General features: G+C 55.3%; 3 protein-coding genes and 1 long non-coding RNA gene across 16 annotated transcripts; 1 reads left to right on the top strand and 3 right to left on the bottom strand.

Moving 5' to 3' along the window:
• Positions 1 to 380: 380 nt before the first annotated feature.
• On the bottom strand, positions 381 to 23,738 carry CUL9 (cullin 9). Its single transcript, XM_040058475.1, has 41 exons — positions 23,446 to 23,738; positions 20,748 to 21,329; positions 19,832 to 19,986; positions 18,935 to 19,468; positions 17,113 to 17,251; positions 15,912 to 16,102; positions 15,065 to 15,428; positions 14,710 to 14,908; positions 14,291 to 14,498; positions 14,006 to 14,199; positions 13,652 to 13,869; positions 13,299 to 13,530; positions 12,838 to 12,943; positions 12,539 to 12,766; positions 12,282 to 12,372; positions 12,043 to 12,214; positions 11,785 to 11,890; positions 11,558 to 11,653; positions 11,301 to 11,476; positions 10,664 to 10,797; positions 10,406 to 10,585; positions 10,053 to 10,168; positions 9,577 to 9,759; positions 9,084 to 9,241; positions 8,598 to 8,808; positions 8,332 to 8,497; positions 8,068 to 8,213; positions 7,809 to 7,926; positions 7,299 to 7,495; positions 6,961 to 7,220; positions 6,521 to 6,884; positions 6,113 to 6,253; positions 5,076 to 5,240; positions 4,813 to 4,976; positions 4,596 to 4,689; positions 4,341 to 4,415; positions 3,754 to 3,864; positions 2,357 to 2,474; positions 1,927 to 2,060; positions 1,660 to 1,751; positions 381 to 1,295 (listed from the first exon to the last, which is right to left on the bottom strand). The coding sequence occupies exons 2-41, from the start codon at positions 21,313 to 21,315 to the stop codon at positions 1,103 to 1,105; spliced, it is 7,497 nt and encodes a 2,498-aa protein (XP_039914409.1). The 5' UTR covers positions 21,316 to 21,329; positions 23,446 to 23,738; the 3' UTR covers positions 381 to 1,102.
• Positions 23,739 to 26,867: 3,129 nt separating this feature from the next.
• SRF (serum response factor) lies at positions 26,868 to 46,124 on the bottom strand. The gene is made up of 7 exons (XM_040058421.1): positions 45,687 to 46,124; positions 44,106 to 44,372; positions 38,934 to 39,192; positions 31,440 to 31,565; positions 30,567 to 30,758; positions 29,985 to 30,061; positions 26,868 to 29,718 (listed from the first exon to the last, which is right to left on the bottom strand). The coding sequence occupies exons 1-7, from the start codon at positions 46,122 to 46,124 to the stop codon at positions 29,623 to 29,625; spliced, it is 1,455 nt and encodes a 484-aa protein (XP_039914355.1). The 3' UTR covers positions 26,868 to 29,622.
• A 3,367-nt stretch (positions 46,125 to 49,491) lies between these two features.
• On the bottom strand, positions 49,492 to 83,157 carry PTK7 (protein tyrosine kinase 7 (inactive)). Of its 2 annotated transcripts, none has more exons than XM_040059606.2 (20): positions 83,067 to 83,157; positions 61,544 to 61,837; positions 60,897 to 60,999; positions 60,205 to 60,395; positions 59,443 to 59,590; positions 58,411 to 58,541; positions 57,890 to 58,156; positions 57,533 to 57,666; positions 57,035 to 57,170; positions 56,828 to 56,947; positions 56,535 to 56,684; positions 56,145 to 56,295; positions 55,688 to 55,815; positions 55,212 to 55,424; positions 52,011 to 52,166; positions 51,623 to 51,855; positions 50,996 to 51,076; positions 50,764 to 50,915; positions 50,511 to 50,689; positions 49,492 to 50,306 (listed from the first exon to the last, which is right to left on the bottom strand). In XM_040059606.2, the coding sequence occupies exons 1-20, from the start codon at positions 83,113 to 83,115 to the stop codon at positions 50,146 to 50,148; spliced, it is 3,177 nt and encodes a 1,058-aa protein (XP_039915540.1). In that variant the 5' UTR covers positions 83,116 to 83,157; the 3' UTR covers positions 49,492 to 50,145. The 2 variants fall into 2 exon arrangements, with proteins under 2 accessions (XP_039915540.1, XP_039915541.1); XM_040059607.2 differs by having other exon boundaries at positions 55,221 to 55,424.
• Positions 83,158 to 89,138: 5,981 nt separating this feature from the next.
• On the top strand, positions 89,139 to 109,752 carry LOC120751311 (uncharacterized). Of its 12 annotated transcripts, none has more exons than XR_005700376.2 (12): positions 89,139 to 89,533; positions 89,948 to 90,062; positions 90,551 to 91,637; positions 92,042 to 92,185; positions 92,415 to 92,529; positions 92,994 to 93,100; positions 93,546 to 93,629; positions 93,731 to 93,826; positions 98,761 to 98,887; positions 103,435 to 103,567; positions 107,896 to 108,009; positions 109,635 to 109,752. It is a non-coding gene; the product is annotated as an uncharacterized LOC120751311 (long non-coding RNA). The 12 variants fall into 12 exon arrangements; XR_009207652.1 differs by having other exon boundaries at positions 89,868 to 90,062; XR_009207647.1 differs by having other exon boundaries at positions 89,139 to 90,062; positions 107,899 to 108,009.
• The last annotated feature ends 353 nt before the right edge of the window (positions 109,753 to 110,105 follow it).

Raw genomic sequence — 110,105 nt, 5'->3', positions numbered from 1 at the left:
CAAGCTAGAACAGAGCAGGCAGCAGCACAGCAATCAGCTGGATCATTCCCTAAGGATATGTGCCTGAACATAAAGAATCGCTGTGGTGAGGTGAGCAGAGAGCTGGAACATGCAAAATGAATCTCCTCCTCAGCCTTACTTCCAGGAGCAATCATTACAACTCTTCACACAAACACCCTGTGTGGTGCAGACTCACAGAATTGTTGGAAGGGACCACAGGGGGTCACCTGGAGGGTGGTCCCAGAGTGTCGTTGAGATGGCCACAACACTCAGAGTGCTTCAGTGAAACATCAGAAGGCTTTAAAAAACTGTTTATTTTTTTAAACAGAACTTTTTTCAACCCTTGTTCCTCAAAACAACAAAAAAAAAAGTTGTTTTTTTTTTTTTTTGCAAAGATACAGTATTATCTGAACAACCTCTGCATATATATATATATATATATATAAATATAAAATATATATATGTGTGTGCATATACTTATAAACTTAAACAATCCTGCAAGCTTGTGTCACTCATAGTAGCCCTTCCTGCTTCATAACAGAGAAGAAAACTCCAACAAAGAGCAAAAATGCAGCCCTCCCAACCAGAGGAACCGAACCACATCCATCTGGGGCTGCGAAGAATCCCACCAGCTCCAGCTGGGAGCTTTAACTTGAGTGTGAATTCATCTTTTTACAGCATTTCTAGACACTGGCCATTGCTAGACAGTGTCATGCTGGGACACGTGCCACCCTCCGCTGTGCCCAGCCCTTGGGGACAGCGCCCCCAAGGACAAGGAGCAGCCCTTTAACAGTTGGCCCTCACTCTGCAGGTGGGCTGTGACTTCCTAACTCAATTCAATACCTCTAGGCAGAACTGGAGAAAAGAGAAAAAGGCAAGGAGATTCTCTCTGAGAGGTGGCCACAGTAACACAGACCAGGTGCCCAGAGCACATTCCTGGATGTTCAAGAGTCACTGAGCAAGAAACCTCCCAGAGGAGATGGTTTTGTTTCATCTGAGAGCTCCTTCCTGCCTCTGAGGAAAAACATTAACACAATCTGCTTGAGATAAAGTAGAGGCAGAGGTCCAAGGTGTCAGGCTGGGTGAGAGAACGCTTCTGGTGTTAGCTATGATAGCTGTCATCGTCATCAAAGTAAGAATCACAATCTGACTCATTGTCAATCATAAAGTTGTCTTCATCAAGGTCATCATCATCATCGTAGTCTTCATCCCACTGTGGATAATACTCCTCATCTTCAACCTCCTTGCCATCTTCCTCTGTGTTGGGGGAGTCACACAGGATGATACGTTTTTGCCTGTTGAGAGCAGAAGAGCAGAGCCTCTGCTGTGAGCATCAGCTGCCACCCGGCCCCACAACACCCTTCTGTCTCAGCAACCCCATCCAAAGAAACTCCAGAGTCCAAGGAGAGCAGCTTCCATAGCTGAGTCTGCAGGGATGGAGCTCTCCTGATCACAGCTGCATACAAGCAGAGGTTTTGCTGGCTTCCCTACACCACTATGTCACTTAAATTGCTACCTCAAGCCACAAAACAGGATGTAAGTAATCAGTGTCTGTCAGTCACTCTTTTGTATGTCACTGAGGACAGGAGAAAACTCTGCTCCCCTCCTTTTTGCCTGCACTGCCTCACCTTGCCCTGTTACCCCGCTAAGAAAACTCACCCTGTACATGCAAGGGCTGAAGCAGGCACATTGGCGAGTTTCAGCTTTCTCTGAACAGCATCTCCTGAGGTCTGGAGCCCAACGTGGAAATCCTGTTGGCAGGGAAGGACAGCCAAAAGAGACAAACAGTATGTAAGCTGGGGTGTATTTTGCGCTGCAAACCCCTACCCTGCACACACACAACCCTGAGCTGTTCAAGCCCTTTGGTTTGCCCACAAACAAATCAGACCAGAGCCAGACAAGCCACGACAGCCACATGGCCTTCACCTGTGTGGAGTGCCAGAGAATTGCAAAGAGCCGCTCCCTGATCTGCCGCACCAACTCCAAACCCGCTCGGAAGTGCTCTGCCTTCAGCAGCTGAAGAGAAGTGGCCAAGTCCTGGTACTGCAGCAAGGTTTCCTCTGCAATTCAAGGCCAACAGAGTCATGTGCATCCCACACTCCTGAGCAGAGACCCAGCCATAGCTGCTTAGACCTCCTGTGCACATGCATCCCTCTTTCAGAACAAAACATGTTGCTCTTTACTGCAGCCAAACTGCTCTAGTGGACTTTCTCAGAAATGACACCAACAAGGCAAAAAAGGACTGGGAGAAGGGAGGCCAGCTGGGTATATATGCTATTGCCCCAGTAGAGAGCTGCTGCTCTTTGACTACAGCTGGAAATGGTAGTCACAACCTCAAATGGGCTGCAGGCCTTACCCAGCAGGATCTGCAGAGCATTAGTGAGCAGCTCCAGGTTCTCAGTCTGCTGTTCCACAATATCCACGCTCTCAGTGTCCTGGTTATAGTAGCTGTACACACAGGAGTAGGCCAGCACCTGGAAAAGCACAGACTATGCTGTTAAGCACCCTCCTTCAGCTTCAGAGTGGGCAAGAAGGGAGCAGCATCAAACCCTTCCAGACATCATTACAAGCGGCCTCTGGCCTGTGCCCATAGCCCAGTGAGCCATTCTGACAAGGGACAGCAGTGCCAGGCTACCCAGAGCTACTGGCAGGATTGGAAATGAATGTGCAATTATTTCATATTGAAGGCTAAAATAACTGGTTGTTCCCACCTGCAAACCGTCACAAGAACACAGACTGTAAATGCACAAGTGTGGCTGACCAGCAGGCACAGAGTCAAACCCATCAGGGCCAGGCAATGCTGGGCAGCCCAGGCTGAACTAGAGAGCCAAGAGAATGGAGCCCAAAGGGAAGCAGGCATGGTGCTATACAGCACCAAGAGCCCACAGCAAAGGCATTTCAACACGTGGCAAACTCCAGTTAGGAATGAATGACCCCTAAAGCCACATAGGCACCCAGCAGGGAATGAAATCACTGATTCCATTTTAAAAAATGGGCCAGAAAATTCAGCAGCAGCAGCAACAAGCAACAGTGTAGCCCAGAAAACTCGGGCTACCACACTGAGAAGACAAAATAGAGTCAGGCATCCTTGTGCCACATGCCTCTCTCAAAATCAAGCCTACCTGCAAAACCAAGGTGTATCTGCAAAGTCAGTATTGCCAAGACAATTCCCACCTCCTGCTGATGTTTCGGGACAGATCAGGCATTACAGGCCTGAGGTGTCACAGGTTTACTGCACACACACAGTGGCTGCACTACAAATCCTTTCTAATCTGTCTATGAGGACATGCAGCAGGTAACTCACTGCTTTCAAAACATCGATAGTTCAGGAAATGAAGTTAAGAAAATCGTAACATGAGCATCAAGAAGAACTTCCTGATTGTAACACAGCCTCAGGAGAGCTTTCAAAGTACCTTCACTGGGGCATTTCTAATAGGAATGGACCCAACCCAGTGGATGAAAACCCTAAATACAGACTTTGTGTTGATTCCATGGTGTCAGCTGGAGCTGAGCTCCAAATCCTATGACGTGACTGTAAGGAACACTGCAAACAGAGCTCAGCTTAGACTCTAAGCAGGGAAGGGCAGACATGAGCTCTTCCCCTGTCCTGATGCTACTCCTCCCCTCAAGCTTTCTCTGTCTCATCTTATTTGGAGAAGAACAAGGTTGGTGTCTCCTCACTTTAAGAAAGGCATAAAACACACCAACAGAACTAAGTCTAAATCTCAGTAAGACTTTATTGTCCAGCCTTACCTTCCGTGCCTGTTCTAGCACTTTGCAGGCATCAAGAGCAAAGGTCAAGTTCCTAATTTTTGGCATCTCTCTCATGGAAGAAATGCTGTTCCTCAGACTTAGGGCAAATTCCTGCAATAACCAAAGGAGGGGGGAAGAAAAGTCAATGTCACTGCCAAGCTTCACAAGATGGAAAAAACAGCACCTTCCACACAAATAATTGCTAAGCATTCTGAAGTGCCATCCCAGAAGATGCAGGCAGCAGCAGAGCATTTAATGCATCCAACTATGACATTTCTACTGTGCCATCACTTCAGCCTTTTACAGCACCTCAGCTCTGGGCAGACCTCAGCCTTCAGTCACCATTGCTTCCAACTCCTGCCCCTCTCTGAGCCCCTGAACACCACAGGTCAGGTGCTCAGTTTCCACAACAGACTGGATAGGAGAAAGCAGCCAAGGACCACTCCTCAGTGTCAGAGCCAGGGCAGAATGACCATCCAGTGATCCCCAGGTGGGTGTGAAGCCTGCTTCTAAGCAGAGAAGACACTGACCCAACAGCAGGAGCCCTGCTCACCAGGGCAGCAGCTCAAGGGAAGGAGGAGCCTTACCCTGGCGTGGTGATGAAAGGTGCATCTCTCGTTGTAGTCCTGGAAACGCTTCTCCTGCCAAGCTGCTTTACTCACCTGGAAGAAAAGGTGCAGGAGCTTGTAGCAATTTCCCTCAAGTACCAGGGCTGCCTGGTATGCCTGAATTATTGCCAAATGCACAAGGTGCAGAGTAAAGGGCCCACGTGGAGATCCTTACCGTCTCTGAGGGGCCTCTGAAGACAAGCATGACCCAAGGAGACACAGCAAAGCACTCACCATAGCAGAGCAGTTGTAATAATCCTTGTGATTGGGTCTCCAGGGCTTGAGGCAGCGCCAGCAGAAGCCATGATTACACTTCGCACATGTCATACTGCAGAAGGACAGGGGGAACCACTCAGTCCTGACAGCCACTTGCAGACAGTTCCTGACAGTGCTCCCCTGCACCACAGCCGGGGACTGTGCCACCCAGCCACAAACAAAACTCTGTACTCACTGCAGGCACCCCTCGTTTTTCTCTATCTGAGCCTGGCAGTTTGGGCAGTGCTTGGAAATGAGCTTAGCCAGATGTTTGCTCTGGGCTTCGCTTGTCATTCCCTCATAGTATCCATCATCATCCACCCACCGAGACATGTGGCTGCAGCTGGCAGGGTAATGGGCCTGAGAGAGAGAGAGAAAGACAATCAGCCCACCACACAAAAGCAGAAGGGTGTGTGCCAAACCTAAGACAGCACAGCCCTTGACCCAGCTCGGCCTCACCTCTGGGAAGTTGCAGTTGAAGCAGGATATCCAGGAGCACTTGGAACAGGCTGCTCCATAACCAAGTCCATCCTTGAGGAGGATCTGGTCACAGCCCTGAGGGTTGGTGCACCATGTCAGGTTGGTGCAGCACTCCACGTAGCGTCTGAGCAGCGCTTTTTCATACTGCAATGAGAAGCCAGGAAGGAGATTTAAGCCTGAGAAGCTGCATGGTTAGGCCTTAAAAGCAGGGCGTGGTGCTCTGGGCTATGCATCTCACCAAATACCTGCTCACAACAAAACAGCACTCAGTTCACCCTTTCACTCCCTTTGTGTTCATTCTTCTATCCCCCCTGTGCCATATCTGGAAGCTGTTTCATTTCACAGAATTGCTGAGGTTGGAAGGTATTTCTGGAAATAAAACCTGGTCCAACCTCTCCAGCTCAAAGCAGGATTGCTCGGGACTGTGTCCAGTCGGATTTTGAATATACCCAAGCACAGAGACTACAAACCCCTCTACCCAAACTGGTCCCGTGTCTCGCTACACTTACTATTGAAAAAAAACCCAACCCCAACAACCAGTTTTCTTATGTTTAAATATAATTCCAGCATTAGATCTTCATACAATTATCCAGTTATTTTGAGCTCAGGATTGGACTAGAGACCTCCGCAGATTATTGCAACCCAAAATATTCTATGACTGTATGTGTGACTCTGCATCAGACTCTAACACTCCAGCCACACCGCTTACTGATCAAAAGGAAAAGATAACATTTCAGTGAGAGCATCAGAGCAAGTTGTTAAAATTAGCTGCTGTTTATGTCCACCTGCAATAATTATTTCTTTTTATAAAGCAGTCACAGCAACAGGCTGTTAAATCCTGCTTTCAGACATGTGTGACTGTGGGATTTGCAAAGGCAGTGAAATCCGGCTGGCCACCATTATCACACTGCCAGTCTTGGTAACAGGAAGGGGAAAAGCAGCAACAAAATCATCTGATAGTGGTGACCAAAAGACAAGAGAGCTTGGACACGCAGCAAGCAGCCCTGGTGCCTCACCTTGGCGATGATCTCCTGGGAGGACAGGATGGAGTAGATGAAGGCAGTGGTGGGCTGAGCACGGCACTCGGATATGGGACAGGTGCAGTTGACAACCATGTTCTGCTCAATGCGGGTTGTCAGGTACTCCCTCCAACAGGGCTGCCAGGGCACAAGAGACATCACACCTGAGCCTGGAGGCCCTCCCCACCCAGCAGAGGGTGCACAAAACCCCACAGATCACGGCTAAGTACCCCAAAGCATAAAAATGGGAACAGACAAAACCAGGGAGTGAAGGATCGCAACAAAAAAAGTGAGCTGAGAAAAGAGAATACTCTGAAAAATCCCCTGATAAGGCAGACAAAGAACACCAGCTCCAGCAGCAATTCCCTGTCAAGCAGCAGGAAACAAAGGCCCCAGGACCCTCACCTTGCAACAGTAGTGCATGCAGCAAAGGGTTGGTGGCTTCTCAGTGGGACACAGCTGGTTCACACAGACTGGGCAGTGGGTTCCAGGGCTTGGGGGAGGCTGGACATCCTGTACTTGCAGCCCTGAGGAGATGAGCAGGGCCTCACGGTTCTCCACATAGCACTGGATCAGGAAATCCACATTCCACCTACAGTGCATGAGGAGGTGCTGAGCAACATCATCCGGTATGCTCAGGGTATCCTGGACCCGCTGTACTGTCTGGTTCATGAGCAGCTTCGCCTCCTCGGGACTGAGCGTGTGCCCCATGGGCACCTGCAGCATTGCCATGAGATATTCTTCCTCCCTGTCTGTGCCAGGACTCCACCTGACACAGAGAAATGTCTCATGTTCACACAGGGTGGAGAGGCACACCCCTCCACACCCGGTGACATGCACCCTACCAGTGCAGGCCGTCTCTGCTGTCCTCCTCCAGACATGCCTGGGCTGGCCTGCACTGGAAAGTCATCTGTGCTTGGCCACCAGGAGGTGTTGTGGATTCAGCAGAGACGTATTCCAGGACATGAGGCCTCCCCTCCTGGCGCCGGAGATAGCCCTGGTTCAGCAGGTGCAGGACGCAGGACAGCACGTCCACGCTGTGGCAGCAGAAGCTCAGGAAGCGCAGCCCCGGCCCCAGCTCGCCCTTCTGACAGGCGCGGATCACCTGCGGCAGCAAGGGAGCCCCGGTGCGGCGGCTGCAGCCCCCGCGCAGCCCCGCGCAGCCCCCGCGCCGCCCCCGTACCCTGAACGCCAGGCTGTCCACGTGCAGCCGCTTCTCCGCCTTGAGGATGCGGGCGATGAGGCAGCACAGCACGTTCCTCTTCCTCTCCAGGGCGCTCACCTCGGCGCTCTCCGCGCGCAGGTACCTCTGCTGGGGCAGCAGCCTCAGCCGGCGCCCGCGGCTCCGGGCCAGGGCCGCCTGGTTCAGCCGCAGCGCACCTGGAGCCAGCACCCAGCCGCGCTCAGCACGGGCTCCGGCTGGGCCCTGCGGGAGCCCCGGGACCCTCGTGCGCCCGGGGGAGCCGGGCCGGGCCTCCTGGGGCCGCCTGAGCTGCCGGCCTCCCCGGCCCACGCGCAGAGCCAGAGCCGGGCGCCCGCGCTGCCCTGAGCCCCGCCCCACACATCACCCCCGGCCCCACGCCGGCCTGGGGCCCGCCCTGGCGCACGCACCCGCGCCCCGAGCACCCACGCACGGACACCGGTGCACCCCCCTGGGGCTCGGGCTGCCCCCTCCCCTGGGTGCCCCACTCACCCCCAGGGCTGCAGCTCCCCACCAGGACGCCCTGGCCGTGGGTCAGCGGTGTCAGCGCGTGGCGCAGCAGCTCAGCCGGCAGCCCCGTGTCCCGCAGCAGGGCCTCCACAGCCACCTCCTGCAGCACGGGGTGGGAGGGCACGGCCCAGGCTCACCGGCCACAGGCCCGGCCTAACACCGGGGCCCTGCGCCCCGGCACTGCCGGAGACCCCACGGGCAGGGAAGGGAGGCCACGGCCCTGCCCTGCCCCAGCCCCTACCTGGGCGCTGTTGAAGCACAGCAGGATGTACATCTGCAGCGTGGACACGTGCAGAACGCAGTCTCCAAACTGCAGCTCAGCATGGCCCAGCCACGTCCACTGCAGCCGCCGGGGCTCGGTGCGCTCCCAGCCCGGCCGGCTCTGCCCTGCCGGGGACAGCAGCAGCGCCGGGGATGGGACCAGCCCTGCCCGGCGCTCCCTGCCCAGCACTTGGGGCCGAGCTGCCCTGGAGGGCCTGGGCACGGCCCCGGCCGCAGCACTCACTCTGCCGGCAGAAAGCAGCAAACTCCTCCAGGGGCGAGCTCAGCACCGCCGGGAAAAACCTGGCAGGGTTATCCATGTGACAGAGCGGGGACACGGGCCAGCAGCGCGGGGACAGGGCCAGCACCTTCACCTCCACCACGTCCGCCCCTGGGGCCGCTCCCAGCACCTGGGCACGGGGGCACCGGGGCAGCCCGGGTCAGGCTCCAGGATCCCCGCGGGGAAAGCCGCGGCTCCGGCCTCCCCGCGCCACCATCGCTCCCTCTCACCTCGTCCGGGCCCGCGTCCAGCTCCAGCAGCCGCCTGTCCTGCTCCTGCAGCTGGAAGAGGCAGAACTGCCGCTGCAGCTCCTCCGACTCGGCCAAGTTGCTCAGCATCTCCTGGGGAAAGCGGCTGGGGAAGCACGGCCCCAGCTGCTCCACGATGCCTTCTTCCAGCCACGACGGGCCTCGTGTCAGGAGCCGGTCCCCCAGGTAGAGCCTGCCAAGGCCACCGGCTCCGGTCAGGGCTGGGCCCCAGCCCCACGGCCGCCGGCCAGGAGAGCCGGAGCTCCGTGCCCGGCCTCACCCACAGCACACGGGCCCGGCAGCACGTGCCGTCCCCTCCTGTCCCCGGCAGGGAAGGGACCGCGCACGCGGGCAGCACCCGCGGGCCCTCCACGCTGCACGGCCCAGGAAAAGCAGAGCGGGAGCAGCAGCGCTGCACCGAGCCGGGCTGCACCAGGGCCCCGCTCCGGGGAGGCGCTGCAGCCTCACCTGTAGAAGTGTTCAAAGCTGTGGGCGAGCTCCAGGCCGCTGAAGACGCCGAAGGGCTCCAGGAACCGCTGCAGCCGCTCCAGAGGATCCGCGCTGCCCGCCGCCCCACGGAGCTCCTGGATCCGCACGTCCAGGTACCGGGCAAACTGCTCGCTCACCTGTAGGGGAAAGGGTTGGCTGCACACAGGACTCACCAGGTGCCCCCAGGGCTGGGCTGGGGCAACATCCCTGAGGGGAGCAGCCGGAAACTCCGGCACTCCCGGGCAGGGGCCGAGGGTGCCCGGGCACCAGCCTGAGGCAGGAGCGTGGCAGGGCCGGGCCCTCGCTGGCACAGGCACCCCACACCTGAGTGGGGCACCATCGGGGTGCCAGGGCAGGGCTCCGTGGCCCAGGGGGGAATGGGACGGCACCCACCCAGAGCCTGCCCTGATGCCCCGGGCCAGGGCAGCTCCCAGCCCGTGCCAGGGGCACCGGGGCCTCTGCCCGGACTCACGTGCAGGGCAGTGAGGAAGGGGAGCTGCAGCAGAGCCCCTGCAAAGCCCTGGCCCAGGGCCAGCACGAAGGCAGCCTGCTGCCCAAAAAGCTCCTCCGTGGCCCCGCGCAGGTGCTGGTACAGCCGGCAGTACCGCTCCGCAAGGTCTGGCGCCTGCCCCGCCGCCTGCAGGAACTGCTGCACCTGTGGGAGCAGCACCAGGCTGAGTCTGAGCAGGGTGAGCCTGAGCAGGGTGAGCCTGAGCAGAGTAAGCCCCCAGCAGGGTGAGCCTGAACAGGGTGAACCCCCAGCACGGTGAGTCTGAGGACAGTGAGCCTGAGCAGGGTGAGCCCACAGCAGGGCTGTCCCCACATCACTGCAGGCTCTGCGAAGGCCAGGTACAGCCCTGTGCCCTCCCCGTGCTCCCAGGGCACTGCCAGATCCCTTTCCCTGGTCCCAACCACCCAGGGCAGGTCCCACACCCCTCCCAGCTCTACCTGCTGCTGCACCACGCCACGCCAGCACTGCGAGATTCCCCACAGCCCTCTCGACTTCTCCCCCGCCACCTTGGCAGTTTTGGCTGGCACCTCCTTGTTCTTCTCCTCCTTCCCACCTGCCAAGGGTCAGCCTCAGGGTCAGCGTGGCTCCGTGGGCAGGCCCCATACTCCCCTGCCACGGCAGGGTCGAGGGCACGCCGGGGAGGCACGGCCACCGTCGGGCCGTGAGCACAAGCCTTCCCGGGCTCAGGAGCCTCCGTGCCACGGGACAGTCCCCAGAGGAGCCCCACGGGCACAGCCTGGCCCTGGAGCAGTGCCCAGCCAGCCCCGGGGCGGGGCGGCCCCCGGCTCACCCGCTGCTGCTCGGCTCTCCTCCGCCTCGGGGCCGCCGGGGTCCACGTGCACCAGGAGCTGGGTCAGGCGCCGCACGCAGGAGCCGAAGGCGGCCCCGCGGCCCGTGGCACGGCTGGGCAGCTCCACGCTCTGCAGGTACTCGCTCAGCAGCCAGGCCAGGGGACTGACTCCAGCGGGGTCTGCGAGGCCAAGCAGACTCAGACCGGGCGCCTCCGCCCGGGGCGCGGCGCGGGCGGCTCCCGGAGGCCGTCGGGTACCTGGGCTGGTGATGCTCTGCACCAGAGGGTTCACCAGGGCCTCCCAGAACGTCCTGCCCAACGCCTGGGCCGCCTCGTCGTCAGGAAGGAAGCGGCTGGCAAAGCTCTGCTCGTGCTGCAGCGCCCGGTTCAGTCTGTAACAGCCGCCGGGCAGCGCACGGTGCCGAGGGCTGCGGAGCTCCCAGGGGAGCAGAGCAGCGCTGCCTCCCTGCCCTGCCCCTGCCGAGGCACCGCAGCTCACCGGCCCTACCAGCCCCCAGCGGCCAGGGAGGGCCCCTCGCTGTCTCTGGCGCTGCCCCCAATGCCCCTGGGGCCCTGGCAGCCCCTGCCAAACGGGGCCGTGCAGTGCCCGAGGCCACGAGACCCTGCTGTGCCTGGCCGACCTCTGCCTCCTCGGGACGTGCTGGCCCTGGGGGGGACAGCATTCCTCTCTGGGGGTTAGCCCGGCCTAAAGCCAGGGGACCCCAAGGTGGCCCTGGCCACCCGGGAGCTGATGGCCAGCAAGAAGCGAGGGCCCCTCCCACGCAGGCGGCACAGCCAGCGCTCCTTTCCCGGCCCTGCATCCCCTCACAGCCGCGTCCCCCCGGGCCCCGGGACACCCTGGAGGACGCGATGGCACGGCCGGGACACAACTCACCTGTCAAAGAGCTGCAGCAGCCGGCCCCGGTCTCGGCAGATCTCCTGGCTCCAGGCGTGAGCCCGAGCAGCGCAGGACAGGAACGTCCGCCGGCACAGCTGCTCCCTGAAGATGGGCCACAAAGTGGGCTTGGGACCCAGCACCTCGATGCCACGCACGCGCGTGTCGATGCCACCCTAGGGGACAGCGGGACCTTCAGTTCCTCGGGCACGGTGCCCCACGCCGCCATTCCGGGCCCAGCCCTGCTCCCTCCCTACCTGCTGGCACCGCTTCACCCGGATCTGGATGACGGGCCAGAAGCGCGTCATGTTCTCCAGCAGGGTCACTCTGCTGTCCGAGGGCAGGACGGTCACCTGCAGGAAGGCACCGAGCCCTCAGCCCGACGGGCAGCCTGGAAAAGGCCGTTCCCACCTCCCGCGGGCGCCTCCCGGGGCCTCACACCAGGGCCACGGCGAGGAGCGGCCGCGCTCCCGGGGGCACTCACCGCGCCGAGCTCCGTCCTGACGGCGGCGGGGCTGTCCCCGCCCAGCACCACCACCCGCGACGGCATGTAGCTGGAGTCCTCGCCGGCCACCAGCATGCTCAGCTCCCTGCGGCGCGGCAAACACGCACGCGGCTGCCGGCCCGTCCCCGGGAGCACCGGGCCCTGCCGGCCGCGTCCCGCTGCCCCCGGGACGGGGCCGCTGCGGCGGGGCCGGCGCGGATCCCCCGGGCCCCGTGCCCCGCGCACGCCCGGCCCCACCTGATCACCACCCCGCGCTGCATGTGCACGGTGATGAAGTGCGAGCCCGTGCTGCCGTTCGACTCCCAGTAGGTCTTGGGGTTCCCGTCCGTGAGCCTGCCGGCCTGGTGCGAGTTGGAAGAGACCTGCACCTTGTCCCAGCACTTGTCCTCCTTCACCTCCGTGCCGGAGCCTGTGAGCAGAGCGCATGGAGCTTCCGGCCGCCGGGCCCGGGCCCGACTCCCCCTGCCCGCGCTCACCTCGGCACAGGTTGCGCAAGAAGACATCAAAGAAGGGGATGCTGACGGGCTGCTGGCTCCGGCGGTGCTCCTCAATCTGGCCCAGGACCAGCTGTGGGACGGGACAAGGCTCTCACCGGAAGCCCCGGCTCCTCCTGCCCTCAGCCGGGCCCTGCAGGGCTGCGCCGGGCAGCGAGCACGAGTCTGTCCCTCGGTCCCAGGACAGCCTGACGGCCCCAGAGCCGCATCCCGGCACGGCCGTGCCTCCCCAGGCCCACCTGGATGCAGCCGGCCAAGATGCCGCCGGTCAGCTTCTTGTAGAGGCCGGCGTACTTCTCACACTCCGCCAACAGGTCGAGCAGGGCCGGCGCCAGCGGCGGCACCGCGCTGTGCTTTTCCAGGGCTTTGGACAGAGCCTCGCGGGTGCCCCCGCGGCACATCACCACCGCACAGTCCCTGCTGGCGCTGCCCAGGCGGTGCAGGAAGCCGACGACCTCCTGCAGCACCTGCCGAGACGCGGCCGTGACCGGACGGGGCACGGCCAGCCCGGCCCCCCGCGCTCCTGCGGTCTCCTCACCTCCCAGCTGCCACCGTGGCTGCTCAGAAGGGATGCGCAGGGCTCCACACACTCGTGCCAAGGCAGCACGTCCTCCTGGTAAGCGTCCAAGAACTTGTTCAGGATCCTGGGTGACGGAGGGGCCTGCTCAGGCTGGGGCCCAGGGACGGCGGTGCTCCAGGCAGCCCCGCTTCCCCGTCCCGCCGGAAGGTGCCTCTCAGGGACTGGCAGCCGAGGCTCCCCTGGCACCTGGCGCACCCCACCAGTGCCCAGGCACGTCCTCTGCTGCCCCTGCGTGTCCCCACGCGGCCCTGTGCCCCAGGACGCTCCAGTCGGCACCTGCCGTGCGCCGGGCTGAGCCCGTCCCCAGTGAAGAGCATCCGCCAGCGCCCGCAGACACGAGCCGGGCGTGCCCAGCACGAGCACCAGCGCTCCCACACCCGCTGAGGGACTCCCAGACCCGCCGGTCCCCCTGCACCCACCTGAGGACGCTCAGGCTCGCGGCCTTCTCCATCCCCAGCAGCCCCAAGCTGCGCAGCACCAGGTGGAAGCAGCTGCGGTCCTGCAGCAGCCACGCCCCCTGGCCAGAGGGAACGGGGCCTTGGCCGCAGAGCTGCCGCTCCAGGGCCACCAGCACCTCCCTGGACAAGGCGCCATCGTCCGGGGCGCCCAGCAGCATCCGCACGCCCTGCGGGTCCAACGCGACCTCCGCGCCTGCGGTGACAGGGACACGTCAGCCCGGCCCGGGCCCTGCCCGAGCGGCAGCGGCCCCTCGTGGGGCTCAGCCCCGCCGGGCCGGGCGGCCCTGGCACGGGCAGGGTGGGCGGCGCAGTACCCGCAGCCCCCGGGCCCAGGGGCAGCCGGTGCTCCGCCAGGCGATTGACGGCGCTCAGGGCCAGCGCGGCCTGGGGGCGGCCGCTGCTCTGCCCGTCCCTCCAGCAGCTCTGCAGCACCGCCAGGAGACCGCAGCCAGCCAGCTGCTCCGCCAGGCCCCGGTGCCCGTCCATCAGCGTGTTCACCACCAGCAGGCCGTTCCGCACCCCCGAGGAGCCCCTGCAGGGACACGGCCGTGCCACTCTCCTCCGCCGGGCGCAGAGCCTCCCCCACGGCCGGAGCCACCTGCCCTCCCTGCCCGTCCTGCCCCGGCACATTCCCCCAGCCTCAGGCGCTGCCCACGCTCTGCCCCTACCCCGGGACCCTCTGCATGGTGCTCAGGGCAGCGGGGATGCTGCTCAGCAGGCTGGCGCGGCCCTCGCCGGAGGCAGAGCCGATGCTGGCGAAGATCTCCCGCATCATCTGCGCGTCGCCGTGGCTCCAGGACGAGCATTGTCCGGCGGCCTCTCCCGGCTCCCCGTCCGCGGCTCCCACCAGCACCTTCAGGGCCTGCGGGACGAGAGCGGCGGGGCAGCGGCCCCTCCAGCGCGGCCGGGGCAGCCCGAGCCCCCCCTCCCACGCCGACAGCCCCGGCGCTCACCGCCAGCCCGGCGTGCTGCACCAGCGCGGAGCGGCCGTGCTGCTGCATGCGGGCCAGCACGGCCCGCACGCCGCCCTCCGTGGCGAAGGGCACACGCCACGGGCAGCGGGCCAGCAGCACGGCCAGCAGCCGCAGCGTCACCGCCACCAGCGCCTTCTCCGCCGCCTCCGCGCTCAGCAGCTCCGCGGCCGCCCGCACCAGCTTCTCCCTGAGGGGCACGGGACGCCTCAGGCCGAGCCTCCCGCCGCTGCCCCGGGCCCCGCCGGCCTCCTCCTCCCTGCCCGGGACAAAGGGACGCGAACCCGCCTCTCCTCCCGCGCTCCCACCGCCACCCGCCGCTCCGGCAGCTCGGCACCGTCCCCACGCCGCCCGCGGGGCCCTGCGGCAGCACGAGGGGTGCGCGGCACCCCGGCACTCACCCGGCGCTCCCGGGGCCCGGCCCGCCCTCGGCCGTGCCGAGCTGCTGCTCCCGCTTGGGCTCCTCCAGGATCCTCAGGATGTGTCCCAGCCCAGCCAAGCGCAGCCCCAGCTCCGAGCCGCTGCTCTGGATCACGTCCAGCACGGCCGCGACCTTGTCCAGCGAGCCGCCCTCGCTCGGGCCCGCGGAGCTGCCCAGCGCTGGCCGCAGGGACGGAGGCGTCAGGGCAGCGGCGACTCCTCCAGCGGCTCCCGGGGCGCCCCACAGCCACGGAGCCAGCACCCACGGGCACCCCTAGCCCAGGCAAGCCCTGCCCAGAGCCGTGCCCCGCGCCCCAGCGTGCGGCAGGACATTACCCCGGCTCTGCTCCTCCGTCGCCTCCGGCAAGAACAGCCCTTCCCTCTCCAAGAGCTCGCTGAACAGCTGCTCGTCCGACTCCGGTGCCACGCTGCGGGCTCGGGGCGGCCCCGGCGCCGCACGAAGCTCTCCCTCCGCTGCCTCGGCCGTCGCGCCCTCGGGGCCGCCGTCGCCCTCTGCGGACGCTGCCGCGCTCCCTCCACCGTCCCGCTGCGCCCCCCGACCGGGGCCGTGTCTGGCGTAGACACGGGAGCCGCGCAGGGCACGCAGAGAGCCGCCCTGGCACCGCTGCTCCAGGAGCCGCAGCACCTTCCGGGCCAGCTCGGCAGGGACCGACAGCTGCACCAGGGCTTCTTCCTCCACCTCCGACGGCCGCGCCCACGGGGCCAAGTTAATTCGGGCTCGCCGCACACCCCACGGCCCCGGCGGCGGCCGCGGGCACCGGGGACGCAAAGGCTGCGCCGCCAGAGGTGCCCAGGGCCGCTCCCCACCGCCACCCTCCCCTGGCTGTCCCCGGCCCAACTCCACCAGCCCGCGCCTCCCAGCCACGCTCACCACCCAAGCGCGGCCGGCAGAGCGACCCCAGGGCCGTGCCTCGCCCGCCCAAAGCTGGCTGCGCTGCCACCCTGCCGCTCGGGGGACATGGCCCTTCCTCTCATCCGCGCTCACCGCTCTGCTGCGCCAAGCTCCACGCTTCCGCCATCCCCGCTCACCCTCCCATTTCTGCTGCCCCGTTCAGGCTGTCCCTGCACGGCTCACGCTTGCCATCTCCTCTGGCCCTGGTCCCTTCCCCAGTGCTCCCTTTGCTCCTCTCTCCCGTTTCCCTGCCGCAGGCACCGGCCCTACCTGCTCTCCCTGGTGCTGCTGGATGAGCCCGGTGATCTCTTCCCGCTCCTGTGCTCGCAGCTTCCTCACAAAGAAGAGCAGCTCCCACCACTCGGCACGGCTCAGCGCCTCTGCAGCCTCGGGCGGCCGCTGCCCCAGGTAAGGCAGGGAGTACAGCCCCCCCAGGGGCTTGCACAGGAACGGCTGTGGAGCTGCAGGGAGCAGAGCAAGGAAGGGCACTGTCAGCTCTGCCAAAGCCCCCAGCCTCTGCCGCACACCCCACATTTCAATTCATATTCTGCGTGGGATATGGTGCCTGTAAAGAGTTATACACAGAAGTGAAACAGAGCTCTTGCTTCTCCCAAAATCAGAAAGACCACGAAAAGGAGAAACCTAACGAAGTTTGTTTTAAGTTAAACACTGCACACTGACGTGAAGTTAAGCCTTTAACCACAAGAGGTAGAAGCCATTTAAGAAACCATCTTTTTAACTGGCAGTCTTTTCAAAATGTGCAATTTGCAGCTGATCTCATCAACATTCCCTCCTGCAGCCGTAAATCCAAACCACTCTACACAAAAGATATCCCAGAAGATCACAGCTGTGATAAAAGAGTTACTTTAATAGCTTTCCCTGGCTAGAATCATGTCAGATGGTGAACAAGAAAGGGGTATCTGAAGCCTGGATTCTGCCTTTTATTTTCTTCCAGTACAAGGGCAATGTTAAATGATTCTAGGAAATGCTGCAGATGTCTTATGAAAACAGTTCTTCAATACTTTTAACACCTTGTTAAAAGCTTAACAGTATGAAGGTTAACAAATCGTTGCTATGTTAACGCTTTTGAAAATACTTATCACCTACTTAAGGGGACTTGAGTGGCCCCTAAACAGCTTCATCTCTCAGAGAAATTCTACCTTCATGTTTTGGCAGTTTGGTCAGTTAATTCAAACATAAAGTTTTGACAGTTAAAGTTTAAATCAAATTTTATGTTTTTCGTATCATTACTTTTATCATACATCTTGAGAGAAGTCTAGGGTTCAAAAATACTCCATTCACTCACAAGACATGCAACTCCTTAACTACCTTTACATGGTCACACAAACTAACAGTGCTTTCTAAACCCAGCCTGCTGCTTGCTGCGTGTTTGGCCAGATAAAGGTCACCACTCCTCTGCCACAGGACAATCAGAAAAAAGAGATGATATGCACACGCATCACAATCTCACCTGCGTCAAGATTAAAGCTTTTCCTCACACCACATTCCTTTTCCTGAGCAGCAGGATCTTCCTGCTGGCCCCCAAAGCCAATAATCTCCAGTATGTGCCAACGCATCCAGTAGGTCCGACCCGTTGAGTGCCATAAAACCTGAGGGTCAAACAAATCCAGACCATCAGATTTGCTCACTTGTTCAATCCTCTTGCTGCATTTGTCCTCCCATTTCCCAGATGCCTGGGGACAGGAAGCGCTGCTCAAGCAGCACACCACACAACCTGTGTACAGATTTCAGCACACACATTGTCCAGTTTTGAGGCATACCATCTTCACTAACTTCCTGCCTTGGTTACACCTGGATCTTTATTTTTATAAAACCACTACCATTGCCTGCAACCACTACAGATCTCATTTAGTACAGCAGCAAAGACATGAGTGCATCCAGTTAATCACACCTGTTCCGAAAGTGCCAAGCTGAAGGTGCCTTGGGAAAAGCAGGCAAAGGAAGAACGTAACCAACGCCACCTCGAGGCAGATGAGCTGTATAAAAAGTACCTCACGGCACTTTTATAACCCTGGCCATTCATCAACCCTCTCAAACAAGTTTTGAGCTCTTGACAAGCATTCCTCAAAGGAAGCAATTGTTTCCTCTGCTTTGTCCAAGTTCTCTCTCAAAAATCAAAAGGGTTTTTTATGGCTTCCCACACCACAGCATTACATTTAACCTTCTGAGCAGAAGGAGAACACAGCAACAGCAAGTACAACATGTCAGTAACTTTAAAAAACAGCAGAAAAACATATGGTTTGCCTGTTTCACTGAGCTCTTTTGGAGTTGCACCAGCGCTACTATGAACCCACTGTGCTGGACAGATGAGATGCTGACAGACTTTGGGAAAGCACTGTATGGAAGGAGGTTGAGTTAAACTACACACAACAGCAAACAGTCCTCAATGCATCTCTGATCTAAACTAGTTAGGCACCAAATGCCATCCCAAAGGAGTCATGGAAAGATATGGCTGCAGGACCAGACACAATAGTGAATTTTCTTAGGAGAGGCAAGGAAAGCAACAGTAATCAGAGCGACGAAGGAAAGATGAGACAAGGTAGGAGACAAACTCATGATGCATGGGCCCAGTTGCCATTCAGATCTGGTCTTGTCAGTAGTGTGAACCTTACTGAAAACAAGCCTGGATGGAGGAACTGCAAATCCATTCAAACCAATTAAACAAAAAATAGTGCAATGTGCACTCAGAGACCAAAGAGCCAACAATCTCCTGGGCTGCATCAGAAGCAGTGTGGCCAGCAGGCGAGGGGAGGTAATTCTGCCCCCGTGCCCTGCTCTGGTGAGACCCCACCTGGAGAACTGCACCCAGCTCTGAAGACTGAAGTACAAGGCATGGGCCTGTTGGAGCAGGTCCAGAGGAAGGCCACAAAAACAGTAAGAGGGATGGAACACCTCTGCTATGAGGAAGCATTGAGAGAGTTGGGGTTGCTCAACCTGGACAAGAGAAGGCTCCAGGGAAACCTTACAGTGACCTTTCAATACTTAGAGGGGGCTTGTAAGAAAGATGGGAACAGGCTTTTTAGTAAGGCCTGTTTTAGAGGCTAAGAAATCTTAGCAGCACAACCCATACAAAACCAGACAAGCCTTCCATGCAACCCACCCCTCCAGCTCTGAAAGGTGAGTATTTTGCTAGGACAGACGCAGACAGCGATACGCACTATGCCACGCCTGTGGTCCAACTCCCTGCACATAAAGGCATCATTAGGAATTCATCGGTCACCCCGGTCCCTCCCCTCTGCCACTGCAGCCAGAACAGTCTCCCCACGACCCACCTGTACTGTGTGCATGCTGTTTGTGCCCTGGAGAAACTCGCCTTCCTCCCCAGCCCTAACGTCACCGCAGTCCTCCAGCAAGCGCACCCGCATGCCGCGCACCAGGTTTGCCTGCAAGTACTCCACGTAGTCACCGCTGTCTGCAAAGTCTGATGCGGTCAGGAAGGTACAGCCCTGCTTTTTGGGAGGGCCAGGATTTGAAGGCACCGTGGGCTTTTGGGCAGCAGCACCGGCCGGGGCCTCGTGCTGGAAGATGGAGCGTGCGGGGCGAGGCCGCAGCTCCCGCCGGGGCAGCGCCTCTGCCTCGTGCCCGTGGCTCCAGCCCATGGCGTGCACCAGCTCCGAGATGAGGTCTGCCATGGCCATGCTGAACTCAAACTCCTGCTTCACACGGCTCCTCTCCTCGGGGACGGGGCTGGGCACAGCACAGCCCTGCTGCTCCTCCCCCTGCTCCATGCCGCTGCTCAGCTCGTCCAGGAGAGAAGTCACACGCAGGTAGCGCTTCACCAGGACCAACAGCTGCTTCCCAGGGACCTGCAGCAAGCACAGCTCTCACGCTCAGCCCGCAGAGCACCTCCAGCCCCGGCTCTCTCTGAGCCACCGGCCCGTCCCCAGGCAGGCTCCCCGAGAGCTGTGGAGCAGCCGGCAGCAGCAGAGACCTCTCGGCCCACCCTCCCCTCCCCGCTCGCAGACCAGGCTCTCCAGCTGCCTCTGCACCACCCCCGGCTCTCCCCAGGCCCGGCTCCCGAGCCGGCTCTCCCAGGAGCCCGTCCTGCTCTCCTGCCCACCTTCAGCTCCCCTCCTGTCCCGGACAAGGGGGCCAGCCCGGCCCCCGCTGCCACCCCTGCTGGCCCCTCGTGCCCCCCAGGCCCGGGGTGCTGGCGGGTCTGGCCCCACCTGCGGGAGGTGAATCCCCTCGAAGGAGATGCAGCGCTCTGCAGAGGATGTGATCTCAGCAAACAGCTCCAGCAAGGTGCAGCGGCTGTCAAAGTCCATGTGCTGCTCGATGTCCTCCTGCTGGCTCAGGGACAGCAGGACATAGGCCCGGCTCTCTGTAACAACAGCAGAACAGAAACTCTTCAGGGCCCAGGAAGAAAACCCTCAGCCCACCCTCCCTGTGAGACACAGAGCTGCAGGAAGGAACAGCTTTGCTGCTCAGTGTCACCTGATCGTGTTCTGTCCCTTCCTCTGGAGTGGCAACATTTTGCTCCCCAGTGTTTTTTCTACCCCTACCTAAAGCTGCAAGATTCTCCCAAAGCTGCAACCCCAAATAACTGATTCCAGAACAGGGTCCCGGGGAAGGAAAGAAGTCAAGTTTTAAGATGAATCAGCCCCACTTCAGAGCTGCATGAACTCAGGCCATAGGACAGGGAAAGCCAGATCTCCTGTGGGATACACAGCCAGAAACCTTCCAGGTGCACCCAAGCCTCATGGGGCACTTCCAAGCCATGGCAGCACCTCTTAAATGAGGACCAGCCTCTATCCTGGGCCTAAGGAAAGGCTCCCTGCCAAGAACAGGCCAGAGACATTCCAACTGACAGCTTGGAGCAGGGACACCCCACACTCTGCCAAACTCCTTGGCCTAAGTCCTCCTACCAGCTAATCAACATCCCAGCCCAGAAACCTGGCAGGGGAAAGAGTTTCTAACTCCCAGGAGCAGTCCAGACAACTGCAGCCAAGCAAGTCTGGAGGGCCCAGACGGATCCCTCCCCGAGACGCGCCGCTTGCCGGGCCTCTCCCCGCTCCCAAAGGCCCGGCACCCCGAGCTGCCCGGCCACAGCTCCCCGGCGGCCCCGAGCAGGAGCGGCCCCACCTGCATCGCGCGCGCCCAGAGCGCGCAGCATCTCGCCGGCGCCGCGGCGGATCCGCTTCTCCTCGTGGCGCAGCAGCGTCAGCAGCAGCTCCAGGGCTCCCGTCTCCCTGAAGGCGCCCGCCAGGGAGTCGATGGCGGCGTAGGCGCCCAGCACGTGCAGCGTGCTCAGGACGGAGCGCTCGGGCGTGCCGGCCTCGGCCGCCTGGCGCCCGGCTCGCCGCACCAGGCTCCGGACGTCGGCCCGCATCTCCCGCAGCGAGGCCTCGTCCGGCGCCTCCTCCTCTCCCGGCCGCGGCCCCTCCGGCTTCCTCCGGCCCGGCAGCGCGGGGCAGCCGGCGCGGACCTCCTCCGCGGACATCCACAGGGAGATCTCCTCGGCCTCGCTCTCTGCGGAGCGGCCGCCGCCGCCTCCCGCCGCTCTCTCCTCCGAGCTGAGCACGCTCCACCGCACCAGGTATTCCGGGCGGCCGTCGCGGCCTCGCCGCTGCCGCAGCAGCTCCTCCGGGCGGGCCTGCAGCCTGGGCCCCAGCTGCACAAGCAGGGCACCGTCGTGCTTCTCGTTCACCATGGCAGCGGACGCGTCTGCAGACACAGATGGGAAGCAGGGTCAAGCTTTTACTTCTTTTCTTTGGGGAAAGCGTGAGCCGGCGTAGGAACAGGGTAAAAAGCTGGCCTGTCATTTCTTCTAAGCGCAGCTAACAAGCGACCTCTAAGTTCCCATGTAAAACTATTTTAAAAATGAGAAATTCCTTTAGCACAGCAATCTATTCTGAGGGTGAAAAATAAGTGTGCCCGTAATAACAAAAAATTTGTTCCATGAGAATCAGTAAAGAAAATATGCAAACAATCCAGGAACAGATAGATTTAACAGACAAGTAAAATGTCTTTTACCAACCAACAGAATGATTAACAAGAAAACTATTAACCAGTTAGAAGTTGCCCTCGAGGTTTGTAAAAACTGTATAAAGAGAGCATGGGGCCATAATAAAGAGCTTTCAAGAGCCTTCTGTGCTTTTACTGCGTCCCTATGTGTGTCATGATCGCCACAACAGTGACAAGCCAGCAGTCACAGGTCCAGGCACAGCTTTTGATCCTGAGATTCTACACCCAGGATAAAGCTTTGAAGGAAAAGCCTTCCAAGAAATCAAGACAGTTTTTCATAAACAAAACCGGTTCTCAGCATTACTGGCACACACAGAAGGAGGTTCTCTTCAAAAAAAGAAACTAACACAAAACATGAAGGCAAATCAGGCCCTTTAATGAGACAGCAAATAATGATGGGAGATTTCAGTCCTGTCTGGATCCCTGCCACTGTCCATAACACGACCCTCACAAATTGCTGCTTTTGCACTTCTGTCTTCCCTCCTGCTTTTTAGCACTTATGATTGCTTAGACTGTGAGTGTACCTAGAGCTCACAGTACTCTCACCGTGCACAGGGACCTCCACATCACCAGGCCCCGAAGAAAACATTGAGCGGTTTCTCAGATTTTGTTCATACACATCAAACCAGGTTCACTCCCTGGAAGTCTCCCAGTATTTCCTCCTTGGCCTCTTCTCAGAATTCTTTGCCTTTACAGTGCTCTGTCAATGGGCAAATTCTACAGAACTAAAAGATTTCTGCTCTCTGTTACCTGACTGTTCTGCATCTCGGGATGTCTTAGGGTAACTTTATGATGCTTTTATCCCTAATTGTCTGTTCTGTTTGTGCTGTATATTGAGTCCTGTGCCTTTAAGACTCGTTCTAAGAGCAAGGAGAAGCACAGTTTGTTTTGAGAAAACTGCCTGACTCCTCCACATTCTTCTGCGGACAGCGTGTTCAGCGGAAGCTTGGAGAGACTGCAGGACAGAGTTTTTTGGGGTTTTTTTTGCTTTTAGTTAGTTTCAGCTAGGTAGGGCAGAGAAGTTCCCTGGACTGTTTTTTTTCCCTTTTTCTTAGAACTGTTTAAACCTGCTCTGGACTGAAAACCCAAGGGAGCACTGGGGGCTGCACCTGCGGCCCACCAGGGCCTGGACCTCAGCATTTTCCAGCAGCGCCGGAGGGACTGGGACTAATGAGAGACTGAGAGAGAGAGCCGAGCTACACCCACAGTAAGAACTTTCTCAATTTGCCATCTCACTCCAGAATGAGAGGTTTTATTGTTTTATATTATTCATTCTTTGTACTTGTTTGCACTTTGCTTAGTAAAATAGGTTTTTCCACTTTTCTCCAAAGAGGTTTTTTACCAGACCAGTTGGAGGGAAAGGCCACTTAGGTTGGCTTCCCAGAGGGATCCTATTCAGGGGTTTTCTCCCAGATTTATCCCTAAACCAAGACACGGGACTACAAAGAAAACACAGTGCTTCTCTGCTTTCATCCACGCAAAGAACAGCATGGGAATACCTGGAAATTTGCTGTCCAACACTGAGTGCCAGAACCAGCAAGCCAGCTGCAGACAAAACCAGGGCCTGAGTTCACAAAGGATCCCAGATGAGGCCGACAGGAAGAATCTCAGAGGAGCTCAGTCCAGCGGCGGCAGGAAACACTCCTACCACTCACACACACCGGCAAGAGAAGCAGCGAAGCAAGGTACCAGAGAAACAGTCCATCCATGTTTATCCAAGGAAGGTACCAACCATCAAAGGCTATGACGGGCACATTGAAAGCATTTTCCAGGTGCAGAGAGAAGCAGCCTGAGCTCCCAAGACATTCACACTTACCTTCAATTGCGCTGCCTTCCTTGGAATCTGCAGCACGCCAGATGGGAATCTTCTCGCAGTTTCCGTAAATAAAAAGACCAAATTATGTTCTCCTGTGCTTTGTAACAGCGTTTAGATGCCGCACCACAAGCCAAAGAATGGTTTTCCTTAGATGAGCTTGTCCGGTGCACATGCACACAGAAGACAGCTCGCACCGACGTGCCTCGGTCCTGGCGCCGCGGGACCGGGCTTTCCTCCGGGCCGTCCTGGATACCTCGGCGAGCCGGGCAGGGCACGGCCGGGCCCAGCCCCGATACGCGGGGAGCCGACTCCCCCTCGAGACGGGAGGAGGGCAGCGGCCCCGGAGGCGCCGGTCCGGCTCTGCCCGCGGCCCCGGCACCACCGGGAGCGCCGGAAACAGCGCGCCGCTTCCGTGCCCGCTACGGCAGGCGGCGAGGGACACGGGTGTGGCGGGAGCTGCGCGTTCCGCGTCCGCGCGCCGCCCTGTTCCCGCCCTCCCTCAGAATCCCAGGACGGGTCAGGCGGGAAGGGACCGCGATGGCGTCATCTGGTGCGGGCTCCCTGCTGAGGCGGGGTCATGGCAGAGCTCATGGCACAGGATTTCATCCAGGTAGTTCTTGACTCTATCCCCTGTGAGGGAGCCTCCACAGCCTCTCTGAGCATTCCCGGTGCTCGGCACTGCTCAGGGAAGAAGTTTTTTCCTCACGTTCATGTGGAACTTCCTGAGCCTCAGCTCCCGCTCGTTGCCTCTGGTGCCGTCGCCCGGCACCGCCGACGGAGCCTGGTCCATGCTGTGACCCCTCCCTGCAGACACTGCCGGACATTGCTGAGGTTCCCTCTCGGGGTCTCTTCTCCAGGACGAACGGGCCCAGCTCCCTCAGCCTTTCCCCGGATCTGAGGTGCTCCGGTCCCTCCACCGTCGTCGGTCACCCTGCGCTGGAGCCGCTCCAGGAGCTCCCTGTCTCTCTTGTCCTGAGGACCCCAGAACTGGACACAGCACTCCAGACCGGCCTCAGCAGGGCTGGGCAGAGGGGCAGGATCACCTCCCTGACCTGCTGGCAGCGCAGTTCCTGATGCAGCCCAGGACCCCGTTGGGAATGTGCCACCAGAACACTGCTGGCTGCCCCACAGGGCCCCTCAGGACAGCTCGTGGCTCCCAGAGGGGTTCCAGGCACGGCCGGAGCTGGCACCATAGCTCAGAGCCTCTCTGTGGCCAAAAAGCTGCTGATCTCCCACACCAGCAACGGTGGGGAGCGGTGGAGAGGCGTGAAAGATTGGAACATCTGAAGACGTGAAAGATTGGAACATCTCCTGATTCCCCTGGACAATGTCAGAAACGAGAACAACTGGAAGCTGCAACCTGAAGGAGGCATCTGCTAGAGTGAGCTGCTTTTTGGTAAGTAATACAGCATTACTAATCAATACAACATAATACATATAGTAAATATCTTGCGTAGAGCTATATAATATGCACTTACAGTTGTGCCGTGTGTTGGTACCATTTCTCTGGTGATTAATTTTCTTCGTCAAGGGCTGTGGCAGGATGGGTGGCAGGAAGGTTAAAAGCATGTCATGTCAGCACTAATATTAATACTGCAAATGTACCATTAATCAAGAATTACAGTGCAGCAATGTCAGGCCCTGGGGAGGCTCCAGCCCTGCAGCCACCCTGCAGCCACCCTGCTGGCTTCAGTGACAGCTGCTGGCTCCCGGCACGTTTGGGGCTCTGGCACTGCCCTGCTCTCAGTGTTGCTGGAGAGCCAGTTGAAGCCAGCTGCACACAAGTCTGGCCTGCTTCCAGCTCCTTTCCAGCTTTGGTGTCACACTGATCTGAAATGACCATATCATAAAATCAAAATTCTTATCTTTTGCCCATACTTCCCTTCCTTCGGGTATAGATTTCTATCAGTCTGATAAGATTTGTTTTAAATTATAAACAAACATTAAAATCATCAGCTAATGGGACTTTGCGTTCTTATTTGATCCTTGAGCAACTTGTATGTACCCAATCTAATTTCTACCCTCAGTACTAATGCAATGGATTAGACAATTTCCATGTTTTACAATAGCAATCAGCAATTAATCCAAACAATATAATTGCAGTTAATTATAGGCTGGATAAAACTGTGGTGTGCTGCGTCAGTTCGTGGAGACCATGCTCTAAACCTGTGGCACCAATGGTGGGTGGATTGTAAATGTTTGTGTTTCTAAGCCACGCTCTTGACTTCTCCATTAGTACATGTGCTCTCTGTTGATGCTGTTCAGACTCTCTTTCCAGAATCCTGTGGATGCTCTTGGAATCTCTGTTCTTAATTAATTAAAAATTAATATGTCATTTTCCTTCCCCGCTCACTACCAAGACATCTTGTTTGTGACAAGGAGAGGTTTTCTGTGCTATTCACACAGCCTGCTTGTGTCTTTGCTCTGATGATCTCCACACGCACTTAGTAGGTCACTTATCCTAAAAATAAAGATTATATCCATGATACCTTGCTCCATGGTACATAAGTGACACCCAGGCCCCTGTGCGCCGGTGATGTGGGATTGCTTGTGCTGAGAGGGCGTTCGTGGTGTTGAACCACCAGCCACACCTGTGTAGGCACGGGGCTAAAAGTGAGGTAGCGCTGTAAAATGAGGCACCTCACCTCCTAACGGGGAGGTGAGCCATTTCAGCTGTCTTTTGTTCCTAAGTACTATCGGTACAATCCTCTCCCCTCCTGAGGGATTTTCTCCAAACTGCACACTTTTATCAGTGCTGAGCTTTCCTCCCACTACGTTGGCATCTGCTCCAGGACTTGAAGCTATGGAGCAGCCAGCAGTTGCATTTTTAGCTGGCATACTCTAGCCCCAGCAGCCCTGATGACTGCAATGAGCCCCTCTCCCTTTTATTCACACCTTTGGATACTTTACTGAGCCTCCATATGTCCTTGATCTGGCAACCAGGCCTCTGCCTGACTTTGAGCAATGTCTCTCCAGACTAGACTTTGAATATTGCTGTATCTTCTCATGGCAGCTTTCTGCAGGGAATTTAAGTCTCCCTGCTCCTTTCCTATTAACATCCACAAATTAGAACAATTCTTTTTCAAAATTCCCCATTCCTCTTCATTGCTGGTTTTTAGTTCTCTTGGCTGACCCCATGCCCTCCTCACCACGGACATCGTTCCAGAGCATTTGGGAAAGAGGGCCCTCCCTGGCCCACACATTAGGCTGAGACTCCAGAGGATAAGTCCAGGTGGTCAGGAATAACCTGTGAGGGAGGCAGTAGGGATGGAGAGTTTTGCAAAGAGCCCCTCTTTGCCACGTCGTGCTCGGATAGCTCCCCATCCTCCTCAGTACACGAGCAGGTGCAGGAATCTGCCCTGATCCCCATCCCTAAGGTGTGCGTCATCCCCTCCCGCAAAAGACGGTCAAGATCCCAAATCTGTGCACAAAATGATAACATTTATTGAAAGAGTAAATTTTTTTTTTTTTAATACAAAAGAAAGCTCTGTACATAGTACTGTGATTACTTCCACATCCTTCCAGAAACACAACCCTGGAAACTGGAGGGGAAAAAAAAAAAAAATAATCCCACACACACTTATGCGTACACACACACACACACGCGCGCGCACACACACCCCTCAAACCAGTAAAATGAACTAAAAATGTCACCACACAATAAATGCCATTATTTCCCTGATACACAAGTGTTCTTACAAGTCTGCACTTAAATAAAATACACCATTAGCGTTTAACCAGCAGTTGCCTTTGGGGAGCCAGGGAGGGGATGCAGTCACACACCCTGTAGCAGCAGGGGCTCTCCCGCCCCTCTGGCCCAACAGCTCTGCTCCATAGCGCCAGCAGAAGCAAAGCAGAGCAAAGCCAGGCCACAGTGATGTGCTGGGGCAAAGGACAATGCAAACTCCGACCCCACACTTCTCCCTGGATGAACTCCTAGGTACCTACATGGTTTTGGAAGCATCACTGAGCAGTTTTCCTACACCGAGCCATGGGACATGGCTCAGCACTCCCATGTGCTCTGAACTGCAGGATTTGCATCACTCTTAGAGCAAGAATTCCAAGGGGAGGCGGCATGCAATGTCACCCTCACCGGATGTGCCACTCCACTCCTCACGAGACCTTCCCAGGCTGCTAACAGATCAAGGGCTGAAAGACCCTTCTGGGAATTCTTTGCACAGGGAGCTCGGAGGAGACCTGTCCCCATCTGTGCACTGCAGAATGGCTGCAGAGGGGCAGCTACAGCCCAGATCATCAGCCAGGAGTTCAGGAGACGTTGCCTGCACAGGCAAGCAGGGAGAACAGGGATTAGCCACTGCTGGTCACTCACCACAGGGAGGAGTGGGGACACCCGTATCGCTCGGGCAGCACTGCTCCACGCCAAGGACGGTGACAGTGACAGAACAGCTGGAGGTCCCTGGACCAGAAGTGAACAGGGCTGTCATCAAAAAACCCAGCCTGCCTCTGGCTCCTGGGCACGCTGCAAACTGCCTGCTTCTGAGGAAAGGCTTTGCCACTTCCGGAGACCAGCTGCTGCCTCGCTTGCCTTCTGCCCACTAAGCCCAAAATTATGGGTATGAAGTCCTCGTTACAGGAAAGTAGGAAACAAGCACCCCACTCGGTTCAGCTTGATCCCTGGCACATGCTGGTGGATGGAGAGTGCAGCTTAAACGCTAATGCTGAGGGAACATGTCCAAGGTTACAATACAAACTCAAAAGCAAGGCCCCTTTCCTGCCTCCATGCCCGCCCACCCACCCCTCTCCCATCCCCCTGGTACAAACCCCATTAAAACTGTACAGGAGCCAAACTTTTATTCCTTAAAGAATTACATAAATACTGAGTTTAACACTTAGAAAAATAAAGTAATTTTCTTTTTTTTCTTTTTTTTTTTTTTTTTCTCCAAGGCTTCTGTTGTCTTTAACTTAAAAAAAAAAAAAAAAGTTACAGTAGCTGCTTTTTCCCCTAAGGATTCAGCAGCTTCTCTCACTTGCTCACTCTCCCTCCAGGGACAGGGCTAGGTAGCAGAGCCATTCACAGCAACTCCCATGCAGGACCAAGCATGCCCCAGCCCTTCTCCCCCAGCCTTGCTGAGCCTGTAAAGGCGTCACAGCCGCTCCCCCAGAGCCCAGGATGGCCTGCAGGTCACCCTGGTGGCTCAGGGGAAGAGCCTGCCATGTGCCCAGCAGCTCAGAACCCCGCGGGCTCTTCCCTTTGACATTTGAGTTGTTTCTCCGCCTTGCATCAGACACAGAAATTTAGAAAGCGCTGGCTGGAGCTGCAGGGGGATGTAGGAAAGACCCGGCCACGTTCCACTGGGTGTATGGAGTCCAGAAGCAGTGCGAGGGCCGAGAGTGGGGCTGAGCAGAGCACAGGGCCGCTGAGGAGCCCTCCAGGGCATCTTTGCGTTCCCGGGCATCTCTCAACCACCTCACCCGTGCAAGGGCAGGCGCCGGGGCAGGGCCGGTCAGGCTGGGAAGGTGCCAGGCAGCCCAGCGAGGAGGCACTGAGGGCAGAGGGCTCACTGTAGTGCATACGAGGGGGACGGGGCCACGTGCCCCCGGCCGTGCCCTGCCCCGCGGGGAGAGGGCATGCGGGCCCAGAGATGCACATGCAGGCTGGCCCCTCTCTCCTGTCCGGAGCCCAGGGGGAGTGGCTGCGGCGAGGACCTGTCACCCCCACGAAGGCACATTGCTGAGGCCAGCAGCACAGCCACACCCCACTCTGCTCCGAGCCGCACCTGCGCCGCGGCTCCGGGTCTAAGCTGAGCCCCACGCAGAGTAAACACTCACGGGCAAGGTGACTCAGAGCACCCAGAAGGAGCCAGAACCTCCAGCTGGGAATGGCCTGCAGTATTTATTTACAGTGCAGAGCAATCCTCCCCTCAAGAGACAAATTTCTTTGGCTGGCGTGAGACAAGCACAGCTATTGCAGCATCCAAATGCCCCAAGCCCTGCACGGCCCCAGCACGGCTCCACCCCGGGTGGGTCCTGCAGCCCCACGCGCGTGCCTGTGTGTGTGGGGGTGGGTGAGTGCGTGTGTGTGTGTGCATGTGTGGATGAAGGAAACGTGAAAAGGCAACAATAAATAACTGGTGCAGTCTGTACGAGAAGGAGTTGCTGCCAGCCCCGACACTGGCGTGACCAAGCCAGAAACAGAAGGCCAGCAGCAGAGGCCTCTCAGTCACTCTTGGCGCTGTGTGAGGTGTCCAGGTTGACCACCTGCAGCTCCGTCAGGCTGCTGCCACTGCTGCTCTGCTGCCCGATGACAGCCATCTAGAGAGAGAAGGGAGGAGGAACCGCTGGGGGACAGCATGCCCTGAGGCCGTGTGTGCCAGCAGCCAGGGGCACCAACCTTCCCAGGCACCGGCCCGGCGAGGACAAAACTCCCTCATCACCCGAGGGTGGGCAGCACAGATGGCATTCCCACACCTGAGGACTGATCCTACCCAGCCGTGTGTGCCCACACACGCAAGGGATGTGCAGGCAGAAGAAGAGCAAGAATAACCCCTGAACACCTGCAAGCACTACTCGGTGCCTACCTGGTGAAGCTGGACAGCTGAGACGGGGATCTGAACCGTGCCTGATGGGGCTGTCAGGAACACTTGGGGGACGCCACCTGCCATAGAGAGAAGCACAAATGACACTGTCCCCTAAGCAGTGCTGCCCCGTGGATCCTTTCTCTGAGCTCCGCGGAGCTGCTCAAGGACAAAGCTGCCTATCTGCACACATGGAGACATTCCAGAAGAAAGCCACTGGTTTTCCAAATACTGGGAGAAGCGGGCACAATGCCTCGATCCAAATCTTACCCACGTGGCTTCAAGCTACTCTGCCCCCTCATGCAAGCACATATCCTCTCCAGAGCCTCCTGGCTCCCTGTGCTGCCTGGAAACCCTCACCCTCCTTTTTACCCATCAAAGCTCAGGCAAACCCTTTGCACAAGAGAATGGCAAGACCTAAAACCACACACTGAGCATCGCCCTTGCCAGGCCTTTGCGGAACCGCCAGCACCGCCGCGAAGAAAACCGTCAGCGATTACCGTACGGCAACAAACACACGCGGGACGAGAAAAACCAGGGCACCAGCGCACTCCCAGGGAGCACTGACCTGGAGAGCTGCCTTACCCTGATCCTGGACCTGGCCGTGGGACACCTGCATCGCCGAGGGCGCCTGCGGGAAAGCGTTGAGCACGGCGAGCCCGCCGTCGGCCAGGCCGGAGGTGGGCGCGTACATCACCGCGTGCGGGCTGGGGTACATCATGTGGCCGCCCACGGTGGTTGGCACAGACGACGTCATGATGGTCGCTGGGAGGGTCACTGCCACCAGGACAGAGCACATGTGAGCAGGGACCTGCCAGGCTCGCCTGTCCGCTCAGCACCCCCGCCCCAGCCATCCCGGGCACGCTGCATGTGGAGAGACACATCCCCGTCTTCCAAGCTCTTGCGAAAAAGCTCCAGAGACAGAGCAGGGGAGCTCAAACCTCGCCTTTCATGGGTATGAAGGGGCAGGAAAACATGGTAGCCAAACATCCCAGGACTAAATTCAACTTGTATCTCAATTCCCAGAGGAAATTTTAATGGAGACGCTGAACTAGATTCAGCCTGCACCAAGGCACCTCAACTGGGATTTTGCTGACAAAGATGTCTTCTGCATAGACAGTAAAAGTCTCAAGCAGATGTGAGCCAATGCCTTGTGCTAGAGGCAGTGCTGGCTCACTAAGAAACCCCCAGAGAACTGAGCAACCTGTTCCCAGCCCCACACTGCAAGCGAGAGCAGATGATCATGTATCTGAAATCCCCTGTAAGTGGCCCCATGCCCACTACAGGATACAGTGTAGCACAGGACCTGGCAACAGGGATCGATAAGCCTGGGAAACTGTCAGAAAGCCTTGGGTAGAGCTGGCCTGAAGAAGGAAACTGGCCAGGGAGCAGGCCTGGGGCGTGCTGGTGTGGGCTGTTTTCGGCAGAGGTTAGGGAAGGCAGACAGAGGGTGGTTACCAATATCTGTTCCGCTGGAAGAGGTCTGGGTAAGGTCAGTGCTGCTGTCGCTAGAGGGAGACGTTTGCTGCGGTGCCTGGTGCACCTGGATTGCCTGGACTGGAACCTGCTGAGCCATGGTGCCACCTGCGGAGAGAGAGGAGCCGGTGAGCTCACAGCTCTGCAGGAATACGGGCACTTTCACATGTGTGAGAGCCCCTGGAACCTGCTGAGCCATGGTGTCACCTGCAGAGAGAGAGGAGCCCATGAGCTCACAGCTCTGCAGGGATACGGGCACTTTCACATGTGTGAGAGCCCCTGGAACCTGCTGAGCCATGGTGCCACTTGCAGAGAGAGAGGAGCCCGTGAGCTCACAGCTCTGCAGGGATACGGGCACTTTCATATGTGTGAGAGCCCCTGGAACCTGCTGAGCCATGGTGTCACCTGCAGAGAGAGAGGAGCCCGTGAGCTCACAGTTCTGCAGGGATACGGGCACTTTCACATGCGTGAGAGCCCCTGGAACCTCCTGAGCCATGGTGTCACCTGCAGAGAGAGAGGAGCCCGTGAGCTCACAGTTCTGCAGGGATACGGGCACTTTCACATGTGTGAGAGCCCCTGGAACCTGCTGAGCCATGGTGCCACTTGCAGAGAGAGAGGAGCCCGTGAGCTCACAGTTCTGCAGGGATACGGGCACCTTCACCTATGTGACAGCCCCTGTCCTTCTCTGGCTGCACACAGCTCCACAGCACCACTCTGTGCTGCACTCAGAAGCAGTGAGTGGCAGAAACCAGAGACCAAAACCTGCTCTTTCCTGGCACATGGGCAAGAGTTAACTGGCCTACAAAGCTCCAAGAGTGAAGGAAAGGCCACAAATAACAGCTTTTGCTCAACTCCTAGCCCTGGTTCAGGAACATCTGGGATCCTCCTCACCATTCTTGGTTCCACCAAGACACAGAATAGAAGTGAGGAGAGGGCTCAGCCTCTCCTCCTCAGTGAGGAGCCAGCTCTGCAAGGATCACCTTGCTGCACTGAGTAGAACCACAAGAGCCCAAATGCCCATGCCAGCTGGGCTTTGCTGCCTTTACACTCTGGAGCCCAGCTCCATCCTCCACAGGACACTCAGGGTGCAGCTCTCACCCCATTTGTGATCTTAAGGACATTACGGTGCCCTACAGAGGTATTAGGGAACAGCTGGTCTCAAGGTGTGCATCCCAGAGCTGCAAGCCACACAGCCTCTGTCCCAATCTGCTCCCTACAAAGCACTTCAGACCCAGAAACACAGCTGGGCACAGAGAGGTCTCCAAAGGCTGAGGTCCTACCTCCAGAGGGAAGAGCAAGGGATGCCAGAGAACAAGAACCACTGGCCAGCTCGCTCAGACTGGGCATTTCCCCACACACCACACCCCACAGACACACATCAGTTATTCTCCTGTCTCCTCCAGATCACAAGGGAAATCCAGTTCCCTTGAATGGGAGCCTGCTGTCTGCCCAGGCCCCCAAGAGCCTTAAGCATTCCAAGAAAGCACAAAAGTTACCAGAGTCATGGACTTAGGCACCAAGAGAAATACTTTGTCACCCAGTGCTGGTCCTCAGATGACAGATACCACCACAAAGGAGAGCCCAGCCCTGCTCTGAAACTCCATCCAGGAACATGCCCGGCCCAAGAACAAACACCTGGAGAGCCTTAACTCAGAACAGGGAGTAATTCCTACAAAGGACGGCGCACACAGGGCAGCAGAGCAGCACCATTACTCTGCTCTGTGTCCCCCCTAACCCACAAGGGCAGCTTCTCAGAGCCAAATGCCAGCACGCAATAAACAACCACTGGGGCACCTGAGCTATCCCTCCATCAGGTCTAGCAGCACAGTTCCTCCTCAGCACATCTGCACTAGGGACCTGTCTGTGCTGCATTTGTTAGCCACAGGCAAAGCACTGGGGCACAAGACTGGGTCTGCATCCCCCAGGATGCTGCTCCTGCCTATGTCAAGCATTTTCTGCCCTGTCTTCCCACCTCCCCCCAGGAGCCACAGCCAGGGCTCCCCGTGCTTTGCCTCCTCTGTGCTTCCACAGTCCGGGGTCAGCTCTGTGGCCAGGCCAGGACCCCACAGACACCTCAATCCCTCACTTCCAGCAAGGAGTCTTGGGGGTTAAGTTTTCCTGTGGAATTTTTCCCCCCATAAGTTGCTAGGAGACTAAATATTGATAGTTAAAGGGTGCTTGACCTGGACAAAAGGGAGTTGATCACTTAGTTTAAGGGGAAGAAAAGGCTCCCGGGAGCTGAGGGGGGGGTTTGTTTTTGAGGAGGACTGTTGAGGGACTGGTGGCTTCGTGGATTCCACGGTTAATGGAGGGGTTCGGTCCTGAGAACTGTCATCTATGGAGCACCCAGAAATTCAGAGTTTTTTTCGCCTGCCCTGGTAGATTTTGGGTCAGCCCGGGTCCAGCTTCTCCGGCACTGCTCACTTCGCCTGCCAGGACACCCCCCTCCCTGCTGGGGACAACCCGCCGTTTCCAGCCATCAGCGCCGGAGTTTCCACTGTTCCGGGGTTCTTGGTTCTGTTTTACTATTATTATAATTGCTGTTGTTGTTTGTCTGTCCTGTTATAGTTACTAGTAAAGGACTGTTATTCCTTTCCCCATAGCTCTGACTGAAAAGGTTTTTTTTTAATCTTCCAAATTATAATAATATGGAGGGAAGGATTTGAATTCCCCATTCCTAGAGAGGCCTGCCTCTCCCTAGCAGACACCTGTCTTTTCAAACCAAGACAGAATTTGGCGCCCGAATCGTGGGACACGAGGGCATTGAGAGAAAAGGAATAACAGTTCTTAAGTGCCTACATTGCTGTGCACTGGATATCATGTGGTCTGGCTTAACCTGGTTCGGGTGGCATGTGGTGGTGGCTGTATTTCTGCCATTTGCAGGCCCTTTTCTAAACATGGGCCCTGCAACTAAGGCTACTGTGGCTGTCATCCAGTTTGCTATATGGGTTAACAAGGTGAGGAAATCATGGATTTTTAATGTCCTCTGGAAGGCAGGCACATGGATTCAGGGCTATCATACACTGTGTGTTTCTGGGGTTACTTTAACAATGGTACCTACTGTGAAGAAATGACACCGGGAGAAATTTTTTCACAACCCTTCACCCAGCTCTTTGGGCCTACCCCACCAGTCTTTGAAGGGTTCAAATCTCTGAATGTTAATGATATCATACAGTGGCTGGTGTTGCTGGTATGCCTGTTCTGTTTAGCATTTAGAGATAAGGGGAGACTGACCTGGATAACCACCCTGATACCTACCCTAGAGAATAAGGATACTGCCCCACAGCCTGCCTCAGGAATAAACCACCCAGATTGGGTGAAGGAGATCTGTGAGATGGGCCAGATGCTGAGGGAGTACCTTTGCCCTGTAGTAGCCTCATTAGCCCCAGCTGGTGGGAAACCCTCCCCCTGCCCCGACAAAGGAGAGTCTGATGGTGCAGCAGCAGAACCCACAGACGTTACAACCGTCCAGGTTCCAGCTGAACCACAGGGGCAGCCACAGACAGCAGCAGTGGCCCCTGTGGAAACAAAGAAGTATAAGGTGAAATCAGAGCACCCAGGCAACAAGGGTAAGAAAGGAGGGCCCTCACAACCCGGGGGGGAGTCAGAGGTTGAGATCATCACTGAGTCCCTGACATATGAAAGTCTCCGTAATCTGCAAAAAGATCTTGCACGACGGGGACGTGAGGCTTATACAACCTGGTTACTTCGGGTCTGGAACCTTATAGGTACAGGCGTGCAACTAGATAATAGTGAGGCAAGGAATTTGGGACCCTTGACCCAGGACTCAGGTGTGAATCAGGTATTCGTAAGGGAGCCAGGGCCCCTTTCCCTTTGGGAGCGGCTTTTAATGAGTGTACGGGAGAGGTTTGTCCACAGAGACAGAATGCAGGAGCACCATCATAGAATGCGCTGCAAGACCCTTGAGGAAGGGATCCAACAGCTGAGAGAAGTGGCAGTATTGGAGGTACTCTTTGGGAGGGGTGGACAGCATGATAATGTCCCCGACAAAGTCAGGTGCACAGGGCAAATGCTGTGGAATCTGGCAGCTCTAGGACCATCTCAATACGCCACATTCATTGCAACAATTCATCCTGATAACAACCGAGAGACAGTGGGTTCTGTAGCCAACAAGCTTAGAAATTACGAGAGTATCATCAATGGCCCAATGCAGGCTCAAGTCTCTGCCGTGGCTAAGGAACTCAGAGTGGAGATAAGGAAGATGAGGGAGGTGACAGAGAAGATGGAGGAGATGATGAGGAGGAACAGTTCCCATGTGGCACCTGTGCGAGTTACAGGCCCCAGAGTCAGAGCTCAACAGCCCCCAGCTAGAGAGAGGGTACACCCCACGAGCTGGCCTGTGGTTCTTTCTGAGTGACCATGGGGAAGACATGGGAAGGTGGCATAGGAAACCCACTTCTGCCCTGGCAGCACGGGTGCATGAGCTCAAGGAGAGAAACACTAACCGAGGGGGTCCCACTAAGATGAAGATAGCCTCGACATCGCATGACCAAGCTGCCAGGTATTATAGAAGTGAGGGTATGTCAGATCCCTGTGAAGGAACCTCTACCATGTATGCCCAGGAAGGGAATAATGACCGGTGCTAGAGGGGCCCTGCCTCTAGCCAGGGAGAGGCACGGGAAAACCGGGTCTATTGGACGGTGTGGATCCCATGGCCTGGCACATCAGAGCCACAGAAATACGAAGCTTTAGTTGATACTGGTTCGCAGTGTACACTGATACCATCGGAATATGTGGGGACAGAACCTGTTTCCATTGCCGGGGTGACGGGGGGATCACAGGAACTGACTCTGTTGGAAGCCGAGGTGAGCCTGACTGGGAAGGAGTGGCAGAAACATCCAATTGTGACTGGCTCAGGGGCCCCGTGTATTTTGGGCATAGACTTCCTCCGGAATAGTTATTACAAAGACTCTAAGGGACTCAGGTGGGCTTTTGGAATAGCAGCTGTGGAGGCAGAGGGCATTAAGAAATTGAATAGCTTGCCTGGGCTGTCGGAGAACCCATCTGCAGTAGGACTTCTAAAAGGTAGAAGAGCAACGAGTTCCAATTGCCACCTCGACGGTGCACCGCTGACAGTATCGGACAAATTGAGATGCCGTGATCCCCATCCACAAGATGATTCGTGAGCTGGAGAGCCAAGGGGTGGTCAGCAAACCCACTCACCCTTCAACAGCCCCATCAGGCCTGTGCACAAGTCTGATGGAGAATGGAGATTGACTGTGGACTACCGTGCCTTGAACGAAGTGACTCCACCATTGAGCGCTGCTGTGCCGGACATGCTGGAACTCCAGTACGAGCTGGAGCCCAAGGCAGCAAAATGGTACGCCACAATTGACATTGCTAATGCATTTTTCTCCATTCCTCTGCCTGCAGAATGCAGGCCTCAGTTTGCTTTCACCTGGAGGGGTGTGCAGTATACCTGGAACTGACTGCCCCAGGGGGGGAAACACAGCCCCACCATCTGCCATGGACTGATCCAGGCTGCACTGGAAAAGGGTGAGGCTCCGGAACATCTACAGTACATTGATGACATCATTGTGTGGGGGAACACAGCAATCGAAGTGTTTGAGAAAGGAGAGAAGATCATCCAAGTTCTCCTGAAAGCTGGTTTTGCCATCAAGCAGAGCAAGGTCAAGGGACCTGCCCGAGAGATCCAGTTCCTGGGAGTAAAGTGGCAAGATGGACGGTGTCAGATTCCCACCGAGGTCATCAATAAGACCACTGCAATGTCCCCACCGACCAGCAAAAAGGAAACACAAGCTTTCCTAGGCCCCATAGGTTTTTGGAGAAGGCACATCCCTGAGTACAGCCAGACTGTGAGCCCTCCCTACCTGGTCACCCGCAAGAAGAACGATTTCCACTGGGGCCCTGAACAGCAACAAGCCTTTGCCCAGATCAAGCAGGAGATCGCTCATGCAGTAGCCCTTGGCCCAGTGAGGACGGGACCAGAGGTGAAGAACGTGCTCTACTCAGCAGCCAGGAACAATGGCCTGTCCTGGAGCCTTTGGCAGAAGGTGCCTGGGGATTCTAGAGCCAAAGTTACAGAGGGTCCAAAGCCAACTACACTCCAACAGAGAAGGAAATCTTGGCCGCCTATGAAGGAGTTCAAGCCGCCTCAGAGGCGATTGGCACAGAAGCACAACTCCTCCTGGCACCCCAACTACCAGCGCTGGGGTGGATGTTTAAAGGAAAGGTTCCCTCCACCCATCATGCCACCGACGCCACATGGAGCAAATGGATTGCCCTCATCACTCAGCGCGCCCGCACTGGAAACCCAAATCACCCTGGGATTTTCGAGATAATTACAAACTGGCCGGAAGGTGAAAACTTTGGTCTCACAGATGAAGAGGAGCAGGAACAAGTGACACGTGCCGAAGAGGGTCCACCATACAACCAACTGCCAGCAGAAGAAACACGCTATGCTCTTTTCACTGACGGTTCCTGCCGCATCGTTGGGATGAACCGGAAGTGGAAAGCAGCCGTGTGGAGCCCCACACGACAGGTCGCACAAGCCACTGAAGGAGAAGGTGGGTCAAGCCAACTTGCTGAACTCAAAGCTGTTCAACTGGCCCTGGACATTGCTGAAAGAGAGAAGTGGCCAAAGCTCTACCTCTACACTGATTCGTGGATGGTGGCCAATGCTCTGTGGGGTTGGCTGGACAGGTGGAAAAAGGCCAATTGGCAGCATAGGGGAAAACCAGTCTGGGCTGCAGATGAGTGGAAGGACATTGCGGTTGTTGTTTGTCTGTCCTGTTATAGTTACTAGTAAAGGACTGTTATTCCTTTCCCCATAGCTCTGACTGAAAAGGTTTTTTTAATCTTCCAAATTATAATAACATGGAGGGAAGGATTTGAATTCCCCATTCCTAGAGAGGCCTGCCTCTCCCTAGCAGATACCTGTCTTTTCAAACCAAGACAGGAGGAGAAGCGAATGCTGACCTGTCAGGGACACAATCTGCCCTCCAGCTCTGGCAGGGAAGTGGAGGACTGCCTGCTGTGCCTGCTGCAGCTGCCCAGCTGTCCCTGTGACCAGCTGTCCCTGCTGGCTGGAAAGAGACAGGGAGTGAGGCTGTGACTGAGAGGAATGACAGGGGTCCCCAGAGAAAGGGAAGCACCTGCCCAAAGGAGGGAGAAAGAAAGGCTCCATCACCACCTGTTCTTTTCACTCCCCCCAGGCTCCTCAGTACTGCCCTGTGTGCAGGGGTCCTGGGGTCCCAGCTCAGCTCCCTGCCACCTCCCAGCTAAAGGAAAACTCTAAAGAAAGAGCCACTACATGACCCTTGTCCAGCCCTGGCCTGGCTGGGTTTGAGCACAGAATCACAGCCAGGCTCGCCTTACAGCAGCAACCACAATGCTTCTCTTCTGCCACCAGGCCTGCTGTCCCCTGGAGAGAACAGCAACACACTCCAGGTGCAGGGAGGACGGATGCAGTCCTCAGCCCCTAAAGGCACTGACCTGACATGAGGGTGAAGCCAGTGGGTATCGGCATGAGGCCCCCAGACGTCACTGCACTGGCTCCAGTGGTCTTCAGCACTGTCCCGTTGGCACTGGTGACGGCATTGGGGCTGATGCTGGCAGACACTGGCGCCAGGTAATTGGTGATGGGGAATGACGGGCCGCTGCTGACCTGCATGGAGGTCGAGGTGGTCGGGGCTGTCTGGATGGACGTTGTTCCCGGCAGGTTGGTGACAGTGAACGTGGGTTTCAAGGCGTCCTGTAAAGGGAGAGATTGTCACAGCTCGGAGCAGCCCACCACACCAAGCCAGGCTCTGAAGGTTGCATTCCCTTGCCAAACCGTAACCCCCCGCAGCCCGCTGCCAGCACGTGGAGCAGAGCCAGGGGAACAGAGAAGAGCTGCTTGCACAAACGTGAGGAAAGCTGGAGAGAGCTCTGCGTAAACTTTGGATGCGGGCCCAGGGCCACAGAGGTCCCCCGAGAGCCCTCCCTACAACACACCAGGGGACAAAGCAACCGTTCTGCTCCCCAGGAGTCCCCAAAATGCCTGAGAAGGGAACAGCCTCTTTTTGGCATGCACCAGGCAAAAGCAGCCCTTGCAGGGACAAACATAAAGGCATAGAGTCTCCTGTCAGGAATACACACCACTTCCCTTAAGGCAAGAAACACAGGACCAAGAACAGGCTGAGAACTGCCTCTGAAAGGCAGCTGTACGCTGGAAATGACGTGGAGAGGTGACTAAAGGCAAAGCTGGACGCTAGGGAGGCACAAACCCAGCAGCTGCCCTGACAGCAGCTTTGGCAGGCCCTGGGGAATGCCTCCATACATCTCCCGAGGCAGAAGCCAAGAGAACCTGACCATAGGAAGCACCTATTTGCCAATCCACTGGCAGGAGATGGGCGGGAGGCAAATGCTTCCAAGGGGCTCCATGTGTTCACTGCAGCCAGCAGAGTCCTGCAAGGAGCATCAGAGGACAGCACTGCCAGGGGAGCTGAGCACTGGGCAGAGGGCTCTGTGCTGGGCCAGCGCTGCCCTGAGAGACTGGCACCTCAGGCCTGGCAGCAAGGGAGGAGAGTGTGTGCCAAGCTGCAGTAACACCTTAGTTTCCACAGCCACAGAGCATGTGTCTGGATGTGCCTTGGATCTGCAGGAACCAACCAAGCCCAGCATGATCCCTGCTGCCTCTGGCAGTCACACGTCACCTAAGGTGTCTCCATCCCCCAAATCCCCTCTGGAACACCCAGGTTGCCCATGACTCCTCTCCTGCCCCGCTCATCTGACCGAGAGCACACTGAGAATGCACTGCTCCACAGGAGCCCACGTCACACACCACAGGATACCTGCTGCCCCCATGCCCTGACACAGCTGCCAGCACGCCTGGGAAGAGTTAAGGCTGCCACACTCCCACCCCTCCCACTGCAGCTGGTGGGCCCAGCTCTCCCACGTGCTAAGCCTTGTTCCCAGCTTGTCAAGCTGCCAGGAGCGAGGAATTCACAGCTCAACCAACAGCTAAAAAAGGGAAGGCAGCCCATTTTGGACAGGGGGATCCAATCCCAGGCACTCAGTCGTGCCCCAGGGCCCAGGGAGGGAGGAGAGCAACACCCCTCTGCCTTGGCACCGCGGTCCCTGAAGTCCAAATTAGAAGAGGCACGTGATGACAGAGCAAAGCCCAGCAGAGGCACTTTCCATTAGCTCAACCACAAACTCCTGCCACCCCACATGGGACACGGGAGGCTGTGGGTGCCCTCCCAACATGGGTGACAGGGCAGAGCTCTCCCCAGCCTACTAGGGAGCCAGAGCAGAGCTGGGCAGGACAGGTGCAGTTCCCAGTTGGAAAAGCTGGGGTTGCTCATCCCCAGCTATAGCTCTAAAGCAGTACATCAGTGAGATATAACCCCAGCCAGCCAGGGCACCCAGTCACACTCCATACTCCCAGGCCTGGAGAAGGCATCCCAAAAAGTTCACAGTACTCTACTCAGGGAGATCCTTAGGGCCCCCCAGAGGCACAAGGGCAAATCTCAGTACAAACCAAAGGTGCTTGGGAGAGATGCTGTGGCAAAAAACTTGAACCATGCACAGTCCATCTCTTCCCTCCCTATTCTGACTGTTGAGACTCAGATTCCTCCCATCTTTATTGTGCTTCTCTTGGGCTGCAGCAACAGCTCCCAGTATAGAAAGAGAGCTGGGAGAGACTCTGGACATCACCCATTGCCATCTCCTCATGACTGTCTGGGGTGCCTCAGTGATCCCCTGGGCACCTTGGCTCTTCCAAGCACCCTGCAAAGCCCAGACCACATGCACGACACAAGTCATGGGTCACTTCAGCAGACATCACCCAAGGGGCCAGGGACATTCCCTGAGGCAGCTGTGGAAGCTCTTCTCTTCCTGCTCCAGCTGCACATCCACTCCAGCTCAGAGAAAACCTCAGTGTCTGCAGAAGCAGCACACAGCAGCAGGTGTCTGCCCAGACCCACAGCCCTGCTTTGCAGAGACAGGGCATGGACCAGGCCAGCTGATGCCCAGTCTGGAGCACAGCAATGTCTTAGGGACAGAAATGATCCCACTCCGCAGCTTTTAGGGACTGCCTGAGGTGATGCTTTTCAGCACAGCCCAGGCCCCCTAGACAGAATTATCACACAGGTGTAGCAGGACAACAGGCCTTAGATGTATATGTGAAATCCCAGTGTGGTCTCCAGCACCTGGTCTGTGTTCCAGATATCGCAGGAAGTCCCACATTTTCCTGTTCCAGAGAGATGACCAGATCAGGGCTACTCCCATGCTCTCACCCCAATCCACAGCTCCTGAGCTCCCTCCAAAACATCCTTTCCCACACAAGCACACCCAGGAGACTGCAGGCAGGCAGTGTCCTTTGGGGTCTGCAAAAGATGAGAGGTATCATCATGAGGATACAGTTACTGTCTCAAAAGTACAGCAAGCCCCAGTCCCAGCACCACAGCAGGAGCATTCCAGAGCTGCTGCAGCACAGAGGAATAACCAGCAGGCTGCTGGCTGCAGGTGACAGCCTGGCTGCATTGTCTTCCCACTCGGCTGCAGCACTGAACACAGGCAGGTTTTGTCCACAGAGAGATCTGGGAAGCAGAGCTCACGCAGGAAGGCCAGGGAGTCTTTTGGAGCATGCCACGTGGCTGGACCTGGCACTGAACCTCCCTGCCACCTCCTCTAGTGAGGCACCTGTAACCTAGCCTTATGCACCACCCAGCAAGGCCCATCCACAGGCTCCTTCCGTCCTCAGAAGGCTTCGAATTGAGCTGGTCAAGCACCAAGGAGGCTGTCAGGCCTGCAGAAGGCACAACAGGACAGCCCCTGTCCCCAGCCCCAGGGCCTGCCACGGCAGGAACTCCCAGCCAGGCAGGGGTGGATTTAGTCAGAATGCCAAGCAGAAGACAGGGCCTTTGGGCTCCTCCAGCCTCTCCCCAAAGGCTGGCTGTGGCCACAAAGCGCCCCACACTAAGCACTGGCACTGGGATGGAGCTCTCAGGGTTGCATCAGGCAGTGAGAAGAGAGAAGTTGTGTTAGAAGGTCTCTGCAGAGTAACTGCACCCCAAGGGCACAGCTCCCTTGGGGCCAACCAGCAGTACTTCCAGGAAGAGTACAAAGGGATATGATGTGGACAAGCCTCATGACAGGGACAGGTAATTTGTCTCATTATGAAATGCCCACAGGACTTGTCTTTTCATCCAGGAGAAGCCCAGGAGGCACAAGTCCTCACAAACAGGCTGCACAAGGGAGAGATTGCTGGTGTTGGAAGATTTCTCTGCCCACTGGGTAGGGCTGGCACAGCTTAGACCAGCAACAAGAGGCGTCCAGGGAAGACATGCCAGACTGGGACAGCCAGGACTGCTGCTGGGATCCCTTCAGCAGCAAACATCCTCAGGGATCCTCAAGGCCTACAGCACAGACTCCAGCCACACCTCCACAGCTCCTCTGCCTGCAGGGACCTCTGTGCCTGCTGATGCTTCTCAGGGCTCAGCAGCAATAGGCTTTTGCTTGGTGCAGCACTGCACACACACTGGGGGAGTAAACACTGAGGAACAGGGGGTATCCAGCAGCACCGTGACCGGAGCTGCTGTGCTGTCACAGCAGAAGAACAGGCAGCTGAATGCCCCTGCAAGCCCCAGAACATGCTGGGCACATCTCAGGGCTGCACTCCCTTGCAGTTACAGCAGAGAGGTCTCCAGGTTCTGTTTGCTTTATGTCTAGAGGCCACTGCATGGCCAGGGTGTTGTGGCTTTGGCACAGACAGCTGGAGAGCTTCTATGACAAGGCCAACGCAGGAACACTTTTGCAGCAAGCCTGGTACCCGTGACATAAGCACAGGTTCAGCAAGGCTGTTCTAATTCCCAGCACCCAGCAGAACTGCACACAGGCCTGGGAAGCCACAGCAGAGCCCCAAATTCAGCATGGCATCCCAGTCTTGCACCACAGACTTCCCTGCCTCCCATCCCCAAGCACCTGTGGATCTGAGCACCAGCCTGCCAAGGAAGCAGCAGGATGTGGGACACAGCTCTGAGGAACAGCGCCAGGGAGGGCAGGGACAAGCCCTTCCAGCAGAAAAGCTGACTCTGCCCGACTCTGCACCCACAGCCAGGCCACCCTGGGCACAAGGCCACAAAGTAACACGGGCAGGCAAGGGCCAGCGTCTGCAGGGACAACAGGCAGGGAGCAGAAATGGTCTCTCCGGCCAAATGTTTCCATTCCCCATGTCCTCCCTGCCCCCTTCCAAAACAGCACCAAAGCAAGAGACAGCTGCAGCTTATAAGGAATGTGAGGGGCCCTGCCAGGGACTCTGGCGAGGGAAACCAGGCCTTATAAGGCCATGGAGGCAGAATCAAATTTTTATCAATGAGTGTGAGAGCATGGAGACGCCTGGGGAGAGATAACAGTGCTGAAAGCTGGCCAGGGGGGTGGGCTGGGCCAGCGGGGAGCCCCACTGCAAGGGCCAGGACCAGGAGACCTGCCACCCACTCCCCTGCCTCCTTCAATCACCGCTACCTTCAGCCGAGGAGCCCTGAGATGGCACGACACGAGCTTGCTGCAGCCACAGCGAAAGGGGGCTCATCCTCAACTCCCAGCGTGGCTGTTTCGAGAGGGCTGGGCACGATCAGGACTCCCAGCACTGCCCACGCCTCCCGGGGTGCCCAGGAACTTTACCTTGGTTTCCCCGCTGCTGTCTGACTCGGACACCTGGTAGGTGAGGTCAGTCTCCTCAAAGCCAGTGGCACTCATGCGCTGGTCAGTGGTGGGGTCCGAGCGTGGAGGCGAGTCTGGGGAGTTGAGGCACGTCTGGATCAGCGCCTTCCCCGTCTCGCTGGTGATCATGGGCTGCAGCTTCCGTGTGGCAAACGTGTACACATGGCCCGTCTCGCTGGCCACCAACAGCAGGACTTGAGTGCCAGTCAGCGTGGAGAGCTCATAGGCCTGCCAGCAGGACAAGGGAAGAACGGGGAGTCACGGGTGGCAGGGACAGTGCAAGGTGCAGGACAAGAGTCCCTGTGTGTCCCTAGAATGGCTTTCCTTCACTTTACACCAGCTTCAGCTCCCTGCCACCCCAGAGGAGCTGTGGCCCCTAAAGCTAACCGAGACTGGCTCCCTACAGGATGAACTGCTCCGTGCTGTGTTTCCATCCCCTTCAGCATGCCCTCAGGGGATGTGCCCACCAAGAGGGCAGAGTGGTCCCCTCAGCAGAGTAGGCTGGCAACACAGGGACACGGGACTGTCTCCGTTCTGGAAATCCCACTGGCTTCTCCAGACATGTCTGGATGCCTCCCTAACCTCACCTCCCAGTGATGTTACTTGGCACACATCTCTGCTACCTCATTCCCCTCACCAACACCCCATCCAGGCTCTGACCCAGATTTCCCTCCCAGACTTCTGAGCACAGCTGCAGCAAGGCCACCATGCCTCAGGTGAAGCATTCCTGTGGACTAGGAAGCACACTCTTCGTATGCCATCACTGCACACTCAGTGGTCTCACACAAGCTTCTACAGGCAGGATGGCCTCATTCTACATCCCGTGGTCCCACACATCCAGGATGTGCCCAGCAGTACCTCACACCCACTCCCACCTTCCCGGGTGCACAGTGCCCAGCTGAGCTGGGATGCAGCACTACCCAGTTGTTCAGAAGATGCTATGAGCACCACCAGGGATGCGGACCAGCCAGCAGCATCCAAAATCCTCCAAGTTTGTAATCTGTCTTTGCACAGGAACCTGCGGATTGCACTCTGAACCGAGTGGCCGAGACGTGGCCTCGGTCCCCTTCCGTGGCCGAAGCAGCCGCTCCTACCGGGCCCTCGGTGGGGCCGGGGCAGTCCAGCTGTGCCACCGAACACTCGGCGTTTTGGTGGCGGCTCACGGCGAGGGGCGCCGAGGGCACGGGTCAGCTCCGGCCCGGGGCCGGTCGCTGCACCGGGACGGGCCTCCCCGGGCACATCACACGCGCGGGGACCGCCAGGCACGCCGGCATCCCGGGGGCTCCCGCCCGCGGCTCGGCCGGGGCTCCCGCGCAGCCCCCGGAAGGGGCCGGGGCCGGGCCGGGCCGCCCCCCCGGGCCCGCCCGAGGGACGGGGAAGCCGCAGCCGTTTCCGGGCACGGCCCGCCGGCCTGCTACGCGCCCGGACCGGGCCGGGACTCCCACGGACAGGTGGGTGCCGGCCGACATCCCCGCCCGGGCCGGCCCCGGCAGCGCCCCCCCCCCCCCCCGCCGCGCCCCGGCCGGAGCCGCGGGGCCGCACCTTCTTCATGATGCCGGTCTTCCTCTTGCTGAAGGTGGTGTAGCGCCGCAGCTTGTTGTCGATGAACTCCATCTTGATCTTCACCCGGCCCCGCGTCTTCTTGCCGGGCTTGGCGCCGCTCACGGCCCCGCCGCCCCCGCCGCCGCTGTAGGCGGCCGCCGCCGCCGCTCCCGCCGCGGGCCCCGCCGCCGCCGCCGCCGCCTCGGCCAGGCCACGCTTCACGCCGCGCCGCTCGCCGCCCAGCTCCTCCTCCTCGGCCGACTCCGAGTCGCCCTCGCTGCCGCTGTACAGCGTCTCCCGCTTCAGGCAGCCCCCGGGCGCCCCCGCCGCCGCCCCGCCGCCGTTCGCCCCACGCGGCACCGGCGACCGGCCCAGCCCCGAGCCGCGGGCCAGCGCGGCGGCGGCGCCGTTCCCGGCCCCGGCCTGGCTCGGCAACATCGCGGCGGCGAGCGCGGGTCGGGTCGAGCCGGGTCAGGCCGGCCCCGCCATGTCCCCTCCGCGCTCACGGCCCCGCTCCGCCGCCGCCCCCGCCGCGCCGCGCCGCCCCCATATAAAGCGATACAATGTTGCCTTTTATGGCCAGGGCGCTCCTTATATGGGGCGAGACGGCGCCCCGTCGGGAGGCGCCGCTCCATTGGCCGGCGGCCGCCCAGCGCCGGCGCCCATTGGGCGGCGGGTGGCGTTTGATTTGCATACGGCCGGGCCGCGCTCGCGTCACGCCGGGGTTTGGAACACGCAGGGCGGCTCTTAAAGGGACCGCGCGGGCCGGGGAGCGGAGCGGGCCGGGCACGGAGCGGGCACGGGACCGGGACAGCGAACGAGCGCTGGGAGGGACACCCCCGCTGCCAGCCCCGCCTCGGGCCCCTTCCCACCGCCGGCTCCGCGCGGCCTCGTAGGGGACACGGCACGTGGCTCAGAGTGCCTGCCTCGCCCCGCTCAGGATCCAGCCGGGAGGGGCTCCGCGCCTGACTCCCAGCCATGCCAGCAGCTGCTGCTGCTCCAGGCAACTCCGCACCCCGGCTGTTGTCACAGCCTGCGAGAGACAGCGTGCCTGTCTGTCTGTCTGTCTCGATGGCTGCAGAGAGGGCGTGGGGCCACGTGGGCGCTCGGGGGTGTGCAGGGCACAGGACCGAAGCGGGTATGTCCGAACCACACGTTGCTGAAGCACAGGCTGATCACTGCCTGGTAGAAAAAAAGATCTCCCATTTAACAGGATGGTCCGCAGCTACCTTCAAACCCACGGGGGCTGAGGCTGTGGTTCCATCCCACGGCTGTGCACGGGTGGGACAGAGCACCTGCACAGGTGGGAGGGAGCTGGTCAGAGCCAGCTCTGCACGTCAGATGGCTCCGAGCACTTGGCACAGGTCACATCCTGCGTGCAGCTGTGACCCAGGAGCTCCACAGCAGAGGGACAGCCCACACAGGTCAGCAGAGGTGCAAGAGGGACAGCACCTCCCCGGAGCTCAAAGCTGTGAGGACAGAGAATCCTTAGCTGAGAAAAGGAGGTCTCCCACACCCTGTCCTGCAAACAGGAACTGCAACCCAGGGCAAGACCTCACCTCTGGCAGCAGCAGTCCCGCCTCAGACCCATTTTGTCTCCTGGGCACCCCACGGAGGGTTCTGTAGCTCACACAAGCCCTTTCCATATCTGTCTCATCACTCAGAGGACACACGTGCTCACCGCCGGCCCTCACAGCTGTCCCCAACAGCCCGGGGCCAACCTCCTCCAGAGCAAGGGAGTAACTGCAAACCCCAACACCCCCCTCACTGCCACCACCGCCTCCCCCTCCTCCCACCAGCCATGCTCCTCCAGTGAGCACACATGCCATTTATAGCTCCCAGCAGGGCTGCTGGAGCTCACATGCCTCCCATCACATGCCCTGGCCACCCTCCCTGCAAGGCAAGCACGGACTACACCTGGCACAGGTGAGACCGAGGCCTGGCCGTGTCCTGCAGCCTGAGGAAGGGTCAGCTCAGCAGGACCCTCTGCATGGCTCCAGTGAGGCTGGGAACAGTGAACACATGGATCTGACAGCCAGGGCAGTCTCCCTGCTCAGCACAAGTGTGCAGGCACTGCAGGTGGCAGGATTTGGGTTTATCTTGCTCATGGGACAGCTACACACTCCTCCTTCTCCTCCCTGGGCCTTCCAATGGCAAGGCTTTTTGCTCTGCAAGCTGTAAGAGTGTCTATACAGGCAAGAGATGAGATCTGGCTCGTTCTGGGCTGGCTCATCCCTTCTCCTGCAGTCCTTTTCTTCCCAAGCCTCATCCTGCAGATGCTTGCCAAGGTGCCTGTCCTGCTCGTGCTCTGAACAGGCCCAGAGCTTCAGCCTGTCCCAACTTCCTGGGATGCCAATCTCTCATCGAGGCAGTCAGACCCACCCTGGAGAGCCAAGCCCTGTCCCCAAACCACCATCAACCCTGGGGCACAAGTTACCAGCAGGCCCTCACTTAACCAAACCAGCAGTCACTGACAACTGAAAGCAGCTCAAAGCGAGTTTTCAGCCTTCAGGGATTTTCTCATTTACAACTCCCACATCATAAAATTCCCATTTGGAGCACTGTTCTATTACAGCTGTAAGGCACAGCACTTGACACTATGCCTTAAAGGCCTCTTACCTGATCTCCCCCAAAGTTACCTTCTGACAGCTCCATAGGACCACAGACCCTGCTGCCAGCATGACCCCAGCCCTCCACATCCCCTTTTCAATCCTCCTCTAGGCCATTGCAACCAGCGGTTATTCATCCTCTTCCAGCTCTTCATCCATACTGGAGCTTGCTTAAAACAAAACTGAAAGTACAGGCCTGAGCTTAAATGCAGCTCAAGAGTGTGGGAAAGTCCCAGCCGAGGTTGCTTAGGACAATTCAGGCCCATTTGTTTCCACACAAGTGCCTGACACAGCTACAGAAGAATCGCAGGGCAGCAGAGGAAATCAGAGCAAAGCAAAAAGCTCTTCCTCAAGCTGCAGAGAGATCTGTGCACTCATGGACCAGGGTGCTCAAAGGATGCAGCGCTGCAGGGGCAATTTGGACAATTTAAGGGCAAGAGAGAACATCAGGGACTGCTGGAAATGCTTGGTTTGGAGGTCTTTATGCTTCAGGGAGTTGTTCACTGGGACTAACACACATCTGCTTCCTGTTCTCTTACACTGTTCAGTAAATGCTCCATTTTGGCCACAGCTGGTGGCTCTCTTGGTGGACCTGGGCTCTGGTGGAGCCATGTGGTTCCATCTGACCCTGCATGCCATACATGGGCTTCTCTAAGGTGCTCCTTCACTCTGGGCTGAGGCAATTGGATCCCACCTGTCTCGGGTTCAATGCAAGATGTATTCTATTCTCATCTGTTGAAACTGGTTGGGGAGGTGCTTCTTTCTTTATGTCTTCTGTGACCCATGCCTCATAATTCCAGGGGAAGGGGGCAGGTGCCTTCTGTTAATGGGCCAGCTGTTAAAACGTGGGACAGTGTTCTTATCTCTTCCGGGACCTATCCCTTGTAACTCTGGTGGGGATATCTGCTGTTAAACCAGGTGGGGCAGGGCTCTTTATCCCTTCCAGGACCCATCCTCCCTCCAGGTAATAACTGCTGTTCCTGGGCGATCCAGGCTCACTGCATGGCTGATACAATTGCATCATTCAGGGCTGGGAACAGCATCTCGGATTCGCCTGAGAAGGGGGCAAAGGGGTTAAACACAGCCGACAGATGCCTGGGGAATGAGCCCCAAACCCTTTCCAGAATCCAGGTGGAGGAAAACCGCTATCTGACAGTGGTGTTTTACAAAGACAAAAAAAACCAACCAACCAAACAAACAAAAAAAAAAGCGCCTTCTTTATTGAGAGCAGCACGTAAAAACCCAACAAAACCCAACCCTTCTTGGCTGCAGTACCCTCCACTCAAGCAAACAAACTAACCCACTCTAGGCTGCATTCCAGTAACAGAAATACTATGGTAGGGAGGAGTCAGCGCTCTGGAAGAGGGAGACAGGGGGCTCTGCCCAGAGTCATAAGTACAAAAAAAGGCACAGGGTAACTGGGAAAGGTAGTGAGCTCCTTCATATGCCAGGCACTTTGTGCTCCTGTCGGCTGGCCTGGCCCCACGGGGAAGGGGCAGGCAGGCGTGCCTAGCACAGACGGACGGAGGGAGCTGGGCCAGGCCGGCAGAGACGGCTGTGGCGAGCAGGAACGCCCGAGCTCCATCCACACCAGCAGCCTGAGGGCACCGGGCTGAGCAGGCAGGGGCAGGAGGCAGCAAGGGCTGTCTTTTGGGACCCACTGGGGAGGGGGTGGGGCTGGGGTACACTGGCTTGTGCTTTGAGTCCAGCAGCTGCTGATGCTGAGCTGCTCGCTGGCGCATCGGGGTCGGGCTCAGCGAGGGGCTGCGGGAGTGCCGCGGGCTCTTCGGGCACACACAGACAGACCCCTGTCCGCCCCGCCACATCCTTCACCGGCACGGGCCGGGTGCTCAGGCTTTGCTCTCGGCAGGGCTGTCCCCAAGGGTGGTGGCAAGCTCGCTGAAGGAGGGCCGGTCCTTGGGGCTGGGGGCCCAGCAGCGCTGCATCAGCTTGGCCAGGCGGGAGGGGCAGCCCTCGGGCTGCGGGAGCTTCGTCTTTCCCGACTGCAGACCTGGCACGAAAGAAAAATCCAAAGGGCCGTTGGGAAAAGGTGCGATCCCTTCTGCGGGATGCAAGGGGAGCAGCAGCTCTCCACGCAGGCTGGGCCAGGCTCCCCGGCCAGACCAGCACTGTCACACGGCCTGCTTGGCCCCTGTCACCGCATGAAAAGCAGGCGGGCTACAATTCCAGGGACAGCACGAGGTTCTGCACGTACCTGCTAGGACCTCATCATCTGCCAGTGGAGCGTAGGGCATCTCCCCGTGCGTGAACACCTCCCACATGAGCACCCCGAAGGACCACACATCCGACTTGGTGGAGAACTCGTCCTCCAGCACGGCCTCGGGTGGCATCCAGCGCAGCGGGATCCAGGCCTGGCGGAAATGGTAGTACTCGCTGCGGGCAGGACGGGCAGGCAGTGAGACCGGGGCCGTTCCATGCCCTCCCTCTCCCCCGTCAGGCTCCCTGACCTGTTGTACACGTCCTTGCTGAGGCTCAGGGATGAGACCTTGACCTGCCGCTGGGCGCTGACCAGGCAATTCCTGGCTGCCAAATCCCGGTGCACGAACCTGCCGTTGGAGAGGTGCTCCATGCCCAGGGCCACCTGCGTGCAGAGAGACACCTGACCCCAGAGAGCTGTCAGCGCCGGCTGCCCTCCTTAGGGTGCCCGGCCCCACAGTGCTTCCAAAGCTGCACGGTCACCTTGTGTTTGGTAGTGAGTGGCTGTGGCTTCAGAGACTCATCTTTGCTCTTGGAGATCCTCAGAAACTGCTTCAGGTCCCCCTGGGAGACAGACAGCACTTCAGAGCCAGCACCTCTACATATTGACAAGTCTCACTGGTCCCTGCAGTGCCTGGACATGGCAGGCCCACAGATCCTCATCTCCTGATCCATGGCTCCTGCCTGTCCTCCTAGTCCCTGCCTCCCAGGGCAAGCCAGTATCTTGTTTCTGTGCCCCAGCTGGCTAAGATCAGGTTAAGCAGGACTGAAATCTCCAGGCTTTTCACGCCTCAAATTTATTTCTCTCCTACAGACTCCAGACTCTTCACAGCCCTTTGCGTTCACAGCCATTCTGGACCATGGAACATTGGCTATACAAGCTGAGTTATGGTCTATAAGCAGAAATGAGGATGTAGAGGACAAAGTCACTCCCAGGTCTTGCAGAAGACTCACATTTCCCTCGAGACTCCTCCAGAGCCTGGGAACAGCAGCAGGCTCAGCCTGCTCTCCTTACACCCCCACTGCCCTGTGCTGCCAGCCCGTTGTCACACTCGCAGGCCCCACGCCCACCGCTGTCACGTCCCTGCCTCCCTGCTGGTGGGCCCTTACCAGGTCTACGTACTCCAGCACCATGTAGTGAGGCTCTGCCTCGCGGCACAGCCCCAGCAGCCGCACCACGTTGGCGTGGTTCAGCTTCCCAAACATCTCGGCCTCCCGCCGGAAGTCCAGCTGCAGCTGCTCGTCCCTGGTCTGCAGGCTCTTCACCAGCACCAGCACCTCACCCTCGCCGTCCTCTGCGCCTTTGGCCTTGGCCAGGAACACCTCACCAAACTCCCCCCTGCCTGGAAGTGCAGACAAGCACAGGGACGGGCGGCGCGCGTTAGGACAGGGGCTCGGCGCTCCGGGGGCCGCAGGGCCTCTGCCCCCAGCACATCCTGTTCCCCGCCTGGGAGGTGCTGGGGTTACAGCCACGGCTTTCCAGGGTGGCCCGGCATACCCAGGGTTGTGATTGTCTGCAGGTTGGAGCGCGGGAAGTGCATCTTGTCGGTGGCGCTGTGGCGCTTGCTGGCCCCAGAGCTGCCGCCCAGGTTGGTCAAGGCCACTTCTTCCTGAATCTCTGCCGTCATCTGCCCGTTCTGCAGCAGAGCACCGCCTGCCAGGGAAGCACAAATAGCTTCAGCATCCTGCCAGGCCACACGGTGAAAGTTATTCCGGGGCTCAGCCCCTCCTGGGGCTCTGACACTCCAAGCACTCCAGCCTGATGTCCGGCCCCAGGCAGCAGAGTGGCCTGGCCTCAGTTTTTGCCCCATCTCTGGCAGCCACCCTTGAAATCAGATGCTGAGCAATGGCTTTGGTCCCAGAGCCGGCCAGCCCCATCTGGCCTTGTCCATCCCACGCTGCTCAGTCACCCCCAAGCAGTGGCCACGTCCGAACTACCACTGACAAAACTCGGCAGGATGGCACCAGGAGGTGGGATGCGTGAGGCAGAGATGGAGCAGACGGATACTGCTCGCTATAACCGCAACCTCCTGATAGCCAAGAGACTCTCAAGTCTATCTGGCATCACCTGCTGCAGTCTGATGTCCCTGCTCCTTACTCACTTTGCAGCAAGCCCTGGGAATGTCCTTGGGAACGCTGAACCTGTAAGACCAGACCAGCCTGGATTTTAACTGGCTGGGTCGAAGCAGTGCTAGGAAGCACTGTCCTCGCGATCAACCCCAGCAAGCCTTCTCAACAGGAGCTTCACTAGAACTCTCCCTAGCACAAACACAAGCCAGAGAGCAGGACAAAACATGATTGCCCTGGGAAAAGTAGAAAAGCCTGCGGTTTACAGGAACTTGGAGGGAAATGACTGCATAGATGGCAAACCTTGATTTTGAATGTATTTACTGCTTGATCAGAGCTGGTTACTAGGCAGTGGTACCTTCCACAAGATGAAGGCAGGAGTTGGAGCTTAAAGCAGGGAACAATGCTGAGCTAGGGTCCCTCACACACCTGCAGCATCACTCTGTACTATTCCATTTCAGCCGCTCCTGGAATAAGCACTAGGCAAACAGCCACGCAATAGAAAATTACAAAATCAAGACAACCCAGCACGAGGTAACTCCAACAGGAGTGCCACTGCCTGCAGTTTCCATCACAGGCTGTTGTATCACAGCGTGTGTACATGCCTGCTCACAACGCACGTGTGCAAGACAGGCACCAGCACATCCTGAGCAGGCCTGGCCACCACGACAGGAACCAAGGCTTTGTCACAGGCAGGGCTGGAGCTGTGAACACTGAGATTTTAGAGCCATGGCTACTGACAGCTGTCTGCTCTCACATGGCGGAGCAGGAATGGCAAAGATAAAAGCAAAAAACCACCCCTTACCCTATAAATCAAAGCGGGATGCTCCCTACTCTCTCCCTGTTTTTACACTCATTATCAGCAGGACTGTTTGACCCTGTGCTGTCTGCACTCATGACTAATCGTGTCTCAAGACCATAAGCTTGAAGCCAAGAGGATAAGGCAAGACAACCACTGCAACTGTGCCAAAAAAATGCTGTAGGCTGCAGAGTGAGTGTGAGTGCTGCCACTAAGGGACAGCACCAGCAGGCAGCAGCAACAAGAGACACTTGTGAGAATAGACATTGCCATGCTTCAGAGAGCCTGGGCAAGACACTTGGTTACAAACAGACAGGAGACTTCATTGATGTATCCAGCGGCCCAGAGGGCAACCCAGTGTAAGGAAGCTGCCTGCAACACCTGAGCATGTGCTGGAGAAACAGACACAGCCACACAGCCCTGGAGACACCAGCACAGAAACCAGCCCCACAGCCATGAGCCTCCCCAAATGCTTTGTCTGTATCCAACAACAACAAAAGCAGCACAGTTGGACAGGGATCCTGAGAGCACGCGCTCGTTACAGAGGATGTGGCACACTAAGGACGTGACCTTGGAAAGGTCAGGAGTTAGGAGTGCACTGATCTGCAGGAAATCCATAGCAAAGACCCTCTGCAAGGCCATGGAGAGGTTAAATCTTTCTGACTCCAAGGGCACTGGAAAAGTCAACTGGTGGTCAGCCAGGGACTACATGTAAGTACCGAGGCAGGTGCTGAAATACTTTGGGTCACCCAGCTAACAAGGGGCCACACATCAAAAAGAGGCAAAGAGCCAGATCTTTGAAAACTGGTGAACGGAATGACTGCACTAGAGCTGACAGCAAACACAAACCACTTCTCCAGAAGTACCAAAAAGGAGTGTAGACATCTGGGAAGCTGGGTCTGCTTGTAAAAATGAGGATACACCTGGCAGCTGAACCAGTTCCAACTGAAGAGAATAAGAAGAGGCAAACTCTAGCAGAAGAGAAATATAATAAAGATAGGCCAAGATAAAAATCTGAGACCACCTCAGAAACAACTGTAAGAAATTCTTTCCCCAGGAAGGGGATGCTGGCCAGAGCCTGCTGGCACAGGTGAACTGCCTGTGACTTTTGCACAGAAAGATCTCACAGTGGTGACAGATGCAGAGCACAAAGCTGCTGAGATGCTCCTGCATCCCTGCTCTTAGGAGGTCCCCCACAGCCAGACTTCTCTTCTGGAGGTTTGGCTCTGCTCAAAGTGCCAATGCAAGGAGAAAACCAGGAAGCAAATGCAGCAGTTGTGTTTTGCCAGGCCCCCACAGCAACTTGCACGTGATCAGGGCATGTCTGTGTGCTGGAGAACTGGGAGAGGGAACCTCTGCATTTACGAGGAGCAGGAATGGGGAGGTCCAGGGAATTAGGGACAGCAAACTCAACTGCACCCCACCACTTACCAGTCCTCACTGGAGATAACAGAGGGAATTTGGTGAAACATCTTCCCTTCAGCACCAGGAGATGCTGAACTCTGATTTGAAGAGCCAGCAGAGTACTACTATTTCATTACACTCCAACAGGGATCCCCCCCTCCCGTGGCACACGCGATCCCACGTGAAGGGGCTGGGGTGCAGGAGTGATACAGAACTCAGCAGACAGACACGGCCACAAGGCGAGGCTGGGATTCAGCTTTCACACTAACCTGCCTATTTCTCACCTGGCACCAGGTGTGTGCCACCAGTCAAAAACCAGAGCAAGAGGCCATGGGTCAGGAGTCATCCCATTCCCTGGGAGGCCCCTGCCCCTCAGCCCCTGCAGCACAGGGACAGGGCCAGCAGTGAAGCCCCCAGCCTCAGGCGTACCGGCCTCACCGTTCAGACACTCCATTTCAGGCTCCTCGCCCTCTGGGTGCTTCTTCAGCCTCTTGGCTTTTCTCCTCTTCTTACAGTAGAACATCAGCCCCAGCACAATAATGATGTAGGCAACGGCTGCCCCCACTGAGAGCCCGATGGTCTGGATCATCTTGTAGGGTGTGTGGCTGCCAGGCCCCTCATCCTCTTCTGCTGCTGGCTTGTCTGTGGGGCACAGAGCATCCAACACGTGGGGGTGTGGAGGGATTTCCCAAATTCTGCTCAGGAATGTGCTGGAGGGACGTGAAAACCCCCAGCCCCCTACCGTGGCCACCTCCTCCCCCAGCCACAGCACGCTGGGCACAGTCCACAGCACGCTCTGCTGCATTCCAGGGGGGATGCTGCTGGCACTGCCTGGCTCTAGGCACCACCAGAGCTCAAAGCAAGGCCTAGAACTGCCAGGGATGCCAGGAGGTCACTTTCCTTACCTACAACATATAGGAAGGCCTCCCGGTGCTTGATGTTGCAGCTGTTGCCAGCGATGCAGGTGTATTTTCCAGAGTCCTCGGTGGTGACATCGTAAATCACCAGGGAGCCGTTGGGCATGATCTGAATCCTGCCAACCACACACATAGAGCTCCTTGCAAAGGCCAGAGGGCACAGGCAGGCTTGGGGCACCTGCAGTCCCACCTCCCCAGTGCCACCAGCTTCCATCTCAGGCTGTGCAGCACTTAAGAACAGACTGCAGCTCAGTCACAGCTTACAGGCTGTGGCAGAAAGGGAAACCCTGGGGCCAGGAGAGTCCTGGCATGGGGTGTCAGTTACGTGCCCACCAAGCTGGGAGCCCAGGACTGCACCACTGGCACCCTCACACTGGGCAGGGATGAGGGATACTTGGGAATGCCCTGCTGCACCACAAGGCAGTTTGGAATGGAGGCTGTGTACCTGGGCAGGAGCTTGCCGGGATCCAAAATCTTGTCCTTCCCTTTCCACTGGATGTGCGGTATGGGGTCCCCCTCTGCCTGGCACTGGAACATGGCTGTGTGGCCCTGGTACACCGTTGTGGGCTCTGGCTCCAGCTTGAAGGTGACGAAAACTGAAGGCAGAGAGGCCGACACGAGAGCCGTCAGCTCCTGGGAATGGTGCTAAGCTCCCACAAGGGAGCACGGCCAGCACGGTGGCACGTGCCCTCTCGGGCTGTACGCAGAGCACTGATAAACCAGACACTGGAGTGCCACGGCACACAGCTCGGGGTCAGGCCGGACGCCGCCTTCTCCACCACCTGGGCAAGGCCAGCAGAGCAGGAGAGGCCCCTGCCTGCCCCAGCGCCCTCACCTGCTACCACGAGCTGCACGGTGGCACGGATCTCGCCCTGCGGCCGGTTGGAGGCGATGCAGGTGTAGTTCCCCGAGTCGCTCCTGCTCACCTTGTGGAAGGACAGGATGCCAGCGTTGTGGCTGACGTGGGACGGCAGGCTGCTCCCATCTGCAGGATGCGAGAGGAGAGTGCAGCAGCCGTGCAGGAAGCGCTGGGCCGCACTGCTGCTTCACCCGTGCCGGAGTGGGGACAGCATCAAGTTCCCGCAGCCTCAGGTCAGGAGCAGGTACACTCCAACCAAATCCCCTGACCTGTCTTAGTCCACTGGATGGTGGGTTTTTCCCGGCCCGTGGCTGAGCAGGACACTGTCACCTCCTTGTCAAACTCCATGCACTGCAGGGGCTGAGGTGGCGGGGTGAACTTCAGCTTCTCTGCAACAGACAGAGGTGATGTTTAGGCTCCCTCCCCGCACGGGAGAGCCCGGAGCTGGAGGTGTCCCCCCAGGGCTGGCAGCGTACCCAGCACGTGCACCCGTGCGTATCCCTCGATGCTGCCCGCCGGGGTGCTGCTCACACACTTGTACATGGTGCCATCGTACACCTCCACGTTGTTGATGCGCAGCGTGCCGTTCTCCGAGATCTCAAACCGCGAGTCCTGCCCAGAGCGGGGCACAAATGTCAGCAGCCCTAGGGTTGGCCCTCGCCTGTGGCACTGCATCACCCCATGTGCCACCCTCAGATAAACACATCCCTGCTGAGGGATGAGCTGAGACAAGCTGCGGGCACCTGTCTCTTGCCCCTGCCCCAAAAGCACAGGGCTGACTGCCAGCCAAGCGGCAAGAGACCGCCAGCTGTGCTCCCACACAACAGTGGGATGGATGGAGCTAGTGCCAGAACATGGCCACAGTGGGGGGGACAGGGGACCTGGGCCTGGGAACACGGCAAGGAACAGCAGCAGCAGAGCAGGTGCCCAGCACAAGGGCCCACGAGAGGCAGGGCCTTGCCTTGTGGCCTCACCTCCGAAATGGAGACGCCGTTGCGGTACCAGGTGACGGTGGGTTTCAGGGAGGCTTTACTGAGGCAGTGCAGGTATCCTGGCTTGCTCTCCTCCAGCTGGCTGTCCTTGGGCATCTCCACCCATTTGGGGACGGCTGGGCACGAAGGCAAGGGGTTACACAGAGCCACTCACTGCCCCTCTGGCCAGCAGCAGTGCACAACACACAGGCAATGTGCTACCAGCCACGGCTGGCAGCTCACAGCTCAGCCATGAGAGGTGCCTCTGTATGAGGGAGGTGACGAGCCACGCTGCCCAGCTCACCCTCACCCCCTACCCAGCCCCTCTTCTGCTCCCACCCTTCTCAGAAAGTTTCCTACTGGCGACAGTGACGCTCAGCTCCTGCTTCTTCTCTCCAGCCTTGTTGGCAGCATGGCACGTGTAGATCCCTGCGTCCGTCTCGGTGATACTGGTGAAAATGAGCTGCTCCGCCTCTTGGTACACCCTGCCAGCAGTGGGAACTCGTTCCTGGTTTCTCTCCCACCACACCTGGGGCGTGGGTACGCCTTGTGGGGCAGGGCAGGACACGCGATGCCCCTGGTTCGCTGTCAACACCTTCGGGGAGAAGGGTGCCATGTCTTCGATCTCTGGGAGGAACACGCGACAGCAGGGCTCAAAGAGGGCAAGAAAAGAACGCGCAGCCACCCCACCAGCACCACCATTCACGTGGGAGGCACCATTTAAAGGAGAGAGCGCACAAACTGCGTTCGCTCCCCTCATCCCCTCAGCAAGGATGAACCATTGCATGCACCGACACACTGCTGTATTGTCACACAGCTCCAGAGTGGCACTGGCACTCTGGGACACACTGCCCACCCTGCCAGCAGCCCCAGGACCTCACCTGCCAGCCGCAGAGTTGCCTTCAGCACGAGAGTCTTCCCCCTCTGCCCACGGCCGACGCACTTATAGACACCGGTGCTGCGAGCCCTCACCTGGGTGATCAGCAGGGAGCCGTTGGCAAACACGGTGATCCTGGGCACAGGAAGGGCTCGGTGGGCATCTCTGCAGGACATGGGCCACAGCCACAGCACTGAGCTGTCCTGCATGAGCCCGTGAAACCAAGAGGCTGCCAAGCCAAAGCTTCCCAGCACGCATAACCACGGAGATGGCTGGGACACATTCTTCACGGAGGAAATGAGCTCACTGAGGTCTTTTACTTGGTCAAAAGCTGGATCCCACCAGAAAATGCATCACCAAGCACGAGCCAGCTCTGAGAGCACACAGAGCCAGGAGGAGGGACAGGGGACACAAGGTGGCGCCCGGGGGCTGCCAGGCCAGGGCACCAGGATGGCACTGCTGGCCTTGCAGAGCCTGGGACAGTCACAGCTCCGGGATCACCGTCCCTGCCCTGCAGGCTGCCCCATGCTTAGACTGTCTGGGGCTCAGAAACATTCCTGGCCCTGGGGAGGAATGTGGAAGTGCAGGAGAGCCATGGGCTCAGGGATGGCTGTGCAGATGTTGGGGGCTGGGAGGCGTTCCCAAGTCTTGGCATCTGGTACTGGGACACATTCCCGACTGTGAATTGCCCTAAGGGGGTGTCTGGAGCTTGAGCTTCCCTGGCTCCATAGAATCACCACATCTGGGGCTGAGAGACATCCCTGGCTGTGGGGCCATCATACATGGGCATCCAACACTGACAGCCCCAGAGACTTGTGCGAGGACAAGCTGCCCCCTGAGCCCTCTTCAGGTAAATGCCATGCACAAGGACCAAGTTCCTGCTAAACCCAAGCCAGCTGAGCTGAGAAACCAATCCCCACGGCCACTCTGATGTTGCATGCCTGCCCTCATGCACAGACAGGGTTTGACCTCTCTCTCCTGGCACACGGTGCCCCTCTCCTCCCAGCCCTGCCCACACCCCTGGGGTCCCTGTTACTTGGATCTGTTGGAGATGGGGTTGTCTTCAAAGAGCCATTCCTGCGTGGGAGGGGGCACAGCTGCAAACTGGCAGTCGAACATGGCCTCTTCGTTCTTGGTCACGATGAGGTCCTGTGGGACGATCACTGCCTGAGGAAAGCTCTCGTCTGCAACGGCAGGGACCACAGGAGGGTGAGATGGATGGAGGGGCCTGTGGTGTCCTCACACCATGCCCTGGGGAAAGCTCAAAGAAGAGCTGGGTGCACCCTGCAAGCCCAAAGGAGGCAAATGAGCCAGCAGAGCTGGAGTGACGGACTCAGAGCCCAGCACTGCACGTGGGAGCTGCTCTGGGGAAAAGCCCTTCTGCTTCCAGCAAGGCCCTGAGCACCCTGGTTCCCAGCAAACAGCTCAAAGCTGGCACTGGATGGCAAAATTCCCTTGTCCAGTTCCAAATACCCCTCTAATGTCAACAATTCCTGTCCTCCTTGGGCCTTGCCTTCTAAAGCCAACAGGGCATCTACCAACATCCAGAAGCACCAACAGCCTCCAGAGTGCTCCATCACAAGAGGAGACAACATAAACCTCCTCCAGAAAGACGCTGGGGCAAATGAACACCCACAGACAGGGCCGGGCTCCAGCCTGGCCGGGATTTGTCGTGTCCGTCCCTGCCCAGAGGCTTTGCAGCGAGGGAAGTGTCACCAGGCTGCCGGCTGCCCTGCGGCGGTGGGGAGGCCGCGAGCAGGCCGGCGTCACGCACGGCTGGGACACGTCCGCAACTCACCGACGACGTTGAGCGTGAAGTTGTTGTGGCTGCAGACGAAGCCCACGGCGCTGCGGGCGCAGCAGTAGTACAGCCCGTTGTCGTCGGGGCCGGCGCTCTGCAGGGTCAGCGTGCGCTCCTTGCTGCTGACAGAGTAGGTGCCGCGGCCCTCCGGGAGCGGGCTGCCATCCCGAAACCACTGCCACGTGGGGCTGCAACACAGGGCCCGGCAGGTGAGCGGGGGCACGGCACCGCCGGGCTGCCTGAGGGCGGGTGTGCGGAGGAGACAGCCCAGAGATGGCCCCTTCCCCTGGCTCTCCGTGCCCGCTGCCGGCCCCGACACAGACACGAAGCCATGAGACATGCAGCCAATGGACGGGACGCGACTGGGAAGCGACGGAGAGTGACTGCGGCACACCAAGAAGCTCAGCAACTGGACTGTGACAGCCCATCCTTACTGTGCTCCTCGCTAGGCGGCTCTGGGGAAGCCCTTGGCCTTCTCCCACGGCGCTCAGCCACAGGCTCAATCCTGCCTTTCGCCTTCCCTGACTCTACTGAATTCTTGCGGGAGAGAGGAGGGGACGTGGGGGAGGAGGAGAAAGAAAAAGGTGGCGGGGGAGAGGGAGGGGGATAGAGAGAGAGAGAGAGAGAGAGCACACAGCCAAGGTGCAGGGGCCCCTGGCAGGGTCCGCTCCTCGGGAGGCAAGCCTTACCGTGGGTGGCCATCGATGTGACACCGCAGCACCACCGTGGAGGAGGGCTGGATCTCAGCTACGCTGGCCGGCTGCTTCAGAACCACACTGCCTGTCTCAATCCCTGTGGGATCAAAGAATACCAACACAGCTGGTTCTCCAAACCTACAGAGCACAGGTGGTGGTTACTGGTGACTCGCCGATAACCAGAGGAGGCAGCAAGGGCACCAGCTTAGAGACACATACGCCCTCGAGCCAGTGTGGAGTAAATGGACACCCACACTGCAGAGATCCCACTGTGCCCTGTGCAGCTGCTCTCTGAGGGCTAAGGTGAGTTCTGAAGGGACCTGCAGTGCCCAGGACACACTTGCTGCAGTAATGTCCCGGTTTCATATGCACAAACGGGAAAGGCGGCAGGAGAAAGCACCTTTGACAGCCTCAGGGACACCAGAAGACACAAGAGGCCTACAGGACAGGATGGACACGGCAGCTGGACATGAATCCTACTTGAGCAGCCCAAGCTGTCTGATCCCTGTCTGACCACACAAGAATTAGCAGCCAGCCTGGAAAAACTGTTTGCAGCCTGCTCCCAAGAGAGCGCTTTCCCCTGTGCCCAGTGGGCAGCACCAGGCTGCGGTGTGCGCCCGGCTGCCTCAGCCCACACTCACACTTGATGTTGAAGGACGCGTTGGCCGAGCGCGCCTCCTCCCCGCTGAGCACGTTCCTCGCCAGGCACTGGAACACCCCGGCATCCCGGTGCCGATCCACGGCGGCAAACTGGAGGTTGCTGCCCTCCTTGAAGCGCTGCTCCGTGTCCTGGACGGGGAGCCCGTTCTGCAGCCACTGGAACTCCACGTCGGCGGGCTCCTTCACCTCGCAGCGGAGGATGGCGCCACGGCCGTGCAGGGCATCCTGCGAGTACGGCTCTTTGGTGAAAAGGATGCTGGCCTGGGTCCCCACAGCTGCACGACAGAAAAGGGAGGGCACGTTTAGAGCAAGGACAGGAGAAAAGCGGATCAGGTAAGCACGTGTCATTCTCAAGGGTCTCCAGACAGTCAGAGCCATGTTAGGAGAAACACAGCTCAAAGCACATCTGTCAAAACTAATTCAGAGCTTTAACAGATCTGTGCTCGGATGTCAGCACAGCTGCTTTAAACCTGTCGGCAGCAACCACTGGAACAGGGGTGCCTGAGCTTGCCACAGCCAAGGAGAGCCCTCTGCTCCCTGGGGGACAGGGGCATTAAGAGGGCGCTGTCATGACAAGAATGCCCCACTTCTAGCCTGAACACAGAGGTGTCTTGCAGTTTACGAGCCAGGAAGGCAGTCACCAAAACCCTGGAGAGCAAGCAGCTTCCTGGGCAGTTCCAATGTTTCTTTGAGTGCTTCTTGTCCTGTTTTTTTGGGATGCTTCCTGAGTTCCAGCCTTGCATCAAGCCTGTCCCTGATCAGAAATACGCAGATTGTTTCTAGGTTTTCCTCAAAGTCCCTCTCCTCAGGACTGTCTCTGATTCACCTCCACACCCCCAGCAAATACCCAGAGAAACACTGGCATGGAACAAGGATCGTCTGTGTGAATAAACACAGCAGCTGCTGGAACACAGCACGGGAGGATGCAACAGGGACACCACAAACTTGTGCTGGTGACTCAGCCCACTCGCAAGCAGAAGCAGAAACAGCAAATTGCAATAGCTGTCCTTGGGGTCTGGTAATGGCCTGAGGGGCTGGAGGCACCTCTCTAGAGAGATGGAAACCCCACAGAGCCCGCCCTGACACACTGAGGCCCACCCAAGAGCTCGGGGTGCTGGGCACGGAGCAGCCAGTGCTTCCCTGGGCAGTGCCTGGCACGGCTGCTGAGGGAGCACGCTCGAGTCACCGCATTCCCAAATCTGGCTGCTGCCTGCCCACAGCCAGCTGTGCAGGCACCCTGCTCTGGTTACCAGCTGGAAAAGCAAGGGGAGCAAACAAAAGGCAATGCAGCACATGACGGTGGCTCTTGGACTCCGTCACCAGCACCGTGCTCTGCAGGAAGGGGGCCAAGCCAGGCACATTTCTATTATCTCAGAACGAAGATGAACAAGAAAGTGGTCAAAACAGTGTGCTCCCAGCACTGCAGGAGAAACAGCCTCAGAAAGTGATTGGACAAGTTACATGAGCAGTATCCAAGTCCAGCTGAAAGGCAGCTCTTCTTCGGACACTCAGCCACATGTTCCTACCCGGCCTTTGTATAAAAGCCTGGTGAAAGGATACAATTTGCCAACAGATCTCAGTCAGTCAGAGCTAGGGATAAGGAATCCTTTTCCAAAAGAGATGTTTTGAAGAGCACCAAATTTCAGAAAGTCACAAGAACCCTTCTCATGCTGGAAAGCCTTTGGAGCCTGCTGCACAGCGCAGGGCCCATGGCAATGCTGCTCATGGGGACACTGGTGTCAGCTTACATTTCTGCAAGGCTGCTCTGAGCTCCCCACTCACAGCAGCAAGGCACAGGCACTCACACGGGGCTTCAAACCTGTCCCAAACTCATCAGCCAGGAGCAGGGGCTGGATTTTGCAGTGACCATTCTGTCACTGAATTCCCAACTGAATTTCCTCTGATCCAAGAGCTGTGCACTCTGAATTTGGCTGTCCTGACTTCTGCAGCAGAACAGCCATCTCTATGCACTTCTCTGGAACCTGTTGATGGTCCCGTTTTCCTGGGTCTCATTCTGAGCCAAGTCCCATCAATACTGTGCTCTAAGGGTCAGCATGTCCAGTGAAGTTTCCACAGCCTGCTGCCACACACCTCCCCTAAAGGTAGGAGCCATCCATCAGTCTGTGACAGCTGGCTCATGAACACATGCCTCAAGGTGATACAACGTGCAGGAACATGTGTCACAGCAGGTCTGTGTCATCCAGAGCACTCAGCAAGGCAGCAACCACCCAACCTCACTCAAACAGAGCCGTGTGCTCAACAGCCTAAAAGCTCCAGAGCATCAGGAGCTGAGCTCACGCCAGAAGAGGCTGGTGGGTCAGACAGGCAGGAGAAAAGGGGAACTGAGCAGTCAAATCCACTCAGGTTTGAACCTACAGGAGCCAGGTCTGTTACTGTCCCCAGATGTGCCCCAGCACAACAGGCATCTGTCCCTCAAACCCCCCTGTATGGTACAAAGCTCGTGCAGGAGATGGATTTGTTCTGCTCTGGAGTGTCAGCTTACTGGCCATGCTAGTGCCGGAGTTTGTGACGAGACACCACACTCTGAAGGTGCAGACCATTAGGGAATCAGGATAATATGTTTTAAATTACATGTACTTCTAGCTTTAAATCATCACCATCACCAGTGTAACACCAAAGAGCAGCAGAGCTGCTTTTACCCCATCACTGACAGCACAACTGCACTTCACTGATCATCTGGGAGCTTTAGCTGCCTCATCACATGCGTCCTGCTTGCTTCAGCATGCCCCATGTCCAGGGGAGAGGACTTGGCTCTGTGGACAGAGGACATGATGGTGGCTTGGCACAAGCCCCACATGGGAAGCAGGGATTTTACCAGGTGTCAGGAAACACTGGGATCCAGCTTCCTGCTGAAACTCGAGGAACTATTTATGTTGTTGTTTTCCATGCTGGGGAAATGGACACAAGCATTTCAGCTCAAGCAAGATCCCTGTGATGAACACCCCATGAGCACAGGTGTCAAGGCAAACTGGGATAAATAAATGTTAAAGTGCAGCAAGAGCCACAAACTTGTTTTGTTTTGACAATAGCACCCAAGGTGCCAGCGCTGAACTGGCTACGCGTGCCAAAAACCATCGTCCCAGCCACGTATCCCATTTGGGCTGCAAGGAAAGACCAGGAGCAGCTAGATGTGGTCCAGACAATTTTGGGGGGGAAGACATCAGAAGCCCAGAGCTGGACACAGCTTTTCCCAGTACTTCAATCCAGAGCACCAGGGCCCAGCGTTCGGGGATGGGAACAGCTGCACAACCCTGGCCCAGGGAAGCTGTCCAAGGAGAGGGCTGCTGCGTGGGGTGCCATTATGTTGGAGTTTGGGTAAAATCTGTACAAAGCCACACTCTCCACCTGTGCTGAATAAAGAAGAAAATGACTCTGTTTGTTGCACTCAGCAGCTGGAGGATCTCCCAGCTCTCCTGTGTGGCATAGCCATGGCCACGTGTGGCTCAGCCACTGCAGGCTACCCCAGAAGAGAGAGCAAAGGCAGCCCCAGCTCAGACTGGACACCTCCCCAACTGCTTCTGCTGTGGTTTCATGAGATCATCTGGGCTGGGACACATGGCTGGGAGGTGCTGAGCGAAGCAAAACGATTCCCTTAGTGAGAGTCACCTCAAAAACTATCCAGCAACGCCACACCAGCCTCAGCAGGACCGAGCCAGGGCAGAGCTCTCCCCCAGCACCACAGCTGGGCCAGCCGCGGTCCCACAGAGCCAAGGCCAGCATGGAGCAGTCCCAAACGTGTGTGCTGGCAGAAAGAAACGCTCCACACGCGTTTCTGGCCTAAACTGTCCCAACTGTGGCTAGAGAAAGCTTTTCAGGAAAGCTTCAGCCAGATTAGATAAACATGGTTTGAAATGCAGCACGCCTGAAAACAGCAGTGGTGTGCTACCCAAAGGATGCTTAATTGAAAAGCAGAAGCCTTCTGCTGAGGTAATAGATAAAGGTTAAGTGAACTGTGTAGGGAGGTTGAACTGGTACCTACAGGTCCTCAGGTTATCATTCCCACATACCACAGAGAAAATCACCTGCAGGGAGGGGATATGGACTAGTAGGATGCACAAGGATGGAGAGAAGAGCAGGCTCAGATCCCGTACTGGCTCTGAGATCATCTTTCTGGCAAAGATCTGAGTGCAGGAACACAGCATTCTTCAGGCAGCAGTACCCCCTGCCCAAAACTAATTCAATTTTCTCAAGGAGACAAATAGCAGCTTCCCAGGAAAAACAGTGACACTAATATATCTCCATTAGCAGGCCTAGTTTCTAACACGTGTATCTCAACTCACCTTTTTGTCTTGGGATGTCCCCAGGACTCAGCCATTGCTGGACTCCAGCCTGAGCACACACAGAGCATTTCAGGGTGACAAATAAAATCAACGAAGCCATATCCAGGACAGACTTCTGAGCAACCCTATGAAGTCAGTCACTGCTGTCTGAAGCTCTGCAAGAGTAAGTTTTCAATCCTATGGGGTCAGCAGGAAGCAAAGGATTTGCCACACACACCTCTGGTAAAGAAGACCCAGCTCCATGGGGTACTGGGCTTTTGGTGAAAGCCAGGAATTGTGTGGGGTGGCAGGACCCACCCTAGGGAGACCAGCCTTCTCTAGGGCTGTATTTAAGGCTGCAGCCAACCAGAGGGTCTGTGGACCTGGCACAGCCTGGACACGCCTGGCAGTGAAGGCACCACACCTTCCACATCCCACAAGAAAACCTGAGAGCACCAGGGATGCTGCCTGGTGAGTCCCTGCCACGGCACCAAGCCCAAACCTTCATGGTCATCTTCTTGCAGGCTGCAAGGACACGGGGCAACACTACGAACCAGGCCTCGAGCCAGGCTGGGTTCTCCATTCACCGCTTCAGTGCCTCAGTGCCAGCTCCACAGGCTCACCTGGGGACACTCCAGGAGCCCAACACCATCTGGGTACTGCAGAGCAGCATCTCCTGCCCTGCCTGACAGGCCAGGCTGCCTGCATCTTGAAACAATCCCAAAATCCTGGTCTCCTCGCCTAACGACATCGCTTGGGAATGCAGCCTCAACCACAAAGCCTTCAACTGCTCACAGCCTCAGCCTCTGCTGAGCCCACAGCCACCTCTCTCACCTACAGCCCCACTGGGGAAGCGACAGCCAAGGCAGCTGGAAGGACAATGCAATGCTCCACATCCCCGGCCCTGTGGGAGATCCATCGACCCCAAAGTGCCCACATCCAGGCATGCCCAGGGCACAGCTCCTGGGCACCAGCAGCTCCTCCAGACTAAAAGAGCTCTGGACAAAGGACAGAAAGGGAAAAAGGAAAGAATCCTTTCCACTTTGTACCCAAGAGTTTACCAATCTCCGAGACACCACAGGATATGAGTAATCCCAAAGCTGCTTGCAACCAAACAAGGAACTAAAAGCATGGGAATGGGATTCGGGAGAGGGCTTTGTGCAAGTATAAGGTTTCCTGGTTTGGAAAGCAAGCCCAGCACTGTGGTGCTTCTACAGCTTGTAGCCCAGCCCTGCTCTCCAGCCAGGTCCCAGGAGCATTATTCTGCAGACTCGCTTCCAGGAGCACTTCAGCAAAATTCACCCTGGGTCAGCTCGGCCAGATGTGCGAGCCAGTTCCCTTAATGCTCTGCACCTGGAACAGCAGTTTAGAGGATCTGCAATTCATCTCCAGTCCCCAGGACAGAAAAGCCCAGAGCACCCAAACTGCATCTATCCTTTCTCCCCAAAAGGGAACCATCCTTTTCCTCCCTGCCAGCAGGAGGCCTCAGACCTACCCCAGCTACGGAGGGCGACAACCTGGCTTCGAGCAAACAAAACCTAAGACTCACAAGTACCAAGACGTGATGGAAGCAGCCAGCTGCAAAAACTGGCCCAGCCAGCTGTTCTGGCAGAGAACATGACAGGCCAGCATCTGTTTGGCCTCTCAAAGCAGAGTGGACCTCACATGCTCCCGTGCCAGAGCAAGGAACTCACAAGGAGCTATCCCAGCTCCAGCACAGAGCCAGCTCTGCCTGGGGCTGCACAACAAGCGTGCAAGTCTCAGACCTGAGGTGGGAGCTGAATGTATTTACAGCACCAGCTCAGCACTGAAGGAGACAGAGAGCTTTGTAACACACTGCTCAACACTTGTTCCCTGTCCATCCTTATTCACAGTCACAAAGATGCTCCCTGGGAAGGCACTGCTGCAGCACACAGGTGGGAGCCCTGCTCCCCCGGGCTCCCCAAACCTGCAGGGCCCTTTGCAGCACCCCAGGAGCACAGCAGTTCCGTGGGAAGGCCCTGGGCATCTTGCAGCAACCGCACAATGAGCTTTCCTGCAGAATGGAGTGCAGGGATACAGCTGGGAGAGAGCAAGCTGACCTGGCCAGAGATGCCCTTGTCCCCACCACTAACCTGAGGTGAATAGCCTCAATTTACCCCCAGGCTGCAGCACTTCAGATTCAGACTGAAAGACCAGAATTAAGAGACCCTGTCACCACTTTTTAACTCAGGTACCTGCTCTGGACATGTCAGCTAACTAACAAACCCCAGCAAAGCAAGGTGGCAGTGATGGCTTTCAGCCCCCTTAGAACCCATTCCCAGTACGTGACCACCCCACCACATCTACACTGTGACCTTTATGCTCCTGCCTCTGCTCAGACCACTGAAGAAACAAAGCCTCTGCAATTTGCCCAGCAGCAATACAGGCTATTGCTCTTTGCTGAGAAACCACTAAGGAAAAAGAAGATTTGGATGAGCCAATGCACTCACTCCCAGCTCTGTGAACCTGTAACAAGGCAAGGCAGATACGGGCAGAGCTGCCACTGCATCCCTCAGCAGCATGGTTAGCTGCTGCCAACCCCAGGCAAAACCAACCAGAACCACAGCCTGGAGGGTGACTTGGCTCCCTGCAAGCCCAGGGGCAGAGCTAAGGGCCTCAAGAAAGACAGTCCCCAAAGGAAAAGAGCATGAGAGACTGAGAAGCTCACACACAGCTCCCACATCCCAAACACAGGACTGATTTATCACCTGTTCTCTGAGAAAGGCAGCGGGCCACAGCAGAAGTCTGGTGTCAAAGGCACATTTTCAGAAAAGACCATGACCTGTGCTCCATCCATCCCAAGGCCACAAAAAGCACAGCAAGGATGGAGTCAGGGCTTGGGGTCCTGGCCTCTCACAGGTTTCAATATCACACTCCCAGAAAGCATTATCAAACAGGCCTTGTCTTTAGGAGCAACTTCAACATCGCTGTCTGCAGGCAGCAATTCCTTCAGCTGCCAAGTCCTTGGGAACGGTCCAGCACTCAGGCTTTGCTTTTAGTCACTCTTGGATCAAAGAGCAGCAAACTCTGCGTTCAAGCCCTGGCTCGCTTCCAAAGGCTGGGCAATGAAATCACTGAGCTAGAGCATCCTGAGCTTGCTGGTCCAGAGGACTTGAGGAGCTCTCTGTCAGAACAAGGCTCCACAGCCTGCAGGCAGGTTTAACTCCTCATGTGCTGGGTGTGCACTGCTCAGCCCACGCAGGCTTGGCAGCACTTCCCACAAAGGAGCAATGCTCAAGACACTCAAGTGCTGCTAATGCTCAGGACTGCAACTCTCCCCTGACAGCCTTTTCTTCCTGCTGCAGCCAGGCACAGCTTGCACAGCCCCTCTGCCCACATGACACCTAGGACCCAGAGGGCTTGACATTTCTCTCCTGATCCCCCTCATCCCCATCCAAAATCATCATCCCAAGCTATCAGCAGCCCTTTGCTAGCCTGCAATGCCCGGGCTCCTTCCAACCCAGCTTTCACTGCAGACAGCCACATCTCCAGAGCAGCAAGCAGCCCTCTCCAGACCAGGAGAGCCACACGGAGCAGCAGGCAGTAAAACCACTCACCTGGCCTCCCGTCCTGTCCTCTCTGCCACCACTGCATCAGCCAAGCACTTCCTACCTCGATCCCATCTTCTGCTCCCCAGCCGCAGCAGCCCAGAGTGCCACAGAGCAAGGGACGCACGCCGGCATCTGCTCTTTGTCCCTGCGAGGCTCCCAGCGAGCACAGGGCCCCATACAGACCTCCCATTCATGTCTCCAGCGAGCCATGTGTTTCCTGGCACGGCTCATTATGGACACGCTCATATAAAAGCAGATTTTTGGCATGCCAGAACAGGGAACGACACACGGGTCAGCTTTTCCTCCCCCCCTGGTCACAAAGGCAGAGCCAGCAGGCTCACTTGCACCAGCTGAAGCCATAGAAGCAAGCAAGGAAAATCACGAATGCTCAGTAACATGAGCAAACCCCCTCTGCCCTCCTGGGCCGGCCCCTGCAGCCACATAAAGCAGCTGCTGGGAGCAAGGCTGCTCCACACACAGCCCCTTCCACTGCCCCGCAGATACCGCCGGAGCGGCCGCCAAGCCAAACACACCGAGGTATTTGCATCCCCAAATTATTTCCAGCCAGCGTGTTCCCCCATGCCAGAGGTTCCAGTGGAGAAAGCCTCTCGGATGGGCAGAGCTGCAATAAACCACCGGGCCAGATGGAAATGATTCAGGCAAGGAGCTCGGAACGCAGCGAGCAGCCCAACATCTGGAAAGTCTTTGGGTACTCATCATTTAAGGTTTTTAAGAAGACATATTTCCCCATTCCAGCTCAAGTTAAATCAAAAACTCACTCTGCACCCAGGAAAGCAATCATGGGCACAAAGCAGCATTTGCAAGAAGTGTTCTGCTGGCTTTGGCTTCATGAGGCAGGAGAAACTGGACCAGTACCTAGGAGCTCCAGGTCATACTTGGGTAAATCTAGATGACTGGGAACTCGGGAAAACATCATTTATTTGCTCCTACGATTGTATCACGCACCTGGATCCACCAGCTCTGCTGTGAGAGTGTGAGTCTGCTCAGATGACCACTGAACCTCTGCCTCTGTGGGAGGTCACTCCAGATCTGCAGGACACGCGATGCCTGCACACCACCACCGAGCTCGCTCCAGGCGGCCCACAGCACCTCTCTCTGCTGCTTTCTGTGTGTAGGGCACAACCAAGAAAACAGAGAAGCTAATTCTGCCTTTCAAACACAGCTATAGAATAGGGGCAAAAATAAAAAAAAAAAAAGAAAAGGAAAGGGAAAAAGCAACAACCACTTAGCACAACTCCCATTAGTCTCCCCAAGACTGTACAGAGAGGCTGCCGCGGTGAGCAGAGACCCTGCTCTCCTGTGTGCCCAAAGCCGGGCAGCAGCCAAACCAAAGCTGCAGAACGTGATGATGGCCTCTGAAGGCAGGGACAGGTGGGTGGGAGTGAGGTAAGACCTAGCTGCTCTGCAGACACAGAGCGAGGAGAGTACTTTGGGAGGTTCCTACTCCTTCCCAAGCCAAGCAGGGCTGCTGTCAGCCAACGCCCCACTGCAGGCTGACCAGATCTGGTGGGGCACACACCATGTTGTACAGTTTGCCCCCAAGGCTGTGGGATTTGCTAGTGGTCTTTATGGAGAATGTGTCTGGGCTGAACCATGAGCTGAGCTTTGCCCCACAGCTTCTCCCAACATCTCAGCACCTCGCTCAAAGAGAAAAAAGCTGGAGCAAGAGAGGGAATTCCCCATGGCAGCCAAGCTCCTTGGCTCCCTGAAACTGCTGGGGCTGCTGAACCAGCACAACTGGCCCTGGAGCTGCAGGAGTTGCCCGTCTGCCCTGGGAGCACGTTGACACCGCTCTGAGCGGTGCTCTGCTGCGCCCGTGCTCCCGGCACCTGCTGCAACAGGGGCATCTCCAGAGGACACTGCACCAGGGAAAGAATGCCGTCCTCCTGGGTCACTGTGTGATCCCAGCCCCTAAGAGAAGTCCAGACACCCCTTGTGAGCAGCCAGCCCAGAGAACCAGCCCAAGCCATGAGAGCAGTCATGGAGCTGGGAGGGGAACAGGGCTGAGCTAGCAGGCAGGTCACAGCTTCTCCTGCCCAAACACTCCGGGCACAGCTGCGTGCTGGCAGCTTTCCCCCAGCCTGTGGAAAAGGAAGCTTTGGCTGAGTGAGTGCACCCAGACCTGCTTGCTGGGCATCACAGGCAGTGGTGGCCATGGGACTCCCAGGCCAACATCCTCACAGCAGATAAACAGAGACAGAGGAACAAGTGAGACAGGAGGCCTCGAGCCCAGCACAGGAGATGGGAATCCTGCTGGCTCAATTAAACCATCTCTAATGGTGCATCAGCCAAAGGCTCCTGAGCAGACATTGCCAGCTGCACTGCCAAGCCCCAGTGAGAAACACAAACGTTTCAAGGGCGACTCAGCACCACTGACAGACTTGCTGCACCCACTGGTCTTGCCAACCAACTCTCCCAGGCTCGCTTTGAGCCCTTGAGCAATTCCCTGCTTTCCTCACAAACACCTGCTGTTTGCTGCTGGCAGGAGACACAGATCTGAAGGCTAAGCTCTCTGGCCAGCACAGCAGAGGTACTGCACTCTTCTCCTGCTGAATGAAACATGGTAGAAAGATGCCAGGTGGAACCAGGATGAGCCACAAGCTTCCCGTGCAGTGGCCTTGAAGGATGATGCTTCCCCCACAATTTAACCCTGTGAGAATGAGAATGTCTTTACTGAGCAAAACTCCTGTTGGTAGAGGAGAGCCCAGGCAGTGCTGAACAGGCAGGCAGGTCCCGCCAGCCGGGAAGAGCTGTGACAGAGCTGGCTCATCACTCCTTCCCCGGGGCTGGAGGCAAGGCCGTGGCAGCCAGGCCACACTGCTGCACGCACGGGGTCCGTGTGGCTCAGCGCTCATCCCATGGCAGCCGGGCCAGCACCTCCAGTGTCCCACCAGCTCCCGCCAATCCATCCTCACATCCTTGCTCTCAGGCTGAGGGCCAAAGGCTGACACTGTTCCTGCCATCCCAAGCCCAGCCAAGAGGGATTCCCCTGTAACAGCACCGTGTGTGTGGATGGAGCTGCTGGCCAGGGCTCCGTGCTTTTCCTGTTCCAGCTGAAACACCGTTCCAGATGACGGGAAAAAACAGAAGAAGCTCCATAAAACTGTCTGGCATTTCCCTTCAGCAAACAGGAGCCCCAGCCAGCCGCTCCAGAGAATGGAAGCTCAGGCTGTAAAGACAAAAGGGCGTGGGGGTGGGGGTGGGAAGAGGCCAGGGCAAGGGAAGCAGTGCAAAGAGGAGCAGCGTGCACACCAGGCCTGCAAGCACAGCCAGCTGCTTCAGCAGCACACCGTGGGACACAGAGCTGGTGCCCAGAGCCAGCTCCTCTCCAGGCACTCAGGTCACCAAGGCTGCACTGGGCACGGAGCACTCCTGCCAGCAAGTCCTCCTTGCCCTCCCAGGACTGCGTGCTGGAGAATGAAGCTTATTTGCCACTGGAAGTGCACGAGCGAGCTGTTTCTCTGTGTGCTGCCACCAAACCCACTGGGAGGCACAAAACATGCCCACCGCCGCCCAGACCCGTGCTTCCCTTTGCCTACGCTTGGTCTGCACATCTTGCAAACCTTGCTCGCTCAGGGGGCCGAGTGAGAGGGTCACAGCCTTCCCCAGCAGACCCCAAGACAGGGCTCACCAGCAAACTCCACAAACACACCAAGAGCTGCAGAGCAGGGCCAGCAGCTGTAGGAGCAACGAGGGGACAGACATCAGCGTTGAAAATTCACATCTACACGACTGCAAATACCCTCTCCCTTTTTGCTGACTGCTGTATGTTTACACCATCTGTAGGGGTTTCAAGCCCACCCATAAGCAACTTGCTGGTCCCAAAGAGGACTCTGCGAGCTGGGGACAAAGGGACAGCTGCACTTCTGAGCCTTGCGTGCAGTGAAACAGACAGGGAGCTTATTTATATCCCAAGCTCTGCTCTAGGATAAATATTTTAAATCTCTCTCCAGGTCATGTCAGTATATTTACAGCTAAGTTTCCCTTAGTTATATGTCTGTAGAGACTCAGATGGATTTGCCGTGAAGATCCAGCTGGCCAAGCTCTCCAGACAGCTTACAGCTCTTGGGAGAAATGGTTCATCCAGTGCCATGGTCTTGAAAACGACACCCATGCTCTGGGCAGGGATTCAGTTGTGTACTCCTTCCTGCTGCTGCCTCTGCACAGCCCACCCACAAGCACGCACCCAGCCACTCTGCCTTCCCAGGAACAAGGAGAAGTCATGGAGACTGGGAAATGCACCCACACAGCAGCAGACCAAGGGTAATCCTACTGCTGGGCTCCCCACAGAGCACAGCCACCTTGTGGGTCCCGTTCCAGGTGAATCTCTGCAACATCCCGCTCCATCGCTTGGTTTACCAAAGGCTCAACCTGCTTGCTCCCCTCCTGCAGGAAGGAAAGATTGCCTCCCAGGAAAGGCAATCACTTTTCCTAGCAGCCACCACAGTGCTGCAAAATGAAAACTGCTGCAAAAAGGCGCTGAGGAGACATCTGAAATAGGCCTCACTCCACTACCTACATTGGTGCCTCTTCTATTTATATGGGCTCTGCCAGGCTGGGTTTTGACCTCTGGCTGCTTGGAAGCAGAGGAGGATGGACTGGTTGCCCAGGGCTCCCTGCTGGATTCACAGGATTCTGTGCCCCCCATGAGTGTTTGGGGAACGCTCGCTCGCAGACCCTGCCTGCTGTGCACCGCACGCCCAGTTCCCACCTGCGTGCCACTGGCTTCTTTCTGGCACCATCCATAACTCCCCAGATCTGTCTCCAGCTATGTCCTACAGGTCATAGACAGATCCTCCAAGATCCTCCTGTTTCCCCTGATAGAAAGCTGAAGATCAGCCCCATTTCCCAATCATCATTTACAACTGTGCAGGGAAGCGCTGTTGTCCAGGACTTACCTCCTGGGAAAAACATCACAAGGGAGGCTGGACCTGAGGTATCACCTCTGAAAGCAAAGAGGGCACAGAAAAGAACAGTTCCTTGTGTATTTTCATTAAAACCATTTATGAATCTATATTAAAAGCCACAAAAATAGGAAAGCAGATGGAGAAGCTACTATTTCTTCTGCTCATGCAATATTAATTAAGAGGTAGCTTCTCTATGAGACACTGCTATATTATCTCAGCTAAAAATGGAAGAAAGTCACTGAGTGGGAAGAATATGCAGCAGGGCACTTTCTGGAATATTTTACAAATCGATAACTAGGCGGAATGTTTGCTACAGATAAATCTAATGCAAAGCCCCAGTGTCAAATGAAAGAAAAGCTTGGCTATAACAGACTCACTGAGACGGAAATTCATACTAACCAGATCTCCTTGAAAACTAAGTGCTTTTCTCCACTGCAGCAGAAAAGCTGATTTCCAACACACCTGGAGAACCAATAGTTCTTACTGGACAGTCACAAAGCCACCAGTGCAATGAGTACCTGGACACCCTGAGCAACCAAAGGCACACAGTGGCCACAGCTACTCAACAAGCAGGTCGTGGAGAGCAAGAAGCTGTGCTGAGATACCTGCACGTGCCTGGCTGCTCAGTGTGGCCCCTCAGCCAGCTAGGTAAAATGGATTGCTCCATCACACCCATGGCAGGCCTTTGTGTGCAGGAATGCATCTCCAGCCAGCGAGAGGCAAGCCAAAATCCCAGCAAGGCCACAGAAACAAAACATGATGGCGAAGGGTGCCCAGGATGACAGCCTTTGTTATTTCCTTGCCAAATTGTTAACCATTCAGATTAATGCTTTCTGCTTCAGGCCACACAGCTTTCAGAGTTTTCTTCAGCTGAGCAGAAGAATCCTTATCCAGAAAAGGCTCATGATTTCCGAGGACCACGTGAACACCTCAGCAGCCCTGCCCCAGCTCTGCTCTGATTTCTCATCACCTGGTGTGACCTGGAGGAGACAAAGGCAATCCCAAGATGGCAGGAGGAAGGCAGCCACACCTGTGAAAACAGCAGTGCCCAGAGGCAGGCACTGGAGAGAAACCAAGCAACAGCAAAGCCTGAGAAGGGGGTGTGTGGCATGCCATGGCAGGTCTGCACACAGAGGAGGAATCAGGAAGAGGTGGAGATAGGAGGCACAACTGGAAAAGAACAGCTGCACTTGAGCCAGAAAAAGGCAGCAGGACAGAGACAGGACAGGAGCATCAGTGCTGGCAAGGGCCCAGCAAGTATCTCCTCTATCTGAAGGCTGCAAGCACACACACAACATGCAGGGAGAGCCACCAGGAGTTAACTCAAGAGAGGAGAAAAAAAAAATCAAATGTGTTGCCTTTGTCGCTCCGCTTTTGCTCGGAATATGGATTGAACCTAGTTGGAGGAAAGAATGACCACAGAACAAGATCTCACTGCTACAGAAGAAGTTTTTTGCCCAGGAACTGGCCACTGCCATAGCACCTGCCAGGTGCTGTGTGCCAGGCTCACAGGTGTTCACAGAAGGCCATATGGATAGAGAGGAAAATCAAGTACCCATCCAAGAACATCAAGTAACTCATGAGAAGCTCTGGGGGTTTCTTGTCCAAGACAATTTGCACAATTCTTGCAACTGCTGAAAGAGACTTTTGCTGTCGACCCCTCTGCAAAGGCAACTGCATAACTTGACCTCAGCAGCACAAACCCACCCGTGCTCCCCTGAATGGTTAAGGAGAACTGGGTGCACTGCCCTTTGTGGCACCCTACAAGACTGCCTGGCTTTCTTCTCTCTGGTCTCATCCTTGCTAGGAAAGACAAAATCCAGTCTTTTCTCCCCTGAATGCTCCCCAGTGATGCAGGCACTGCCAGCAGCAGGGAGCAGCTCTGTGGCACAGGGGTGACGGGCTGCCCCAGCGGAGCCAGGACACACACCGAGGCACGCTGCAGTGGAGAGCAATAAAGGCACTTGCAAGCCGCAGCTTGTCCTGCCCTTAACCATTTGGACAGCCACTGTATGGTTTGAATCAAAGGCTTCCTTTGTGCTCCCAAAGAAGCCAACAAGCAACTTCGAGGAGGAGAGCGTTTACAGGCAGGTCTTAAGCAACACGGCGCCTATCTTGTGCCAGCATCGCTCACAGAAAGGACAGCCCCCCCTGAGCTGCCCAGGGGCACTCGAGCCGAGCCTCTGCAGCCAGAATGGGACTTGGCCTCCACATGCCACGGCTCTGGGGACAGACACGTCTGGCTTTCTTCTGCAGCGACGGAGGACAGAGCCAACCTGCCGGCCTGCCCAAATCCACAGCACTAGGGTGCAGTCTTGGCTGCTCTTCAGGGTGGCCTGAGCTGCATCAAAGTGTAAAATCCCGCTGCTGGGACAAACCTCATTTCACAGCACGAGGGGAAAAGTTACAAAGCCTTGTATCTTGGGCATTAGCACCAAGGTCTGAGCACACCGCTGTCTTACAGGACAGAAGTCACCCGGGAACTGAACACAGGTCAGCCAGGGGCTGAAATACAGAGAGACCTGTAATCCTCACCCACTTAAATCCCCGCCCTTTCCTGCACCGGGTCCCAGCACAGACAGCAACCCTTCGTCACTGCTTTCCCCCAGCATGCAACATCTTGTTTTCCCAAGAGGGAAGGTTCATGCCCTGAAATCAAATGTGTCACATCACCTTCCAGACAGGAATCTGCTCGTATCAGCTTTCTTCATTCATCATCCTGCACAATACGACCATCAATCCAGCCAAACCTCACCGAGGTGCAGACCACCTGACAGTGGTGGATCCAACCCGTGCCTGCTCAGGGACCCTGTGCACACTCCAGTTCACAGATGCCAAAATCCCTGCCTGCTCCATTCAAGTCAGAGCCTAATCTGACCTGGAGAAGACAGGCCACTGGTATCCCACTGGCAAGCACCATCTCACAGGAGGAGTCATCAGTTAAAACCAGCCATGCCTCCTCTCCTGACACACAACCTGTGCACACCCCCTGTGCAGGGAGAGTGGAGCTCACGGGGGCTGCTCCCTGTTCCGTCCTGAATGCTGCAGCTGGACCCAGACACTTTTCATTCTGCTCTCAGGGGCACCTGAACACCTCAGCATTCATCTGTTCACTGCCAGCAGAAATGTTTTAATTAAAACATGGGCCTTGCCTGGATGGCACTTTACAGTTTTTAAGGATTAGAATGCATTTTCAAAAGAGGCCCTTGCAGAACAATTTCAGAAGGTCAAAATCAGAGAATAGAGGATGGATTTTTGAAAGCTGATCAAATAAAATGAGCAGCCCCAGGCAGTAACAGTCTGCAAAGGAAAGAGTATCAAAATAGCACCCACCCATCAACTCTCCCAAACTGCTAAGACAAGCAAGCTTGGGAAAGGTCAGAGCTGGGCAGGCACACCAAAACTCCTCATCCCTGGCACACAGACGAGGCTTTCAGAAACTTACAAACCCCTCTGAAGTCCCTCTTTGCCTCTCCCTTTGCTGATCACACAGCCTGTATTAGTTATCTCTTAAAGCAGAGGTAAGCAGTCTGTTCTGTGACCAGACAGAGACTGCTTCCCTGAAAAAGACAAGGCTTAAGTTAAGACTGGAAGTACTGTACAGGTCAGCCTTTTAAGCTCAGGAGAAACATATCTGTATGAAGTTTAGAAAAGAGCTGGCAGGAGTGAGAAACTGAGCCGAAGCAGCAGTCAATGAAAAGCACATGCACTGCAGACCTGGCTGCCAACACAAATTGATGCTTTGAAACAAAGACCACTTGTGTTTTGGCTTGAAGATCTTTCACAGCTACTCAGCAAGAGCTGCACAGATTAAAAGGAGACACAGGTAAACACAGAACAGTGCTTACTGCCAAGTATTTCCCTGGAACAAAGGAATGACCAGAAATGGGAGTCCTTGCCTTGACTGGCTAGCATGGGTTCATCCTCACTGTGCTGCAACGTGCCAAAGAAGGCACAGGAAACGCTGGACAAACCTATCCAACCTCTACTCAAGCAGCATCTGGATCCAGAGCCTGGACCTGTAGAGCTGCAGCTGCTTAAAACACTGAATATGCCTCCAACTTCAAGAGCCCACAAGAGCTGCACTACAACCAGCCTTCACCCATTTCCAGAAGAGACCCCGAACAACTGTTCTCCCAGTTCTTCACTCCCTGAGACTACAGACACCTGTGTGCCTCCTGCAAAGCAAGATGCTGGTCTAGTTCCCAAACCAACCTACATCCATATCAAGAAATGCCTTGGAAGCCTCTTTTCCTTCCTACTGCCTTCACAGTGATATATTCAGAAGGCACAGGAAAAGTGAAACAGGAGATGGTCTTCTCCACAAAGATGATCCTCCCCTCAAGTCTGGTCCGTTTTTAGGCACACCAGCTGTCCACTCTACACCTAACAGCAAAATGAACAGTTCCCATTGCAATGCAAAGGTGCATTTGCTGGTCCTGTGTGACTTCAGAGGTGACCTGACACTGCTCCTTCCTATACCACCCAAGAGTGCAGGAAAGCAGCCACTGTGATCAGCAAGGAAAAGGAGAGAGCTGCCAGCTCACCAACACAGCACAGCAGGTCCTGACAGGGTCTGGCAGCATGAAGGGGGTGAAAGTGCAGGACTCTGAACAGGCCACATCCTCCAGAATCAAAAATCTGTGTGCTTGCTTCCATGTGCTGTGGTTCAGTGGTGTCGGCATTAGGAAGCAAGCAAAAATGTTTCTAGCAGACCCCAGGGCCCCTCACCTTAGTAGCAACTCCCTCTGAACAACCTCTCTAAAAACCAGAGCCCGTTTCTGGACCGCTGAAAGCTCACACGGACATCAGGAGCAAGACGTAAGCCATGTGCAGAGCCTCCAATCCATGACAAAGCCCAGGGAATGGCCACTGCTCTGTAAGCAGCCACATGAAAACCTGAGAGCCTGCAGCATCCCCGCCCCTTCCTCATCAGGTCTCGGAGAACAAATCTCTCCCAGAGAACAAATCCTGCCGTGTCCAGCAGTGTGATTGCTTCTTTCAGGCAAGGCAGCACACAAGGTATGCTACAGGCACAGCACAGCTCGTTAACCCTCTGTACAATACAACATCTGCTCTTCCAACAGACTAAAAGCATTTATAAGTAGCTCTGGGATGCCACCTCCCAGTATCTTCCCAGCAAGGAGCAAGAGAGAGAATCAGGCCACCCACCTTGGCACCTCTGCCATGCTGAAACACACCAAGCCCAGGAAACAACATGTTACCAACTGTCAAATTATCATTTCTCCATCTCTCTTCCTCCTCTTCTCACAGACACAGTCGATTTCTTAGAAGGGCAGAAGACGCTGCCGTTGCCCTTCTCCCACCTCAGACATTACCAGCCTTCTCCAGCAGGTACTGCCATGGCAAAGGTGGGGCTGCCCCTTTCCCTTACACAGCAAAATCCACTGTGCTGGTTCACAGCCTTTGTAAACCCCACCAAACCCAAAGCTAACACCCTGTGCAACTTAAACCTCCTCAAGAAGAACGCTCCTGAGCATCTGCCAAACACCCCGCTGGTCTCGCTGCCCTCCAGGCCTCCAAAGAGCTGCCTGTCCCAGCCCATGAGACCGACACTTCACGTTAGGAGAACCAGAACTGTTCCTTAGGGTCTGGACAAACAATTGCATGTCCTCCAATCTCAGGGGAATTTCCCTGCAAACACCACAGCGGCAACTGCCTTCACAAAGAGCACGTTCATACCCAGGTCTGTCCACTCCTAAATGAGCATTTGTTCCAAGCTCCCAAATATCGAAAGCAGTGGAAACACCCACTGCTAATGTGAAATATTTTGCATTCCAGGCCTGAGAGGTATGCTTGAAAATGTTCAGAGAGGAAAGAGTGTTTATTCACTGGGAAGAGGTGTACTAGGTCCTGCTATTTACTTTAGTCCACGTGTGCTTGCTGGAATACAGCTTTGATCTCTGCAGCTTAAATAGCAGATGAGTTGAAATGAAGGCAAGAAAAATATTAGTGTAAAGATCCTCTAGTAAATACCTGTAACCAGGCTTCACAGCCTCCAGATCTTTTTGAAGTGCCTTATCACTTACAGCCAAACTGGCCCTTCTGTTCTGGTCCATTGCCTCAAGGCGAGGCTCATCTCTTCCTACCCCTTTCCCACCTTCTTCCCTCCATTCCCTTTGGGCTCCACGGCCTCTAGAGGAAGTGCAGCCTGCCTTCCCAGGGCCCACGTGCTGATCTGCTCGGATGCAGTGTGAACCAGCCTTTGGCCATACAAGGTGAGACCTACCATCTGAGCAATTAGCAGTTGTGAGCTGCCATCCCTTCACCTCCCTTGAACAAGAGGGATTCAGCAGCCTGTTCCCATCAGCAGGAACATTCATCACCCAGTACAAAACTAAACACAGGTGCTTGCTGCAGTTTTAACATCTGCCCATCTGCCTTTAGAAGATGGGCTCATTCCAGGTCAATTAAGAGCTCAGAACACATCTTTAATGGATCTTTAAACACGACAGCCCCCTGACAAGTGCCAGTTCCCAGTGGTTCTGGAACCACTGTGCAGACAAAGAAGTGCCTATGGAGCTGCCATGCCTTTGAAGCTCCTGCCACTCCGAGGTTCCAGCCTGCCCAGAGCACTGTCTGAACACAGCCAAGTCCCAAGGGGGATCAGATCATTCCTGTTTTCAGAAATTTTCTTCTTTAAGACCAGGCTTGCTAGGAAGCACGAGAAAAGCACTGCCATACAGGAACACACAGCTCAACAGAGGACACGGAGGCATTTCCAGAACAAAATAGACCTTTTGGGGTTTGGTTTTTTTTGGCTTTAAAGGAAAGTTGACTCAGCAAATATTTCCTCTGCTAGCATTTCAACCACATGTTCCAGCAGAAGTCAGCACACATCTGGCATGCTGCAGTGCCTCTGCCAGAAAGATCACAGCTTTGCTGAACAATGGAAGCAGAGGAAGAGGGACCAGCAGTCCAGGCACCGAGCACTTCTGGAACACATACATGGCAAAGGACCTGCGTGAGCCACAGATACTCTGCACCTCCCAGGTCTTTCTCCAGTGCTCTTTCCAAACAGCATCCACTGGCAAAGAGAGACAATGCCCTGCAGCCCACAAAACTTACCACCAGCTCGTAAAACCTAGACATCAAACTGCATGTTCTGGCTACACTGACGGCGCCTAAGACTTTTTACAGCGTCTGTGAGCCCGACAGCTGCGTGCTACCCCCAGTGCTGTAGGATGTGGTCCTGCTCAGCAAGAGAAACCGGGGGAGTGTACATGACTGGAGCAGCACAGAAACTCCAGCAACTGCAGAGTGGCAGGAAAAGCAGCACACAGCCCCCACGGGCAGATTTGCACATCCCAGCTGCCAGTGGTGGCCTGCTGGCACCAAGGTGAATGCTGTGCCAGGTCCAAAGGGCCCTGTAACTTCAAAGCAGAGCCCAAGCTAAGCAGCCATAAACAGCCTTCCCAAAAGGCTGCCAAGGCGGCCGGCAATCACGGTGCTAATCGGCCAAGTAAGTGCTGCCTTTTGTGCTTATCAGCTGTAAATTGGACAATACTTGCCGCCTGGCAGCAGGGCTCAGCCACGGCTCCAGATATGGCCGGGCTGCAGCGCTGTAGATATCTCCCCCTCAGAGGCAATATTCCACCCAGGTGCTAAGCTAAGATTGCTCTGGGTTTTACAGCAGAAACTGCAAAGCGAGCTCTGCAACTGTGCACGGTGAGACAGAAGGGACTGCAAACAGCTACCGGCAGGATTCCTAAGTGAAGAAACAAGGTGATGCGACATGGGGCAGCCGTGGGACCCTTCGAAGCCAGGCTGGAAGATGGCTCACAGACCCTGTGGCTCTCACGCACAGCCAACACCTTGGACTCCTGAGGTAAGGAAAATGGGGCTCGGAGGTGAGTGGGGAGGAACACCACAGAGCACGGTGAGACTAGGAGAGTTTAGCCCTCGCAGTTGCACACCGTGAAAAGCAGCAGCCAGGAAAATCAAGGGGCCGCAGAGCTCGGGACAGGCAGGGAGGGTGGCACGGGGGGCGGGGCAGAGGGCTCATCCAGATGCGCTCAGCAAAGGACAAAAACCCCTCAGCGGCCCCGAGGTCAATCACCACGGGTGGGAGCTCACCGCGTGCCCGCTGTTTCCCCTCCGGGCTCTGATCCGACCAGAATTCATAGGAAAAGCCGCCCGCTGCTCCGCGCATCCTTCCCTAAGGGAAGTCAACCCTGCCCACGGGGCCGGAGGGGCGCGGGTCGGAGCCGAGCCCCGCTCAAGGATCCCTCTCCTCAGAGCGCTGCTCCGGGGAGCTGCTCGCCGCCTCCAGACACCCAATGTCTGGCGCATTTGCATCCCTGCGGATTTCAGCGCGACGCTCCCCGCTCGGAGCGGGCGGGCGGGCAGGGCGAGCCGGCGCACGCCGGGCAAGGAGAGCCGGGCGAGGCGGATCCCTCGGCACGGCGGGGCCGCGCGGGGCGGGGGCGCGGCCGCCGGGGGTAACAGATGGGGCCTGACGCAGCCCCCGCTCCGAGCCCGGCGGGCCCCATCGCCCCCGGCCTCACGGGAGCGCGGACCGCCGGGGCTCGGCCCCGGACACGGCCGCAGCGCCTTCTTCCCCGGGGCCGGCCCCGGACCCCCGCCCGCCGGCCCCAGCGCGGCCCCGCCGCGGACTCGAGGGGAGGCGCGAAGCTCCGCCGCCCCCGCCCCGCCGGGACCCGCACTCCCCGGGCGGGGGAGGCTGTCCCGGCCCGCACTCACCCAGCACCAGCAGTGCCCGCACCGCCGCCATCCTCCGCGCCGCCGCCATCCCCCGCGCCGGTCAGCGCGCCCGCCGGACCCCAGCCATGCCGCCGCCCCGCCCGCCGCCGCCGCCGGGAGGGGTTCCGGAGGAGGGGCGGCCACCGGAAACCGGGCGGGGTCGGGAGGAGCGGGGTCCCTCGGGCAGCGCACGCCTCGGCCCCCCGTGCCTCCGCCGCGGTGCCGCGGGCTCGGGGCTCGCTGGCGCCGTCCCCCGCAGAGCCCCGCCGGCACGGGGGGCGGGCGGGGTCCGGCCGGGCTCCTGCGGGATCCCCCCTGCTCCTGGCAGCGCCTCCCGGTGCCCCGATCCGCGAGGAGGCGGCGGAGCCCCCCGCCCCGCCCCGGGCTGTTTGTTAAATTGATGGCAGTAGCTCCCGACCTGAACCGCTCTGAGACACCCTGTGGATGCAGCGAGCAGCCAGGAGCTTCGCACCCCACTACGGGCAGGACACGCCGTCCCAAGGCACAGCACGCTGCCTCTCCTCGCTGCTCCTCTGCGGGACCCCAGCTGAGGCGCAGCAGCGAGAGCCGGTCTGGCCATCTGCACGGCCCAGACTGGAACCTCTCTGCCCGACCCAGTGCCTCGGGTGGAACCTGCTGCAGCCCTGCACCACCGGCTCTGGCAGTCGTCGCTCTGAACACCAGCTTTCCAGCCGGTTTGTTGAGCTTCCAAAGTACTGGGTTTGGTACTCTGGTATCCACAGCTAACAGAGCTGCTTGTTTTTCACTTCTTGTTGACCTCCTATATGTTCTGAAGGATTGTTAATTTGGCCACTTTTGGTATGCTGGCAAGTTAAAAGAAGCAAACCTTTAACTATAATATCTCCTATTTTGCACAAAGAGAAGAAATTTAGAAGAGATCTTGGGTTTTCCATAGTCAAAACCTACAGTGGTTAAGTAACAATTGTACCCTTGTCCTCAATTCCCACACATCTTGCTCCTGGTGAAATAAAAACATTTGTTATTATCTTCTTTGCAGTGTCTCTTTTCATAGACACTGGGGAAACTGAAAAAGCTCAAACAAAACAATGGATGTCACCAAGAACAGAGCCATGATAATTATCAGAAGGCTAATTAGGAGCAACAATTAATAAAAGGCTTGCCCTGTGACACATGTCTGCACCCATTTCAGCTCCCGTGCTAAGCTATAGAGTGAGTGGAGCTGTCAGAGAAACATCAGAAATTATCAGCCTTGAAAGTTCTGCTCTTGCACTGACCTAATGTAAGCAGGGTCCTTTTCAGCAGTGCCTGGAATCTTTTTTCCCTACATCTCATCCATGCTAAAAAGGACTTTCTGCATCGTCACCTGCTTTATTAATTTCTGTCCTCACAGACCTGGGGGGCTGAAAGCAGGATCCTTACCGAGGCCCCAGCAGCAGCCTGAGAAACAAACGCTGGCTCCAAGGGATCCACATCAAGTCCAAAAAAGAAGGAGAGGCACGGCAATCCACCTGAAGTAACAGCAGCCAAGAGCAACTCCAGACATGCCTGTTCTAACTCCTGCATGGAATTACAGACTGAAATTTCCTCAGTTTCTACACAGAGCTACAAGAGTTTAACTGAGACCAGCAGGCAGTCCTCCAACTCTGTGTATTTTTGAGCAGATGCCACCATTTTAAATCTTACAGATAACCTCAGTGCCAGAGAGGACAAGGGCAGCGTATTTTGTTCAACCAAGATGACTCCTGCAGAGCACATCTCCCTACAAGCCTCTGCCTGTCAAGAGAGAGGACTCAAGGAGCTGCATTCAGTAGATGCCATATCTAAAAATCCACGTGCCTTGCAGCATATAATCACCACTGCCTGTCTAGTTTGACCTTGGATTTTGCTAAGTGCCGGCATGCGACAGCATTTTTCTGTTCGGTGGCTATCCTCGACGTCCTCTTCCTCAAATAAATCATAAACTCTTAACATGGCGAACCGATCCTGTTAACCGTGACTTCAAACAGCCTGAAAAGGCCTGGAGAATTTGAAAAGTAACGCAAAAGGAACGACAGAGTAAGAGAAGGAGAAGGGCAAGGGACGGAAGGACAATGAGCAATGCGCACAGGATGACTGCAGCCTCCCACGCCCAGGCCCTAGCACCTCCTTTACCCACGCACGCACATTTCAGAGCAATGCCAGCCTAAAGACAGAACCGAGCGGAACAGTCCCGCCACTGAGCTCCAGAGCAGCCCTCAGGCTCAGAGCCTCTCCCGAAATGCATCACGCTCTCGGCACAAGCGTCTCTTGTGTTCGCGCTTTTGATGACACGTCGTGGCATCGTGCTTCGGCTGCCGCATTTGGGGAAAGCTTCTCTAGAGCTCGTGTTGCTGCCAACAGCGAGACAGGTTGGACCGGTACCACTTCCACGGCAGGCTGGGAAGGGAAGAACCTGATTTCCAAATCGGCCTTGTGGCACCCGGCCCTCAGCACACGGCAGGGATTCACACACGAGCTACAGTAACACCAGAAACCGCTCCTTACGCTTTCCTTCCTCGCTTGCTCCTCCTTTCAGCCTCCAATTTGCATCTCCAGCAGATATGAACCTCTCTTGTTTTTAACAGTTTAACAACCTTTGGGATAATTGAATCGATAGGATAAGAAGGAATTAAACAAATCCAGTTGGTCCTCTGTTAAGCGATCAACTTCATATCTTCTGTGATTTTTGTATGCATTCCTCCCCTTTTCCAAAGGTTTTTGCGAGCCTAGCAATGGGGTCAAAGCTGAAGACAAAGACCAGCTAGCAAAAAAAAAAAAAAAAAAAAAAAACACCAAAACCCACACCAACCCAAAATCATCTGTTTACAGAGTTCCGAATTCAAGCCTGATCCTGTGCTAATGACTTAGCAGGCACAGGAACAATATGTAAATTAAAAGCAAGCAGATTAATTACATAAATCAGGGAAAGCAATTCAGCTGCAATTTCCCATGCAGTCTGGTTTGGTAATCCAAGCCAGAAGAGATCCTATCACAGTAGGAATCCTTCAAATGATATCTCTCCTATAGTTCGGGCAGGCAGTAACTGACATCCTTACAGCGAGGGAACTTTATGGCAACGGGCTAATCCCAGTTCCAAGGCATGCCTTGAGACAATCTGGAAGGATTCAGTACTCTCAAACTATTGGACTGTGTTTTCTCTTTTTCAAGGAGACCTTGTCAAACCTACACACGTTTATTTTTGGTTTTGAATGACAAGTAGCAGCGAAGACAAACTGGCTTGGACTCCAAAGATCAAACCAAGATGCGAGGGAATATTGGTCAAGAGGGGTCCAAAGTGATTTAGCCCAAGAGAAAGACAGAATTCCCAAGAGAGGTGCTGGCTTAGGTTCCTTTCTGCACCCAGGGAAGGTCCCTCAGCCTCACCTAGACGTGGGAACCAAATTCCCAGCTTACCCTTATGGACCTTCATGAGGTCAAGCAGAGCACAGCTCCTCAAACCTGCCCCTGTCAGGAACATGAAAGCCAGAAGTGAGGACAGCAAGTCCTTTATTCCAACAGCAGGTAAAGCTGAAGCAAGGGGGCTTTAAGCTTTAGGGCAGAGCAGCTCACTGGAGGGTCCTGCCCTGCTGCTGTGTGAGACGGGGACCAACAGGAGCCCGTGGAGCAGAGATCCAGGGGTCAGCATCAAATATCGTGGAATCTGCCCTCCCTGCCCTGGGTGACAGCGCCTGACAGTGCTTCACTTGTTCTGGGTGAGGATTAAAGGTCTCCAGCAGTGCCTAGGACTGGCAACACAAACTGCCCCATGAAAGAGGAAGGTCAGCAAAATGATTGCTGTATTTCAGACCAGCCTTGTTAATACCTGTGTACCTGCTTCAGCACAGGCAATGTTTCAGCTTCTCTGCCCCTGCTGCAGGACTGGATCAAAGCTGTACTCCTTAGCGCTGAAACTGATGATCTCCTGTTCTTTTTCGCCTGATGCACAAGAGATATTGAAATTTCCTGGAGAGCACATGCAGATATTTTAAACTGCATGCAGTGTCTAAACAAAAAGATCAACCGATACATTAAGTTTTTCAGATTATTGTACTGATTGCATCCATACAGTTACTTGAGCTAATAAAACGTGCAAGGTTGAAAAATGGTACTGAAAAATGCCACTGCAGCAGCTCCTCCCTGGCCACGCCATGTGACAGGGAAAGGTGTGTTGGTCAGCAGCTGCTGCTCCCTGGTGGTTTTTATTAAGTTAGATATTAGTAATTCATCCAAAAGTTAAAAAAACCCCAAAAAACTAAAATTGATTCCAGATTTCCTAATTGTAATACAAAGAGAGATGTCTGAGCTCATCTGTCACACAAATGTTGAAAATTTGGGCCGATGTTGTCCGAATTTTGCAAAGCACTATTCTGCAGCATTTTTCTAACTTGCACGACATGGGGAAAGCTGAAATACTGGGGAAAAGGCGCGGAGTAAGAGAAGAAATGCTTGCAACAAAAGTAACAAACTACTTTATTTCTTCATGTACAGAGTCAGCCACTGCAGCGGCTGAGTGTAGGAAGGGATAATTCCCAGGATGGATCCAGCTAGTTTGGGAGCCTTTCTGGCGATATCAAGGCGAAATCTACCCAGCCGATTGTTCTGAGAATTAAGAAGGTAAAAACCAGCCCTGGCTGATCGTGCAGTGCCTCCTGGCGCAGCCGAGGAAAGCAGCAGGGCTGGGGGATTCTTGGCAGCCTTTAAGGGCCAGCCCAGGGGCTGAGCACTCAGTAACCCAGCTCAGGCAGAGAGCACGCGAGAGAACAGCTAAGGAACTGTGTCAGGATAAGGAACAGAGAAGAAAGATACAGAAATTAAACAGGAGAACGGTGCTGCAAGGACTGTGTGTAGGGAAGGGGGAAAAAAAAAATCTGCAGTGGATGTAAGCTCAGAAGACTGAGCCAAGGTGACTCAGAGGTCACTTTTTTTGGCCAGCACAGAGATCCATGGATTCACCAGCTTCTGCCTTGAAAAACCCAACTGCTTGGCCTTGGTTTCCATCACAGCTTGGGAACACCGTGTCAAGCACATCCCTTGTGCAACATCACTACTTGACCCCCAGGCGTGGGCAGGACACTGAAATCACTGTTCCCTGGGCTAGAAATTACCCTGAAAAATGACAAACCTGCCAAAAAGACTCGGAAGACTTTGTAATGCCTACAAATGCACCTTTTCCTCAGGAAAAATCCTTTTCACTTCAATTGAATTCTGCCCTTCAGCTCAGAGGGCAGACTCTGCTGGAAATCTTTCTGGAGGACACACTGTTATTCAATACACCAGTGATCAGATCAAACTTACACAGACAGGAAAGGCTTGATTAAAAGTGTCTGCTTTGGCACGCTCCCACACACACCCAGGGTGGCAGTGCCCAGTCTCTGGGTGGCTGGAGGCCAGCATTGGCTCTGTGGGGACCATCCATCCCTGTGGCTGCATCAAATGATCTTTGCCTCTGTGCATCCCGGCCATGAGCCCGACGCTGTGGAACAGAGACAGTGCTGAAGGCAGTCTTGGCCCCTGTTGATTGCAGCTGTGTTAATTACCCCAGAATGGGAACAGCCTTGCCCTCACAGCTGTGGGTGTGATAAAAGAGGGAATTAGCTGGGAGAAGGGTCAGTTGCAGTCTGCTGGCTGTGCTGGGAGGCGGAAGGGATGGGAGGTTGTGTGAGGGACAGAAGGGGTGAGATGCTGTACAAGGGTCAGGAAGCAGCGAGCTGGAGTTGCAGAAAGAAGAGCAAGGAAGGTGAGAAAGAGCTGGAGCTGTGTGGAGTTACGTATGGGACTACAACACAGAAAAGGTATGAAACACTTTTAGCTAACAGGGTCCTGATGCTTGGAACCCTCTGAAGTTTTTAAAGGAGCACTCTTGAGTGCTGTGGCCATCTTGATGACAATGACAAGGTGGGGGCTTATAAGGGCTGGAGTCTGAGGGTAGCTGGTGTTTGTGGCTGTGCATTTGGTGTGTGCTGGCGTTTTCTTCCTGGGGGCTGTTTAATGAGGTAAGCACGTGGCTTAATTCAGTTGTTTGAGCTGTGTTGAAGTCAATATGTTTGGGTGTGTGGTGTGGTGCAGGGCCGATGTTGGGTGGCCCCAGCTGAAGCTATGTTAATGCTGGGGGTTTGTTGCTCCTGGGGTAGGCCTCAGGCTTCCAAGCTCTTCCTCCATGAGGAGTTAGGAGGCACGAGTTGCTGCTGTTTGGCTTTTTCCTGGTCATTATAGGGCTGAAGTGGTGCTTTTTGTATCTTCTGCATCAGCTTCTACCCTTGGATTGGGTTTCCTGTGGCTCTGGTAGAGTGCAGAGGGTTTTGCTCTCTGCTGGGCCAGATAATTGCTTTGGGAAGGTCCTTTATAGACCAGAATTATGTTGGCTCTGCAGGCTTCTGCAGTTAAAGGCCTGACTCGCAGTGTGGAATTGGAGCCTGTTGGGCAAGGAATGGGAGACAGAGCCTTTCCTTCCCTAATTCCTCTAAGCTGTAAGTTTTTGCTGTGTCTGTGGTTCTGGCCAGGGTTCGTGTTTGGGGTGGGAGCTGTGAAGTTTTGCTCCCTTTCCAGGTGGTGTTGCTGTATCTGTGCTTAGGGCAGGGAGCATTGGGGTGTTTTTGTTAATTCAGGCTCCTCCTGAGGGATGGAAGGTACAGACTGAAAAGCTTGCAGGGGAGGGTGATTCAGCACTGTGATGTGGTCCCACAGTGGGGTGAATGATAGGGTAAAGCACCACTCTGAGGAACAGCATGTCAGGTCATAGTCTGGTTTAAGCCAGTGTTTCTGTGCTGTTGTCTTTCTTGTAATTTTCCTGTTAAATTGTAGCTCTGACTTGGAATTTCTCACCAAGTATTTGTGCAGAGTTAATTCCTCCTGCTGCTTTACCTTCAATCCTTTACCTTCAGCATGCTCACCTCAAGGCACTCAGGCAGCCCCTGGTTCTGTGCTCTGTGTTTGGCTGGTCAGCGTTCTCCTGCCAGGTGGTCCCCTCCTGCAGTTAATTACCTGCCTGGGTTAAAGGTACATGTCTTGTGTTCTGTGGAAGAATTTCCTGCAGTTTTCATTGTTTGTTTTCACAGAGCAAGATTGGGTTTTTCTTCTTGTGCTTTGTACTTAAGGATACATCCAAAGTGCCCTGTAGGTTCTTGGCACACTGTGGGAATTTGGTGTGCATGGGATCTTGGAATGTAAATCAGCGGGGTTTGTGTGGGAAATGTAAAATCAGCGCTTGGATTGCTCTGGATACATAATGGGAAATGTGTGTTAGGAGAAGTGACTGTGGCTAAGGACTGCTTTCTTGTAGCTCTGCGGGTTTGGCAGAGCGGTTGAAGGGTTTGTGAGAGCAGACCAGGGAATGGACAGATCAGCCCCAGGAGGTTGAGCTTTGCTTCTCTTTCCAGAAGGCTGAACCCACTAGTGAATGTAAAGTCTGAGGACAGAGTGAGTAGTAATAACTGCTTGTTTGGTTTTTTGTTTGTTTGTTTTTTCTCTCCTTCTCTTGAGGTCAGTTGTAAGGGCAGGACAAGAGCTGAGGCAGAGCTTGTTGGGACCCTGACAGAGAGGGAGAAGCAGCAAATGGAGTTGGAAAAGTATTGTCCTTTCTGTACCTGAGAAGCTGGACAAGACCATGAAATCAGACCTGTGGTCTTGTTGTGGAGTCCACGGTCCAAGGGAACTCCTGGATTGCTCCTGAAGCCCTGGCCAGGCTTGGGGCCCGATCCACGAGGAAGCCGAGCCTGGCTGTTGCCGCACTGGACGTTGTGTCAGCCTGTTGCTGGCACCCATTTGTCCGAGCTGGGCCCTGTCCCAGCAGAGCTGTAAGTCTCTTTGCCTGCAGGTGGATGCGCCAGTGGCAAGTCCCAGTTGTGGGAGAGGCTCTCCAGTGCTTGGCTGGGACAGGGGGTTCCCAGCTCACGGGCTGTGGCTCTGGAGGATGGTGAAGTCTCAGGGTCCCTGGTGCTGCGTCTCAGTCCCTGTAGTGCTGCTCTCTTTGGTAGCAGTGGTGAGGGGCATTGCAGGGCTTTGTTGTTTGGAGTTCTTTGCTGCTTTGAGCTCTGGTGGATGAGGCTGGATTCCTGAAGCTGGTGTCTGTGTCTTTGGTGCTGCCCCTGGCCAAACACTTCTACTGTCCAGTACACATCCTGGGAGCTGTGCTGCATGGAATATTTTCAGGAATTTGATCCTGTGAGTTTTAGATGAAAACAGTGCTTCTTTTTGAATCTTGTAGGAAAGCAAGACCGGAACGTGGCGACTCGGAGGAGTTTTCCCACAGCTGTTTGCGTCTGTGCTGTCCTGTCTTTGTTCTTCCTGCACTGTTGGAGGCGGGACTCATTTATTTGGATTTTTCTTTTCCATCCCTGGGGACACAGGTGCTTTAGGCTCAGCCTGAAGGAGATTCCCAATGGAGTTTGTGATAGCTGCTGTTGATTTTTTTCCCAGAGCTGTTTTATTTAACTTTGCTTTCACGCAATAAACAGTTGAAAATTAGCTTCTTACAGGAATTGGCAAGAGAATTAAGCAGCGTTACCCTTCTTATACTGCTGAGCTTGATTCTGCTCCAAGTCCTGCAGTACCTGAGGACCCCAAGGTGTTCAGGTGTGACAGGGGTTGGAAAAACCTGTTGTGTGTGAGGCAGCCCGTTGGGACTGGTGCTGGGTTTTGGATTTGGAAGGGCTGGGTGGGTGTGGATCATGGGATGTACTGTAGTGAGAGCAGTGTGCTGTGGGGATGGGCAGGGCCCGTCTCTTCTGTCTGCCAGGGGCATTGGAAGAAAACCTGCTGTACAGACCGAGCTGATTTGGTGCCTTGGCTCTCCTGTTTCCATAGTTTTTCCCCAGGAGTGGGAAGAAGTAGCTTATTCCTCTACTTGAGCTAAAAGTCTACCTGGATTTCTGCTCTCCTACAGAACTGTTGAGTTCTGTTGGTTCTCCTGACTTGGGACTCTAGAGGGTGGGGGAGGAGGATTTTTGTCTCATTTTGTGCTTCTCTGTTGGTTTCAGCTCCTGCTCAGAAAGTGAACTTAACCTTGTCTTCTCCAAGTCACCGACAAGCACGTGACAAAGAAGGGGACCCAGAAGTTCTCGGGGCCCTGGCAGCGAGAGCAGCAGCAAATGGTGTTGGAGAGTTTCTGTGAGCCCCTGTTTGTGAGTCTCGTTTGGGGTTGTCCCTTTGTCCCCTCTGGAGGCGCTCCTGGAGCATGTTCAGGCTGTGCCACGTCTGTCCCCAGCTGCGTGCAGGTGTTTGCCCTTTGCAGGGGAAGCCCTGGCGGGGGTTGAGGGCAGCCTCTGCCCTGCTGCTGGCTGTGGAGGCAGAGCTGGGACAGGGCAGCTCCTCCGTTCCTTGGTTCCACAAGCTCCCGTGTTTCTCTTCCAGGGTGTTCCAGGTGCTGCAAGTCTTTGGCCCAACTGCTGGGAGACACTGGACCCTTGATGAGCATTGACTGCGCTTGTGGAGGGCCTGGCCACGTGGGCATTCCTGGGAGGAGGAGGTTTGTGAGTGGAATGGCCGATCTGCATGAGACAGGGGGTGAACTCTCACTGCCTAGAGGCTGCAGCTGGGCCTTTGAGGGGATGAGAGGCAAATCCTGCCAGGAGCTGGAGCCTCTTCTCCTGCTAACAGCCCTCCCTGACACACCTGGCCCAGCTGTGAAAGTTTCTTTTCCCTTATGTGTTTCCTTAAGTAGTAATTTCATCCTTTTGTATTGCTGTGTGACAGCAGATAGTAAGAACCCGTTGGCTGCATAGCTGCTTTTCATTGCAGCCAAATGGTTTGAAATGAAGCCCGTAGGTCTATCTGTGTACGTGTTTGCAAACAGGGTTCTTCCAGTCTTTCACTCTAAGCCACCCCAAAGAGATTTGTAAACAAGAACCGAAGTAGCTCTGACCTTGCTGGGGATGGAACCACCACCTGTAAAACAACAAGGCTGTGTTTATTTTACCTCCTTACTCCAAGTGCCCTGGAGTGAGTGCAGTGACCCCTAAAGTTGGAGAGGTGCTTGGGATGACACAGGGAGGAGACTTTGGAGAAAACGTTTTCCAGACTCACACTTGTGTTGAAAGGTTGGTCTAATGTTTGCTACTTTGGCCCATTTTGAATGTGTTTTCTAGTTTTAATTGGATGCTTGAGTTCTTGGGCACTATGTTCTAAGCAAATCAGTGTTTTCTATGACACGGTATCATTTCATGTGGCTTATGCTCATGTTTTATTTCATTTGGTGGAGGTGAGTTGCTTTCTGGTTTTGTGCTCTGTGTCTAAAGCTGGTGCACCTCTGACCCTCCCACAAGAAGCAGTCCAAGTGCACAGTGGTTAAGTGGGTGAGCTGTTGTCTGAAGAACAATTAAATCTGTTTGTGTTCCTGTTGGCACACTGTGAAAATCCGGTGTCATTGTGGATGCGGGCACGCGCTTCTGGGGGTGTAAAATAAGCCCTAGGCTTGCTTTGGAAACACAACAGAAACGTGTGCTAGGAGAAGTTACCTGTGGATAAACTGCTGCTCTGTTGTAGCTCTGTGGCAGTGCTGAGTGTTGCAGAGTGGCTTGAAGGGTTTGTGAGAGCCGACCAGGGAATGGAGGAATCGGCTCCAGCGGGGTGAGGAGTGTCTGCTTCTCCTTCCAGAAGGCTGAACCCACCCCTGAGCCCAGAGCCTGTGGCCATAATTAATAGTAATGATTGTGCCTTTCTCTCTCCAGGTCCTTGGCAAATGCCGGACAAGAACTGACACAGAATTTCTTGGGACCCTGGCAGAGAGAAAGAGAGAAGCAGCAAATGGTGTTGGGAGAGTTTCTGTGAGTACCTGTGAGATCATGGCCTTCTTACAGCTTAAGAAAGGACCTGGATAGGAAAACAGCTTGTTTGACATGAAACCCTCATGTGGAACATCTGAACAAAGAGGATGGGATGAGACTTCTTGGAGCCTAGAAATAAGATGATGTGAGTATTTTTGATAGCAGCAGAGCATCTGGAGCCAGCTGGCAGAAGATTCTGCAAGGTAAATGCAGAGCTGAATGATACAAGCAGGAAAACATCTGGGGCTGTGTCTGGACTTCTCAAGGCCTTGTAGATTCCTCTCTCCAACCGCCACTTGTCAGTCGAGCTGGATCAATATCCTTCAGCGGACCATCATTGCCTGGTGTTCCTGGCGTTTTAGTAGCTTGAGTTTTGCCCAAGGAAGAGCATCCTGGTCTTGCTCTTGTGTTGAGACAGCTTAGTGTCCTTTTGGACCTCCTTCAAGGAGTAGGAGGAGCCTGGATTTGTGTCTCTTGGATGGTCCTGATCTTCAAGACAAGGACTAAAGGTTAGTGCCAAGGCAGCAGGGGCTGCTCTGGAAGTCAGGAGTGGTTGGGCTCTTCTGTCCTGGTTCTGCTTAAGAGATGGCTCAGGGCTGCTGAAATGCTGAGGGCTGCACAACAGGCCTTTGAGCCAAAGCTGAGCTCTTGGTGGAACCTTCCAGCCTAATGCTGTGTTTGTATGCATTCATTAGCAAAGTCCACAGGATCATTAGTGTTAGGGCCTAGGTATCTGCTCACTAACAAAACAGGGCTTGACCTTTCTGTAACTGAGAAGCTGGACCAAGCCACAAAATCAGACCTCTTGCCTTGCTGGCAGCTCCTGGGTTGTTCCCTGAGCCCTGGCCAGGCTTGGGGCCCAATCCACGAGGAAGCTGAGCCCGCTGCCAGCCCTGCCCTTGTGGCTGGCCGTGGGGCCGGGCAGGCCGGCTGTGCCGCGGCCGCACCGAGCTGGCAGTGGCTGCAGCGGCACCTGGCCCTGTGCTGCGCCGGGATGGGCCCTGGCACAGCGCCTCCCAACCCCTGGAACAAACTGCCTGTGGGCTGCTTTAATGGTCTTTGTCAATGGGACCATGAGGCCTTACCCGCCTTTCTAACTGGGCCGGTGGCACGCCCATCTTCAGAGCTATCAGCAACTGGCTCTGTTGGACACGGTGGAAGCTTCTAGCAGCTTCTCCCAGAAGCCACCTCTGTGGGCTCCCTGCTGCTACCACAAAAACCAGGCTGTGCCAAATCAACACAGCGGTCTTTGGTAGGAATGCTGAGGTGCAATGATGAACTTCTCCTTTTGTGACTTCTTGCTCTGAGCCTGAGTTAATGACAAACTTCCTGAAGTTGGTGTCAGTGATTTAAGCATGGCAAGAAACTTACTCCCCATGCCGCCCCCTTCCCCCCGCCAGAGTCTGTGAGCAGGAACCTGAATGTATTGGATTATGTAACCTAAAAATGTGTGTTCTATTTCATCTGTGAAAAGCAGGTTTTTTGGGACATGTTTTATCCTTCTCTTACCCTTCCAGGGGAGTGGGAGGCTGATGCCTTCTGATACTGGCCCAGCCATGAAAACCAGGTGAGGCAGTGTTTCTTACCTCTTTCACCACTCCTCAATCCTCCAGGGGCGCATTTTAAGGATGGCCTGGAGCTGTTGGGTCTGCCCTGGACAGCAGGCAAGCATAGACCCTCTGCTGCTGCTGGGCTCTGGACACACCCCCCACCTAGAACCGCGGTTCTCGAGTGACCTAGAACCGCGGTTCTCGAGTGACCTAGAACCGCGGTTCTCGAGTGACCTAGAACCGCGGTTCTCGAGTGACCTAGAACCGCGGTTCTCGAGTGACCTAGAACCGCGGTTCTAGACCCACCTAGGGTCCTGCAAGGAACTGAGTTCCTATTAAGGCTCGGTTGTCAATGGTGAGGCAGGAGGTAGTTGTTGGTAACATTTTTTTTGGTAATCCTCCTATTTTTGGGATGTCTTGTTGTCCATTAGGATTGTGGATGATGGAGCCTGAGCACAGGAATACTATGGCTTTGAAGAATGCGTGAGTTGAAATGTGGAGGAAGGTTAGTTGTGGGAGGTTGAGTCCAATGGTGACTATTATGAGGCCTAGTTGGCTTGAGGTGGAAAAGGCAATGATTTTTTGGATGTCATTTTGGGTGAGGGCGCATGTAGTGGCAAATAGTGTGGAAAGAGCTCCTAGGCACAGGCATAGAGTGAGGGCGGTTTGGTTAGTGTTAAGTATAGGGTGGGCTTGGATAAGGAGGAAGATTCCGGCCACTACTCTCGTGCTGGAGTGGAGTAGGGCGGAGACAGGGGTTGGGCCTTCTATGGCGGCTGGGAGTCAGGGGTGGAGGCCGAAATGGGCGGATTTGCCTGTTGCTGCCAGAATGAGTCCCTGGAGGGGGAGGGTGGGGGTTTGGGAAGGGGAGGAGAGTTGTTGGATTTCTCAGGTGTTTGAGGTGTAGGTTAGTCATGCTATGCAGAGAATAAGTCCAACATCGCCAACTCGCTTGCAGAGGACGGCTTGGAGGGTGGCAGTATTAGCTTCTGCTCGGCCATGTCATCAGCTGATCAGAAGGAAGGATATAATGCCCCCTCCTTCTCAGCCGATGAGTAGCACAAAGAGGTTGTTGGCGACAATTAGGATTTGTATAGCGATAAGGAATAGGAGGAGGTAGGAGAAGAATTTTGTGATGTATGGATCTGAGGCTATGTATCATGTTGCAAACTGTAGGATAGACCACGATATGAATAGGGCGATGGGGAAGAGTGTGAGGGAGTAGAAGTCTATCTTTAGGCTGTTTGGGATTTTGAAGGTGATGATGAATTTTCATTCTCAGATGGAAATCAGACTTTCCGTCCCTGTGTAGATGTGGATTGATATTGGGATGAGGCTGATGAGGAAGGAGGTTTTTCCTGTATTTGTGATGGTGGCTGGGCTGTTCTTAAGGTTGGGTGATAGGAGTGGGAGGATAATGGGGGTGGATAGGGTTAGTAGTAGGAGGGTGTTCAGGACATGACAGGTCCATGACTTTTACCTGGATTTGCACGGGGATGGGTGGCTCCTAAGGCCATTGGAGTACTGTTATCCTTTGAAAGTAAGGGGGCTGAGGTTTTAGGCTCAGATGCAAGAATTAGCAGTTCCTATTGGTTAAACCTCCCCTCGGCAGGTAAGAAGGCTTTAACTTCTGTTTTAGAATCACAGTCTAATGTTTTGGTTCAACTACACTTGCATATGGGGGTGCCGGAGATGAGCTCAGGCTTGAAGATGAGGAGAATCGTGGGGATTATGTATAGGGCTATGAGGAGATGTTCTCGTGTGGAGGAGTTTTGGACTGATGTGATGTGGATGGAAGAGTGCCTCGTTGTGTCATTGTTAGTAAGTATAAAGTGTATGAGGCGGTTAGTAGGATTGCAGCCCCTGTGAGGAGGATTGTGAGCGAAGATCAGTTGAACAAGGTGATGATGATGGTTAGCTCTGCTATGAGGTTAGTTGTTGGGAGTAGTGCTCTGTTTGTTAGGTTTGCCAGTAGTCATCAGGTGGCCATGAGAGGTAGGAGGGGTTGCATGCCTCGTGTTAGTAGGAGGATTTGGCTGTGGGTACGTTCGTAATTGGTGATGGCTAGGCCGAAGAGTATTGAGGAGGTCAGTCCGTGGGAGATGATTAGGATTATTGCCCCTGAGAATGCTCATTGGGTTTGAATGATGGTTGCGGCGACAACTAGGCCTATGTGGCTGACCGATGAGTAGGCGATGAGGGATTTTATTAGGTCGATTTGACATAGGCAGATGGTGCTGGTTTTCCGTGGCCCTCATAGTGTGAGGGTAATGAAGGGGTAGTGGAGGTTGTTTGATGTTAGGTTTACGAGGATGGTTATTCGTATAATGCCGTATCCTCCTAGCTTTAGTAGCAGGGCGGCGAGGAGCATGGATCCTGCGACAGGGGCTTCTACATGAGCTTTGGGGAGTCCTAGATCTAGTCCCTATAGGGGAGCTTTAATTATGAAAGCTGTTAGGAGGGCGAGGCTTGATGCGATGCCTGTTCAGGAGGAGGTGAGGGTTGGGTGTGAAAGTTTGAGGATTGGGAAGTCGAGGGTGCCTATTTGGTTATGTAGGTGGAGGATGGTGATTAGCAGGGGGAGTGAGCTGGTGAGTGTGTAGAATAGGAGGTAAATGCCCACCTGGAACCAGTCCCTTGGTCTGGACCACCCAGTTGGAGGGAAAACCCGGACTGGATTTCTCCTGGAAACTGGAATGGAGTTGGCAAAGGGGAAAAGAAAACTAAGACTGGATTGCTCACAGAGTCTGGATTGGCGTCACCTGGATGGAGGGAAAATCTGGGCTGTAGTCTGGGCAGTGAGTCCAGTCTGTGTAGAATGCAAGTGCATAATTCAGGACTGATCCAATCCCACTGAAAGTTTTCCATGAAATTTAGTGAGAATGGGCCTCAAGTAATGATTTGCATCCACAGCTCCCCAGTGTGGACTTCTCCTGTGTAACGCTGGCATCAGGGGCAAAGAAATGTTCTTGGAAATGAAATTCAAAGGCAGCATCTGAGACAATGGCATTTCAATCTGTGATTAAAATTTCTATGAAATAGCTTCAATGCTATCTATTACAGAAGAACTGAAATCAAATGGAGACAAGCAGATCAGCATGGTACTGATTTATGCTGGGGAGTATGTTCTACACGAATGATCCCTTTTCCTCATTTACTGAAGATCTCTCTGTGTTATCCCTACGTCTTGCTGAACCGGCACACAAACTTTGCAATATGTGCCACGGGTTGATTCATTTAAGATAATTTTAGGGAATAAAGAATTCTTTTGAAACACATCTCCACCTTTGATTTCCTCTGAAAACAGACAATGAATTTGCATGTGGTCTGTGTCTTATTTCTAAATCACTGATTATCAAGTGATGCTTTCTGTTTTGTTTCCAGATGGAAAATGGAGTTGCTGAGCTAAGTTTTAACAGTAAGAAAGCAGCAAGTTCTCTAGGGTTTGACAGTCTGGAAGTACTGGATGGGTCCTATTTATATATTGTGGCATCAGTGTTGAAGTCTATGGGTAAGTTGCTTGTGAATTGAAGTTTTTCTTGATGCTTCTGCAAATGTGAATAGAACTAGAAAAGAAAATTATGACCATGCTGAGATGCAGCATAACATTGACGAGTTCAGCTGACAGTGTGAAGTGTTTTTATATCCACAAAGCTTTACTGCACTTAAGTTTGTACTCCTGAGCTGCGATTTTAGTTTCAAAGGTCTGATATTGCTGAAGAACAGACCCAATTCACGTTCTGCTATTTTTCCTGCCCTAAACCAGCATTTTAGGTGCTCTGCACCAGTTACATAAGGAAATATGCTAATGTAATATTACAAATAAATAATTACGTGATGTTGCATTTTGTTTATCTGACATTAAAATCTAAGACTGCAGCTATAAATCCTGATTGCCTTTTTGTATGAGTGATTTAGTGCTAAAACTAAGTTCAGCAATCAGAATTAAACAAACGAACAGAAACACACAAGAAAAGAGAAAAAAAGAGAGGCTGCATTAGGAGAACATTTCCTCTCTGGAAAAACTGAAGACCTTTACTTAGGGCTGTTCCTTTTTCCAGCATCCCAAATTGTCCTACATTCCTAAAAAAAGTAAACTCCAGTATCATCTGCACTGAGGCTCTGGGGCCTCCAACATGAGAAGGACATGAACCTGCTGAAGTGATTCTGGAGGAGAAATAAAGGCTAAAGAACCTCTCCTATGAAGGCAAGCTGGGAGGGCTGGGGTTTTTCAGCCTGGAAAAAAGGCTTTAGCAACACTTAGAGCATCCTTCCTGTGCTGAAAGGGGGTTATAAGAAGGCTGGAAAAAAGTATATACAAGACCTTGGAATGATAGGACACAGGGGCATGGCCTTAAATGGAAAGAGGGCAGGTTTATATTACAGAACAGGTACAAATGCTGTACCATGAGGGTGGCAAGGCAGTGAGACGGGCTTTCCAGAGAAGTTGTGGATGCTCTATCCCTGGCAGGGTTCAATGTCAGGTTAGATGAGGCTTTGAGCAACCTGGTCCAGTGGCAGGTGCCCCGACCACAAAAGGGAGGGGCTTGATGATCCTCAAGGTGCATGAGTGGATGTGATCTATCCATTCAATGCCATGTTCTCTAGCCCAGGTGTTTATAAGGCTGTTCTTGAAGTGGGTCCCATTGTCTGACTCGATTCTCTCTGGGGTGCCATGTCTCCACAGGATTTGCTTTTCAAGGCCCAGGATGGTGTTCCGGGCAGTAGCGCGAGGCACAGGGTAGGTCTCCAACCGTCCAGTGGTGGCTTCCACCATGGTCAGCACATAGTGCTGGCCTTGGTGGGTTTGGGGGAGGGTGATGTAGTCAATCTGCCAGGCTTCTCCGTACTTATACTTGGACCATTGCCCGCCATACCATAGTGGCTTCACCCGCTTGGCCTGCTTGATGGCAGCACACGTCTCACAGTCATGGATAACCTGAGAAATACTGTCCATGGTTAGATCCACTCCTCGGTCTCGTGCCCACTCATAGGTGGCATCCCTGCCCTGATGACCTGAGGCATCATGGGCCCATCAAACTAGGAACAACTCTCCCTTGTGTTGCCAATCTAAGTCTGTCTTTGACACCTGTGTCTTTGCAGCCTGATCTACCTGTTTGTTGTTCTGGTGCTCCTCGTTAGCCCGACTCTTGGGGACTTGGGCATCTACCTGGCAGACTTTCACAGGTAACTTCTCTACCCGACTGGCAGTGTCCTTCCTTTCGTTGGCAGCCCAGATTGGTTTCCCCCTACGCTGCCAGTTGGCCTTTTCCACCTGTCCAGCAAAGCCCACAGAGAACTGGTGAATGCCAATCAGTGTATCCGAGACTCAGTGTAGAGATAGAGCTTTGGCCACTTCTCTCTTTCAGCAATGTCCAGGGCAAGTTGAACAGCTTTGGGTTCAGTTAGTTGACTCGATCCACCCTCTCTTTCAGTGGCTTGTGCAACTTGTCATGTGGGGCTCCATACGGCTGCTTTTTACTTCTGGTTTATCCTTATGATGTGGCAGGAACTCTTAGTGAAAAGAGCGTAGCGTGTTTCTTTGGCTGGCAGTTGGTTATATGGTGGAGCTGCTTTAGCATGTGTCACTTGTTCCTGCTCCTCTTCATCCGTGAGATTAAGGTTTTGGCTTTCTGGCCAGTTGGTAATTACTTCTAAAATCTCAGGGCGATTTGGGTTTCCAATACGGGTGTGATGAGGGCAATCCATTTGCTCCATGTGGCATCAGTGGCATGATGGGTGGAGGGAACCTTTCCTTTAAACATCCACCCTAGCACCGGTAGTCGGGGTGCCAGGAGGAGTTGTGCTTCTGTGCCAATCACCTCTGAGGTGGCTTGAACTCCTTCATAGGTGGCCAAGATTTCCTTCTCTGTTGGAGTGTAGCTGGCTTTGGACCCTCTGTAACTTCGGCTCTAGAATCCCCAGGCACCTTCTGCCAAAGGCTCCAGGACGGGCCATTGTTCCCGGCTGCAGAGTGGAGCACGTTCTTCACCTCTGGTCTTATCCTGACTGGGTCAAAGGCTACCACACGAGTGATCTCCTGCTTGATCTGAGCAAAGGCTTGTTGCTGTTCAGGGCCCCAGTGGAAATCGTTCTTCTTGTGGGTGACCAGGTAGGGAGGGCTCACAGTCTGGCTGTACTCAGGGATGTGCATCCTCCAGAAACCTATGGGGCCTAGGGAAGCTTGTGTTTCCTTTTTGCTGGTTGGTGGGGACATTGCAGTGGTCTTATTAATGACCTCAGTGGGAATCTGCCACCGTCCGTCTTGCCACTTTACTTTCAGGAACTGGATCTCTCGGGCAGGTCCCTTGACTTTGCTCTTCTTGATGGCAAAACCGGCTTCCAGGAGAATGTGGGTGATCTTCTCTCCTTTCTCAAACACTTCCATTGCTGTGTTCCCCCACACAATGATGTCATTGATGTACTGTAGATGTTCTGCAGCCTCACCCTTTCCCAGTGCAGCTTGGATGAGTCTAGGGCAGATGGTGGGGCTGTGTTTCCACCTCTGGGGCAATCGGTTTTAGGTGTACTGCACGCCCCTCCATCCTCCAGGGGGGCGTTTTCTGATTATGGGCCAATGGGGCCCACCAGTGACATGACACATTCCATCATCCCATTGTGAGATGCTCCACCCAGTGCGGGAGGACCCAACTGTTCCTAGCTAGATCAAAACTGGGACTGAAGAACATAAGGTATCCAGTTTTTCCACTGGATTCCCAGAGGAAGACTGGACCCATCTCGTCACCACTGGACTTTCTACAGGACCACCTCTACTCCCCTGGACCACATCTGTTAGTCCAGGAGGAGTTATTTGGACTGCTTCCAACACCCTGACCACCAAGGGTGCCAGGTCATATTCCTGACTCTGTCAGGGTTTTTCAGGATTTTTGGTTGCTACCTTGCTTGGCTTTTTAATACTACTGTATTTGTCTTTTTTTTTTTTTTTTTTTTTTTTTTTTTTTTTTTTTTTTTTTTTTCCTAGTGAAGAACTGTTATTCCTATTCCCAAATCTTTGCCTGAAAGCCCCTAATTGCAAAATCATAATAATTTAGAGGGAAGGGGGCTTACATTCTCTTACATTCCAAGGGAGGCCCTAGCTCTCCTTAGCGGACCACTGTCCTTCAGAACCAAGACACTGAATAACTCTATCCTTTGTGGGGGAGTTATGACCACCTATTAAAAACACAACCAAAAAAACCCTGAAGCTGATGTTTGTATTTTCACTTTATTCTTCTTTGGGGGGGAAAAAGGGACCTGATGTTGTTCTCATCCCTGGTTTCATGACACATCTGGATATCTGCTCTGGGGGCCAGGACAGCTGCATGTCAGGGATGTGATGGGTGATGGGCACCACTGGTTGATGCTGTGCTCTTGCCTACCTCGACTGGTCAATGCTGCTGCTGCTGGGGTTTGAATATTGCCACGGAGCTTCTGTGGACATGGAACAGTCCTTGCCCTTGCAGGTGGATCTGTGCCTCCCCTGGAGGCTCTGATTTGCCCTGGACTAGCAGAGAGAGAAGATGCCAGGGAAGCACAAAGCCTCCACTTGCTCCTTTTTTTCCCAAGTACCCTGGAGTGAGTGCAGTAACCCTGAGGATGGAGAAGGGCTTGGGATGAGGCCAAGAGACCTGGGGAAACCATTTTGCAGAATGACACTTGTGTGGAAAGGTTTGTCTAATACTTGGTGGTTTTGTTCATATTGCATGTGTTTTCTTGTTTTAGTGACTATTTGAGTTCTGGGGCACTGCATTCAAAGGCAAGCAGGTCTTTTCTAGTGCACAATATCCTTCTTCTAATTATTTTCTGTTTGATTTTGTGGAGCAAGATTGGGTTTTGGTTTCATCCTCTGTATATAAGGGCACAGGCACTGCACTGATCCTTCAACACAAAGAGTTCCATGTGCATGCTGGTTAATTGGAGTAGGTGACTTAGACTCTGCCCAAAGGAGATTCTCAATGGAGTTTTAAAGAGAGGCGCTGTTGGATTTCCCAGAGCTGGTTGAGTTAATTTTTGTGTTGTGTACTAAACAATTGAACTTTTTTTTTTTTTTTCTTCCAGAATGCTGCCATGTAACCCACCTGGGTGCTTGGCACATCCTAGGTTTTTTCTATCTCTTGTCACATCAGAATACCCTGGCATCCTCAGGTCCAGAGGGACTTTGAGAAAAAGGATTCCCAGTGAGACAAGCAAGGTAATGTTTTTGTTATGGATTTGCTTGGAAAATTCTGCAAGAAAATAATTTCAGACTGTGTTTGGGTTTTTTGTGTTTTGTTTTGTTTGGTGGGGTTTTTTTGGGTTTTTTTTTTGTGGCTGGTTGGTTGGTTTTGGTTTTGTATGAGTTTTGTTTTTCACAAAACCAAACTGAAACAAGCCACCTCTGGGAAATGCAACAGCAGCTGTCACTGAAACTCCAGTGGGCGTCTCCTCCAGGCTGAGCCTAAATGCCCTGTGTCCCTGAGAAAAAGTGTCACTTAGCATGGGGTACGACTGACTTGAGGCCTTAGTTCCACAGCTCCTCTATGGATGTGCACTATGGCTGAGGAGGGACGGGTATGGAAGAAGGAGGAAAACAGCCCAGCCTTTCACAAGCTTTTCACAGTCTGCACTGGGGCTGGAGGCGCTTCCCTGCTCTCCTTTGCATGGATTTTATCCGCTCCCCTCCTCTCCCCCAGGTCAAAGTTCCCAGCACATGGGGGCTGTTTGGCTCCCCCCGGCCTCAGCCCTCTGGCACAGGAGCAGTCTCCCTCTGTGGGTGCAAGAACACGTCCTGCACTTTCTGCAGTGTCCTTCTCTTGCCCCCTTGGAGCCGTTAGACCACGCTGCCGTGCGGAGCACAGGGAGAGTTTGGCGTGGTCGTGGCCATGCCCGGTCCTGGCTGTGTTCTTGAGGAACCGTCTCTGCCACAAAGTCAGGGTGCTTCTGACGGTGTCCCCACCCTGGCTGTGGCCGCCTGAGCGTGCAGGTGCTGCCCTGAGAGGGCTCTGCCAGGGGTGCTGAGCCTGGGCTGGGTGGAGGCTCATTGAATCCGTGGACCCACCACGTGCCTCCCCAGGCCACGGCCCTGCGCTGTCCCCACCCCTGCCACGCACAAGGCAGCCAGCAAGGCCCTGCCCTCCTTTCACCCTGACTACTGCTCTCTGACCTTTTGCTTTGCCCTTAATGTCTCACCCTGAACACTGACTTTCAAAGCTGATATTGGCAGTAACAGGCAGCCAGTTCAGTTCTGTGTTTAGGTGTAGTACAGAAACAGGATCTTTCTCTTGTGCTGACGGGGCAGCGATTGGAGGGTGTGGTAAAGAGACTGGAATGCAAAGAGAATTAAAAACATGAAGATGGGGCTTAGTTTTGTGGCCAGAGCTCTACTCTGCAGAACCACATTTCCTGAACTTGGCAATGCCACGCACCTGCCACGAGTACACACCAAGCGTGAACCACAGCCCCTGTGCAGGCCAAGCACCTGCACAGGTTGCACACGCTGAGAGCACACCCTGAGCGCATGCTGCACGCTGCCTTGAAACCTGTCCCTTTAGCTGCCCCTTGCCCTTTTCCTGTCATTTTCGATTTCTTGTGACCAGTGGGTTTTCCCACAATGTTGACTGGATTGCGGGATCCCATCCATGTTTTCCTGATGGCAGGCTATGTTCCCTCCATGCTACGTTTTCCCACGTGCCAGACTGTGTGTATAATCATCTGTGTTTTCCCAGTTCCTGAGTCCACATGATCCCATCCATATTTTCCTAATTCTGTACGATGCATCATCCAGTCCGTGTTTTCCCACGATCTAGACTGCCTGAGTGCTCCTGTCCATTTCCCTGATTCTGGACTCTGTGTGCGATCTGGGCCAAGTTTTTCCATGTTCTGCACTCTGCACATGATTCAGGCCACGGTTCCCTGATTCTGGACTCTGTGTGCGATCTGGGCCAAGTTTTTCCATGTTCTGCACTCTGCACATGATTCAGGCCACGGTTCCCTGATTCTGGACTCTGTGGGCGATCTGGGCCATGTTTTCCCACATTCTGCACATGATTCAGTCCACAGTTTCCTGATTCTGTACTCCGCATGTGATCCCGTCTGCATTTTCCTCAATTCCAGTCTCTGTGTGATCCTGGTTTCCCCCATTGCAGACTCTGTGCACAATCCAAGTTAATTACTGATTCTGGGCTCCGTGCACCATCCCCCCTGTGTTTTCCTCCATTCTGGACCCCACATGTGATCTGCTCGGTGTTTTCCCCCATTCTGGAGCCCATACATGATCCAGTCTGCCTTTCCCCACGTTCTGGGTTCTGCGGGCAATCAGCTCTCTGGTTTCCTGATTCTGGACTCCACGTGCGATCCTGTCCGCGTTTTCCTCCATTCCTGTCTCCGCGTGTGTTTCCCCCATGCAGGACATCGGGTACAACCTCACCCACTTTTTTCCCCCCATTCCAAACTTCTGGCACAGTTCCCTTTGGGTTTCCCCTCATACTGGATTCTGGGTTGGATTCTCATATTGGATTCTCACTTTGGTCTGGTGTTGCTAGACAGACACGAAAAGAACTACAATCACACAGTCAAGTTAGAGCAAAAAGAGAGAAGTTTATTTCTTGACTTCAATTTATATAGATTCTGGTCAACAACCAGGGATTCCCCAAAGATCTCTTCTCACTGGGGAATTGGAAATAATTATTAATTGCAGAAATGTTTTCTGAAGCCTTTCCCCTTTGCTGGTAGATCTTCTCCTTCTGCCTTTGAATTTACAGCTGTTCCCTGCTGTCTTTTGCCTGAATTCCTTGCAGCTCCTAACTGGGAAAACCTGTAATGACTTAGAGGGGACAAAGGTGACATTTTTAGCTGAAAACCTGAGGCAATTGAGAGGGGACACAAGAACAGTTTGCGTAGGAAAATGTGAGGGGATGTTGAGGGGAGCGAGGTGGCATTTTTGAGGGAAAAGCAGAGGTGATGTGTAGGGGAGAGAGGGAAAATGTTTGGAGCAGAAAAGAGTTAATATTGTGCCAGAAGTAAAATTTTGGGGGTAAAACTTGATGTAATCTGTAGGGGACAGAATGAGTATTTTGGAGTAAAAATGAAGTACTCAGTAGTAGATAAGTAAGGAAATTTTTGGAGGCAAGACGACAAAGTCTCAAGAGCAGAGAATGAACACTGAAGAAAAACTGGGGTGAGGAGCAGTGGGCAGGTAGGGAAAATTTGGGGGCTAAATGTGAGCGAATCTCTGGAGGAGAGCATGAACATCCTGAGGTAGCATGAGGGAAGCAGTTGTTGGGAGGATGGGGAAATTTTGGGGTAAAGATTATATGAAATAATCTGTAGAGTGATCATTTTGGAGTAAAAATAGATACAGGTGGACAGTTTGGGGGGTAAATCTTGACAAAAGCTACATGGTAGGAAGTAAATAATACTGAAGGAAAAAAATGAGTGAATCAATAGTGGACATGTAGAGGATCTTTGGGGGCCAAAGCTTGAAATAATCTCAAGGTTGAGAATGGATATTTTAGGTAAATATGAGGTGATAAGTTATGGACAGTTAAGGAAAATTTTGGGGGTTAAACTTGAGGTAATCTCTAGGGAGAGAGAGAACACTGGCAAACTTGAGGCAGTCACTGGGGGTAGGCAAGGGAATTTGGGGGTAGAACTTGGAAGGATTGTAAGGCAGAGAATGAACATATTAGGGTAGACATGAAGTGATCAGTAGGTAGCATGAGGTAGAATTTAGAGGCCAAAGGCTGAGGTAATTATGTAGGAACAGTAAGTGGTTTTGGGAAAAAAAATCTGACTTAATTAATCTGACAGAATGAACAGAATTTTAGGGATAAGAGACATAACACAGAAGTAGCTTTGGTTTTAAAATCTAGTTAGAATACAGGGGACAAAACAGACATTTTGGGAATAAAATCTGAATTAATCTGTAGACGAAACAATGGCTATTTTGAGGTAAAAAGTAGGCGATTGGGGTTGGGCATGTAGGGAAAACTGAGGGGGTAAAATGCAAGATTATCTCTAGGAGAGAGCAGGAACATCCTGAGGTAAACTGAGGGAATTGCTGTGGACAGGTGGGTAAATCTGGGGATAAAACTTGAGGGAATCCCTGCAGTGGTAAATGAATATTTTGAGGTAAAAATAAGGTACACAGAGGTGGAGAGGTAGGGAAAATTTCACCTGTAAAGTCTGAGGTGATCTGTAACAGAGGGGATGCACTTCATGGGGCAGACTGAGGTAATTGGTCATGAACAGGTAGGGAAATGATTGGGCGGGGGGGTGGGAATAAAAACTGAAAGCATCCATAGGGTAAAGAGTGTAAATACTGAGGTAGAAATAGGTAGTGAACAGGTAGGGAAAATGTTGGGAGTAAAGCTTGTGGTAATCTCCAGAGGAGAGAAAGAATGCTTTCTTGTAAAAAATGAGGAAAGCAGAAGGGGATGGACAGGGAAAATCTGGGGGTAAGATCTCAGGGGATCTCCAGGTGAGGGAATGACTGTTTTGAAGTATAATCTCAGGACTCACTGTGTCCTCCTTCCTTGGCAGCAGCTGGCGGGGAAGAGAGAAGAGGCCTCAGGCTGGAGAGGAGCAGGAGAAACCCCCCTGGCATCACCAGGGCACCTGTGGGGAACAGAATGGACACTTTAGGAGTAAGAAGAGGTGATTGGATTGTCCCTTTGGGGGACGCTGGCATTGAGGCAATTCCATCCGTTTGGCTGCTGAAGTTTCCCAGCCCAGGGGCTTTGGCTGACAGGGCAGCACAAAGATTGCTCCTAGTGTGGGGCCAAGCTTTGGGGTTCAGCTTTGCTAGTTCAGATGGATTAGAGCTATAGCCCTGAATTGCCTGCTGAATTGTGAGCTTGGAATAACCTCACAGTGCCTCCTGGAGTGTTGATATTCCCATACAGAGCTGCCTATTTAACACCAGCTGTGCCAGGAGCCAGCAGAAGTTCCAAGAAAGCTCAGTAGGATGGGATAAGGACAGGCTGATATTTCATAGAATTTGCTATTTAAAATCCTCATCCCCAGCCCCACCCATGTCCCTGGGGGGCACTTGACAGAGTTGCCTGGAATTCAGCTGATTTCACCCCCCCAAGCTCGGGCTCCCATTGATATTTTAAAGCAGGAGAAGGCGCTGGCCGGATGTGCTCCCGGCCCGTGCCGAGGCTGCCCCTGTGCCCACGGGAGAACATCTCTGCCTGCAGAAGCTCAGCTCCTTCCAGAGCCTCAGCGGTGGCCTCTACAAATTCTTTTCCCTCAGGAAAGGAATGCACATCCCTGCCTTCAGTGCACCTCCAGTGGGACCCACCTGCAAAAGCTCTCCATCACTTCTTCATCAGCTTCCAGCTGGCTCCCTGAAAAACTCCAAACTTCACCCAAACACATTTGTCTAACCTTTCATTCTAAGGCATCTCTGAGAGAATTGCTGGGGATTTCATCTCTGTGAGGGAAAGCCCCTCGGCTTTCGTGCTGCCGATGGATGATGTCCTCAGGCTGGAAGGGGGGGATTTGGGGTGGCCAGGACATACCTGGCAGCCGCGGGGGAGCTCCGGGAGGTGGGAACCGGGAATCGCCGTCTGAGCCCCTCTGCGGATGGCCCGAGCCGCCCGTGCCCAGGCAGTGCCAGCTGCTCCTCGGGGCTCTCGGGGCTCTCGGTGGCCTCCGTGCGGGGTGAAGCATCTCCCCGTGCCCGTGCAGAGCAGCCCCTGGCCGAGGAGCTGCGGGCAGCCCTTCAGCCGTGCCTGTGCCGGCGCTGTCCGAGCAGCCCGGCGCCCGTCCCTGGGACGCGTGTTTGGCACGCTGCGTGCCGCGGGCGGGACGCTGCAGGCACGGCTCCTCCCCTGCACGCCCCAAGGACAAGAAGTGCTGGTTGCCTTTCGGGGGCTGCCGGCCTCCTCCCGCCCCGCGCTCCCGGCCGGCTGGGACCCACAGAAACACCAAGGAACATCGCCGGCAGCGAGCAGGAGTCACCGAGGGCTCTGTGCAGCTCTGGGCCAGAGGAGCAGCCCCGGCCTCAGACCCCAGCCTTGATTTTGGGCTGGGAACACTCACCTGCAGGAGACGCCCCTCTGCAGGGGGGACCAGTCCTGACGCTCTCCAGAAGAACTTGGGCCACGGACCAAGGGAACCCTCAGGGCTTGTCTTGCTCATTCCTCCCTGCAAAGAGACACAGCACAAGCACCTTTACAGCCCTCAGGGAAATGCTGGAAAGGGCAGGAAATCGGGGTTATGGGAAGAGCTTTGTGCTGTCACCCAAGCCTTAACCTGTGTTGTTCCACGGTCAGGTGCTGGCCACGGAGCTCTGTCCTGGGACATTCCAGGGGCTGCTGCATAAAACAGTATCAGCATCAAAGAAGGAATTGGCACAGGAATTCCCTTGCTGGCACTCCCATCCTAGGCACGACACTGCCACGGACCTGAGATCGGCTTGGTTGGAGCAGAGCGCTGAAAATACCCAGGCTACGTGTTCAATCCTCAGACGAGGCGTTCACATAAGGGTTCAGCTCGGTGCTCCTTCTGCATCCCTCCCCACTCAAGATGTGCTTTGGAAATAAAGAGAAAACAGTTTTCATGGGCCTTTTAAACCCAGAGTTTTGGGCATTTTTGCATTGAAGAGTGCAAGCCACAGAGAAAGGGAGGGAAAGGATGGAGGGAGAGCATCGGGTCTCACCTGGCAGGTGTATCAGCTGAGCGGCCCGAGGCTCCGGCGGCTGTCCCGGAGCGGCTCCTCCCGGCCGCGGCCGCAGCCCCGTCGT

Source organism: Hirundo rustica, chromosome 3 (assembly GCF_015227805.2).
Source record: "Hirundo rustica isolate bHirRus1 chromosome 3, bHirRus1.pri.v3, whole genome shotgun sequence".
Taxonomy (NCBI): Eukaryota; Metazoa; Chordata; class Aves; order Passeriformes; family Hirundinidae; genus Hirundo; species Hirundo rustica.
This window is presented reverse-complemented; position numbering and strand designations above follow the sequence as displayed.

What these genes read in the sequence shown, in the direction of transcription:
- PTK7 (XM_040059606.2), bottom strand. Translation starts at nt 83,115, where the DNA reads ATGGCGGCGGCGCGGAGGATGGCGGCGGTGCGGGCACTGCTGGTGCTG. An exon ending in CTTCACGCTCAACGTCGTCG is followed by an intron (nt 59,591 to 60,204) that starts GTGAGTTGCGGA and finishes CTGCCGTTGCAG; the next exon opens with ACGAGAGCTTTCCTCAGGCA. An exon ending in CGTGCAGCTCGTGGTAGCAG is followed by an intron (nt 56,296 to 56,534) that starts GTGAGGGCGCTG and finishes CTCTGCCTTCAG; the next exon opens with TTTTCGTCACCTTCAAGCTG.
- SRF (XM_040058421.1), bottom strand. Translation starts at nt 46,124, where the DNA reads ATGTTGCCGAGCCAGGCCGGGGCCGGGAACGGCGCCGCCGCCGCGCTG. An exon ending in ACAGCAGCGGGGAAACCAAG is followed by an intron (nt 39,193 to 44,105) that starts GTAAAGTTCCTG and finishes CTCCCTTTACAG; the next exon opens with GACGCCTTGAAACCCACGTT. An exon ending in TTCCAGCGGAACAGATATTG is followed by an intron (nt 30,759 to 31,439) that starts GTAACCACCCTC and finishes TCCTGGTGGCAG; the next exon opens with TGACCCTCCCAGCGACCATC.
- CUL9 (XM_040058475.1), bottom strand. Translation starts at nt 21,315, where the DNA reads ATGGTGAACGAGAAGCACGACGGTGCCCTGCTTGTGCAGCTGGGGCCC. An exon ending in CCGGGCCCCGGGAGCGCCGG is followed by an intron (nt 14,499 to 14,709) that starts GTGAGTGCCGGG and finishes CGTGCCCCTCAG; the next exon opens with GGAGAAGCTGGTGCGGGCGG. An exon ending in AGCAGAGACGGCCTGCACTG is followed by an intron (nt 6,885 to 6,960) that starts GTAGGGTGCATG and finishes TCTCTGTGTCAG; the next exon opens with GTGGAGTCCTGGCACAGACA.